This window comes from Bos indicus x Bos taurus, chromosome 16 (genome assembly GCF_003369695.1).
Source record: "Bos indicus x Bos taurus breed Angus x Brahman F1 hybrid chromosome 16, Bos_hybrid_MaternalHap_v2.0, whole genome shotgun sequence".
Classification (NCBI taxonomy): domain Eukaryota; kingdom Metazoa; phylum Chordata; class Mammalia; order Artiodactyla; family Bovidae; genus Bos; species Bos indicus x Bos taurus.
In genome coordinates this window covers 78,592,907-78,735,521 of record NC_040091.1, presented here as the reverse complement: position 1 = coordinate 78,735,521, position 142,615 = coordinate 78,592,907, and the positions used below count along the sequence as shown (strand labels likewise).

The 142,615-nt window shown below is 50.7% G+C and overlaps 3 protein-coding genes across 7 annotated transcripts in view; all 3 read right to left on the bottom strand.

Annotated features, from left to right (window-relative positions):
- Positions 1–18,069, bottom strand: part of INAVA (innate immunity activator) — a 19,272-nt gene extending 1,203 nt beyond the window's left edge. Inside the window, exons 1-10 of one of the 2 annotated variants that reach the window (XM_027565818.1) lie at positions 17,802–18,069; positions 12,083–12,231; positions 11,305–11,429; positions 10,913–11,029; positions 10,222–10,432; positions 5,375–5,428; positions 4,372–4,582; positions 4,061–4,234; positions 1,711–2,347; positions 1–418 (exon numbers count right to left, since the gene is read on the bottom strand). The exon at positions 1–418 is cut by the window's left edge and continues 1,203 nt beyond it. In XM_027565818.1, coding sequence (XP_027421619.1) covers positions 326–418; positions 1,711–2,347; positions 4,061–4,234; positions 4,372–4,582; positions 5,375–5,428; positions 10,222–10,432; positions 10,913–11,029; positions 11,305–11,429; positions 12,083–12,231; positions 17,802–17,962 — 1,932 coding nt within the window. In that variant the 5' untranslated portion in view covers positions 17,963–18,069 and the 3' untranslated portion in view covers positions 1–325. Of the gene's footprint in view, positions 419–1,710; positions 2,348–4,060; positions 4,235–4,371; positions 4,583–5,374; positions 5,429–10,221; positions 10,433–10,912; positions 11,030–11,304; positions 11,430–12,082; positions 12,232–14,349; positions 14,437–17,801 lie in introns of those variants that run through there. The other variant, XM_027565819.1, reaches the window with a different exon arrangement.
- A 15,762-nt stretch (positions 18,070–33,831) lies between these two features.
- GPR25 (G protein-coupled receptor 25) lies at positions 33,832–42,240 on the bottom strand. Its single transcript, XM_027565817.1, has one exon. The coding sequence runs from the start codon at positions 35,733–35,735 to the stop codon at positions 34,611–34,613; it is 1,125 nt and encodes a 374-aa protein (XP_027421618.1). The 5' UTR covers positions 35,736–42,240; the 3' UTR covers positions 33,832–34,610.
- A 553-nt stretch (positions 42,241–42,793) lies between these two features.
- On the bottom strand, positions 42,794–140,031 carry CAMSAP2 (calmodulin regulated spectrin associated protein family member 2). Of its 4 annotated transcripts, none has more exons than XM_027565813.1 (18): positions 139,734–140,031; positions 118,059–118,318; positions 80,150–80,311; positions 77,118–77,201; positions 70,505–70,537; positions 67,684–67,825; positions 67,194–67,333; positions 61,605–61,698; positions 59,889–59,973; positions 57,028–57,110; positions 56,709–56,778; positions 54,365–56,462; positions 51,686–51,822; positions 50,821–51,041; positions 48,383–48,482; positions 47,547–47,662; positions 46,248–46,366; positions 42,794–45,643 (listed from the first exon to the last, which is right to left on the bottom strand). In XM_027565813.1, the coding sequence occupies exons 1-18, from the start codon at positions 139,870–139,872 to the stop codon at positions 45,338–45,340; spliced, it is 4,389 nt and encodes a 1,462-aa protein (XP_027421614.1). In that variant the 5' UTR covers positions 139,873–140,031; the 3' UTR covers positions 42,794–45,337. The 4 variants fall into 4 exon arrangements, with proteins under 4 accessions (XP_027421614.1, XP_027421615.1, XP_027421616.1 ...); XM_027565814.1 differs by having other exon boundaries at positions 48,383–48,455; positions 139,734–139,872; XM_027565815.1 differs by lacking the exon at positions 70,505–70,537 and having other exon boundaries at positions 139,734–140,030.
- Between the last annotated feature and the right edge of the window lie 2,584 nt (positions 140,032–142,615).

The following is a 142,615-nucleotide window of genomic DNA, read 5'->3' as shown; positions in this document are numbered from 1 at the left end:
CCCTCTCTGCTCCAGGCATCCCCTGCCACCCATCTGGCACATGGAGAGATACCACCAGTCAGAGGCAAGGCCTCGCATCCAGTAGGCCAGTCTCTGGGAAATAAAGCATCCTATCACAGGGATCGTGCGGACAAACCACAAACATAAATCCTTAGGCCAGGGCTTTTGAACAAAAACTGATTAAAAAAAAAGTCTCAGCTCCAGGTCATCGACCTGCGATGGGGGAAGGGAGCTGAAGAGGGCGTTGAGAGGGGGTGGCTGCAGCCCCAGCCCTGCTGGGAACCAGTTCCTTCCAGCAGCCAGCCGGGGTGTCTGCAGCCCGGGGTTACACCTGGCTCATGATCTCGCCATTCTCAGGTACAAAAACTTGCACGGGGGCCCCCTCAGGCGATCTCCGGAGCACGCACACCGTGGGCACCTGCCAGGCCAGGAGGAAAGGAAAGGCGTGTGAGCTAACCAGGTAGAGGTGTCGGGACAGCACGCCCAGCCACCCCACCCTTGTCCCTGAAGGCTGCTGACCGGCGGCAGCACCGGCCCAGCCACCCAGCCCCTGCCTCCCCAGAGGCTCTCTGGGCCCAGAGATGGCCCTATGCATTTCCGCCCCAGTTCTTTTCGGGGTGTGACGGGCACCTCGACCTTTGCTCTGCCCGCCTCTCCTGGGCTCAGTTCTCATCACCCTCCCATCTGGCACATGGGGCTGGGCTGGGCCTGAGCCAAGGACAGGTCCCAGCTCGTGGGAAGGGGAAGGCGCTTCGGTGGAGGGTGCGGCTGGGACGGGAGCCAGGGTGCTGCCAGGCCCGGGAGGCCAGCTGCAGCCCAGAGAGCTGGGGGCGGGGAGGGAGGAGCGGTGGGGCCTGCCAGAGCCTCGGGTCTCAGGAAGCGGCCTGTTGGGACTTCAGGAGCATGGCCGTTGCAGAGCCCTCGTACCGGGGCAAGAGCAAAGGCAGGCTCCTGCCTGGTGCCCTTGTTCTGTAGGAAGAAATTGGGCACAGAAACCAGGGCGGCCACCCTATGTCATGTTGGGGTGCTCCACCTACAAGCTGCCCACCAACCCGGTCCCTGGTCCCGGCTGACAGGAACCCCTCTCAGCCCGGGCTTACCACACAGGGCTCTGCCATTTCACGCGCAGCACTGCCCCTAGCGGACGGGTCCTTTACTGCTCCCGCTTTACAGAAGGGGTGACATGATGGGAGTGCGACTCACCAGCCCCAACCCGACTGCTAAGGGGCGAGGCTGACCTGTACCAGGGCCTGGGCACTTAACCGCAGGTCAGCCTGCTTCTCAGCTGGGTGATGGAAGGGGAGTGGGGGTGGGGAGGAGCTGACCGGTGGCCACAGGTTCGCCTCCTGCAAACCCTTTCCAGACTCTTTGTCCTGGGACCTCAAGTCAGGAAATCTGAGGGTGATGGGATTGGATTTCGGATTACGAATAGAGGCCTGTCTGGGAGATCCTCGGTGGAGCCATTAGGGGGAGATGTTTTAGGTGTCCGGGGGGGTAACCTCCACCGGCGTACGTGGGCACGCGCTCTTGAGCAGGCAAACTTTGGAGGCCCCCATGGGAGTCTTCCCAAGGGCTTCCCAGAGCCGTAAGGAAACGTCCGGGGGCTGTTCTTCCTAGCCGAGGGCTGCCAGGCCCCCGGACTGCCGGCTCTGGGCTTTGCGCTGGGCCAGCAGGGACCCAGAACGCGGAGAGCCGGGCCAGGGCGCGTACCTGTCCGCGCGGGGCGGGCGCCCGCACAAAGCTGTCGGCGCCCGGCGGCAGGCTGCGCACGCGGAACGCCCCCTGGCGGTCCAGCGAGTGGGGGCGCGCGCTCCGGAGCCGGGCCCGCTCGTGCCACGACTTGAGCTCCTCGGACACGGCAGCCTTGCTGAGCCCGCGGCCCGCCGGGTGGTCGCGCAGCGAGGGCGTCCGGGCCACGCGGCCGTGGGCGGGCGGCGGGCGCTGCCAGCGCGCGGGGGCCGCGTCCTCGCCGCGGCCCGGGCCCCACTCGGCCCACTGGGCAGGCGGCGGGGGGCCCTCGGCCAGCACCACGTAGCGCGTGGCCCGCAGGCAGGCGGGGGGCGGCCGGGGCCGGGGCGCGGCGGGGCCGCGGGGCGGGCGGGACGGCGCGGGCGGGGAGAGGGGCCGCAGGAAGGAGATGTCGGGGCTGCTGCTGCCGGGCGGCGTGGGGTGCGACAGGCTGGACGCTTCGGAGCCGCTGTCCTCGGAGCATGAGCGGCAGGCGCGCGGCGCGGGTGCGGGGCGGGCACAGCAGGGCTCCGGCGCCGTCACCGTGTAGTAAGTGGGGCGGCGCCGCGGGAGGGCGCTGCGACCCCGGCCGTCGGGGCCCGCGCGGAAGGGGTCGCTCCTGCGGGGAGAAAGAGGGGCACTGAGCCAGCCGTGCCTCAGGGGATCTAGGGACCGAGGCATCGCCCGGCCCACCTAGCGTCCTACACGCCCCTCCTGCACCCTACCCGCTCCTGCTACATTGCAGGGCCAGCCCGGGTTGGGGGCGAGGTAGGCCACAGCTGCCTCCTGGTCTCTGCCATCAGGGGCAAGCGGTCCGGTGGCATTTCGTCCACACAATCTGTCTGGGTGGACACTGGCAAACATCCGAGATGAAGGCCTGAAACTGGCCTGTGGCACTGAGGGACAAGCTCGTCAAGGGCGGAGAGCCCAGGGCTGAGGCCAAGGGAGAAACCACTGCGGGACACCTGGGGCCTGGACTTCAGCCCCCAGACTGGGAGACGGTGGCTTCTGTCCCGGCGAAGGGCTCTGTATGGCGGCCCCAGACAGCTGGGACAGCCGCCCTCTCCAGGACACTAGCCCAGGAGAGCCAGCCGGTCAGGAATCCACTCTCCCCCTGCCAGCCTCTCAGGAGCGAGCAGGCCTGCCCATCCAGAGGGGATGCCTTTCACCGATCTGCACACAGGCCGTGTGTTAAAGGCCCGGGTATGTACACTGGACCATGCACTGCTGGACTTCAGTGCCGCCCATGGGCAGCTAACCTGACACGAGAACCCAGCCAGGTCCCGAGGCTGCCCTGGACCCCTGGGAGGGCGTGGCCAACACTGCCCATCATCCCTGGCTCACTGATCAAGCGGTGGTCACTGAAACCAGCCCCAGAGGGCAGAGGACTCAGAAAGGAGGGCGCAGTGGGTGCTCATCGTTCATGGGTTCTGTATCTGTGAATTCACCTGATGCTCGAATGGATTTGCAACTTCCAAATCAACACTCCCAGACTCTCTGGTCACGTGTGGACACACACAGGGTGGTGAAGATTCTGAGCTGCCCAACAGGCTCTCCAGGCTGAGACCTCAGCTCTTACCCTGCACACAAAGGCCCTTTCCACAGTCTATGACACAGAAAGTGTCATGCTTTCGTGTTTTTATGCCTCTGTAGGTGATTTCACTGATTAAGACGGCCCTGAAGCTGGTGCTGCAGGGCTGCCTAGTGTCCGGAGCACAAGGAAGCCAGGGCATGATTTACGGAGAAAATACGGGTTAGATGAGCTCCGTGCAGGTGTGCATTCTCAGGCTGCTGGCCCTGAGAGTTCAGTGAGTCAGTGGTATATATTAGATAAGGTGTCTTTCAACAGAAACTCCATAAAACAAGTTTACGTGTCGATCCGTTGACAGGCCAGCAGCTGTGACCCTGTGTGTCCCAGGGAGCAGTGGTTTGTGGTGACATCACAGGACATAACTACCCAAGTAGTGAGAGTCAACGGACATCAACTGAAAACGTGAACTGTCCGTTGCCAGGGACAATCCCAAAACAATCACAGCCCACCGCAGGAGTCCCTACCAAGACACTATCCTCCCCCAACAAGACAGTCTTCTGGATGGGGAGAAAGGTCATGCAAAGAGAGAACACCGGAGCCTCTGGAAGAAAACAAGTTGCTTCATAAGTGACTTGCCCTTAGCTTTGCCTGCTGGGGCGCAGCCTCTGCTGAGAGGTGCTTGAGAAAGAGTCTCCAGGAGAAGCCACTGCACAAGCCCCGTGTCGCCCACAGGTGTCCCACAGCCCTGGGAGCCGCCGCCCTCTAGATTCTCCCTGGATGTCTGGGGGGCCTGGCTCTTACCTCAGGGGCTGCGAATGGCCCCTCCTGCCCTGCATGTCAGGGGTGGCCGGGGCACTGGTACGGCCCTGCCGCTGCCCAGGAACACTGCGGATGGGGACCACGCAGTAGGAGGCGGGCTCCAGCAGCCAGAGGCTGGAGGTGCTCGGCCCATCCTGTGGGGTGCTGGCCGGGCTGCTGGAGGTGGAGGGATTGGAGACGGGTCAGCAGCGGGAATGCCTCCACCCAGGAGTGCCAGCCCGCAGCATCACACGGTGGGAAGCCCCCTCCCCCAGGGCCCACCCGCCTCCAGCCCTCCTTTCCTCTCGCCTGACCTGGACTCGCTTCCAGCCTCGGAAGACTTCCTGGGCTTCTCATAGGGGTGGTCCAGACTCGTCTCCTTCCAGGGGCTGTTCTGGATGGGGGCCCGCTCCAGGCCCCCCATCGCGGGGCCTGCTGGCTGCAGCCCCTCGAGGCTCTGGGGCGGGAGAGGCCTGGCGGGTGGATCTGGGGCCTCCAGGGGCGGTTTTGGCACTTGCGGTGCCTCTGCAGGTAAAAGAAACCGGTGAGAGGAGCGGCGGGGGAACCGGCCCGACTAGAACCTCCACAGCCTGCTCCCTGCTCTCCCTCCCGTGGCTGTTTGTCCAGCTATGCCAGGCCAGGGCTCTGGGCCCAGATGCTCCAAAACACTTTCTTCTCCTTTGGGACTCACTCCCTGACGGCGCCACGTTACACCTGCCTCCTCCAGGAAGCCCCCCCCAGATTGACTCTCCTGGCCCGCAGGACTCCACCTTCTATCCTTTGCTCCTGGTGTCATGTCTGCAGCTGACCTCCCGTTTCCCTGTTTTTATTGCCACATTGCGCCCATGTGTGTGTCTTCTTGACCGGCCTGGGCCCTCCCCTGGGCAGGACCGTACCACCCTCTTGGTCCACCTGGACCCCCTCCCCTAGCATCATTAGGGTTTGTAGGCAGGGTGCTCAGCGTATGAACTTGTGGTTATTCCCTCGGTTCTGCCCTGTTTTCACAAAGGGCAGCAGCTGTGGCGGACAGCTGAGGCTGCGAATGGCACGCATTGAAGTAAAGGTTGAGTCTCAGGCCACAGCAGGGGCCCGGCGCCCAACGCTCTGCGGGACTTACCTTCCTGCCGGGGTGACTGAGCGCCTGCACCAGTGATGAGCCGGCTGTCCTCGAGGCCAGCAGGTGCACGTGGGATTCAGCGACCCCATGGAGCAGACTCTGGGCCTGCCCTGCGCCCCTCACCCCTCAGCTCACTAAGGGAACTCTCCAGTAAACTCACGCAGGAGCCCAGCTGACAAGAGTCCCGAAGCCCCTCTCACCTTCCTCCCGGGGCAGCCCGTCCGACAGAGAGCTGTCATCCGAGGCGCTGAGCTCTGGGGAAGCCAAAGGGGAGAGGAGCGGGTGAGGAACGCCCCCTGCACTGCTGGCGACCCGCCTGCCCCTCCTCTCCTGAGAGCACTCCTTATCAGGAAGCACCGACCGGCGCTCAGCACCAGGCTGGGTGCGACTTTATTACTGGGAAGGAGAAAAAAGTCAGAAGATTGGCGTGAGGAAACGGGAAATCTGCTTTTAATGCAGGCCTTGTACTAGCTGTGCAGCCTCAAAGAATCCTGTCAACGCTCTGGGCCTCCACTTCCCCAGGCCCCGTGCTGGCAGGCTTTCCAGGCTGGGGAGGGCGGAGGCAGAGAGGGTCATTCTAGACTCTACTGTAGAGACTTCACTAATTGGCTATAGACTTCTGCTACCACAAATACAATGCAACTCAAGGACCCCAAACCTGAGACCCACAGACGAGCAGTGTGAGTGGGAATTGGGCCTGCGGGGTCCTGGGACAATTCAAGGGCGGTCTGGCTGGCTGAATTGGGGAGGTCCGTCACTGATGACAGGGCAGCCTCCGGAACTCACAGGGGGAGCACTTCAGTATGGGCACAGTCCGGGGACCCGGGAGTCAGAGGACGTGAATTTGCCGCTGCCCCTGAACAAACTTCCCTGGTGGCTCGGATGGTAAGAACCCACCTGCCAAACAGGAAACTTGGGTTCAACCCCTGACGGGAAGATCTCCTGGAGAAGGGCATGGCAACCCACTCCAGGATTCTTGCCTGGAGGATCCCATGGACAGAGGAGCCTCGTGGGCTACAGCGCATGGGACCGCAAAGAGGCAGACACGACTAAGAGACTAACACTTTCAGTCTGAGCAAACTGAAACTTCAGACCCTGGGTCTGTACCTAACACGACAAAGAAGTAGCTCACAAAGCATTTTCAACCACGTTTGAGAACGAGGATGAGGGCAAATTCGCAACGGCTAATATTTCTCTTGGGCTCTACTTGGTGCTTAGTACCCTGTGAGGTTACATCTCCATCTCCGTGTAACAGCTGAGGCCACAGAGGCATGGATGAGCTGATAAAATAGCTCAGGTCAGTCTGGCATTAGGTGGCTGAGTCAGATTCACACCCAGACAGTCTGACCAGTCTGGCTCATCACCACTTACGGGCTCTGCTGTTAGCTAGCTTCTCGTGCAGAGGTCCTTACTCAGAAAACTTCAGGATTTAGTTTCCAGCCATCTGAAAATTCTAACAAGGATTGGCTGATGGCAGGCCTGTGGGACAAACTCAGGTAATTGGCTATTTTTATAAAGTTTCATTGAAACTCAGCTACGAGTTTCTTTACGTAACGTCTGGCTGCTTTCATGATATGAGGGCAGAGTTGAGTAGTGGTGACCGAGACAGTACAGCCCACGAGCCTAAAAGATCTACTCTTTGGACCACTACAGAAGTTTGTCAGTCTTTGCTCCTCAGTTTAAATGAAGTAGGGGGACGGGTGGTCCAGTGGTTAAGAATCCACTTTCCAATGCAGGGACACAGGTTTGAGCCCTGTTCAGGAAAGTAAGATTCCAGGCTGTGACTAGGGACAAGTTCATGTGCTGCAATGAAGACCCAAGGCAGCCAAATATATAGTGTTTTTTTTTAAAAAAGAAAAACGGTTACGGACATTATTCCACTAATATTCATTTAAAAAATGGACTGTAGCCCACCAGGCCCCTCTGTCCATGGGATTCTCCAGGCAAGAATACTGGAGTGGGTAGCCGTTCCCTTCTCCAGTGGATCTTCCCGACCCCCAGGGATGGAACCCAGGTCTCCGGCATTGCAGCTGGATTCTTTACCGTCTGAACCCCAAGGGAAGCCCAAATAAATAATAACTATTTTTTTTTAAAGAAAAAACTGTTGTGGACATTATGTCATCAATATATCATTATTTTAAAAAATGCTTAAAAAAAATGAATGAGAACCTTCACACAGAGCAGTCTGTAAACCGTGCTGCTGGGCCAGCTCAGCTGACACCATTCTGTGCTTTAGGGTTCACCTGGGGAGACATCCTCTTCCTGAATCCTGCTTCCCAGCCTCTGATATTTTACAGAAACCCGAGGAGTCGAGTCACTTCTGTTTCACCAGTGTCAGCTGAGGACACTGTGGGACTGCTCCTGTCACAGGGGTGAGAGTCGTGTGTTTTGGGTTTGACTACGTGGTCTGGGAAGAAAGCCATCCCCCCAGCCGTCAGCCCAAATCCTTGTCATCAGAACCCCATGGACTGAGAGGAGCAGTGCACGGGTGGGGACCCCGAGGCCCCTGCCCGCCGCCTGATTACACGGGTGGGGACCCGGAGGCCCCTGCCCACCACCGGATTACACGGGTGGGGACACCTTCCCGCTGCTGGATTACACGGGTGGGAACCTGGAGGCCCCTGCCCGCCACCTGATTACACGGGTGGGGACCCCGAGGCCCCTGCCCACCACTGGATTACACGGGTGGGAACCTGGAGGCCCCTGCCCGCCGCCGGATTACACGGGTGGGGACACCTTCCCGCTGCTGGATTACACGGGTGGGAACCTGGAGGCCCCTGCCCGCCACCTGATTACACGGGTGGGGACCCCGAGGCCCCTGCCCGCCACCTGATTACACGGGTGGGAACCTGGAGGCCCCTGCCCACCACCGGATTACACGGGTGGGGACCCCGAGGCCCCTGCCCACCACCGGATTACACGGGTGGGGACCCGGAGGCCCTGCTCAAGAAGGCTGCTCGCTGCCGTGGCCACACTGAGCCCCGGGCCCTGCAGCAGCAGCAGGACACCCCGGGAGGAGGGCACTCACCCCACTGAGCACCCTCCAAGCACCACCATCCAACCCACAGCCAACAGCTGCATGTGGCTATTTTAAATAAAGCGGAAATTTAGTCCCTCAGCCACACAGGCACAATCCAAGCGCCCTACAGCCCCACATGGGTCTGGAACGTTTCTGTCATCCGAGAAATTCTACTAGTGTTGCTAAAAGCGGGCGCTGTCCATCCAGAGGCGTCCCGAGCACCTGCTGCGTTAGATCAGCACTGGGGGCATTTCTCCCAGGCTCCCTGTGGGCAATGAGTCCCTCACGGGACCACTCCCCACCACCTGTGCAGGGCCAGCCAGTTCCTCTCACCTGGAACAGGTACAGTTGCAAATTGAATAATCAAGAGGGTGGGTGGATTTCTGTTAGTTTTTTGGTTAGTCTGTTTGCTTTTTTTTTTTCTCTTTAACTCAAAACACCTTTCAGCTACTAATTATCAACTCCTCTCTACTTCCTTGTTTCAGGGCGAGCCCGGCTGGGCAGAGGAGCCACAGGGCAGGAACTACTTGTCTCCAACCACCCACTCCTGGGCTCCCAAGAGAGGACGCTGGAACCCAGGACCTCGGCCTTGTCGGGACAGGACTGCGTGCAGAGAGCAGGCCTGTTTCTCTGATCAGGAGGGTGGACGCGCTGCTGCACTGGTCCCTTCCCCGTGGCTCTGTCTGCCCTGGACTGCATGCCTGCCTCCGTCTCCCAGGGGCCGGCTGGCCAAAGCCCCAGGCGTGTCCTGGCCTGCTCTGCACTCCCGACAAGAAGCGTCACTGTCACAAAGGTGGCAGCGGAGCAGCACCCCCACCGCCCCCGCCCCCACCGCAGGCCTGTGGTCAGGGCCCGGCACGGAGCAAGCCCGGAAGGCATACAGGAGGTGCGAACACACGGACCGGACGTGGCCACTCCCCACCAGCCCGGTGGGCCCTCGGGGCTCAGGTGCCGGTCAGCTGCTGCCTTCCAAGGAGAGGCCGCGTCCCGGGTGCGGTCGGGAAGGGAAGGGGCCGGGGGCCTCTCCCCTCAGCGCCGGTCTGCCCAGGGGTCGCTGTCCAGCCCTGCCGGCTCCCTGTCTCCTGGCTCTACCGGGTCAGCCGGCTCATGGAGGCCCCCCTCCTCGCTTGCCCCTATTCCTGGCTGTTGGGGGACCGGCGAGGTGTCTGGCCCACCTTTCCCCCCTGAATTAGAGGCGATGTGCGGTGGCAGGGACCCCTGAGACAGTGTGGAGACGACTGTCTGCCTGCCGCACCACCGTGGGGCCGCACAGGGACCAAGACTTCAGCCTCCAAGGGCGCCCCGGCAGGAAGCCCACCCTGAGGGGCGGGGGTGGGGGCTGGGGAGCCCGGTGAGGCCTGGAGTCCAGTTCCATGCAGAGCCACCGGCTCTCAGCAGGCCCGGGGCCCAGGAGAGGCCTGAGGGAGTGGCGCAGGGGATGGAACGGGAGGGAGGCCTCCAAGAACCAACCCGACGAGTGGGGCTCGGGTCAGGAGAAAGAGAGAGTCGGGCTGAGGGCCCAGAACCTTCCGCCAGGAGAGGCGCTGGGCTGGACCAGTTGCCGTCCAGGGACCGGCCTGAGGCTCAGTAACTAGAGAGCAGGGGGCCGCTCCCGACCCGGCGGGTCTAGATTCTGCAGGGCTTTGGGGATGGCGGGTGCGCGGGTGGAGCTGGACTTCCAGGAGAGCCGCGGGCCCTGAAGCGGCCCCCTGGGCAGACATGCTCAGAACGGGACCTCAGGAGCGCCCACAGAGGACAGCAGAGCCTCACGCCACCCACCCTGTGGGCTGGGGGCAGCAGGGCTGAACACGCCCTGGAGATAAGCGGACAGCCTGCGAGGCCCCTGTCCAGGCGGTGTATTTCAAGCAGGAAGCAGAAGGGAGGAGCCTGCTGTTTTCTAAGTGGGGCGGGGTCTCGGGGAGGGGGGTAGTCCTGGGGAAGGGGGTGGGGCCGGCTGAGGTCCATGGGGGCGGTGGAGGGGCGTGGCGGCCCCCGGGAGGGTGGTACCCCCCGGGGACTGGGGCTCACCTGGGCCGGGCGCCGGGCCGGGTGGGGGGCGCCCCTGCCGCTCCCCCAGGCAGCGCTGCAGCTGCCGCAGCTTCTCCTCCTCCAGGCGCACCGCGTGCTGGCGCTGCCGGCGCACCTGGCGGCCCAGGTTCCCCTCGCGGCACAGGCGCCGCGCTGCCTCAGCGATCTGCAGCTGCAGGGCCAGTTGGCGCTCCAGGCCGCTCAGTGGGTCCTGGGGGAGCACGCGATCAGCGACCCCGGGCAGCCCCCAACACCCGCCCTGGGACCCAACTGGCAGCCTCGGGCTGAGCCCCGCGGGGTGGGGGCCGGGGTGGACACGTTCCCATCCAACCGAAGGGCAGACGAGCCCAGAGGCTCTGCAACCCCTCACAGCACAGGGCGGGGCCGAGGACCCGATCCACCCCCACGGCCCTCCACCCGAGCTGAGAAAGAGGAAGACAGGCCGAGAGCCGAGCAACCCACCCGTCCAGGCGGCTGCCCTTCGGCCCTTGAGGGGACTGGCCCAGCGTCCTCCCTTGAGGCCCCGGCCCTTCCAGTTTCTGCCCAGGCAGGGCTTCCCCGAGGCCCCTGTGGGTGACGCGTGGGCGGGGCCCCTCGTCCACCGGGAGCCAAGCGCCCCAAGCGGTGGAGTGGTGGCCTGGGGACAGAGCCGTCCGCCTCGGGGACCCAGGACGGCGCCCGGCAGACTCACCTCCCTGTGCAGGGCCCACTCGTCCAGCTTATAAGCGGCTCCGATCCTGCGGCGGACCTTGGGGACCTTCTCCCCGGGTTTGAGGGGGAACTCCGCAGGCAGGATGCCCGTCAGCTCCTGCAGGGGGGAACGAGGTCGCGCCGGGCGGCTCTCACAGGCCGGGCCCTGGGCGGAGCACTGTCCAGCAGGCCTTCGGGCCCATGTCCGCCTGGCCCCAGCGACCCCTGCCACCTCCGCCCACCCCAGGTCCAGGGCTGTCCCTCCTGCTCCCCGGGGCCGGGCCTCCCCCCGGGCGCCTCCATCCACATGGCCCCCCCAGGGAGAGCTGCGGTGGGGGGGGAGGCATCCGTCCCCTGGCTCTTAGCCCCACCGAGCAGCCCTGCAGCCCTCACCGCCTCCCGCAGGCAGAGCCTCCTCAGCTCCTCCAGGCAGGCTTCCAGCCGCTCCTCCAGGGCCCGCTGCTGCTTCCGCACGGCGTGGGTCAGCTCCTTCGCGGGGGACACCGGGCTGTCGGGGCCTGCTGGGGACAGGGCCGTGTGCTCAGAACGGCCGGTCCTGGCTGCCTCCCCGCCAGCCCCAGCCCGGCCGGTGATGCACAGGCGGGCTCACAGTCTCACACCTGTCCAGACTGCGGGCCGGCTACCACGGTGCCCTGTTACAGCCGCAAACCGGCTTGTCTCCCGCCGCCCGACGGCCCAGGACCCCTCGGAGGACGGGCCGCCCTACCAGCCTTGTGCGGGCGGCGGTGGTCAGGGTTCACCCCTTCCCATCCCACCCTCCACCCACGGCCGCTGACTGCTTTCTCTGCTTCTTCTCCTCTCTCTCTCACACGCACGCACACACACCACCCACACCTCTTCTCTCTGGTCCTCTGTCCAAACCAGTCCCCACTGGGCCCACCAGCTTGCACGGACCAGAGCCTCAGCCCCTCACCCCAACCAGATAAGATTTTCCAGCTTCTGAGGGATGGTGGCGCCAAGGGAGAGCGCTGTAGATACTTGCCCAGACAGGACCCACGCTCCCGGCCAGACCCCCAGCAAGGAAAGCCCTCCAGCCCTCCCGGTGTCTGCCCTGCAACCCTCAGGGCCCAGAGCCCAGGACTCATGGATTCAGGGGATGGAGGAGTCGAGGGCTCAGGGACTTGGGGACTGGGGGGCCTGAGCCACTCACCTGACTGCAGGATGATGCCGCTGTCTGTGTCGCTGACCTCATCCTTGCTGTCCATGGTGGGCTTCTGGGAGGAGGGGGCGAGGAGGAGGAGGGGCCGACAACCTTCCCAGCCCAGGCCAGGACACAGAGGTGGCCTGGAGTTTCCCCAGCTTTTAAAAGAACAACAAAAAATGACAGAGGTAAAGCTGCGAGCTTCCAGACAGAGCGGATTAGTCCAATGCATGAGGGCGGGGCTGCGGAGTGGCGACCTGGCCTCTGGGGGAGGGAGTCTGGGGGTGGGGCGGCCTCAGTGCTGGGTCACCCGGCCCTGGGTGGACACTCAGCCCAGCCTAGACAGCCACCGCTGCCCCCCAGAGAAGCCTCGAAGCCCGGGGGGGCAACAGAAGGGCTGACCCCGGGGGACCGCGACACCAGGGAGGAAAAAACGGGGAGGGCAAATCTGGGAGGGGAGTGTCTGTGCCAGGAGGTGCCCCATGCCCACTGCCCCGTGGGGAGGATGCTGGCATGCGGCCAGGCCCGTGTGTGCGCCCACAGCCCAGGGCCCCTGCTCTGTCTGCACCAGGCAGCCCATCCGAAGGCAGGTGCCCAAAGCCTCCCACCAGCCCCGGGCTACCCACGACGCCTGGGAGACCCCTCGGAGGGGAGGAGACCAGGGCATCACGCCCCCAGCCAGGAGCGACATGCTGCGCGCACGTGTGTGTCTGTGTATCTCTGTGTGTGTGTGTCTGTGTATGGGTGTGTGTTCTATGTGTGTGTGTGTGTGTGGGTATGTGGATGTCTGTGTGTGTCTATGTGTCTGGGTATGTGAGTGTGTGTGTATATGTGTGTGTGTGTGTGAGCAGAGGGTGACCAGAGCAGAAGCTGCCGAAGCGCAGGCACAGGAAGGTGGTGGCCACCCTGCCTCCCTGGCCTGGGAGCGCACGTGCAGCTCAGGAGTGCTCCCAGGTGAGCGTCCGCCGGCACCAGCGACCACGCCACCCCTGCGGGCGGCCGCTGTCCCCGCCACTGTCCCCACAGAGCCCTCGGCTGCTGGCTGGAGAGGGGGTGGGGAGGCCGGGCGGGGCCCCGGCGGGCGGCCTGGAAGGAGAGCCAGCCACCTCCTCACTGAGTCAGCCATTGAGCAATAGTCCAAAAGTCCTTCCGAGTTTCTGTCTGGAGCTTATCCTGCCTCTCCTCAGGGCACGCCGCCGCGCGTGGGAGGTGGGCTGGTCAGCTGCAGGGAGGAGGTGGCCTCGGAGGCTGCGCCCAAGCAGGGCAGGTGTGGGGAGGGACCCTGCCTGGCAGACCGGGGAGCACACCGCTGCCTGCACACAGCCGTGCAGACCCACATCAGAGCACGGTCGGCAGAGTACCTTGGGCATCAGCTAAGCCTAGCCCTAAAACAATTTGTGCCTGCAGGTCGGAGTTCCGGTCCTCTACGGAGGCCTAGAGAATGCACAGCGGGATCATGTGGGCCCTCTGCAGAGATGCCGCGGAGAGGAACCGAGACCAGGGCACGCAGGGTGAGCTACCTCTGCCCGACCCGTCCTTCCCAGATGCTCCTTCCTCCTGGAGCTGGAGCCGGACAGAGGGCAGGCAGCTCCCCTGACCCCCATCCCCCACGTCCAGCCTGAGCCTCCCCAGAGGCTGGGCTCGGCCCAGCCTGAGCGATGAAGCGAGGCCATCGGGGTGAGCACGCCTGCCTGGTCAGAGGAGGGAAGCCACCAATTAGTCACACTTATTAATTAATTACTAACCACTCAGGAGTCACCCTGGGAAGCAGTGACAACTCGGCCGGCTTCTCAGGCCCCTGTGCTGTTGCGGGGAGCGAGCAGGGATGCTGGGGACCGAGGGCCTGGGCTGGCCGGATACTCCCCTCAGGGCCCCGTCTCTCTGTCCAAGGTCAGGGGCAGGCACTCTGGGGCACCTCGGAGCCCAGGATTCAAGCCTGGGTCCTGCCGCTGCCGCTGGGATCTAGGGAGCTCTCCTCACCTCACCCGCCGGGGCCCCCGTCCTCACCAGTGAACACTGGACAGCACCCCAGCTGCTGGTCACTCCCTGCCCTGAATGTGAACCTCTGGGCCAGCACCAGGCTGAGACGGAAGCCTCAGCCGTGCAGCAGCCCCTCCGGAGGGGCCCCCCGGCTGCAGGGACCCTGCGTCGGGGCCTCATCTCAGCCCATGAGCACCCCTGCCCCCTGCGCCCCAGACACAAGCAGGGTCCACGGCCGGGCTCCTGGGCCGGCTGGCTCCTTGCCCCAAAGACCCATGCCAGCTACCTCGCCTCACCTGCGTCCAGGTTTCTGTCCAGGCGTCAGGGAAATGCCCCCTGGTCCTGGTCAGGGGGCTGAGGGGCCCAGCGTGTGGCCTCAGGGTGTGCCAGGCCGCCCCGCGCTCTGACCGGGGTGGCTCCGCGCGCTGACGGCCGACTGCGGGCCCTCCCTGGGGCCCGCCTGCGTCCCTCCCAGGCTGCCGGGCCAGGGGAGCCAGGTTACTTGTTCCGACTTGAGTCAGAGGGAGGAGCAGTGAGCAAGCCCTTCCCTGCACAAATCCTGCCGCCCAGGCAGCTCGGGCCTCTGCACTTCCGGGGGCAGCGGGGGATGGGACCTAGGACTCCCCGCAGGAACCCCAGGAGAAGGCAGCGGGCTCAGGCCTTCAGGGCCCTGCCCGCCCCCCAGGTTCCGAATGCGCGCCGCGGCCACACGTGGGGAGCACCAGCGAGAAGCCTGCACGCTGACAAGACAGGTCCCTGCTCCCCCCACTGAAGTGGGGCCCAGGCCAAGCCAGGTTAGAAACCCCAGGTCGGTCCAAGCGGGGAGGCTCCGGGGTCCCCAAGGAGGCTAGGCTGTTCCCTCCTCTGACCCCAGACATCTCCCGCCAGGATCATCAAGGCCACACCCGCCCTCTTGTCACTGGCGTCCAGCCCCACAGGGCCTGCCCTGACCCACCGTCCTGCGCCTAGTCCACAGGAGGGCCACTGGGATCCTGGGCTCTAAGCCCACTCCCCAAACTCCGGGGGCCAGAGCCCAAAGTAGAACTTCATGAGCCCCCGGGTCCCCACCCCACGGACCCTCAGCCAACCCAGCACTGTTGGAATTCAGCCTGTTTCATCAGGGAAGCAGGGCCAAGGCAGCCAGTGGTCCATCCCCAGCAGGAAGAAGGCCTTCCCTGGTGGCTCAGCTGGTAAAGAATCCGCCTGCAAGGCAGGAGACCCTGGTTCCATTCCTAGGTCGGGAAGGTCCCCTGGAGAGATGAATGGCTGCCCACTCCAGTGTTCTGGCCTGGAGAATCCCATGGACTCAAACAGCCTAGCAGCTTACAGTCCACAGGGTTGCAAAGAGCCAGAATGACTGAGTGGCTAAGCACACAAGCACAGCACGGGAGGAAGAAACCAGACAAGTGCTGCCCATGCAAAGACCCCCCCAAGGCTGCCCCCACCACCTCCCTCCCTGCCATGGCCCTCGCCCCGGGTTGCCAGCACTACACACATTTCCAGATGGCTCCCCAGCACCCAGCCCCCAGCCTACCTCCCCCACCCCAGCCCCAAGACCACCTCCCCAGCCCCCAAACCCAAAGGCCACCTCCCTCCCCCAGCCCCCTGGGAAGGGACAACAGAGATGTCACCCCAAGCATCTCCCACGGAGCCGTGTCACGGACACAGGCATCCCCTACCGCCCTACACACCCCCAACGCCCCTCACGTTCCTGCACACACCCTCTTTCCAAAGTGTGAGCTAGCACCCTCCAGGCTGATCACCCCTGTCTTTCCCAGGCTGAGGCTGAGGGGCTCCAGCAGGGGGCAGCCCCCTGTGCTGGGGGGCCCACCCTGGGTCCCCAAAAGTGCTGGCAGCCCCCCAGCCCTGTCCCTCCCCATCCCCTCCAGCTTTGTCAGTCTTCCCACAACAGAGGAGACCCTGAGGCACACTCAGCCTCCACCTTGCCCATCCCCCAGCAAGGGGAGGTGATGGAAGCTTCTAGAATCAGCTTGTAGCATATTTTTTAATACATTAAGATGAAGAGAATCACTAAGAGAATCAATTATAATGAAATGCAGTTCTAAAAACGAGACAATATAGTAAACTATATGTGTTTCTCTGTTAATATTAAACAGGATCCCATAGTCTGGCAATTCCGTACGACCGACAGCACCCCAGGTTCCTAGACAGCTATCACATCGGCTCTGTGACCTGACGCCCTCTGGCATCTTTTAATGGCAAATCACAGCTACTGACAATGGCATCTTGTCTTCATAACTGAAGGCAATGTCAACTTTCAGTAAAGGCTGATGAAAAATAAACCTTTTCCCATCTGAGTACAAGACCCTCAGAATTCATTCTATCCACCGATGCTCCAGTGCCCATTTGTCGCTGTTCAGTGGGTCAGTCGTGTCTGACTCTTTGCGACCCCATGGACTGCAGCACACCAGGCCTCCCTGTCCTTCACCATCTCCCAGAGCTTGCTCAAACTCATGTCCATTGAGTCGGTGATGCTATCCAACCCTCTCATCCTCTGTCGTCCCCTTCTCCTCCTGCCTTCAATCTTTCCAACATCAGGGTCTTTTCCATGCCCATGAACCCAGTTAAGAAGCCTGTCCTTGGTTAATGCCCCATCTGAGTTCAGGAAGAGAAGGACGAGGATCAGTCCGTGTGCTGACCCTCAGGAAGCCTCAATGATCCTGTGCTCCCTCAAACTCACCTGCAGCATTTCCCAGCCCAGCAGGCTGTGAGGCTCGGAGTGGGATTGGCAACCCAGCTCTCCCAAGAACCCTGAGATGTGGATCTCCCTGGACTCCATGCCCTTAGATTCATGGTACCCAGGGGGAGGTGGGCATTCCAGAGGCCTGCTGGATGGCAGCGTTCTGCTTCCAGCCAGCACCCTGAGACCTACATGCCTGAGCATCATCACCAGGACCACCAGTCGCTGAGGAAGTGGGGTTTCCTAAAATACTTGGAATCTGATCTTTGAAAGGAGAAGCTGCATCTCTGTTGGCTTTTCCTAAGGAGAAGTCCTCAATCAGAGGACTCTCCCACCTCCTGCATCCATCCACTCTCCATTATGTTTTTAAAGTTCCTCCTGTAAGTTCCGTGTGACACACGAAGTTGGAAGTTAAAGCAAGGGGGTGTGACCACCTCCCATCCCCACCAGCACCCAGCAAACACCAGTCTCAGGGACTCTGAAAATTTCAACAGTCACCGAACTGGTGGTCAGCGGCTGTCTTCCCTTTCCAGCAGTGAAAAGAGAAAGGAGGGAGTCATCCCGGGACCCTCCAGGCCCAGGGGGTGGGAGACGGTTCCTTGAACTGTTTCCTTTCTCCTGTGCTCCCCTCCCGCTGGGAAAGGTGCTTGCCTGCAGCGAGCGACGGGGGAGTGGGGCAGGGACGGCGGACTCCACGACGGCCTGGAATGCGCCCTGGAATCAGACCTCTAGGCTCGCCTCCAAAAGCCCCTTTGTCCGGTCCACCCCGCTCCCCTCCCCCACCGCGCCCTCCGCGTCCCGGCGGCCCGAGGCTCGGCTCCTTTTGTCTGGCTTCCCGGAACCTGCCAGGGGGTCCGCAGGCGTGGGGAAGGTCGGAGGAGAAAGGTCGAGGAGACGGAAACGCGCCTTCACGGTAGGGATTCGGAATTCCCATCCCCCGGCGAATTCGCCCACTGCCCGCCGGGGCCCCCTCCGCCTCCGCGGAGGACCGGGGGGTGGGGGCTCGGCCGCCCCGGCCCCCGCGCCGCGCCCCGGCGCTGCCCTTACCTGTCCCATGGAGGTCCCGCGCCGCCCGCCTGCCCCCGCGCCCCCCGCGCGCGCCTCGCCGCCTGGGGACCTGCTCGTCCAGGCCGGCTCTCCTCCCCCCGCGACTCCTCCCGGCCTCCCCGCCCCGGAGGTATTTCATTTAACTTCGGCATTCGCAGCATCCCAAATGTTAAAGATCCCAAGACATCTGTCCCCTGGGGCGTACCAAGGCCCAGAGGAAGGAGGGGGAAGACGCGCGCCGAGACCCGAGATTTCGCTCCGGGAGCCGGGGCGGGGCCGCGCGGCGGGGCGGGGAGGCGCCCGCGGTGGGGGGGCGTCCCGCGGGGACCCCGGCTCGGGGGGGCCGGCCGCCCCCCCCCGCCTCCGGACGCGCGCGCCGCGCGAGCCCCCCGCGCCGCCAGTTCCCGCGGCCCGGCGGGGGAGGCTCCTCCCGGGCCCGGGGCCGCCTTCCCTCCGCGCGCTCCGGCCGGCCCGGCGGCTTCCGCGCCTGGAGAGTCAGGCTGAGCGAAGGGGGGCGCCGCGCCCACCCCCCGGGCCCTCTCGGCCCTGCCCTCTCCCCCTCGTCGGGCCCCCGCCCCCCGCCCCCGGCGGCCGCGGCCGGGCCCCTCCCGCCGGTGGCGGACCGGCCGGGAGCGGGGGGCGCGCTCGGGGGCTGCGGGGCCTCCTGCGGCTGACGGAGCCGGCGCCCCGCCCGTCATTCATTCGCTCACCCGCCGGTTCGGGCCACGCTGACGGAGCTCCTACTAGTGCCCCGCCGGGCGGGTCAAAGTTCAAGCGCCCCCCCACCCCGCACCACCCCCCGGCATCCCCGAGCTAGAGGCGCGGTCACTCGGCAGCAGGGTCAGAGAAGGAAGGCCCACAGCAGCCAGCGGTGGGACTGGGCGCTGACCCCGGCCGAGGACCGCACTGCCTGCCCGAGGGGGCCGTGCCGGGAACCGAGGGTCGGGGCAGGAGAGGAGCCCAGGGCAGCAGCGACGGGACGCACAGAAGCCCAATGGCAAAGGACCCCGGGAGGGTCTGGGAGCTGAGGGAGCTTGGGGTGTGGGGTGAGGAGGAGGCGAGGGTCTAGGAGACTGGAGCCGCCGGCAGGGGGCCCGGGACGCAGGGCGCTCCTTACGGTTGTCCAGGTTGTGCTGTGCATCAAACTAGGAGGAAAGGCGCACCCAGGCTCCATCCGCCAAGCCCTGGGCCGCGGCCGGAGCCACGTCTGCCTAGAGGCGGTGGCTTTTTCCAATTTGTACAGAGGCACTAGGTGAGCTGGGCTTCCCTAGTAGCTCAGACAGTAAAGGAGCTGTCTACAATGCAGGAGTGATCCCTGGGTCCGGAAGATTCCCTGGAGAAGGAAATGGCAACCCACTCCAGTATTCTTGCCTGGAGGATCCATGGAGAGTGGAGCCTGATGGGCTACAGTCCATGAGGTCACAAAGAGTCGCACATGACTGGGCAACTACCACACACTCGGTGAGCTAAGCTGGCTGTAAAGCCATGTGGGCTAAGGATTTAAGATTTTTATCCTGCATTGAAGAAAAGCTCCAGGGAAACAGAATTAATAGGATTTTCCCGCCCCCATCTGCGTGTGTGTACAGACATACAGAGAGAGAATGTGGTCCATGATACTCCAGAGGCTGACAGGGCCCCAGCCTGCAGGACGGACTGGCAGACTGCAGGCCCAGGACGGGGTCACAGTCCGGCTCCAGAGGCTGGCTGCTTGCAGAACTGCATATTCATTAGAAGTCAATCTTTTTGCTATTCTGGCCTTCACATGATTGGATGTGGCCCACCACACCATGGCAGGTCATTTGCTTGACCTGCCAGCATCTATTGTTTATTTCAATGTTAATCTCATCTAAAAAATACCTTTACAGAAACACCTGGAATAACATTTGACCAAATGTCTGGGTACCATGGCCTAGCCAAGTTGACACATAAAATTAACCATCACACTAATGAAGACTGCTCTTCCTAGGACAAGCTGGGCAGACTGCTGTGCGTGATTGGCATGGGGAGGGTTGCAAAACAAGGGAAGCACAGGAGACAGTATCCAGACAAGGGGTGACGGAACCTGAGTTCACCCTGTGGCTTTGGGTGGGGAGGGGATGGGGGAGTCCAGAGCTATCTGGGAGTGAGACCTGGCCTGACTCGTGAGTGACTTACTAAAGACGTGGCAGGAGGAAGGGGAGGAGCTGGGGTTTCCCTGGTTTCTGGCTTGAGCTCAGGGTCAGGTGTGTTCATTTCAGGCCATGCATGGTGATCAGCAGTCTGGCTGCAGGAAGGGCTTGGGAGCCATGGCATGGCTGCAGCTGCTGTGCCGGGTGAGACCGCCCGGGAAGGGTGTGCAGGATGAGGAAGGACCAGCGGGTAAACTCCAGGAACGCTTAAGGGGTGAACAGGTTGTAAAGTACCTCCAGTGGTAAGCATTATTGTTATTATTTTTTGTGTTACCAGTTTGGGCCCATCATTTTTATTTTTATAATTGTATTATTTTTGCTTCTTTAAACTTTTTACTTTGTACTGGAGTATAACGAGTTAACAATGTTGAGATAGCTTCAGGTGCACAGCGGAGGGAGTCAGCCTGACATTTACGTGTATCCCTTCTCCCCCAAACTCCCCTCCCATCCAGGCTGCCACATAACACTGAGCAGAGTTCCCTGTGCTGTATAGTAGGGCCTTGTTAGCTATCCATTCTAAATAGAGCAGTGTGTACATGTCCACTCCAGACTCCCCAGCTACCCCTCCCCCCAGCCACCTAAGTTTGTTCTCTAAGCCTGTGAGTCTGTTTTGTAAATAAGTTCATTTGCGTCATGTCTTTTCAGATCCCATGTAAGGGATGTCGTACAGTATTTCTCCTTCTCTATCTGACTTGCTTCACTCAATATGATGATCTTTAGGCCCATCCATATTGCTGCAAATGGCAGAATTTAATTCTTTTTAATGGCTGAGTAATCTTCATGATATATCTGTGCCTCATCTTTATCTATTCCTCTATCAATGCATGTTTAGATTGGTAAGCATTATTATTACTCACGCAACAGAATGGTTTGCTGAGATGTTGCTTTGTAGCCCCACCCCCACCCAGTCACCTTTGTCGTTTCTCTGGGTGGGACGCAGTGGCCTCCTGCAGGCTTCAGCTCTGAGCCCACTGGGACAACACCAGGGGTCCTGAGGAGCAAGGGCAAGGATGTGGCTTTGAGGGGAGATGGACTGTGAGCAGGAGAGAAGATGCCCTGTGCAGCAGGCACCCCGCGCCTCCCCGCGTGGTCCCTGGGAGAGGACGAGGCCCCGCAGGGATGGGGTTGGGCCGTGGGCCCCAGGTTGCTGGCCTCAAAAGATTCTTGCACCGCACCTGTCCAGGGTGCCGGAGCCCCAGTTACCAGAGATGCCTGCAGGCCAGAGCAACTGTGCATTATATGGCAGCCCTCCCCTGCTTCCTGGGCTTCCCTAAGCCTTCAAGGACACTGTATGAGAAAACAGAATTTTGTGCCATCTCTGCAGGCCCAGGACAGAATCAGACTGGTTTAATCAGAATGGGGGAAAAGTGAAAGCAGGGACAGACTTTCTTTTCTTGGGCTCCAAAATCACTGCAGATGGTGACTGCAGTCATGAAATTGAAAGACACTTGCTCCTTGGAAGAAAACCTATGACCAACCTAGACAGTGTATTAAAAAGCAAAGACATTACTTTGCTGAAAAAGGTCAAAGGTCCATTTAGTCAAAGCTATGGTTTTTCCAGTAGTCATGTATGGATGTGAGAGTTGGACCATAAAGAAGGTTGAGCGCCAACGATTTTATGCTTCTGAATTACAGTGCTGGAGAAGACTCTAGAGAGTGCCTTGTACTTCAAGGAGATCAAACCAGTCAATCCTAAAGAAAATCAACCCTGAATATTCATTGGAAGGACTGATGCTGAAGTTGAAGCTCCAATACTTTGGCCACCTGATATGAAAAGCTGACTCACTGGAAAAGATTCTGATGCTGGGAAGATTGAAGGCGGGAGGAGAAGGGGACAACAGAGGATGAGATGGTTAGATGGCATCATCGATTCAAGGGACATGAGTTTGAGCAAACTCAGGGAGACAGTGAAGGACAGGGAAGCCTGGTGTGGTGCAGTTCAAGAGTCAGACACGACTGAGTGACTGATCAACAATAACAAAAGAAATAAAGGGGAGGTCCCTGGGGTTCCGGTGGTGAAGCCTTCACCTTCCAATGCAGGGGGTGCAGATTCAGTCCCGGATCAGGGAGCTAAGACTCCACATGTCTCAGGACCAAGAAACCAAAACTTAGCAGCAACATCGTAACAAATTCAATAAAGACTTAATTGCACAAAAGAAATAAAGTAATATGTGTGTCTTGAAAACCCAAATTTGTAGGTTGAATTTGTAGCAATACTGTCATCTTCCTTTACAGATAAGGAAACTGAGGCCCAGGAAAGCTGAATAGTTGAGTTAAAGGCACACACCAGCCAGGGATTGATGTGGGATTGGAAGGTGGACCTTTCTGATGCCAGAGCCCTAACCTGTGGCTGTAAAACTCCAGACGTGTAAGGGACCCGAGACGGAAGGCAGGACGCAGGTCAGGAACAAGAGTTGTGGTCTCCAGCTCACCCACTTGGTGTGCGAGGCAGCGGAGGGGCAGGGCAGAAGCGCCGGTGGAGACTGACAAAGCCCAAAACTCAGGCTCTGTCCCAAGGGGTCCGGCACTGCAAACGTGGTCACAAGAAAAAGACAAAGCTGGAAACGCACATTTCCCATGTGAGATCAAATGGTAGACCTTCGGTTATCTTATTAAAGATCCAGAGGAGGCCTGGACCTGGGGGTAGGAGATGTTCCCCCCCCCCCCCCCCCCCCCCGCCCTAGGAGCCCCGAGCACCCGGAGACGCTGGGCTTGGGAGCAGAAAACGGGTCTCACCCGGGCCTGGCCCGCTCAGCCCGTGGGGGGAGGGGCTGCCGCCTGGGAGAGACCACCGAGCTGACCGTCGGCCTTCGTCCCCGCCCGCCTGGGTGAAGAGGCAGGGCGGGCCTCCGTCAGATCAGGGGGCGTCTGGTGGCTGCGCGGGGCCTGTCTGTACCCCGACCCCTCCCAGCGCGCCCAGTGGAGCGGCCGGCCAGGCCCCTGCCCGGCCCCGCTGACTCGGCCCTGCGACCGCAGGCCCTGCGGAGGACGAGGACGGGGCTCGCCTTCCGCCCGCCACGGCGGCCCAGACGGTGCCCTGCGGGCGCCCTCGGCTAATCCGTTTGGAGACGCCAGGATGACTCGGAGCCCAGGCCCCGCGTCGCCCCCCGACCGCGTCCCGCGGCTCACGGCGGGGCAGGTGCGGGGGCGCTGCCAGAAGCCGGAACCCTCGCTGGTGAGTGACTCCGCACGGAAACCTCTTGGGGGTCAAGCCCGGGGGCTTCATTCCTCTTATTCTCAAGGGACGGGAACCGACCCGGGGCCGGACGCGAGGCAGAGCCGCTGGGAGTGCGGAGCCGACGGGGCGGGGCCGGGAGGGAGCCCACCGCCCGGGGCACGGCACCCCCGCGCCGGGTCCGGGCCCCGCCCGGCCGCCGGCCCCTCTCCCGGCTCATCTTCCGCGCCGCCTCCCGTCCCCCTTTCCCCTTCCTCTCCCGGCCCTGCGTCCGCACCGCGGGGTCTGAGCACCGCCTCGGCCCCTCTCCGCTCGCCGCAACCACCAGGGGCGAAGGTTCCCGGCCTCCGTGCGCCGCGGGCGGAGCGGGATGGGGCGCCTGCCGGCCCCGGCGCCCTGACCCGGCGCGGGCTCAGCCTCCCTCCCCGCCCCCGGGACCCCGGCCCCCGCCGCCCCTGCACCCGCCCTGGGACCACGTGTTCAGCCTGCCCCGCCGCCCTGGCCGCCCCCTCTCTCCTTTCTGGAGACCCGAGAGAATTGGGAACTCGAAGAAAAGAGTGCGTTGTGTTAAAAGTAAGACAACCGCAGACATGAAGCTAAGTAGCAGCGCAGGGGAGGCAGGCGTCGTGGGGGTCTTTGCACTGGAGACCAGTTTCCAGCCCCGAGGACGCCCGGCCCTGGGGCGGGCCAAGAGGGCGCTCTGCGCAGAGCTCCCACGTGCCTCTCGGTCTGCACCGGAGCGCTGTCTGCCTGTCAGCCGGCAGCTGGTGGACCCTGTCTCTCCCGATTCCTCCAGGATGGGGGTGGGGGGCGTGGGGACCAGGCCCTGGGGGCAGACCCCGGCCACAGGGCCTCCGGGTGCTGCCCCAGGAAAAGGCTGAGGACTGGGCAGCTGGGCGGGGGCAGGGGTTGGGGGAGCTGCTGCTCTCCCCAGGGCTGGATGTCGCCAGCACTCCAGAAACTCATGCCCTTCTCAAAGGTTTGGGCTGGAGGTGCCTCTAAAATAGACTGGACGCCTCCCCCCACCCCGCCCCCCGCCCCCAGGGCCTGCTCATCACTCGACCGCCTACTGAGCGGCTCAGGTTCGCAATTTAGGAGAGATGTTGAAATACATGTGTTTTGGAGTCAAACAGCCTCAGTTTCTTGCTCTGTAAAACGGGGGTGATGGGATCACTCATGTGGTGGTGATGAGGGTGAAGAAATCATGTGGATAAAACGTGCTCTGCTCACAGTAAGCTCTCAATAGAAGGTGGTGATTTGTTAAAAGATGTTTTCTCAACATTCTTATCTTTAAAAAAAAGTTTTTCTTCTTTCTCACACTCGAGTCTCAGGAAAAAACTAATAATATTTCTGCACGATAATTGCATTTTCATGTTCCAAACCTGTTTACCAGTGGCCAGGTTTCACTTCCTCTGGTTTAGCAGCTCCAGGCTTCAAAAGGCAAGCCCCCTCCAATGACCAGGCCACCGGTTTGTGGCCGTGGCACCAGCTAGCTGAAAACAGGCTGGTGCGTCACCCCTTCGGCGTCTCTCAAACTACCCAACGATGAGGAAGGAAGGGAAGGAGGGTTTTGAAGGGAGGGTGCTTTGAATTGAGGTTAGATGCCATGGAAATTGTCCCTGAAGGTGGCTACATGTGACCTTTGCCCTCCCGCCCCAGAGCTGTGGTCCCAGCGCTCCTGCCCCCACCCTCTATGACTCGGGGAGCAGGTCAACGCATCTCCATCGATTTGTTCATATACACGCTCACCAAAGTGTTCTGGGTGCTCTGATCGCTCTGTGGGGGGCTTGTGGGTTCTGAGGAGTGGCGGAGAGGCCCCAGACAGGCTGCTGGGTGCTGGTGAGATGACATGTGATGAACAGAAGCCCCCAGGCTGAAACCAGAGGGGGAGGTCACCCAGTATGTTCAAGAAACCTCAAATACTTCACTCTTGCCTTGGATGCTGGGAAGTGGGTGATTGCCACATTCTCACCCGCTGTGAGGAGCTGGCTGAGAAGCAGTGCCTGTGGGCAGCAGGGTGGGGTGAGGGGACACAGCGCCTGAGCGTTCCCAGGTCCGCGTGAGCTTGGGTTGAGGGCGGCAGGGTGGGGTGAAGGGACACAGCACCTGAGCTCTCCCAGGTCCGCGTGAGCTTGGGTTTTGCGAAAATGTCCTCCTGTGTATGTGCAGTTTCTGAGTAATTAAAATAGTTCAAAACTTAATGTGAAGATTTCCCAATGTTAGTAAAGCAGAGTCAATTAATAGTATAATGAACTCCCATTTATCCATCACCTAGACTTAGTAATTATTGACATTAACCTCTGGTTCCACAGTTTATTTTTTCTTTAGTGAAATATTTTAAACAAAATCCCAGGCTTAGTAACTTATCACTTCTAAATGTTTCAGAGTGCATCTCAGAAGAAAAAGCACAAACCTGGCCCGTCTTCTTCTGTGGCTGTGTGCCTGTTAGCACCCTAGGCCCTCAGTGCCGCCCAGCCACGTGTTTGGAGTCCTCCAGCTGCCCCAACACTGTTCTTTAAAGTCGATCAGCTTGTGTCCAGATCCAGTGAGGCCTGCGCATTGCATTCTGCTCTTTTAAGCTTGTGCGGGTCCCCTCCCCACCCTGAGTTTTTGCTTAATCGTGTCAGTGGCCTTTTGAAACAGGCCCCACATCTGGTGCTTCGACTGCTGCTTCCTTGTGTTGCATTTAACTTGCTCCTGACCCCGCGTTTCCTGCAACGCACAAGTTTAGCCTTGACTAGGATGCTGGCTTCTGTTTTGGGTGAGAACACCTTGGCAGGTGAGCTACACCCCGCGGTGCAGCTGACCAGGGAGTTCCGGGTCCTCCACCGTCCACTGTGTTTCCCTCTCGTCACTGGGAGATAATCTCACTGTGAGGCAGCCTCGGGGCACCCAGCCACCCAACAGCTCCTGTCAGCTTCCACCGCGAGGCTTCAGTATCTGTCCATCTAACAAACACCCACCACTGTGGTCTGAGTCATTTCATTAGCACCTGCAAAAGGAGATTTTCTATGTCTATTTAAAATAATTTTTTTCTCTTAAAAAGTGATAAACTTCATATGATGTGAGCAATTGCCTTCTTAGTGACCCATTCCCAGTGCAGACTGTGACACAGGAAAACCCCCAGAGGACGTCCACACTGGTTTGTTATGTTTCACAATAACCTCCCTGTTTGCACCACACAGTGGGGCGCCCTTGGCAGGCTCTGCTGACGTGTCTTTCCTGGCACAAGTCTGAGAACATGGGGTGCATGTGATCTCCCGGTGTGGGACCCAGAGAAGCAGCTTCTTGAATGTCAGAGAGCATTTGTGAAGCAGCTGAGGCATGAACTTTCCTTGCAGACCCCGCGTAAGTTGTTTGTCTTTCTTTGGCCTCCTGTAAGTGGGCTTGTTCGTAGCAGTGGCTGGTATGGTTGAGTTTGTGTGTATCTGGATAGTTTTGCCTTGACATTAATTTTTAATGGATGGATACATGGTTCTACCCTTTGCTGGGTGCATTTTATAAAAGTTTATATGTTAAAATATTTATAAGTAAATATATATCATACATATAATAAATATATATTTAAATATTTATTTTTTAAGAGCAAAAACTAGGTAAATCTCTGAAGAACATGCTGGGCTCCCATCATGGGATTGTGGGCTCTGTGGGCTGACAGGGAGCAGAGGGGTCCCCTCACCCAACCCCCCCCGGGCCGGGGTCCTGCCCACAGCTGCCCGGCTGTCCAGCAGTGGACGCAGCGCCTCGGCAGAGGGGTGGCCACAGGGAGGCCCTCTGTCTGTCTGTTGCACCACAGGGGCCGCTCTGGCCTCCGCAAGACACTCCAGGTCCCAGGGACCACATGTCCTGGGTCTGCTCACAGACTTGCCCCGGAGGGTCCCTGTGACTGACTGAGAAATCAGTGATGTACAAAAGTGATTCAATCTGCCTCGTATGATTTTCAGTTTCAAGAAAAAAGAAACAGAGCTTTCGCCAAGTTACAGGTCCGCGGGGCTCACGTCCCTCTGTGATGCCGTGAGTTTACAGCTCTGATCTTTCTGTGTGTGGGGTGGAGACTCCAGGGATCAGTTTGTCCTGAGGAGGGGTGGCAGTCTTTAATTTCTGTAGTCCCGTGGTCTTGCACACAGGTCGGCATATGGTAAAAGCAAAATAAAAACGCGTTGAATCAGTGATTTTGAGAAGAGAAATCCCAAACCGTGGTATGACTCAGTTCTATCTAATGAATGTCTTTCTTGGTTTTTTCGCTCCCAATAATTACAGCAAGCGTACAGTGCTTACGCTGGGTCATACTGCCCTTCACAGATGAACACGTCTAGCTCTCACACTCCCTTGTGATAAAAAGCACTGGAGGTGAAAAGAGATGGATGACAAAGGCAATGAGGAGGAGACTGAGTCTGGAACCCACGGAGCAGCTGGTGTGTTTCACAGTCAGCACCTTGGGTCTCAAATAATAACCATTCAGATTCACAGTCTATTTGATTTTCTGACAATCTACCACCTACATGCCTTAAGAAAAGGAAATTGATTTTCTTGTGCAATAAATGAGACAGGGCAGATTCATCAGCTTCTATGCTCCTACCCTTAATGGATGACTTATTTCTACTCCTGTGATAGTAGAGAGGAGGAGGACCTGCCAGTTAACAGCGTTTTTATGTTTTTTTTTTTTTCCTGGCTACAACAGATAAGTTTCCTAAAACAACAAACTGTTTGAAAATAGGAAGTGAAGCAGATGAAGGCATATTAAGTCTCAACTATCTTTTCTTGAACTTTCCTTGGTTAGCAGCTATCTAGCTGTAGTTGTACAAAACTTCTTTTTCAAATTCACGTCCTAGAACACAAAATTATACTTAATTTTGCTCATCATTTTATATGAATAAAATTTGAAATGAGTTTAAATTTTGGAAAACGAATAATAAAACACTGATGACAACTCTGACGGGCGCTTGGTTACGTGGCTGTTGTCCTTTTCAAAGCGTTTTGCTGTTGAAACTGCTGCTGCCGGAGGAGGTGGGGGGGTTTCCCATTAGAAGGAGCAGGAGGGTGAGATGGGTCACCCGCGGCCTGAGGGCGGGAAGCCCCGAGGAGGGCCGGCTGGGATGGCCTCGGGACCCCCACCCAAACCAGCCCTGAAGTGGGAGGAGGGGATGCCCGCGGGCAGCACACACCGCAGAGCGGGCACGGCCGCGGCCATCTGACTGTGGAGCCTGCTCGTTACACAGGGCAGCCTGGTCCAAACGCCGCGGGGATGTCCACGTGGCAGCTAAGAACAGGGCTCATGACACCTCCTGGAGAAGGGAAGGCAGAGCCCCTCGCAATGGCAGCAGCGTGGCCCGGGACCATAAGGGAGGAGGGCCGGGGATCAGTGAGACCATGAACGCAGCGCAATCAGGCTGCAGGGACCTGGGATGGCTTTCACCCTGCATGGGCCCTTGTCTCTCTTCAGGGGATCACAGGCCTGGGAAGGTTTGAGGCAACAGCTCCTGTAAAAACCGAAACTTTGAAAACAATTGAGCCTGCCCTCCAGCTGCGACAATCCCGGCCCTGTGAGCCTGTGGGCACAGCACGGGACGTGGGGACAGCCTGGGCGCAAGCAACTTGCTTTAGGGTGTCTGGGCGCTGGGAGATCAGAGGAGAGACAGCAGTGTGTATACCCAAAGACAGTCATTCTCAGAGCAGGGTGGCTAGATTAATCACCCCCCCACCCCCCGCTGTCTGGCACCTCTTCCTGGGGCAAACCACAGCCTCGCAGATTTGCAGCTGCTCTGCAGGCAAAGCCGAGCACCGCCCCAACCCCCGCCAGAGCCCAGCAGGAGAGACCCGGGCAGCCAGGGGCGGGGTGGGGGGCTGGGGGGGAGTGGGCTTTGGCACCTGCCTCTCCCAGGCCTGACCCTGCCCTCAGCACACCTGGGACGAGGCCCACTCCCCCTCAGTCGGCTGCCCAAGCAGTATCTCCTGGCGGGGGGCAGGGAGCAGGTTGTATTGGTTTGCGTTGCTCAGAGAAACAGGATATACACACAGAACGCTTATTATAAGAAACTGGCCACGCGGTCACGGAGGCCGGGAGGCCCTGGGGTCTGCACGAGGCGGCTGGAGGCCGCCTCCCCCATCTGGCTGGAGGCTGCCTCTCCCGTCCGGCTGGAAGCAGGAGAGGCCTGGTGTCCCAGCTCTGCCGCCGGTCGAGAGCCCACCTGGTGGAGGGTCGTCCGCGCTCCTCGGTCTTCGATTCAACTCTCACCCGAAACACCCCAACAGCCTGTGACCAGGCGCCTGGTGGCCCAGTCAAGCTGAGGCGGGAAGTTAACCATCCCACTGACCTTCTGAGAACAGCAGCAGATCCAGCGGGGTGGCCTTCCCCCCGGGGCACCCTCTGCTTCAGCGCTAACGGGTGAGCAGCAGGCAGGCCAAGCTAGCAAGTCAGAGGAGGTGGACGTGGGCGCTGGCTGTGGCCCAGGGCGTGGGGCTTTGAGGTCCCACCCTGTGCGTCGCTTTGGCGAGTCAGCAAACCTTGGCCTCTGAGTTCCCATCTGTAAAATGGGGGTAATGATACAAGTCCGCAAGGCAAGTTCCCCGAGCTTTCCGAGCCTGTTTTTTCATCTGGTGAACAGGGAGAATGCTACTGCACCCGCCAAAAAGTTGCTGGGAGGGTGATTAGGAGACCTAAAGCCCTCAGCACCTCTCCTGTGGTGCGTTCTCAGGAAACATTAGCCATTATTTTAACACCTACTTCAGAGCAATATTGTAATGATACATTGTATAACAAAGGTCTTTGAAACAATATAACAAGATCGTCATATTGTATTTTTTTTTAAACTTGGGAAGACACCAAATTGACAAATACTTTTTTTAGGATAATAATGCCTGTTGTTTGTTACGGGTGTGGTGAGCAGGCGCCCACAAGCCTCCAGAGAGAATGTAATTTTTTTCACAATTTGGCACAATGCACCAAAATCTCAAATTGTTCATAATATCTGATGAATAATTTCACTTCTAGGAGTTTGTCCTGAAGAAAGAATCAGAAATGAAAATAAAGATTTTTGTACAAGAATGTTCATCACAGAATTACTTAACAGAGTGAAAAACTGAAAAAAACTTTAAGGGCTTGTTGAATAAAGGTGGTTTACATTTCATATAATGATGTAATGTTAAAAAAGATGTCTAGAATAATATTCAATGAGCTGATAAAATATGGCATGTTGCCGACTGCCGGGCACAAAGTAATATATATACAACGTACATTCAACAGGACTTCCCTGGTGGCTAAGACCCAGCGCTCCCAATGCAGGAGGTCCAGGTCAGGGAGCTGAATCCCACAGGCAGCAACTAAGGCCATATAAATAAATAAAAATAAATATTTAAAGAAGATGCATTCAACAAACCATTACTGAATGCCGGTTTTGTGCCCGGCACTCTTGGGCACACAGTAGACCCAGTGTGGGGTCCCACATAGATTGATCACAATTTAGCCTGGAAAAAACTTACATGTGTTTTATTATAATGTAATGTAAGGTGCTCAGTCGTGTCTGACTCTGTGGCCCAGTGGGCTGTAGCCTGCCAGGCTCCTTTGTCTGTGTGTGTTATTAAAATATATACAAAAAGAAGGTACATTTTCACGGTGGAATAATGACTGTTTTCTATATTTTTCCTTTATATTTTCTTATGATTTCTTTTTTCAAAAAACAAAGAACCTGCATTACTTCAAAAATCAGGGGGAAGCTTACACTTTTTAAGGGAAAGGCTGGGCCTAGGTGACCAGCAGTGTGAGCTGGGTGTCGCACGGGAGGGGTGGCAGGGCCGGGCAAGCCGGAAGGAGAGAGAGCACACAGGCTTGAGTTGCCCTCTGCTTCTCTGTGACGCTGACCGAGCCGCTTCAAAGCCGGTCCCAACGAGGGTAAAATGAACTGATCACTCCTGCCTGCCCCCAGGTCAGGAGGACCAAGGAAGCCCCCTCTGTGCGCCTTTGACAAACATCTGCTGTGCTGCAGGATGCGGGGTCGCCTTCCTGGGCCTGGATCTCCCCGTCCCCCTCTCGGAAGGAGCAAGATGGGCCTCCTGCCCTGCTGGGCCGTGATGGACGCACACAGGGGTCTCACGCAGCGCCCACTCTTCTCCTGAGATGCGGGGGCACCTTCAGTAAGCCCTCCGGTGACGGCAGGAGGAAGAGTGGTCTCACCTCCTCACCTCCTCCTCGTCCCGCCCACCAGCGCCTCTGCTCTTGGCTCCCGGGGGTCTTTCCATCCTTTGCCCCGTTGGATGGACCTGGGGGTCTTGGTGGGGGCGGTGGGTGGTCAGTAACTTCTTTCAGGTACCCCAGCCGAGGCAGGGCTGGATCTAGACCCTGCGGCTCTGACACGCGGGATGTCCCCACAAGGTCCAAAGTGGTGCGGGGCTGAGTCATATCACCGAGCGGGGCTTCGCCTGCCCTGCCATTCCCGTGAACTCCCCAGATCACTCACCCTGGGGCCCGGCGACCACACGGTGCCCTGAGAAAGGGCCCAAGAAAGCCCAGAATTAGTCACCAGCTCAAATCAGAATCACACAGGCCAACGTGCCCGGCCTTTGCCCAGAGGTTGACCTTAAAAAAACCCAGAGATGCTCCACCCCATCTCCGCTGCAGGCCACAGCCGGTGGGCAAAGGGCGGGGCAGTGGGCCGGGACCGGCTCACCCCGAGGGCAGGGCGCCTGTGGTCTAACACCGCAGCTTACAAAGCATGTTCAAGGACTCGGCTTCGCCTGACCCGTGAGGAGCCTGAGCAGAGCAGACAGAAGCGTCGTCCTCCACGTGAAGAAGGGGGGTTGGGGGCGTCTGGCCAGAGTGCCCCAGGCAGGCCCCGCTGGGATCATGCCAGCTCAGGCCTGGGTCCGCCTTTAGCCTCAGCCTTGGGGCCCCATGACTGCTTTGTTCACTGCCCTTAAAGAAGGTTCCCAGGGGGCTTCTCCAGGGGTCCAGTGGCTGAGAGTGTGCCTGCTGCTGCTGGGGACATGGATTTGACCCCTGGTCCGGAAGCCCCATGTGCCTCGGGGCAGCGGGGCCCGTGTGTCCTGACGACTGAGCCGGGGGGAATGAGCTCCACCACAGAAGCCCACACCGCACCTGCAGAACGGCCCCTGCCCTCCGCAACTAGAGATAGCCCGCGCAGCAACCAAGACCCAGCTTAGCCAACAAATAATCAATAAAACTGTTTAAAAAGCTTATAGAAAATTTCCAGACAGAGAAGTGGCGGGGCCTTCCTTCGCTGTTGCCCTTTGACAGATCATACAGACAGTGCAACACCCCCCCGCCCCGCCCTTCCCCTTCCCACTGTTTCTTACGATTTCACGTTATGATGGGATCGCGACGGTCACTCCCCCCACAGGTGCGTCACGCGTGTCCCCTTCCCCACCAGGCACAGGGGCCACAGCAGGGGACCAGACACCCCGCTTGACTTATGGAGCTCAGGTTCTGATGGGAGAGACAGACAGAAAGCAGACGGCTTCCCGTTAGCTGAGAAGAGAGACACCATGGCGCCTAACTCGTGCCAGAGAAAGAAAAGAACAAAAGGTGGGTTTTGCCCAGAGGACTCTGCGGTTCCTAGTGTTCGGCGCCAACACCACCAATGCCAACATTGATTTTATATCATCCAGGCTTGAAGTGTGTGGGTGTGTATTTAACACGAGCAGTTGTTACCCCCTTTTCTGTTTCGCTTACCAGCATTTTCCAGTGTCCCAGCAGTGGGAGGGAAATGCTGAGTTTTGCTAACTTCTGGTGAGGTAGGGGGTTGGAGTTGGAGAAGCTTCCTTTCTGCCTGTCTTTGGGGAGGTTGGTGTACCAGCAAATCGGGAGAAGCAAGGTGGCAGGCCTTAAGATGGGGGCTTCGTTGGAACAGCCCAGGAGAGCTCCTCTGCTGTGAGCTGGGACCTCGGCATGTGACTCGGTCATTTCTTGTCTCAGAGAGCTACGGGGAGGGTCCGAAGGGCCATGGTGCACTGACCTCTCCAAGACTGAAGCGTCTGGAATCAGTCCTGCCAGCCCGGTGACCCCACGGGCTGCAAGGCCCGCCTCCCTTGGGGTGTGGTGGGACAGGCCTGGGTGTGTTTCTTCCCAGTGTGACCTCCTCGGGCAGCAGATGAACGGTGTGTCTGCTCTAACCCAACAGCCCCAAAGGCTGCACTCCATGCCTGGAGCGGGCCTGGTGAGACCGGCTCTCCAGGAGAATTTCTGAGTTCTTTCCTGCACTGACTGATGTTTCTTTAGGCCAAATCTGCTTAAAAATATAAAGACTGAATTCCCAGCCCTTCCAGAAACCTCCAAGGCTGTCACAGACTCAGAACACAGATGCCCTTCAGCATTTGTCCTGGATGGGCCCAAAGGGCGTGAGGATAAGGTTCCGCCAGGATTTGCCAGCCACAATGCCACACTTCCACTCTGAAGTGACGCCTGGCTGGCAGCTGCGCTTAAATCTTTTTCCCCTCCTCTTTCTCTGAAACCTCCGAAATGGGAAACGTCCTTTAAAATAGGAAGACGAGAAGACAGGCTGCCCTCCCGGGGGCCCACGGCAGGGCTGCTGCTCTTGGCCCGACTTGACACCAAATCTCGAGCGCTTTGAGGTCAGCCTCAACTACTGGATTGAGTTTTGTCTGACCCAGGGATCGAGTCGCCCCCTCACACTCATTTCAGTCCCTTCCACTCAAGTAAAGGCAGACACAGCTGTCGGGTGAGGGCAGCAAGACTGTTTATTGAGAAAGGGGAACTCGCCGCGGGGCCCAGTGTCCCAGCCGGTCAGAGCATCTGAGTGCCCGGGGACAGATGCTGGAACCCTCTGTCTGCAGGGAGGCGCCCGCCCAAGTCCAGGGTGAGTCCTGTGGCTTCTTGGGAGTTGGGGGAAATAAAGGATGGGCCTCCTGGGGTCGCTGGCAGCAGGAAGGGGTTAGCGCGACAGCACCGCGCTTCCCACGCTTTGGTGAGTGTTGAACATGAAGATGCTGACGCGTGATTCAGCACAGCCACCAAGACGGCAGAGCGTAAAGGTCCAGGATTCTTTGGAGAGGGGCCAGAGAGTTTGGCTTGGAGAAGGTATTTCTCAGCAGGCAACGCGATTGTAGGAGCCAAAGGTAACAGAGCCGCCCGAGACAAGAGTGGCCTCTAGGGGGTCTCTCCCAGGGGGCAGAGCAGGGAGGCCACTTCCCTTTCCGAGCCCGGGTCGGTGTTGCAGGTCCATCTCGCCCGGTCCATCTCGCAGGACGTTTACTGCGCTGGAGACAAAGCGCCCAGGTGTCCAATGGGCGGAGCGGGAGGAGAGCGGGTCTCAGGAGCCGGGCTGGGGTTGGGGGAGACGCTGGAAAAGCTGAGATTTTGGGAAAGCTCGTGAGGGAGACCCCGCGGACCCGGCGGAGCAGCCCGCTGCGCTCGGGGAAGTCGGGGAGACGGGTGGCGGTGGGGGACGGCCCGCTTCGCTTCCCTCCGCCGCCCGCAGCCCGCGGGCCGAGCAGCTACGGGCCAACAGCCGAGGGGGCGCTCGCCGTCTGGGCTCGGCCGCCCGCGCGGGCCGGGCTCCGGAACGGGGAGCCGTCTTCGCCGGAGAGTGATGACGCCGAGCTGCTCCCGCGCGCCGGGCGGTCGGCGCGCCCGCAGGCCCCGCGCTGCCGCAGCTGCGCGCGGAACGAGCGGTCGAGTAGCAGATAGATGAGTGGGTTGGCGCAGCTGTTGACGAAGGCCAGGCAGGTGGCGACGGTGAGGCCCCAGCGCAGCGCCAGCAGCAAGCGGCAGGGCAGCGGCAGCGCGCCCAAGCTCGCCAGGTGGAAGACGGCGCGCAGGGCGCAGAAGGGCAGCCAGGAGCCCACGAAGGCGCCCTCGACGGCCAAGATGATGCGCAGCGAGCGGCTCCGGGCGCGGCCCAGGTGCGGCGGCCCGCGCAGGCGGCGCGACACGCGGCAGTAGCAGACGACGGTGACGGCCAGGGGCAGCACCAGGGTCAGAAGCAGCAGCAGCAGGCTCAGGCCCTGAAAGGCGTCCGACGACTCCTCCCCGCACTGGCTGCCGCGGTCCTGGCCGGGCAGCGGCCGCAGGCGGCGGAAGGCCAGCGACGGCAGGCCGGCGGCCAGCGCTGCGGCCCACACGCCCGCGCAGGCCGCCAGCGCGCAGCGCCGGGAGCGCGGGGAGCGCGCGGCCAGCGGGCGGCCCACGGCCAGGTAGCGGTCCACGCTGAGGCCGGCCAGCAGCAGGGCGCCCGCGCAGCGCGTGCCGGCCAGCGCGAAGCTGCTGAGCTTGCACAGGCCCTCGCCGAAGGGCCAGCGGCCGCCCCGCGCCGCCGCCGCGGCCCACAGCGGCAGCGTGAGCACGAAGCCCAGGTCGGCGGCCGCCAGGTGCTGCACGAAGGTGTCCACGAGCCGCCGCCGGCCGCGCGCCCCGGACAGCAGCCACAGCACGAAGGCGTTGCCCGGCAGGCCCACGGCGAAGGCCGCCAGGTAGAGCGCGGGGATGTAGGCGTGGCTGTAGGGCAGGTCCCGTGCCGCGCACAGCTCCTCCGGCTCCAGCTCGTCCGGCGCGCCCGACCCCGAGTAGTAGTCCCAGGGCGCCGTCCCCGCGCTGGGGCTCCAGGGCTCCGTGGGGCGCATGGCCGGAGACGCCCGGTGGCGGACGCGGGGCCAAGAGGGAGGGTGGCTCTTCACGGCCCGTGCCCAGCCCAGCACCTCCCTTCCTGCCCACCCAGTCGCCTCGGCCCCGGGCGGCAGGAAGGGGTGGGGGCGGGGGAGGGGCAGGCGCCTGGGCCGAGAAGGGGGCGAGATTCGGGGTGGGGCGGAGGGCGGGGGACCTGGCTTCCTAGCTGGGTCTTTGGAAGAAAAGTGCCCGGGCTGGATCTCCGCCCTGCCTGCCGTGGGAGCCTGGCCTGTCCCTCATCAGTCACTGGTTTGACTGAACTAAGAGCGTCAAAGGTCTCAGGGCCCAGAGGGCCGGTAGAACAGGCGCTCAGAGCCTCAGTCCCTCTCACCCCCTCTTGGCTCCCGGCTACTGTCTGTCTCTCTCTTAGGATTTTCCCCAGGGAGGTGCCAGCTGCCAAGATTCCCCTGGCCTCTTTGCAGAGCCGGCGGGTGGAAGGAGCCTGCCCTTGGGGGCCTCCCTAGAATCAGGGACTGAACACCAGACACTCGGATGGTGTTAGCTCCCTGAGCTGCCCGGTCCGGTGTCTTAGCCCAGGGTGGCATTTCTGACCAGCTCAGGTTCTCAGGGAGCCATAGGGAGGGTTTGAACCTGGAGAGGGAGGGTCAGCCTGTCCAGATGAGGCAGCAGAGCCCGGAATCCAGACCCCAGCCCTTCCCCACCTTCCTTCCTGGGCAGAACCTACCTATGGAGCCTACGGGTGTTAGGCTCGGAGTGCAAGATGGAGTGGGACTCAGTGGCAGAGGCGCTGTCCTCAACCAGGAGTCGGGAGTTTCAGAGGAGGACGGGATCCCTTGTGGACTGAGAGGCAGGAAGGATTGAGAGAGAAGGGTGGGCATGTAGCCTGGCCTTGGAGGAGGCGGTGGGCCAGGGAGAGGATGGGGGCAGGGTTCCCGAGGATGCTGGGCATCCAGTCAGGCCCCAGCTTCTTTTAGCACGTCCTCCCGTGAGCTGCTGCGGTGAGCTGTGACAGTGAGTCCTCCACAGAGCCACGCCTCGTTGTCACCAGGAATGGATGAGCCGTTGGGTCATCTGGCATTAAAAATTCAAGGTGGGTTATTCTTCCATTTCACTCCGTTTAGCCCTGTTACAGCAAGCGCCTCTGTGTGGCAGGCCCCGTTGCGGGTGTCACAGGAGATGCCGCTTTTGACCTTGGAGGGTCACTAGTCAGGCCCCAGAGACAGGTCCACGCGTCCCGCGTGCAGGGGCCGGCGTGCCAGAGGTCACACGTCCCGGTGTGAAGGTTCACGCAGTCCCCCCGGAGCTCAGAGGAGGGGGCAGCCCCTCTGATTGAAGAGTATGTCCCGAGTCTTGCCCGGCACCCGAGGTGGGGACTGAGAGGCCCCTGGACACGCGGAGGGGCAGGGCCCACCTGGGCCCCCAGGGCAGGGCAGTGCCGACCCGTGGACCGACACGCAGAGGCCGCAGGGAGCCCTGCGGTAGGCTGCTGTCGCGTGTGCAGGGGATGGGGAGTGTCAGGGGACCGGCAGTGGGGACTGAGGGGAGCAGACCCATCCAAGAGGCCAGGGGCGCGGGGCTCTCATAGCCGAGCAGGCGGGTGGGCCTGGGCAGCTGGCGGGAAACGACTCAGGTGCTGTCCGCCCATCGGTCCACTGAGGCCGGGGCTGTGGAGAGGCGTGTGTGTTCTGTTCTGTGTTGATTGGAGTGGGGTGATGGAATAATTCGCAATCCACACACACCAGGCCCTTCTGAGGGCAAAAGCAGTGTTATGACCGTTGACCTGGCCCGTCAGGCTGGCCTGTGCCGAGCCAACGGGGACATCAGGTCTCCCTAGCTATGGCCCCTCTGTCTGCGGAGACACCCGGGGGAAGAAAATGCCAAGGGGCAGGTGGGGTGTGTGCACACTGTCCCCAGCAAGGGTTACTGCACCATGGGAAAGGCAGGCAAGGGCCGAGGCCGGGGGCGGGTGGCCTTTGGCCCGCCCTCCCCACCCCTGCCCCCAGGCCTGGGTCTCCCCTGAAGACCCCCACCCACAGTGTGGAGACCGGGTGGGCTGCCTTCTCAGGTTTGGTCAGGCTGCTGGCGAAGGACACTCTCGTCCTGGGAGGCCCTGCAGCCTCCGCTCCGGAAGGCCAGCCCAGGCTGCGCAGCCTCGCGTGAGCAGGGACACGTGGGGGCTGCCAGGGGCAGTTGGGGACAGGCCCCATGCCTTCTGGGCGCACGGCAGCCCAGGCCCGGGGCGTGTGTGGTTCTGAAAGCTCGAGATGAATGCCCAGCTGCCGCAGGTGGACGAGAAGAGTAGGCCAGGCACCAAGAGGGCCGTGGAAGCAGGGCTGGAGGGGGGCAGACCTGGGCTGTTTATTAGAAACATCGGGCCTTGCGCTTCCGGGGCCGTGGCCTTGTGGTCCTGAGTGCGTGGCGTATTCTCTCTGCTGGGGCCTGGGCGGCAGGAAGCCACAGGGTTCTGGCCTGCCACGTGCCCAGCCTGGCTTCAGTGATCAAGGCCAAATCCATGATGCCAGCCTCTCCTCCCCCTCAGGGCTGGAACCAGTCCCCTCATGGCATCTCTTCCTAGTGAGCTGAGAGTCCAGGCCCCTGCAGATGGGCATGGAGCCTGTAGGGAGAAGGCCTGCCTCTCTCCATTCGCACCCCAGGGCCCTCTCAGGCCCCCAGGGCTCCAGCCTTCCAGAGGGAGAGTGGCTGGGTGAGCCGGGTCAGCCATACACCGACCACAGGCTTGTCAGCTCCTGGGGTGAACAGGGTCCCCGTCACCGTGCTTGGCACAGGCCTGTGTAAGATCAGGGGAGTATAAATACAGAAATATCCAGGGCTTTGAACTGGATGGCCTCTAGGAGGAGGTTTTTTTTTTTTTTTCCAGTCCCTTTATGAGCTGTATATTTAAGCTCTTAACCACTGTCCCCCTTAATTTTTCTGTCCGATCATCTTTAACTCTTTGGGGAAAATTTTGAAAGTTCTCTCGCCTTTTTCATCATGAAAGCCTTGGTCACATCGCAGAGTGTGGAATAAGAAAAGGCGTTCTGGCCCCTCTGGTAGCATGACACACCAGTGAATTTTCCGGCCAGCGAAGGGCATTTTCAAAAAGGAATTCGACTGTGAGCCCGTAGCTCTCGGGTTTTCCGTCTTGTCAACACTGCATTTCAGATGTTCCCCACGTACGTATTTCTCACACGCCTGTTTCAGAGACGTGTTTGTAGTCAGAAGGTGCACAGTTTCAGTCTGCTTTTCTCGAATAATGCAAATCCACATTTTCCTGTGTTGCTGAATCTTCTGATCCCTTTGCTTTGGTCATTTAGGTTGTCTGTAGTGTTTTCTGCAGTATTTGTATTTATACAAATTTGGAATAAATAACAGCACTTACCACTTTTTTCTCCTTTCACACTGTCCTCTGAGTATAAATGCCTTTGTGAAGACAAAGGCTATGAGATTCTTTGTGGCTTGACACACCTGCCTGCAGTGACCACTAATGGGCATCGTAGGCGAGCACAGCTTCAACAATCTTTTAGAGACACTCATTGGCAAAATGTATCTTTCCACTTTAACAGGTAATAAGGTAAAGTGGTAACTCACTTCAATTTACATTTCTTTGAAAAAGTAAGATTGAAAATGTTTCCAGATGTAATTCCTCTCATGTGAACTGTGTCCTTCACACATTTATCTATTACAATCTTTTGTGTGTCTGATAATTTGTATCAACTATTTATTTAGAATAAATCATTATTCCACTTGGTTCAAGTGCCTTTCCAGGCTTTTTTTCTTAGTTATTTACAATTTTTGTTTTACATTTTCATAGTGGAATTCGTTGCTCTAAGCAATTTCAGAGTTTAGAATGTTACTTTCTCTTTGATGATCTAAAAACGTTCACTTTTACTTTTTAAATGTATTCATTGGGCGGCACTGGGTCTTAAGACATGGCACGTGGGACCTAGTTCCCTGACCAGGGGTGGAGCCTGAGTGCCCTGCGTTGCGAGTGCAGAGTCAGCCACTGAACCACCAGGGAGGCCCCTTCAATCTTCTTGTTAAAATTTTGTATCATCTTTTTAAATCCACATAAATTTCTTTTTAGATTTCTAACTTTCCCAACGCCATTACATTAAAACTATTTGTAAGAACCCCGCTGTACTGCAATGTCGAACTGGGTCCACACCCACCACGCTGTCCGTGTCTGCATGTCTAGTGAACAAACAGGTGGGGCTGTTGGTGGGAGAGGCTGGCGTCCACGTCCGCTTTATAACTTGACCGCCGTGTGCAGCTGGGCTCCAGTTCCCGTCTCAGAGCAGGTGGGAGAGGGCCTGTGTGACGGGGGAGGATCCCATGGACAGCGGGGGGGGACACCCCCACAGCAGCTCTGCAGTCCAGCCCAGCCCCCCTGGGGAGCTTCGGGCTCGGCCGCCCTGCCCCCTCCCACCCCGGGTGTCTGTGCACACAGCAGGTGGAGGGTCACGGTCTGAGATTGCCCTGGACACCTCCTGTGAGGTCATCCCCACCTGGGGGCTTTCAGGCTGGGCCAGCGCAGGTCCCTGGGGCACAGGTGAGGTGGCTTCTGCTGCAGAGCTGAGTGGGCCGAGGCATGGACTGGGGGCAGCGTCGGTCTGCGGCCCATGGTGGGCAGGGCAGGCGTGTCCCCAGCCTCTGGATGGCGAGGGTGCTAGAAACGGGGGCCCTGCCTTCATTCAGTCCTCCACTGGCTGCGGGGTGCCTCCTCACACACCACGCTCCCGAGCCCTCCATGTGTATATGCATGCACGTGTGTGTGTGCGGCTGTGCACGCACGTGTGCCTGTGCCGGCGTGTGGAGCGGGGAGGGGTGTCAGGGGAAGGCCGGCAGTGGTCCCCCCTACCCCTGCCACCGCGGGCTCCCCAGCCCAGGGCCGGCCCCACCCTGGGCGCCAGGGGTGGAGCGGGGTTTCAGAAACTCTCAGGGACGAGACCAGGCGGCTGGGAAGGGGCAGGAACATCTCAGCGTCCCTGGGGGAAGTGCTTTGGTGACTCAGAGTGAAAGTGTCTCAGGGCCGCAACCTCACTGCTGGCCTGGGGGCGGTGGGTCAGGGGTGAGAGGAAGAGGGCGGCTTTCAAGGAAAGCGAGATTCCATCTCCTGCTTCAGGGCTGCAGACTGAGGTAGCAGGAACCCGAGAGGAGGACAGCGGCAGGGAAGTCCCCTGGCAGGACAGGGCCCCAAGGGTTTGGAGAGGAAGTTGCAGGTCTGGGTGGTGACTACTCAGCCCACAAGGGTTGCTCGCCAGCACTTCCCAGTGATCTCAGCCCGTCTCTGGTCACCGAAGCAGGACTGGTGGCTGGGAGGGGGCGAGGGGCGCGGGTCAGCCCTTTCGCTGCCGTGAGCCTGCCCTTCCCGCCTGGGCCCTCTGCCCGACCCTGCCCTTCCCACGCCATGCTGCCCGTCCTAACAGGGTGGACGCCCCACCTGTCAGCGAACAAAAGACAAGAAGACAACGACAGGGTGCTCCCTCTCCAGCCGCCCCTGCCGTACTGGGGAGCAAGTTTTAGCGCAGAATGGCCGGGAGGCGGGCAGACCCGGCACCCTGTCTCCAGTGTGGCCAGGTTGGCCTTGAGGCTGTGTCTGGGCACCGTGGTGAACGGGTGACGTCTGGAGTCACCCTCCCAACTTGGCACAAACGTGAGGAGCCAAGGAGCCTGAGAAGGTCCTGACGGTTGGATCTTTCTCACAGTGACTTTGTGACTTATCTCGACATGCCTGAGTTTCACAGTGTCTACTGGGGATTTCCCTGCCGGCTGCTGTGACCGGGCCAGGCAGGCCCAGGAGGACTTCAGTGACGGCCGGGCTGAGCCGGGCTTGTGCAGGGGTGTGGGGGCATCGGGATCCCGGCCCCCCCTGCAGAAGAGACAGCCTGGCGGCTCGGGCAGGGGGCTGGGGTGGATGGAGGCTCGGGGGGTGCATGTGTGCGGACTCCCGGCCCGGGCGCCTCCGTGCTGGACCGGAGAAGAGGAAGGGAGGCCCTCAAAGGCTCGGCCTCGGTGGCTGGCAGCTGCTGGGGTCGCGGACCTACCCAGAAGGCCGAGGACTGGTTTCTGAGCTGGGTGAGCTGCGGAAGGCCATGAACTTCTGGGTGAGGGGTGAGACGCACGGGGGTGGCAGGGAGGCCAGGTTGTATGGAGGCGGAGGCTGCAGGCCTGGCGGAAAGCGCAGGGGTGGGCAGGGCCTGGGGCGGAGCCCTGAGACTCTGCGTGCAGGAGAGCTGGGGACAGACAGGAGGGGAGCAGCCCACCCTCAGACGACAGCAGTTTGCAATTTCAAGCTGCCCCCAGGCCCCAGGGACAGTGTAGGTCAACCGGAGGGTGTCGGGCCAGGAAAGCCACCGCAGGGCTCTTATTTTGAGGGCAAAACTATCTTTATTTGGAAAGTATGGGTGGGCTTCCCTGGTGGCTCAGGTGGTAAAAAATCTGAGATGTGGGTTTTCAATCCATGGAAGACCCCCTGGAGAAGGGAATGGTTCCCCTCTCCAGTATTTTTCCCTGGAGAATCCCATGGACAGAGGAGCCTGGTGGGCTACAGTCCAGAGGTCACAGGGTTGGACACAACTGAGCAGCTAACGCTTTCCCTTCATGCGGTTTTTAGGTTTTTCTTTAACTGCCCTGGTCTGAATGAGGAGAATCCGCAAAATCAAAGTGAAGCTTATGGAATAACTGTCGAGACCTGGCTCCCACTGCTGCCGGAGCTGGGTGAGCTCAGCAGACATTCACTTGTAGAGGCGCAGAGGGTTAATTCTGGCATTTTTAATGATCAATTCACCAAAAAAAAAAAAAAAGGAAGAAATCAGGCAAAATTAATGCAAGATGAGCACAAACATTCCTGCATCACTGTGTAGACCGTCTGAGCCGCACAGACAGCGACAGGCTTTCAACAGCACCTAAGTCAGGCTTCAAACGCCTTCCAGTATAGTCACCTCTCATGGATACCTTTAAACTGAGGTTGAGAGACAGGAAAACCATGTGATGTGTTTGCCCAGGTTCAAATATTAGCCCCAAGACCCCGTATTTTAATCGAGAAACAGAAAGGGACATTTGGTGCCATGCTTTTATTCAAATGAAAGGGGAAAAACTACACTGTACCAGGAAGTAGCAAATAGGACAGTATTTTACAGCACAGCATCGTAAAAAAAACCTGTAAGCGACGCTCCCGAGTGGACAGGCAGCACACCAGACGCTGTACATCGCCCCAAGTGTCCATGGAACCACAATTAAAAAGCTGGATTTGGCTTTAAAAACAGCCAACTGAACTGTAACAGTCATAACACAACTGAGCAGCTGAGGGGAATGAAAAGCTTTCCAGTGCCTGTCGCACGGCAGAACCTGACAGGCCGCGCGGGGGACCGCGACAAGGGTCTGGCAAACTCAACCAAGTAATTATCCAACAACGTGACCTCCGATGATGAGAAGCACCAATGTGTTTCAATAAGTTGATGACTATCTCCAGACTTTATGAAATAGCATAATTCTCATTTGTATAATTTTAAAAACATAATTTAAAAAAATCCACAGACTTAAATATATCCATATTCCTTCTGCATGAATAAAGTAAACCATCATACTGAGAGCAAGGAACTTTTGTGGCAATATTCACATTCTACCTTCAGACCTCACAGACACCACTGGGCACAGGCAGGCCTGAGAACAAAGGGTGGGCCTGTCTGGTCTCACATAGTCACTTCCTCCACTGTCTTGCATTCAGTTTAAAAAAATTTAATGGCCAAGTAGTATCACCAAAAAGATTGCTTTGATAAGGGAAATTTCATTGATTAAAAAGAACAAATTTAGTAATGTTGAAGGCTTGTTAACTCTCCTTTTGACTATTACCGCATTTTGATTAGGTTCACTATTTTTTTAAACTAGTCAATCTATTTGACAATCATTTCCTTCTAATTGTGACCGAAATGGTTGTCTGAAAGGTAAAATGTGCAATCCATCAGTTTTAATCTTCATATATTATATACACAATATGTATACACTTAAAATATAAGAGTTACATATATCCTGGTCTTTTACATGCAAACAGCAGATCACAAATAGTTCTGAGCTACACACATATCTTGCACAGGTATTGGAAAAAAATCTGTGAAATTTTCTTTTTTACAGTTTAAACAAATATACATAAATATAAGAACATAAATTACAGTAAAATATTGACAGCATTTGAGAAGATGCTGATAGCCCAGACGCACTGACGCCGAAGGCCTTGTAATAAGAGAGAAGCACAGTCCAGGGACACCTCACTCCTCCTCTCTTTAAAAATAAGTGAATACATCATCATATGAGATATTAGTTATTTCTCTGAACAACTCAATTAGAGAAATGTATATATTTTTGTCTCTACTTCCCATGAAAGAAAACAGACTATGCATCTCACATATGCCACAATACTGTCTTCCCTCTAAGGCTACATGTTGTCACAACACTGAAACATAACAGGATCACAGAATCGTTCAAGTCTTTTCCTGAGAATGAAGTTTTTCCCCAACTAACCCTCTGGTATGCACTGTTATAGGAACAAAGATCACGTAGGGAAGAGTTCAAGTGTGTATTTAATCTAAGGTGTCCCACTTGAAAAGGATGAAAAAGAAAAACTCAGAATCAGTGAAAGAATGTGAAGCTATTTTAAAATTAAAACGTAGCCCTTTGTACATGTTTAAAAACTCTAAATGTATCTTTTGTATCAGCTATAAATACAACGGAAAGACCTCTCAAGAGCCTGTGGCAGGAAGTCTTCCATCTTCAGACTACTCTCAAAGTGCCGTTCATTTCTGCCAGCTTATAAAGTGACGTGCTTCAAAAGAGACAGAAAGCCTTTTTGTTAAAAGAACAATCTAAATTATTCTGAGACGGCCAGAAGTGGTGTAAAAACAGCACTGATTTAATCAGCAACTTCTTATAACATTTCTCGGTTAAGCTCACGTGGTTTTAAGTGAACTATAGCAGCTCTTTACAACTCCTCCTCTTGTTTCATAGGAAAATGGTAATACTTGAGTGAGTAATAAATACAGAAGTGTAAATACTTCGCAGGGTAGTTCGGCCAACGCTCTGACGCCACTAAAGCACGAGGGTTACTGGGGAGCTGGCACTAGTTTTCTCTGCGTCCTAAGAACCGCGCGAGCTATCTCCGCAGGCCTATTTCCCACTCTCGTGATCTCCACATGAACCCAAATACAAACGTTATCCTGGAACAAACTCCAGGGGAGGAAAATAGCAAAATAAACCATCTGAAGACACTCATATACGTTAAAAAGTTAAAAAAACAGCAACAAACAAAACACACAGCTGATGATCCTAGCCTTACGTCAACTAGCGTCCGCAAGAACTCAGTGCTTCGCTGTATCGAGAGCCCAGCAGGCACACCTCCCCCAGCGAGCCAGACATCGCCATCACCTGGCCCGGCACCTCGGTGCGTCTCCAGCACTGTGGTCTACATTCCAGTTGTCATGACAACAGGGCTGAACGTCCAGTTTCAATGAATAAAAGTCTGTTGGCAATTAGAAAGGATTTCTATAGGCAGGAGGGATGAAGTGCAAACTTACCATGAACGTTCAGAAGCAGGATCTCCCAGTTCCTATGCTTTAGTGGGTAACAGTTTTTTGGGCGTCACTGGCCTCTTGGCCTGCCACAAATGGCTGTGAATGGTAATGGCATCAACACTGGCAGATAAAGTTTTAGCAGGGATGTGGCTGAACTGTTTCCTGTCAGAATTGTATTTGTAAAGGCCCTCGATCATCTTTTTAGTGACAGACTTAGGGCCTATCCCAGTCAGCTTACTGATCTCTTCAGTCTCTGGGCAGTAGGCGTACAGAGACCGGAACTGGCAGCCTGAGTCCCGAAATAAGATCAGGAAGTTGTTGGCATCTGACTTCTCCATTTCCTTCAGGATTACAAACAAAAACAAAACAACAATAAAAACCCTTAAACGTTTTGCTGAACACAATTCATATGTTACATTTCTTGACACGTAATTTAAAACAGAAACTCTCCAGCAGCTAAAATGCGGTGCGTGTAATGCACGCCCAGCACGCTGGGCTGAACTGTGTGCAGGCCCCTTACGGCCGAGGCCTGCTGGCTGTGCCCAAATCGAGACCCCGGAGGAACTTCAAGGTCTGCAGGATCTGCTAGATCTCTACCACTGACAACCAGCACTGGCCACCTCCTTTGCGACACAGTTCCATTTAAAAAAGGCAAAGCACGAAATCTACGCTTATGAAATGTGACCAAGCGACTCTGGGGAAGAAAACATTTTATGATTTTGTATTTTCATCTTAAGTCTATGCCTAGTCTTGAATGAAATGTGCAGTCTTCCAGAATCCCATCTGAGAGTTAAGTCCGTCTAATAATGAAAACATAGTTACAGACCCTTCATATGCGGCTGAAATTCTAGGAGTCCCTAAGGAGTGTTTTTTCTTGAATTGAAAGAGAAGATTCCTACAATTTTAAGACACTGCCCGACCTAACTTTCATGTAAACATGCTTACCTCCAGTATTTTTTTCTTCTGACCTTCATTTACTTTTCCAGCCAAACAGCAATGAGCTAAAGCATTTTGTATTATGTGCTTATTGGATTTTGCACTGGGTTCTTTGAAGAGCTTTGGTCCTATGATAAGAATTTAATAACAATAACAGTAAAATAACTTTCCTAAGTCAGAAATACTACTTATGTTTAAATGATACAATTGTTCCTACACTGATTAAACTCTAACATGAAGGCCCCTGACTGCCCTGTTCCAGTCAGGACCCAGTTTTATCCACAGGGCTACACTCGCGGGTCCCCTTTGGCCTCCCGAGGTGGCCTGGAGGGCAGTACTTTCTGCCACTTTCCTGGAACTCCTCCAGGAGGCCTTCAGTTAAGTATGCAGAGAAACCAGTTCTTTGGAAGAGAAAAAAATTAGCCCTGATTTGTCATGTTTATCTATATCTGGAATAAATTACTCCCAGCATGGCTGACTCAGAGTTACCAGTGGTTCTGCAGCCATGTAATTCCTGGAAGGTTCACTGTGTGTCTGACAGCCCTGCAGGTCTGGGCTCCCCCGGGGCCGGCAGACACGGCTGCTGCACTGACCTTACAGGCTGCTGGGCCAGCTGGAGCCACAGGGTAGGGAGGAAACAACTCTGGGGGAGTCAGCAAGCTCTGCCCCCTGGGTCTTCGGGGACCACTTGGGGGTCAGCCGGATGCCAGCGGGACACGGGTGGTCCCCGTCACTCTCCCACCTACTCTCCACGGCTGCTCCCACTTTCTCTCCTGCTTCATTGCTTTAGTTCTCACCCACATGTTATTCTGCGTGCTTCTCCTTCAACAACGTCTCCCCCAACAGAGCCAGACCAGGTGCCCTCCTGGACCTAAGGCCTTCCTTTATCTTTCAGAGCCTCTCAACACTTGCTCTAGACGCGCAGGTCCAGACCTTGAAGGCCCAGCATGAGGGGAAGGACTTGGTGGAGCCGAGCTGTTCCCCTCACTCATGACTGATGTGGGGCAGAGGGACCTCTGGAGACCAAACTGAGACAGCCTCAGACCCAGACTACAACACAGAGACAGGCAGGGTTTTTAAGGGAGAAGCCGGGGGCCGAGGGCTGAGGGATATTGCTATTTTTCTGAAGCTGAATTCATCTGGGACAAGCTGCCACCACTCTGACTGGAACCAAATCACAGACACTGACTTACCTGAAAGTGACCGCCGCCTCAGCCACTGTTTCCAATCTGTCTTCTGCATGCAGCGCACCCTGCATCGCGTCTCAGCCCCTGGCCAAATGCTTCCCAAGGATGGGCGGGCACTCACCTGTGTACTCCGTCCCTGAGGCCACGGACGACGTGGTGGATGCGTTCTCCCAGTCCTTCTCACCGTTCCGGCTGCCACACCGGCTTGGAGATAAGAAGCCTTCTACAGACTCTGACCTGAGTAATACAAGACGTGCACTGTAACGTCCCATACAGAGGAAAAGCATTTGGGGCTCAGGAGGGTGAAGGTGAGTGCCAACCAAACTCAACTCAGAGGTTTAAAAAGAAGACGGTGGTCATTCTGTCTCGTTCAGAGCTGCAGAGCCGAGACCTCAGTGGGCACCCCCCTGAATACCTGTGGAGGACAGATGGATGTTCCCACAGGACAACCGACAGTACCTGACGACCTTCACTAGGAACCTTCTCTTATATGGGTGCTATGTTATAACATATTTCACAAGACCAGGAAATACTGATTTTTAGCTTCTAATACATATACCGGGTTGGTCAAAAAGTTCATTCTGTTTTTTCCCATAAGGTGGTTTGAAACCTCTAACTTTTTGGCCAACCCAACACATCCTTGAGAAAGAGGGAGCGTACAAAGGAGCTTTCCTAAGTCACAAGAGGGGGAGACTAGAGCGGCTGGCGCGCTGCACACAAGGATGTTCCGCTTCAAGCTCGACTGTACCAACAGTCAGCAGTGGCTGGCCAACAGATACAGGCACTATCCTACTGATGTCATTAATCTAAAATCCAAAGGAAAAAACTGAAAGATTTTATATGTGTATTTTTTATAGACACCCAAACTGTCCAAGTCAGCAAAACTTACGACCATCCACGATTATGGTGCATTTACTGAGAACGTTGTTCTCAGGAGACGTCTGCGCTGTGACTCACCTCGGGGTCCTCTTCCCTGACTGCAAGCTTTCGTTATCGCCCGTGTTCAGTGATGCCAGAGAAAGGCTCGAGACTGAAAAGACACGACAGATTTGTGATCCTGAACAAAAATTAGAAATTTAAAAGGGGCAACTAGAGAAGAGTGTTCATTAGGTAATACCAGTGTATGAAAATTTAGCTGGTACAGTTTCTTTTCCGTTTTAGATACATAATATGCTTGCACGCATATACGCACAACTTACTTAAAATGGACAAGGAGCCTACTTTTGAGAACTAATGCAATAAGTGAGGGAGACTGAGAGGTACACACCTCCAGTTATGAGATGATGAGTCAGGCAGCTGGCGTGTCTGGCGTGGGGAGTGCAGTCAGTCACTAGATAAACTCTTCGTGCGGTGACAGATTAACTAGATCAAGCCTGGTGACCACTGTGAATCACTCTGTTGTATAACAGGAACTAACGCAGTGTTGTAGGTCAACTGTACTTCAACAACACACAAACTCATGCCAGAGTCGGGGGGAGGGCGCCTGGGTGAAGGGGCAACGTCCTCCGGCGCGCAGGCCGAGGGACAGCAGATGCTCGTCTATAACTTCCCTGACACCGCTGTGTGACACTCCACACGAAAGCTGCCGGGAGACGGGCCCTAGGAGTTCTCAGCACAAGGAGAAAACGTGTCTTTCTTTTTCTGAGATGTTTTATCTATTCAAGATGACAGATGCTCAGCAGATTTACTGTGGGCACCACTTCATGATACATGTAGATCAAATCACTAGACTATGCACCTTAAACTCACAAAGTGCTAAACGCCAATCACATCTCAACAAAATCGAGAGAAGAAAAAGGATAAAATTAATTACTCCAAAACAGTGGAGTGGTAATAAGTGAGTGCCTATAAGAAAAAAAACTCAAAAAAAGAAAAAGTAACAAAGAAACTAACAATAATAGTAAAATATATTTTAGGAATATCTAATTCCCAGGTAATGCTGGATTGGATGAAGCACAAGCTGGAATCAAGATTGCCAGGAGAAATATCAATAACCTCAGATATGCAGATGACACAACCCCATGGCAGAAAGTGAAAAAGAACTAAAGAGCCTCTTGATGAAAGTCAAAGAAGACAGTGAAAAAGTTGGCTTAAAACTCAACATTCAGAAAACTAAGATCATGGCATCACTTCATGGCAAATAGGTGGGGAAACAATGGGAACAGTGACAGACTTTATTTTTTTGGGCTTCAAAATCACTGCAAATGGTGACTGCAGCCATGAAAATTAAAAGATGCTTGCTCCCTGGAAGAAAAGTTATGACCAACCTAGACAGCATATTAAAAAGCAGAGACATTACTTTGCTGACAAAGGTCCGTCTAGTCAAAGCTATAGTTTTTCCAGTAGTCATGTGTGGATGTGAGAGTTGGACTATAAAGAAAACTGATACTTTTGAACTGTGGTATTGGAGAAGATTCCTGAGTGTCTCTTGGACATCAAGGAGATCCAACCAGTCCATCCTAAAGGAAATCACTCCTGAATATTCACTGGAAGGACTGATGCTGAAACTCCAATACTTTGGCCACCTGATGTGAAGAACTGACTCACTGGAAAAGACCCTGATGCTGGAAAAGACTGAAGGAGGGAGAAGGGGATGACAGAGGATGAGATGGTTGGATGGCATCACCGGCTCAATGGACATGAGTTTGAGCAAGCTACAGGAGTTGGTAATGGCCAGGGAAGTCCACGGGGTCACAAAGAGTCGGATACAACTGAGCAAGTGAACTGAATTCCCAGGTAGCAAATCAATTTGTTAATTTTGGCCAATACTAGGTATCAAAAATTTTCACTGACTACAAAAGGTGGAGTTCTCTTTACTTTTTAAATTGAAGTATAGTTAATTTACAATGCTGTGTTAGCTTCTGGTATAAGGAAAGTGATTCAGTTACACACACACACACACCTCTTTTCCATATTCTTTCCCATTATAGTTCCCTGTGCTGTACACTAAGTTCTTGTTATCTGACTCATATATAGTCATGTATATATGTTAACCCCAACATCCTAACACTTACCCCATTACCCTCTGGCATCTGTTTTCTATGTCTATTTTTTTTAACAGTTCTCTTTAAATAGTCAGTGTTACATTATTTTCCTTCAGTTTCAGAATAACTACAGTAATTCAGTATAGAATTCGGTATAGAATAACTATAGTAATTCTTAAGTTTCAGAATAACTATAGTGACAACCCAGGGAGATGGGATGTGAGGGCGAGCGCGCACTGGGCTCGTGTTCAGGCTGGATGTGAGCACTCGAGAGTGCTGTTGGCCATACGCACGCACGCGTAACAGGCTCCACTCGAAGGAAGCTTTCCTGCCCAGTTCAGAGCCCCCCGCGCCTGTGTGCCACTGCCGAGCTGGGGTCTGTTCTAAGCCACCTCACCATGCGCCCGTTACCTGGGGGACCTTTCACGGGCGTCTTGGGGGACTCGAGGTGGTCCCTGTGGATGGACTTGGGCCGCTGCTTCTTCTGCCGGGCCACCTGAGGCCGGGGCTTGAGGACGCTGTCCATGTCCTCCATGAGCTTCAGCTGCTTGCGCCGCAGGTACTCCTGCCGGATGAACTCACGGCGCGCCCGCTCGTCCTCCTTCTTCTGCCGCTCCTCCTCCGTCCTGCGCCTGGAGAGGAGCGGGCGGGCCGCTTACTGTGCACGTACGGGGGCGGCCAGGGGCGGCGAGTGCGTGTGAGGTGGGGTGAGCATGCGTGAAGAGAGGTGAGGGGCAGTGAGCGTGCATGGGGGGGGGGTGAGAATGCGTGACAGGTGGTGGGGGCAGTGAGCGTGCGCGGGGGGGGGGGCAGTGAGCGTGCGCGGGGGGGGGGGGGGAGCGTGCGTGAGGAGTGGGGAGGGGCGGTAAGCGTGCATGGGGGGGCTGAGCATGCGTGACAGGTGGTGAGGGGCAGTGAGCGTGGTTGGTGGGGGGCGCGAGCGAGTCAACACCTGGAAAACGCTCCATTTAAAGCGTACCTGGGACAACCACGGTCATTAACTATATCATTAATAAATAACTACTTTAAAAAATGTGTGTGTGTGAGAAAAACCCAGGAAAATTATTTTAAATCAATGTTTCAAGCTTGGGATAAAAACATGCAACCAACACTTAAATAAATAAACTCCTAAGAAGCACCCAAATCAGCACTGACTCCGCGAAGGCCTCCCGATGCCCGCTAAGGAGCCAGCAGGCCCCAAATCAGCACTGACTCCGCGAAGGCCTCCCGATGCCCGCTAAGGAGCCAGCAGGCCCCTCCCGCTCGGCGGCCGCACCTGGTCTCCTCTTTCCTGTGCTCCATCTCGGCTTCCAGCTGCTGCTTCCGAAGCTGTGTCTCCTTCTCCCTTCTTAATCGTTTCTCCAACAAAGCTGCTCGTTTCATGGCCATATCATTTTCTGCCTTTTGATCATCCTAGGGAATGAGTCTCATTGAGGAGGAGGAAACACTTAAGGCACCAGTATCTGCATTTTCAATGGCTGAGGCCACAGGTAGTGGTCACTCTTGGAACTGAGAATCCAAATCACCCACTGATCCTATTCCAACCCCACCACAGACGGACATGTTCCGAAATGATGAAGGAAGAAATGAATTAAAGAGGCAATACTTTATCAAATAACAAAAGACACAAACTTCTTTGATTACATGTTTTCAAAACTTAGGAAGTTAGCAAAGAACAACATAAAATGGGGGAAAAAAAAGAAAAAGTTTTCTGGGCCCTAATAAATAATTTACAGAGTGGAGAGTTTCTCCACACATTTTAAAATTCCATTTAAGTTGTATTTAGAATACACGCTTAATGTAGAAAAGTCAAGGAAAAGCACCAAAAAAATAGCTACCCAAAGTTGTATCACATAAACGAAATTCCTGCTGCACAATTTTTTTAAGTGGAGGCTCTGACAGTTTGCTCGCTGGGTTCTGCACTGCACTGCGGGCTCTCCCACGGAAGAGGAGACGGGTGTAATTACACACTCCTGACCCCAGGGCTAGCTAGAAGGTGGGCCCTTGGCCTTCTGGGCCTGCCTGGCTCCTAAGCAGACTCTCAGGGCTCAAGTTCTCAGAAGTCAGGAGGAACCAGCTGGAGAAGTGGTTCTGACACACTCCCAGCACGGTGCTAACCCTAACCCAAAAGACACGAAGAGTGAAAAAGATGGGGCTCCTTAGGTGAAGGAGCCTCTATACCCCTACCAGCCGGGGGGAGGAAGGGGCACAGCAAGGCACTGGCATAGCAACTCAGCCACAGCTGCGCTCAGAACGGAGAGAGTCAGAAGACAGCCAGGTTGAACATACACACGTCCGCGACACACACGCTGCACACACTCTGCGGATGAGAGGACACAGTGCCTGCAGGACTTCACGGTCTAAGAGAAACTGTGACGGAAGCAAGCCACGAGGTGGCTGGGAAGCCCAGGTCAGCAGCGTCACTATGAGAGCGCTGAGGGCGCAAGAGATGCGAGGAGAAGACACTCCGTCCACCCCCAGAACCATGCAAGGCTGCGGCACACAGAGGCGGCCCAAGGCGAGCCCGACAGGACATCCCGATGGGAGCTACGGGGAGAGGGTGGACCTGCGAATCAGCGGATTGTCTGCAAAAGGCCCCGATCACACACTGAGGGGCTGCACTTTATCCAACAGGCATCTCTAAGAGACCCCATGGACTTCCGCTCCTGAGAGGCAGTGTGAAGAAGGGACCAGGCAGACGCGGGGAGCCCGTGATGAGCTGCGACAACGGTCTGAGGGCCGAGTACCGGGTGATGAAGACAGAAGTGAGGAAAGGAGCGCACGGGTGGACACCCGAGGACCCCCTCTGCTCTCCTCTTGGAGGGAGCAGAAGTAGCAAGGTCTCTACACATCAGTTACAGTCTACAGCAGCAGTCCATTAAAAACATTAACAGCAGTCTCACACAGTTGGGAAACAAAAAACACAACTCACATTTAAGTCTCTAAATGTTAAAAAGGGCCGAGAGGGCCATCTGTCTATGACCAACTTCAAAGTAAGTTACCCATTCCCAATATTTAATGATCCAAAGCAAGCGACTGTAATCACTTCCGAATTCTCCAGAAAATCTGCAAGTATAGACTTTTGCCACTGAAGGCTGTCTGTATTCTAAACTGCAGAGGATTAGAAATGATATACCTTGGTCTCTCAACTTTTTAAAAACAGAAACAGGAGTAGCACACACGCACGTTTCTGATGATAAAAAACCATTCTTCCCTCTAAGAGTCTGGAAAACACAGAAAAATACAAAGATGAAGAAAAGGATGACAGGAGAAAAACTTTAATACTAGGCCTTCCTTGGTCTAGTACCTGTGGTAAGTGTCCAGATGTTACCATCACAAGGTGATACTGTGCAGGACTTGGGTTAGCTGGCTGCAGTAGCCTATAAACGTAGGTTACATCAAACACCAAACTGGAGATTGGGGTCATAAGCTACACTCTCATCAGTGCTTCCAGAGGAGCTAGTCCAATGACAACTGCTCCAACTATATATATATTTTTCAAACTATATTTTTAATGTTTCATCTTGAAGGATTCCGTCTGGTCAGTTTTTAAAATATATATATAAAAAAAGTGTATGGGAAGATGGTCAATACTAAGAACAGAAACAGATTTGCCTGCAATGCCAAGTTATAACTTTTTTAACCAACTGGCAACAGAGTATCTTTTCCAAGAGTGAATCACTTGGTTCTCAAAAGGCTTTGCTGAGAGAGAGAGACAAGCAGGGTAGGGGGGGTGGGGGGTGGGGTGGGGGGGTGAACAGGTCTCCCCAAGTTCAACGACGTGATGAAAGACTGCTTCAGAAACCAGAGTGCCTGCCGAAACCGCAGTCCACAAGAGTCAGGCCAGAACATAGCCCAGGATTAAGGGCAGACACTAACAGGGGTCCTGCTGTTCAGAGCATGCGCGCGCAAGCATGGAGAGAGGAGAGGCCTACGGCCGAGCTGGCAGTTTTACCTTAAAAAAGAATCCACAGCATACTTTCTGGTCCTCATCAACTTGTTCTTTATCACTTTCTGCATCATACTTTTCAACAGATACATCAGCCTTTTCAGGGGGTTTCAAATCTGAGAGGGAGACTTCAATCAGATTAACGCTCTTAGGCGCAGCAGGCGGGACACTGGGTTTAGAAGGCAGCTGTGCGGGCTGACTCGGGGGGTCCTCACTGGGTGCGGGGTGCGCGACCTCGGAGGCCAGGGCGGCCGGGCCCTCGGGGGGCGCAGAGGGTGGGGGCAGGGCCTCCCCGTGCTCCGGAGGCCCCGCCGACCCCTCCTCCTCTTCCTTCACTCCGTCCTTGCGCCCAGACTCCTGGGCCCGAGGCTCTCCGTCGTCGCCCAGACACACGAAGGACCGCGTCTGGATGGGAACCTGACTCGGGGAGAACCTCCGGAGCCGCGGGAGGCTGTCCACAGACCGCGGGGGCGTCAGCGTGCGGTGCAGGGGCGTGATCTTGAGTTCGCTGGGCCTGGGAGTCCTTTGATTTTTGACAGAGAAGGACGCGCTCTTCCTGGGCGCGGCCTGCGGGGACGGGTGGGCCGGGCGGGGCGGGTCGCGCGCAGGCCGGTGCGGGGAGGGCGGCGGTGGGGAGATGACCCAGGCCTGCTGCTCGCGCATGTGCATCAGTGCTTCCCGCTGCAGCGCGTGCAGGGACGCGTTGAGCCTCTCGATGGAGCGCGTGTGCTCCAGCAGCTCGCCGTCCTGCGGCGGCTCCTCCGCGGGCCCAGCCGGGCTCCACCGCCCCTCGGGGTCCCCGGGCGCGCTAGGGGCCGGTGGCCACCTGCCCGCAGGGCTCTCCGCGCCCTCCTTGGGGTCCGCCGGGGACTTGCTCCTCGGCCCGTTCGCCTTCTGCGGCTCCTTCTCGCGCGGCCGCTCCGTGTACACCTTCTCGTCCTCCGCGCCCGCCGCCTCCTCCCGCAGCGGGGAGACCCCGTCGCCTTTCTTCTTCACCACGGTGAGGAAGGCCGTCCTCCCCATCTTCTGCCTCTGCCTGGTGAACGCGGCCTCCATCTTCTTCTTCTGGGCCTCGATGGCCCGCCGCTTCTCCTCCAGCTTCATCCTCAGGTGCACCACCTCGGAGGCCAGCAGCTGCGTGGTGTCCCGGCCGTGCGGGAGGCCCGCGTCCTCAGGGGCCGGGGCCCAGGCCACCACGTGGGGAATGTTGAGCTCCGAGCCCTCGGGCGTGGTCTTCTGAGAGCTGCTGCCGCTGCTCTTTCCGTCCGTGTGGTTCAGCTTCCTGAACTTCTGCTCGGCAAAGCTGGTCATCTTCACCCCGGAGCTGGAGGAGGCGCTGCTCCCGGGCTGGGACTTGGTGCTGACCGTGCTGGGACAGGGGCTCAAGGCCTCTCTGGTGCTGCCGGGCCGCACGTCGTAGTCCTGCAGGAATTTGGACGCGTCATCCATGTCGGAGTCCAAGCTCACGGTGTAGTCTCTCAGGGACGAGTCCTCGTCCATGGTTTCCGGAATGTCTTCTGAGGGCACGTGGATGCCCGTGTCCACCTCCGTGGTGTCTGTGACAGGACTCAAGGCCCCTCGCGTGTCCCCCACATTCTCGGGACTGGACTGGCTGCGCGGGACGCCGGCGTTCAGGAAGCTCAGCTCCTGGCTGTGGAGGAAGAAGCCGTTGGCAAGCTGGCCCGGCCTCGGGGTGTGGGCGGGCTTCTCCGTGTCGTGGATTATCTGCAAGGCCTCTTCGATGCTCGGGGTCCCCACCTGGTTGCCAACCTCGTCGAGAAGCACGCTGTTGTGCAGCGCTCCGTTGGGGAACCTGTAGTGCGTGCTCTCGTTGGAGTTCAGCTCGCCTGTGCTCCGGGGCGCGTAGGTGGTCAGGTCACCGTGAGAGCCCACCGTGCGCTCCTCCGCGATGCCCGCCGCGTGCTCCTCCCCGTCCACCGGCTTGAAGGCCAGGTTCTTCCGGCTGTTCCTGGCTGCGCGGTGGTTGCTCAGGGCGAGCCCGTCATTGCTAAGGGAGCGAGTGATTCCTCGGTTGGAGGTGGATCTCTGCACAGCGTTTTCTTTATCAAAAGAAATATCAAATGAGACTCCATGCACTGACGATCTGAAAAAAAAGAGAAGGCTCTTAAATAACCCCAGAAAAGACAGGATCTGGTATCACTGAGAGATGTGATTTCTTCTCTCCCTCATTTCTCACAATCACATCCTCCTGGGGGTGGAAGCGGGGTAAGGCTGTCAGGACACCTGTCACCAAGGTCACTCCATCCTCTGGCTAGCAACAGGGGTGGTGGGGTGGGGAAGGAGTGCCTCTCGCTGAGGCGAGTACACGGAGAGTGAGCTTCCTGTTTACCTTTTCTCCTTGGGCCACGTCCCTATGAAGCCATCGACATAGGACATAGACGAAGACCTTCTTATTCCTCCTTCAAATGCACGAGAAGAAAAGTCACTGGCACTGTGTAAAACAATTTTAACTTACAGCATTTTACAGACTTCACACAAGGTAAGGAGATGCACACGGAGAAATGAAGAGCGTCTTACTGAGAAAAGCGAGCACAGAGAAACAGAAAGAGTCTTCGGTGTGTATATGGAACACTTTTTATTTGCGTTTATTCTCAATCGCTTTCCTGTTAACCACTCACACGGCACTCTCGGGCTTTCTGACACATTACCTGAGGCTGAAGGATGAGGCTGGGGCTGTAAGTGCCTGGAAGGCAAATGGGGACGAGAGTGTGTGAACGCAGCTCCTTCCCCACTGCAACAGAAAAGACACGCAAAATGTCACAGCCTAGCTCTTTCAGACGAATCTAACATACGCAGCTGAAGTCACAGACACCACCGCCACCTCTGACTCTCCATTCTAAGTGGAAAAAAATTAAGGAAACACACCGTTTAAACCAAAGAATGGCTGTGATTATACGAACCTTTATGCATTTTATATTTTTTAGCCCAGGAGCTTGAAATACTACTTTCAAGTACAACTCAATGTCCTATGAGATAAGATATGGCACATTATTTTCATTTTATAAGTAGAAAAACTAAGAAAGAAGCTAAATGAAAATCATCAGCTTGAAGTACTTTGGTCGAATCTAAATTTCTAAAAGTGCAAGTATGATCACTTCTTATAAAAGAGCCTGACACCTGCTTGCATGCGGACCTGTGTGTATGTCCCTAACATATTTACATTTCTCCTTATTTAATTCCACTCTATTCCAGTCAATGCAGGGGATTAGACAGTCTATTTCTCAGTTTATGATGACATTTGGCCAAAATTTAATCTTTTTCTTCCTATGTTTTCAGTCCGCCATGGCTTACCTTAGTAGGTGAAACTCAGCACGCCCTGAGAAGGGCTGAGAACGAGCCGGGGGCAGGGCGCAGTGACCTAGCTCTCTGTGACCACGCTGCCTTTCAGCTAAGGCAAACCGAGAAGATGAGCAAGCACCGAATGATTCAGAGGCAAACCTCAATGTGCATCCTACTGCTCAGCGAGCACCTGCTGCACAGAGCTTTCCAGAAGCCTGCAGCAGGCGCACGCCTCTGCTGTCTCATCAGCTCCCTCGCACCCCGCCCCCACCGTGCACATCACGTGTCCCCTCACCCGTGTCCTCGCTCGTGGGGAAGCCAAGGGACACGACCACGCTGCTCCCCATCACGGGTGTGTCTCGTCCCCTCCAGTGGCCTTCCCAAGCCTCTGCTCTTCTTACACCGACTACCAAGTGTGTCCTCAACAGAGACACGTTCAGTTATTAAATATGTTCACTCTTTTCTTCTTCCCCAAGTGCTGGCTAAACTGTTGTACGTTCCTGTAACTGCCTCACTTCACGTCTGCATGGAGGGTTTTGGTGTGGGGTAACTCCTGGACACGCTAGTGGTCATGTGTGTGCAGTAGCTGCTACAAATGTCTTGCTTGCCGTCTTCGACTCTTTCCTTGTGAGATCACTCTTCAGGCGCGAGAACACTTGTACATGCGGCTGCATCATTCCCAGGAAGAACAGCATTCCCTGAATCCCTCCTCAAAAGTTCTACAGTGGGAGAACTCACACGGGCCACACAGAAACTCAGAGACACGAGAGGGCTACACAGCGACCCACTGAGGAAAAGAAGTCAGCCAGCCAGCTGGTTATAGGAAGCTCTGCTGGGAAAGAGGAGAAAGGTGGCCACTCAGACACCTGAGAGACAGACAGATGAGCCCTCCCGAGGGTAAGACATTTACCAGTGTCGGAAATGTAGAGGACTGTCTGTCCAAGTTTCTAGACATAGTAACTGCGGAATAACCTAGTGTTTAAGTGGAAAGTTTAGAAGGTTTTAAAGATTTAACAAGACAAGAGATATGACCTAGGATATTGAGTGTTTTCTAAATTTCAAGGCAGGGAATGTTACTACATAACCAACCCAGGAAAGCACTGAGGAAGTAGCGTGTAGAAAACAATCTCCCATGGGACGCCATAGAGCAGCTCCTGAACCAGTCGTATTCCAGCTTCACCTCTTCCTTCATGGTAAACCTCAGTGATGAGGTTTACCAGAGTGACGAGGGTACGAAACAGGGAACTTAACGGAAGTAAGAAAATCCATGGGGGTAAATCCGAGGGCAGGGGGAGGAAAGTGCTTTCCTAATTCACAGGGCTCTGAAGCTCACAGTGATGAGAAGCCCTCTGAGCAGTGAGAGGGTGGTGAGAGTTCTGTCCACACTGGTCAGGACACAGTGGAGAGAAACTGCTCAGGTGTGAGGAGTGACAGCTTCGGCACGTGTTCACACTTTCAGGTTAAACCAAGAGTTCATGCAGAAACTATTTTCAATTTCTTACTTATAATTTTAAAAATGTATTTTAAATATATTGGCTTGAATTTCTAAAAAAAAAAAAATCACAAAGTACTTCGGTTTTAAATAAAAAAAATCATATATTAATAAATTAGGGAGTCCAAAGTCAATACACATTTTAGTTTCTAAAAAATATGCATTAAAAGTGCTTACAGGATATGCTAAAAAACACTTTGAAACAAATTAATGTCTCTATCACATACTTGGGTCAGAAGTCAGGATTATCCTGATAGTAAATGTTTACCTGGCTTTGAATTCAATTCCTGATATTAAGAACTAAAGCATTAACTATTCAACGGTACAATCAACATTCCATCGTGACCTCTCCATAGCTGCAGGAACTAGCAAACCAAACAGGGAAAACTGTCTCATAGATGTAAAAATCTCCCCTGAGGCCTAAGAATTACCTATCATTTGAGCCTCATATGATCTCAATTATAAACAAGGTGTGCAGCAAGAGTTTAGTTTTAGGCTGATTGTTTGGACTTTAGGATAATATTCTCCCGCTTTTCAATGAGACTCATAAAAGCCTATTTATGAAACATTCAGTTCATGTAAATTTCAATGACACTGACAGAAAAACAGGCTTTAACAGGGTAAGTTAATTGTAACTTATTCAGTTCAAAGTTCAACTGAAACTGTAAAAACGCTCATGTAATGTAGTAATCAATAATCTTGATCTCCTAAGTGACTGGCATGGCCGTCCGGACTCACCCTGGCGTGAGGTCAGAGCTGTCCAGGGCATCTCGGGGGGCAGCATTCGAGACAGGAAGTGATGGCAGATCCTCCACAGGCTCAGCTACAGGAAAGACAAAAACCTCAGAATTAACATCAGCACGTTTCTGCCACCACTTCAAGGATCCTGAACTGCAAGTAAGTGTTTACTCTCAGCTTTCCTTACTCCTTATAGAGAACCATAGTGTATTTAGTTTTCTCCTTAAATTTTTCAAAAGGACAAATCTTCTTTAAACACTTCTTGGAAGTGTTCTGACCTATAAAATTCACTTGATTAAGGCTAAACAAGGGGAAAAAAGGCTTAATATAAAATAAATACAGATAATTAAAAATAAACGAGTATTCAACTTTGCAAAAGCTTTCACAGAGCTCGTTACACATGGTCACTTACGTCTACGATATAGTTGGTGTTTTGGTAATCAGTTAAAGAGACAGAATTTTGTTGGTTAATAACTAAAACACAGCTAGCTATAGTTTACGTTTTTGCGAATAACTCTCATTTAGCTTTTTGCTTTTGAGACCTAATATAACAGCTGTCGAAGATTTTGAATAGTGGGCTTCACAGACGAGATCACACAAAGCACCGCATGTGAAAACTGTGCTAACAGGCAGAGGTGTAGCACTCTGGTTGTGATCACCACAGAAGAGCCTGGCTTTCCCGGCCGGCCTTCGCAGGGGCTCGGCGCGTCCACAGGCCTGCCCCGTTACGTGCCGCCTCCGCCCTGGGCAGCTTCGCAGCCGTCACTGCGTGTCCCACAGCGCGCGGCCTGGGCGCAGAGGGCGCGCTGAGGACGCCGCTTCTCCTCACTGGAGTGAGTGCCGAGTTCGCCCCCTACCCCTGCCCGAGTACAGACTTCTTCCTTCTTCTCTGTCCTTTTTCCTTTGATTTTTTTAGGGGGGAAGCGGGTGGGGATGCGGAGAAATAAGGGAAAATACAAAACTGTGGCGGCAAGGGAAGCAGGCCGGTAGCGGGAGGCAGAGCAGTCACGCTGCGCGCGGGGCGGAGCGCCGGCAGCAGAGCGCGCCCCGCCACGCTGAGCGAAGTCCTCCCGGGGTCAGGCTGAAGGTGGGCTTGTTCCTTCCCCACAGAAAGAAACCTCTGGTTTTATCATGGAAGCCAGGGGAAAATCTGGTTTGCTTTACAGAAAGTAATAAGTTTTTCCTTTTTTTCTGTTATTTCCAGAGATCTTTATGGTAACTTACCCCTTTATTTCTTGTTCGTGTCCTTATCATGAGCAATCAATAGACTGTGATACTGTAACAATCACAGAACTTACTTGGTTTAAACATATATAATATACCCAAGCCTTCTCATGGCTTAATGGCAAATTCGGATTACAGATGAGAACCAAGCCATAATTTGAATGGCTTCTGGCCAACAACATTAAAAAACAGGGAACAAAAGCTAAGGATGGGAGTAAAAGGTGCAAAGGGAAGAAAGAGGGAAAACAGTTAAAGCTAAAAGTTCCACAACATAGTAGCCTTCGAATTCAGGGCTATTCTCGCTACCTCCTTTTCCTCCCCTAAGGTATGGCTCACTCAACAGAGAACTGAATGGCTTTAAATATTAAAATATTCAGAATTTATCCAGGCTAACAGCTAGAACATGAAACAGTCACAGGCCTTCCTGTACAACAACATCAGGTGAGGTTGTTTTAACTCTCCATTCTGTCTGTTCACAGGAACACTAATCACCTCCTTGTGGGTGAGCGACACGGGGCTGGACGAAGGAGGGCTTCACGACCTCGAACCACCAGAAGAGCTCGGCCATGAACACCAGGTAGTTACTCTGAAAAGAGGCAAGAAAGTCAGGAGGAAAATCAGGTAAAGCTTGACCAACAAGCAATGATAAGGAGAATTTTATTCTGTGTTACCTATTGAAATACACCTTTAAATATCAGTCACTCATCGAAATTTGTGATTAAAAAAAGAAAGCAATGAGAACTCTTATAATCTCTATTGGCTGTGTTGTGCGTTATCTTCTCAGCAGCTTTCATTCTCAACTATATTTCTTTCTCCGACACATTCATTCTCCCCCTAGGCTGAACCCGTCCTGCTGCTGCTGCTGCTAAGTCGCTTCAATCGTGTCCGACCTACTTGGCTTTTAAACAAGCTCAGGGACTTCCCTGGTGGTCCAGTGGTTATGACTCTGTGCTTTCAATGCAGGGGGCGGCTTGGGTTTGATCCCTGGTTGGGGGACTAAAACCCCGCATGCCACGCAGCATGGCCAAAAAACTAAAAACATTTAAAAAATAAGTAAGCCCGCTCGAGTCTCTCCTACTGAGCACAAGGCACAAGCTTCATCCTACTCCCCTCCTCCGGCTGCCCCTCGGCCCGCCCCCGGCCCCACCCTCACCCTTGGCCCCGCCCCCACCCCGCCCAGCCCTCACCTCCGCACAGGCTTCTGTCAGGCGGCCTCCCCCACCCACCCACCCGGTCCCAGCCCTCCACTCCCAGTCCACTCCCGCACTGCACGCAGCCACGAAACTGCATCTGCTCAAGTCACCAACGACTATGTACTAAATCAAACAGATTCTGTAGTCTCCCTTGAACCTGACCTCTCAGTGGCACCAATACTCTCGATCTGTCTCCTCTGTGAAGACTGCCACCCGCCCCTATCAGGTGACTCCGGAACGCGTGACTGTCCTGAGACATGCAGTGGCCTTCGAGCATTTCCTCGTGTGTTTCTCTACCTGCACCAATCATCCTCCCCACAACCCTGATCCAGTTCCAGCCTTATCTCCCTGAATGACAACTGCCATCACAGGGAACAAACCAGAAACCTAGGAGTCGCCCCATGCCCCCTTCTTTCTCTCTTCCCACACCAAGTCATCCTCAGGGCTGCAGAGTCTGCACGCTAAACATCTCTGAGCCCACCCACTTCTCCCCATCTTCATCATAATTACTCTGATTCAAATGTTTTCACCGCTTGGTTAGAATACAATCCCCTTTTCTTTGACTTATTAAGTCAAACTTCTCAAAATGCAGCACTCTTTCCCCCACTTTCCCCACCCTTAGGGAAAGACTGACTACAGGTTACAAGTGGTACTTGATCAGGGCCCTCCTCAATTTCCCCAGCTTCATCAAATACCATATTCTCCAGGCTTCCTCCTCTTACCCAGCCAGCTCTATGGTAAAAGGACAAAGCCATGCTCAGCACTCTATCTTCAGTGTTCAAGGCAGTGCCTGGTACGTGACAGATGCCCAATAAATATTTACTGAATGAATGTATAAATGAATAAGTTAACACATAATAAAAAAGGCCAGTCATAGGCAAAACATTGATAGGGAGTATCTCTGGGCAGTAAGATGACTGTGATTTACATTTATTCTTTATACTTAACTCACAGTACACTTTCTAAAGCCAAGGTGTAAAATTATATTTTAAGTACCAGTGCTAGATTCTGCTCTGCTAGTACAATTAACTGAAAGCTGTGTATATGTTTTGAAAAAACACTTGTTAAGTGCTCCATAACTGTCTGTTATAGGAAATTAATCAATATTTAAGGACCTTGGTGCTCAACAAAACTACTCATCATCAGGAAAATGCAAATCAAAACCACAATGAGATACCACCTGGCACCTGTCAGAATCGCCATCCTCAAAAAGGTAAGCAATAGCAAGTGCTGATGAGGGTGTGGAGAAAAGGGAAGCCTTGAGCATTACTGGTGGGGATGCAAAATGGTGCAGGCTCTATGGAAGGCAGTATGGGGCAGTACGGAGGCTCCTCAAAAATTAAAACAGAGCTGCCACAGAATCCAGCAGGTCTATCTGGGTACACACCCAAAGGAAACGAAAACAGGATCCTGGACAGAGATCTGCACGTCCATGCTCACTGCAGCTAAGACAAGGAAGCAAGCTGAGTGTCCACGGCGGGTGGGTGGATAAAGATGTGGTATATATACACAATGGAACACTACTTAGCCCTGAGGAGAGAAGGCGATCCTGCCATTTGCAAAAACACAGATGGCTCCTGAGGGCACTGTAGTGAGTGAGGTAAGTCAGAGACACACAGTGTGTGGTATGCTGCACGTGGAGTCTAAGGAGCCAGCGGAGAGCAGAGTGGGGGATACAGGGACTGGGGTGGGGCATGTGCTGCTCCGCTGTGCCAGCCCCCGCCTATAAAGTGAATAGGTCCTGGGGTCTAATGAGTGTGGCTAATGACACTGCATCACAGATTTGAAAGCTGCTGAAAGTAGATCCTAAATGCTCACATCAGAGAAATGGTGATGACGTGATGTGATGAGGGTGTAGCAATCACTCTGCAGTATGTGCGTATCAGATCCACACACTGAGCACCTTAGACTTCTACAGTCACGCCTTCCCTGGGGGCTCAGTGGTGACGAATCCGCCTGCTGATGCAGGGGACACGGATTTGATCCCTGGGTTGGAAAGATCCGCTCGAGAAGGAAATAGCAATCCACTCCAGTATTTTTGCCTAGGAAATCCCACAGACGCTGTCCATGAGGTCGCAAGAGTTGGACGTGACTGAGCGAGTGAACAACAACAACGCGTCAATTACACCTCAGAGAAGCTGGGAAATTTGCTCTAGGCTCCCTGGTCAGACAACCGTCCTAGTAACAGAACTGTACTGTGCTTGGCCACAAGGTGTCAGCACAGGAAGAAATGATTTCCCCAGTAACTGAAGTTTATGAAGAGAATTCCTTTCTGGATCTGCGAAGATTAAACAGCAACAAATCTGTCACCATATTCTAGGAATGATACCAAATTAATTTCATTTAAAAGCTCTTCTTTTAGTTAAGAAGGTCATGCAGCTATAAATTAACATTCTTGAACAATGTAAACAATATCAAAGAATACAAATAAACAGAATAACAAGTGCACAAACTCCTCTTGTCCACATCCTAACACCACAGTCAGAAGAAACCCCTGCTAACAGTTTTGTGTCTCTCTCTGCAGACCTTTTCCTGTGCGTCTATATATATGTGCAGATGTGCATACAGATGGAAACAGCGTTTTAAAAAGAGAGATAAATCACATCACGTTATATATAATGTGTGCGACCGGGTGCTTCTCTTGGTAACTCTTGCGAGCTTTCTGCCTCCTCCTCTTACACAGCTCAACCACGTTCCAGGACACCCCCATCGCGCCCCTTCTAAGACGAGCTGCTCCCCCCTGTCACCCCAGGGACAACACTAGCACAGCCTCCTGTGCACTTTCAATCCGGTCAGATGCCACCAAGTTCAGTTCAGGCGCTCAGTCGTGTCCGACTCTTTGCGACACCATGAATCGCAGCATGCCAGGCCTCCCTGTCCATCACCAACTCCCGGAGTTCACTCAAACTCACATCCATCGAGTCAGTGATGCCATCCAGCCATCTCATCCTCTGTCGTCCCCTTCTCCTCCTGCCCCCAATCCCTCCCAGCATCAGGGTCTTTTCCAGTGAGTCAACTCTTCGCGTTATGTGGCCAAAGTACTGGAGTTTCAGCTTTAGCATCATTCCTTCCAAAGAAATCCCAGGGCTGATCTCCTTCAGAATGGACTGCCACCAAAGTGCCCTCTAAAAAGGGCACACCAGTGTATACATCCAGCGTGGGGGAAAGAAGGCTCATTCCCCACGTCCCCACAAATACTTGTTGCTCATGTCAACACACGATGGGATGCCCAGCACCATGGACCAAGCAACTTCTCAAGGATGCAGAATCTTAAAATACTCATTTGAAGACAAAATGTGGGTCTAATAATTTAGCAGAGAACCAAAATAGATAAAGTGACAGTGTTCTCTGCAGATAATTATCTATTTTTTAAACGCCTCATTTAAGAAAATATCTTTATATCTTGATTATGCCCAGAGTAAGTTGATCTAAACATCAAGGTTACATTTTATTTATGGGAAGTCCAAAGTATATGACTTAAGCAAATGTACTCTTAATGTACTTAATGAGACGATTTTTTTCCCTGAGATTATAGTAGTGGCATTTAGAATTTTTAATAGGCAATAATCAGAAAAAGCATTAACAAGATAAATATGAAAATATCTCCCATTTTGGTAAAAATGGTGTTACCATTCAAAATCAATCAAGGTCTTTCTTCCGACGTGTCGGACAGTGGGGAGTGGGTGCTGTTCTGGTCAGTGGGCAGTGGTTTGTTCTGGGAGCAGCTGCATGGCTGGTTATGGCTGGGCAGTGGGCAGTGGTTGCTCTGGGAGCAGCTGTATGGCTGGTCATGGCTGGGCAGTGGGCAGTGGTTGCTCTGGGAGCAGCTGCATGGCTGGCTGGCTGTGTCCCCTGCCTTGTGTGTAAAGAAGGAAGGGGCTCAGGGTAAAGAGGGCAGAGAGCAAGGAGCGCAAGCACACGAGTGGCAGCGTGGCTCCAGGAGGCCCATGGCAGCCTTCAGGGAGGTGGGCACCGTGAATACGGCCAGGTGTCAAGCCTGACACAAGGCTGTTCCTCTCTAACGTTACACAGAAGTGGCGAACTTCAGGCAAGGGCACAGGGGGCGGGAAGGAATTCCGCAGCTGCCAGGAACAGAAAGGCATCACTCCTACCACGGAGCTCTGGAACCTGCAGCTCAGAAGCCATCACGCCTGAGACACGTGTCTGTCTTCACTACAGAGTAAGCTCTGAAAGGACATGGATCTCTGATTGTCTGCTGATTCACCCAAAAAGCCCGGAACAGTGCAAGGTGCTCAATAAACAGCTCTTGGAAGAAGCGCACTGAGCAACTGAGCGAAGCTAGGAGGCCCTGTGACATCGTCCTGAAGCAAGGGACTCGCGCACGGCTGATAAAAGCAAGTACTTTTATTTACCTCCTAAAAATTATATATATATACTGGCTGCACTGTGCGGCACGCGGGACCCTAGCTCCCTGACCAGGGGTTGAACCCACACCCCCTGCAGTGGGAGTGCAGAATCTTAACCACTGGGCCGCCAGGATATTGCCAGGAGTTACTTCTTAAAAGGTTCATTTCTAGACAACCTTGGTCTTTCCTTCCCCCTTTCTTTCCCGAGGTTGTGTCTCAAGTTCTGGCACAGAAGGACCCTTTCTTCCCGGAGCCCACTGCCCTGCTGAGGGCCCAGAAGCACTTGCTGGCTCCTTCTCCACTGCACTAACAACTGCAGGACCACAGACTCACTCTTTGTGTTGCAAAAGCCACCTGTAGCTGACAGTGTGCGTTACAACAGAACACAATCAGCAGAAAAATCTAACCAACTATTTTGACTGAAATTACAGTTAACTTTGTACGCTTAACACAGCTAGACTGTCTCTGCACCTGGCTGTGTGCTTTCCCCACAACCTTCAAGCGCAGGGACCAGGGAGTACCTTTATGGAGGAAGCTGCGTAGAGCATGTCTTCCAGGGTGAAATGGCAACACTGGTTCAAATATTCTTGGCAAAATTCTTGGATCAGCTGCAGGTTATAGAGGCTATCAGCCAGAGACATGGTTTCTTTCAAGCAAATGTCTTCAAATAAGAAAAGAACAAGGATTAATTTTGATAATACACACTTTGGACTCACTTTATAATTAGTAACTTAATACCAGCACACAACTACGTAGAATCTGGTCATCTCTCTCTCTCTCTGTCTCTCTCACACACACACACACACACACACACACACATCTATACACGTAGCAGTCACTACACAGACTTAGAAACCAAGCACTCCTTCACTCAACTAACTGCCCTCCTAGAATGACATATAAATGTTTTTCTTAAAAAAAAAAAAAGCCTTCATTACTTATTAGATATTACCATCTTAAATATCTGTCACATCTATCCACAGTTGAGAAATATTTCAATGGAACACTTACCCTCTAACCTGACAACACCAGGACAGTAAAAATGAATGAGGGCAGCTAACGCACAGCCATCTGAGCCGTCTTTCAACAGATTTTCTACCAACGGAATGCAAGGCAGTTGCTTGAGCAAGGTCTGCTCCTTCCTATAACGAGCCTACAATATAAAAAAGAGATCAAAGTAAGTACTTCAACGTACAGGAAAGACACAGCACCGGAGGCCCCGTGTCAGTAATAACGTGTAAGTCGGCAGAGACAGCAGCCACGCAGCCGCACCCTTCTCTCCTGAGCAGCACCACTAGACCTGTCTTTCCAACAGCACTGCAGCTCTGAAGCTGAGTGCTTAACAGAGCGCCACAGGGCTCATCTATGTGAGTTCACTTAGCCCAAGAACTTAATAGAAAAGCATCACAGCATGGATTTTGGACATTTGAAATGTCCAAATTATCAGTTCTGTGGCTCTGAAGATGATAAAATTTGCTTTAACATTAGACTTAACTTAGACAGCACGCTCTTGTGTAAAAAGATTAAGACCGGAGCTCAAAGCCTGAGGAGTCATCAGCGTCAAGGGACGGCCAGAGGATGTAAAACTACTCCTAAAGGAGGCCTTGCAATAAGAACTGTCACTCTAAGGAGCTGGAATCAGACCACAAAGAAATCCTGGCTTCTCATCTGAATGCTGAGACAATGCAAATAAAGTGTAACCACTGTGAAACTGAGAAAACCCTCCTGGATGAGGTTTCTACCCTAACCCAAAGCAGAGCAAGTATAAGGGTTTCTGCTCCCTCTCAGAAAAGAAGAAGCTCTTGTTTTTTAAAGACTGGCTGGTGCGAGTGATACAAATTTGTAAGACAGTTCCCTAAAAATGAGACCTGCTGTAAAACTGAGAGTTTACGAGAAGGAGCTTCTTAAGTCAGACTAAATACCTGGGCTCAGATCCTGCTCCTGCCACTTCTCAGCTCTGGGATCTTGGACGAGTTACCTGAACGCTCATCTCTCGGTTCCTTATCTGTGAACCGGGGCAGTCACAGTGCCTGCTTCACAGGACACGGAGGACTAAGAAAGATGATGACGTCATGCGCGACATACACACGGGCACACAGCGAGTGTCACCAGAGGTCAGCTGTCTTTAGCTACTAGCTCTCCTCAAGCCAAGAAAAATCATGCTGAAGACTTAATGAAAATTGCACACTGAACTATTAGCAAAATTTATAATTACAGCGGTCACTGATATTTAAATACAAGGTTTTTTTTTTTTAAGAAATCAAAATTAATTTTTCTTCTATCTAAACTGATCATCTCTATTTCATAATTAAAGTATAATTATGAAATATAATACTCTGGTGAGAATAAAAACAAAAAATTACTTACTGAAAGAGATTTACTATTTGGTGGTGAAGTCAGATTTCCTTTAAATGACTTTCCCCAGAAAAGCACACACATTCAAGGGGAAATATTTATTTCTATATACCCCTCACTGGCTACTCAAGAACAAGATTCATGGAACATTTTCCCATGTGAAGAATTTCAGAGGAGATTGTTCTTATGAATCAGTAGGGACTATAATCTGTATTTAATGGTAGAGCGCACCTATATTCAGGAAAAATCGCATCAGTGCACTAGAGAAATTCTTCAGTTGATTTTGTGTTTTTACGTAATCGTTAGTAAGCATCCTCAGTGAGCTGCTGGCGGACAGTTTAAAACTCAAGCATGAAAATCAGGACTGAGGGGGAGTGGCAGCCGGGGCCTCGCCAGCCTTCCGATGCCCCTGTGGCTTCCAGGCCCCTCCAGCCCCACTTCCTTGGGCCATTAAGAAACAGAATACTATCTCTGGAAATGCTCTACAGTGGCTGGCTCCGTGCCAGACTTCTCGGACCTCCAGGGCCCATGGCTGGAAGTGGACTGAGCCGAGCGCCCAGGGTCACGGAACAAAGGACTGAGCTGTGTGCTGTGCTCTGCAGCGTTCCACCGAGGGGCACGGCAACCCGCGCACACACGCACACAGCTCCCCGAGGCTGCGGCCACGAGGCCTGCGGTCTGGACCAGACGATTCATGGTTTGCAAGTGGCCAGCCGCAACATCTTCCTGAAGATTACATCCTAGAAGGCCTACCAGGGAAACCAACTTTCAATCTTGAAGTCCTGTGGGTCTCCCAGAACTTCTGGAGTGTGCTCGGCGCTTTACAAACACACTGCTCTTTCTACAAACTGAGACATCTGGCATTTAAGAGGGATGTATTTTCGATCTTTCAAAATTGTGGTGGACTTCTAAGTTACATGTCTGTTTCTGAGGGTGAAAAACATTTAAGTGGTTGAACCCCCAGAGTTCACACTGAAAGATCAACTCTTGTAGTCAAACCAGAACTGAATCTGTTAATAGTTTAGATTCAGTAATGAGAGGGACACAGAACCTGTCACTTTTTTAAATTACACAAACAGTATCCTCTATAGGTCAGGCCAAAAGGAAATGATTCTTTCAAAAAGATGACTTGATAATACAAATAATTTACGTGTGCAATTCATACTCACTTTTACTGACATTATTAAAACCAGTACAAATCTATACCCACACTTTCTTCTTACTAGTTACTTATGGTCTGCCAAGTAATGACAGACTAGTTTACACTTTTAATTATCTTTAAAGCGTCTAATCCAAATTTTGGCTAGATTTTTTTTAGGTCTTTCTATTCTGCACTATGATCAAAGACCTTACAATCCAATCTCCACTCGTGACTAATGGAGTTATATGAAATGACCGTATCAGCACGACATCAACAATACAATGACACTCTGCAATGATGTCTGGAGGGTGAGCTGAAGGAGCTGGGTAAACTTACAGGAACCAGTTTCCAAAACCATTTGGAAGGAGACTTCAGAGGAGGCAGCAGGAGAAAAGGGAAAGTGAAAGGGAAAGTGCATCAGCATTTTTTAAAATTAACAAGTTATAGTAAAGTTTCTGTTAGTGCAGCTCCAAGTTTACAGTTCTCAAAACACTTTTAAACTGTTAATGCTTGAAAAGTTAGCTTAAAATATAGAGTTTCCTCATGATAAAGACCACCACCTTCTCCCCGCAACTCCTCTCCCAACATGGATATGTGTTTTTAGGATACCCTGGACCTGCTGCATACTTTGGCAGCAAAGAATTTTATTTCGCGGCTCTGGAACCACACATCATATTAAAAAATAAAATACATGAGAGGGAATAGAAAGATTCCAGGGCTGGACTTGCAACCACTGAAATTCTTAAGACATTAGGAAGCCAAGTCTTTGTCCCAAAAGGAAAAGAAGGCTGTTCCATAAGTATATGAATAAGAGCAAACAGTAATGCAGAATTGAACATGATGATAATTTCCCTTAATGATATAATGAATTTCTTTCAATTAATAGGAAAGAAGAACAGTTGGCAATTCCTATCAATTAATATTTTTATAGAGTCTCTAAAGCAAGTAGCCACTAACACAAAGAGAATATAAATGTTATTATTTTTACTATCCAGGGGTGTCTCAAAGAATATAATTTTATGTCTTCAAGAAGATTAATTTAATAAACTCACAATTTCAGATAACTGAATAATTTGTGATTGTTTATATTTCCTAGCACCGTTGTTTTTTTTTCGGGGGCGGGGCGGCGGGCAGCCCTAAATAAATATTTGTTAAAGTGAACCAAACTAAATGGGGTCTGAGTTAAAATTTGTACTAAACTTTTATGTAGAAAGTTTTTCTTACAGAAATTAACAGTAAAAATAAGACTATTTGGAAAAATAACATAAATAACATACATTCAAGAACTTAAAAAACCTGAAAAAGTCATCTCAAGAATCAGAAAACTCAAGAATCAGAAAAATACCAGCTTCCCACAAAGAGATAACATTTCCAATAAAGTTTTCTTGCCGCATCAGGAAGAGAAACCGTAACAGTTTTGTCACATGCATTGTAACTGCTCATTTAACCAAAGCCTCTGCAGCTGCCTCTGCAGGAGCCCTGAAAGGCACAAGCAGGACAGGAGGCCCGGGAGCGTGTCTGGGTTCCCAGAGACGAACAGCAATGTCAGAACGGGAGTCTTCCTGTCTTTGATACTAGAAGAATCCATTACATAGAAATTACTAGGGATTATTCAAAACAGGTGATGAGCAAAGGAGTTAGTCTGTATTTCTTGTAAAATATTCAGTACTTGAATTTTTTACTAACTCAGAAAACTCTGACACAGCTCCCAGTGACTGGAGCTGGGAAATCTGAACAAGTTAACACCACAGACTGGTTGTAACCCCAGTGTACACACACACACACACACACACATACACACGAGTCCAGACTGCTACAAATAACTGACTGAAGGATGTAAGGAAGTGGACAGGACACAGTCTCCCTTAGAGGAAAATTCCAAATGATACAGGGGCTCGACCCTTCAGGGAGGGAGCTAACTTCTCTCCTGCAGCGTGGGCTGGACTGAGTGACCCACTTACAAAGAAAACAGTGCTGATGGTGGAAATGGAAACTTGACAAGGAGGGACGTGACTTTAATGAACCAAGTGATCACGTGGACACCGTCAGTGACGAGCCGTGTTCATGTCCCGCGCTCCCTGATGCGAAGTGATGAGGCGTGAAACCACCTCTGTGACGTTCTTCTCTGAAAGCCCACACACCAAATCTCATCACGAGACACAGGAGACAAACCCCAATTCAGGGATGCTGGATAGAACAAAACTGGGAGACTGTAAAGAAAGCCTGTGGTGTAGTCAATATTAATAATCCACCAACGTCACTTTCCTGTTGTTGACGAAAGGGCCATAATTATGACAGTAAGATGTTAACACTGGGGAACTGGACAAAGTTGTGCTATCTTTGGGATTGCTCTGTAAACTAAGATTATTCCACAATACAGTTTATTTCAAAAATGAATACACACAAAATTAGATGAGGGTACAAACTTCCAGTTAGTCATAAGATAATAAGTAGTAGGGATGAAACATACAACATGGTAATTAACACGGCTGCATGGTACATATGAAAGCTGTCAAGGTAAATCCAGAGAGTTCTCATCGCAAGGGAAAATGCTTCTTCTACTCCCTCAACGCCGCATCTCTATGAGGTGACGGAGGCTCGCTAGGCCTACTGCGATCCTTCCGTGCCGTGTGTAAGCCGGACCGTGATGTTTCGCACCCTAACCTTACTCCATGCTTTGTGTCAGTTAGAGCTCAGTAAAACTGGGAATGAGCAAATGAATAGGTGAATAACTGTGGACAGAAATACATGCATTTAAAATAAGAATCTATCAATTCGTACAGATAATACAGATGACAGACTGATAAACAGATGAGCTCAGATTTGCTTACAGTACCCTAACTAACAAACGTGGAAGAAATGATGGAGCTAGAGAATTACCATTTTGTAGCCACCATAGTAATAGTAACTAAAGTAGGTGTCATCCATAAATGCTAAATCTAGGATGCAGGGAAACGCTGAAGAGGAACAGGGTATTTACAGTCTCAAAGTGTCTCCTCTCAAATTACTACAAAAGGAAAAATAATAACCACGCAGTCAAAAAAATCAAACAATATCTTAACCAACTGATCAAAATTATTTTCATCTAATAGGGGCAAATGGCTATCGTGTGCCTCTGGATACAGTCTTGTAAGAAGTATACACCTTACGTCGTATTTCAGTCTTAAAAAGCATAGCTTAACCTATCTGCAAGGAAATGCCAGTAAAAATATCAAATTGAAGGATATTCTATGAAAATGCCCTGTGTTCTTCAAAAATGTTAAGGTCACAAAAAAGAAAAGCCGAGGGACTGTTCCAGATTCAAAACGAAAAAGATACACAATTAAATCTATTATATGATCTCAGACTAGATCCCAGTTCAGGAAACAGCATAAAGTATCGATACAATTGGGGTGACTGACAAAACTGAACACAGCTCCAAGTCCGATCAAGCACAGTGCTGACATTAAGTCGCCTGTCCTGTGTCAGTGGGTAGCTTTGTTCTTAGGAAACGTACACAGCAATATTCAGGGGTGAAGGGCCATGATGTGTGCAACCTTGTTTCAAATGTTTCAGAAAAATGTATACACATATGTATTTGTGTGTGCAACATGTAACACAAGGGCACACATGCAAGCACATGAAATGTTATAAAATGTTACCACAAGGGCCCAGGGTTCCTGCAGACAATCCTTGCAACTGTTTCTAAGTCTGAAATATTTCAAAATAAATGTCCTTAACTTAGCAAGTTATATTAAGTCCACAGCAATCCAAATCTTTGTAGGGTCTTGTGTCCAAATGCACAAGACTGATTTACAAAGCTGTTAAATCTGATTTTTACAGTCCTCTTAGACAAAGATTAAAATCACGGTATTAGGTTATCTAACTCATATATAAGTTACTTCAGATCAAATCATCTTTATAAAATATTCCTTGGAGAAAAAAAACTCATGGTACCACCTCTGAATTTTTAAAATGTTTAAATATACACGTACATGTGGAAGTTTATGAGCGCCAACTACTTACTATTTTCACCAACCTTTCAAGTCCCTTACATTTACTACATGCAAACTGAGCATCGCTTTCGTAACAGAATTTAGGAGCCACTCACCCAAACTTTCAGTTTTGCAGACACAGGAGAGAAGGCCCAGGGTAGTGGAGGGCCCGGGAAGGGCAGTGGCAGGACTCTCCTGACCAAGACCAGGCCCACTTCCCACAGCACTCGGGACAAGCTCCTTAAGAGAATGAACACTGGACTTCACGTCGCTGGTCCTAACCCTTAGAGATTGTTGAAATAGGGCTGCCAGATTTTGCAAAGAAAAATACAAGCTGCTCATGCAACTTACACCAAAAATTACTTATCTAATTCACACTTTAGAATCAAAAGGAGTAGCAGAAGCCAAAAGAGAAACTTGAAAGAAAATAAAGAAAATAACATCAGCAACCTGTTTAATCAAAATATTTTCCTAGGACACTATTTAAAACGCCTCCCTCTTAAAGCACCACCCAGTCCAACAATCAGAAATAGATGGTCAGATGATGGTCTAATAATCTACTGAAATGGCTTTGGAATTAAAATTCTGGTCTAACACTAATAATATACAAGTATCCCTCAACAGAGCATGTATTTTACCCAGAAGATAGCTATAGAAAGAAGCTTCATAAAATTAACGCTACTGAACATCTGAGCAGAGAATCGCTGGACAGGACAGGAGATCAGACAGTCCCCATCCAGCAGCCCAGGCTCCGTCCATGGCGGGAAGCGACAGATCCCAGGGTTGGGCACCTGGGCTTCTGCCTTGCGAGCACGAGCTGAGGGGGCAAAGGGCACGGCGGCCTCTTACCAATGGTACAGCAAGGAGAAAGAGCAAACCACTCGACCTCTCTTCGCTAAAAGGAGAAAAGGGTGAAGATTTTGCTTTGCAAGAATGAAAATCAAGAATAAAGTGATTCTCTTTCTAGCCATACAGTTCAAATGCTGAAACTCCCACTACTAGGTTAAGAGAGCAAGACTCCCTAACCTTGTCTGTGCTTGGCCATGTGTTTCTTCATGACACCTGTGCAGTAAGACGTGTGAAATGAACAGCTTCCCACACATCTTAACAATGAGAACAAGGGTAAAACTCATTTGAAAATGAAGGTGTTGAACCTAACACACGGCACAAATCAATCTATGAAGCAGAAACAGACTCTCAGACACAGAGAACTGACCTGAGGCTGCCAAGGGGACGGGGGGCGGAGGGGTGGACTAGGGGCCTGGGGTTAGCAGATGCGGACTATCACACGCAGGATGGGGAGGAACGAGGTCCTCCTGCACAGCACAGGGGGCTGAAGATGCAAGACCCTGTGATAAACCATAACAGAAAATAATAGAAAAAGCATGTACATGTGTATGACTGAGTCACTTTGCTGTACAGCAAAATTTAACACAACACTATAAATCAACTATACTTCAGTAAAAAATTAAACATACAAAATAAAAGGGAAGAAAAGGAAATGAAGGCACAAACGCTCTGTTCGTGCTGAATGAAAATGAGCAGTAAGCCAGATGCTTAAGTGAACCGCACTGGTTCATTCGTTCACTTGCTCAACAAATCCTGGTTGTGAAGTGTGTATGTGCAATTCCATGGGAAGTCAGAGTGGTGGATCAGCTGTGTATGGATTCCATACAGTTTGCCTTTCTTAAAGGTTAGTGAAGGGCAGGAAAGCTCGGCGTGCTGCAGTTCATGGGGTCACAGAGTCAGACAGGACTTAGCGACCGAACAACAACTCCATCTACAGCTGACTGGAACACAGACAGCATTTTTTTCCATTGAAACAACGTTTACTGCATCCTCTGTGATCATATAAACCCATGTAGCTCATAACATGTGTGCAACACTACAGCACTGAGCCATTGTAGGTGATAAACAGGTCTCCATGAAGCTCTGTGACTCAGGATGGTGCTGAACCTGATTTCTGATCACAGCCAGAAGCAAAACAGCAGACAGGAGGAGATCTGTCTCCAAGGCAAGGGTTTCTACCCTGAGGGAAGAAGACATCGAGGAGGGCGGTAAGGGAAAGGGCTGGGGACCCGGTGGGGGCCGGGCTGGGGAAGGCAGCGAGTGGGTCCACCTCCACGGGGGAAAGGTCAGCCACGGGAGCAAGAGGGCGAGAGCGGGCCAGCGTGATCCCAACACCAAATTCAGGCAAAGCTGCTGGTCTTCGGCAGAACCTTCCTAGCAAGGCTGGTTACACACAAACCAGCTCTCCCTTCCCCTCCTGTTACAGAGCATCAGTGGCCAGCAGCCTTTGTCCAAAATGAAGACAAGTGCAGCATAATAATGAAGAGACTCAAAACAACCCAAATGGAAAATAAAGTCTCTGAATAACAGAACTTCTTATACCTCAACTGAAATGCTGGACAGTAAGTTTCAAGGGCTCTCCCTGTAACACATTTTAGGAAGTGTAAGATATACTATATTGCAGGAAATACACTTTAGGTTTCAGTACACAACAAACACACAAGTCTTCAGAGAAGAAACCTCTAAGAGCCTGTTTAAGAATTTTTAAAGAATAAATCCACATCAGTGTTTCTTTTTCCTTCACAGAATAACCATGTTACAGCTTACAATTCCCGGAATAATTTTAGAGGCTGGTCTTATTACAAGTCATTATAAGGCTGATACATTGGAAACTGTTTTCTTATTTCATAACTCTACCAAACAAAGGCAGAACCATTATTTTTGCCAAAAGAACCTCAGAAATTGAGCTCTAATCATTAACAATCTTTCCTAAATACCATCATCTGGTTAACCTCCATTCTGCACTTCTACTTACCTGGCATTTACGGCAAGGCTTCCTAGGGTACAGTTAAGATCACCAAAAATAGTCTGATGAACATACCTATGACCATTTCCCCAAACAGCACACACCTGTGAACACAGGCTCTCATAAAGGCACTTTTTTCCCCTTAGGAACATGTACGTACCTTTTGACCTCCTAGCGTTTCCACTGCGTGATGGTCTTTCAATTTCTGTTCTTGTTCCATTATATCCTTCAAATGTTCATTTACCTTAAAATATAAAAACATTAATTTTAATTTATAGTCAAATATAATAAAAAAAAATAACACGTACCTTAAAATGCCTGTGTTCAGGTCTCTGATGTCAAATACCAGTGCCACTCAAATGAACAGAACCTCATTTTCCCAACCAGAAAAAAGTATTTTACAGTATTCACAGGTGTTTTGTTTGAAATCCTAAAATTCATTCATTACTTTACCAAATACTTGTTGAGTACCTGCTACATGTCAGGGGCCAGCTGGAGTGCTCGGGAAAAAAGGTGCTTGACGACTCCAGTTTTGATGCCGTTGTTTGGTCGCTCAGTCGTGCCTGACTCTCTGCGACCCCACGGACGGCAGCGCACCAGCCTTCCCTGTCCTTCACTAGCTCCTGGAGTTTGCTCAGACTCATGTCCACTGAATTGATGATGCCATCCAACCATGTCATCCTCTGCTGCCCTCTTCTCCTTTTGCTTAGGAAACAAGACAGCTATTTTTCTGTAAAAATGTTCACAATCTCTTTTAGGACTAATAAGTGAAAACTATTTTCCTTAAAATTAATGTTTTCATTATCAGTAGAAAACACTTTGTTTGGATTGAATTCTTAACCTGTGATTTCCTAGGCATGTCCCTGGATCATGAGTGGGGTTTAGTGTGGTCACAGGTCACAGTTAAAATACATGAAAAGCTTTGTATACAGGAACTTCTCAGGGAGAAGGTCTAACTTATCAGATTGTTCAAACAGCCTATAATTCAAGATAACTAAGAAACAATCTGTTGAGTGCATAAAGTATTTCTTGAGAATAGTTTAGATAATTTTGGATTTTGAGTTACTCATGTTACGGTCATTCCAACAACAATAAATAAATGCTCAAATTGACTAATAATGGCAATCTAGAAAATATGAATGCCGTTATCAACCATTGTAAACTAAATCAATAATTTAAAAAATTCTATTGCTTGAAAATTCAGTTCTGTGCTTAAAAAAAAGGACTGAATCATTTTAATTTATGGTAACTTGGTCCCATCACTTCATGGGAAATAGAAGGGGAAACAGTGGAAACAGTGTCAGACTTTATTTTTGGGGGCTCCAAAATCACTGCAGCTGGCGATTGCAGCCATGAAATTAAAAGACGCTTACTCCTTGGAAGGAAAGTCATGAACAACCTAGATAGTATAATGATGAAAAGCAGAGATATTACTTTGTCAACAAAGGTCTATCTAGTCAAGGCTATGGTTTTTCCAGTGGTCATGTACGGATGTGAGAGTTGGACTGTGAAGAAAGCTGAGCGCCAAAGAATCGATGCTTTTGAACTATGGTGTTGGAGAACACTCCTGAGAGTCCCTTGGACTGCAAGGAGATCCAACCAGTCCATCCTAAAGGAGATCAATCCTGGGTGTTCATTGGTAGGACTGATTCTGAAGCTGAAACTCTAGTACTTTGGCCACCTCATGCAAAGAGCTGACTCGTTGGAAAAGACCCTGATGCTGGGAGGGATTGGGGGCAGAAGGAGAAGGGGACGACAGGATGAGATGGCTGGATGGCATCACTGACTCAATGGACATGAGTCTGAGTGAACTCTGGGAGTTGGTGACGGACAGGGAGGCCTGGCGTGCTGTGATTCATGGGGTCACAAAGAGTTGGACATGATTGAGCGACTGAACGGAACTGAAACTTAGTTAACAGTTACTAACAGTCTTTTCTACCCGTGACTCTACCCGAGGCATTACAAGGAATTAACAACACACAGACTTGTTTTGGTGTGTGAGGCTGCTGCATGCCAGATCTCAGAGCATCGACTCACTCAGCTGTGTAAAGTACTCTTCCTGAGAGACGGCAGAAGCAGAAATGAGCTAGCTCTGACTCAGAATCCCCCATTCACAAGCTAGGACGTTAATAATTTGTTGGTATCTGTGAGTCTTGGTTGCCAGTTTGATGGAAACCTACTCCATGCGTGGTCTGGGGGATGACGGCTCTGAGACGGTCCCCAGCGATCCTGGTGAGTGTGGGCAGGGCTGAAAATTTGCTTCAGACCCACCATGGGCGACGTGCTCGCTTCCATCAAGGGCATGAGCTCACTGCTGTCTGCACAGAGGTCAGGGTCCCAGCTTCCCAGGACCGGCAGAGCCACGGCCTCATCCAACTGCCTCGAGCCCCGGAAGCCAACGAGAGGCCAGCGAGGCCTGCAGGCCGACTCGGGTCTGCAACCTCACAGCTTCCTTTTCCTTCTCTAAGGCTCAGCTTTGTGGCACAAGCCTTTCTAACTACATTATTTATTTATGGTCTTACACGTCACTCCAGCAAACCTAAAAATCATCTAATTGGCAATATGAAAAACTTATTTCATTCCTGGATGCAAAAAATGTTTACGGAGCACCCACAGAGTATATTCCCTACTCAGGAGTGCTGTGAATTTTGTACTAATCTGATATCAACTAGGTTTATCATAAAATGTAGTGACAGATGTTGCAGAATACATAAAATCGCTTTCCACCATTTTAACCGTTTTTTTTTTTTTTTTTTTAAGTCTAAAGGGAATGGGAACTATTAAGTAAGACTGCATGACTTTAATTTTCACTTTGACTTAAAACAAAAGAATAATGGAGTCTGTCTTAGTCTGATCATGCTGCTACAACAAGAACACCAGAGGCAGGTGGCCTGTGAGCAACGGAAATGTATTTCTCGGGTTCTGGAGGCTGGGAAGTCCAAAGCGCCAGCAGACTGGGCCTGGCAAGTCTGGCCCCGCTTCCTCAGAAGGGGTGAGGGGCGCTCTTGGGTCTCTCATGAAGAGAGCAACCCTGTTCCCACATGAGGGCCAGCCTTCAGGACCTCCGAACACCAGCACACTGCGGGTCACGATGTCAGCGGACAGCTCTGTGGGAGCACAGACTTTCAGCACAAAGCGGGGAGGCACAGCGTCCACGGTTCTAAGACCGCTGCCACCCAGGGGAGCACCCACCTTGTTGATCCAGTACATGACAGCGTCCTCGATGTCGTAGGGCAGGTCTGTGGCCTGGAAGAAGGCCGAGTACTGCTGCGCGCAGGCGGCCACCTTCTCCACGCTGACCATCTCCACGGTGTAAGCCATCATGAGGGTGTCGATCATGGCCAGGTGAGCACTCTGGAGACAGACCGAGAACGACCTTTAGAATCACAATGAGGGACGGCTGCTTTTACACTGTTAAATGTTACTAACATTGCCCAACAAACAGGAGCGGAACTAAAGGTTATGAACAATAAGCCTTGCTAAGAGCATAAATGGTGCACACGGGCCAGGGGTGAACTCAGGCAACCCAGCCCCTTTATCACTCAGACGCTCACTGAGGGTCTCCGCTCAAGGTGCTCATCTTCTCCCACTCAGAGGAGGCTCCTTGTCCCGCTTTTCCTGGTTTTGAGAAGGTCACGATCAGTTACTCAACAAAACGACTGCAGACTTCAGCGTCATCTCTGAGCAAGCTCTCTCCTCTCATCCACAGGGAGCCGTGTACAGACTCCACTCCTGAACTGTCCCTAGAGTCTAGCCTCCTTGTCTGCTCACCTCCATTCCAGCTCAGACACCACCACTTCTCACCCCTGAACAAGGCCAATAACCCTCTGCTTTTCCTGGCTGCCGCTTCTTCCCCACCCTCTGCATCCACCATAGGACTGCTAGTCTTTCCTTTACTGCTGTTTCCCATGAGAGGTAGTTTCATACAGAAATGTTACACCATGGCGGGGAGCGCAGTGGGGGTGGGGGTTGGTTCTTAAAATTTCCCAACATTAGGAAGTTCCTAAAGTTGAAAGCACCCTGTTGCCCTCCTGTTCCCCAAGCAGTGTCCATGGTTTGGAACGTATTCTCACCAAACACTGTACTCCCCACAGCTCCGGGGTAGACACTCGCGCTGCCTTCTGCTCTGTGGCGCTGTAAACACACCACCACCCTGCATTTCTCCAGGGATGACGGTCACTGCGGGGCTGCTGGGCCCAAGGGCAACCGTGTGTGTGATCTGAGAAACAACCACGGATCTGCTTGCTGGAAGGGTGGGGCAGCTTCCTCCCCTCCCCAGAGTGTTGCCAAGGGTGCCTGTTTCCCCACATTTTTGGTCAATATTAGACATCATGCACTTTTTATCATCTGTTATCCAGTCTGGAAGTTAAAAACCTTCCCTTGTTCAGACTGCACATTTCTCTGATTAATGAGGATGGGCATATTTTCATACGTTTAGCAAATATTTGTATTTTTCCCTCAGAAAACTGCCCACTCATATCTCTGGCTTACATTTCTCTGTGAGATGGTCACCTTTCCTTCTTTATTTCTTGATTCGTAAGAGCTCATTATTTATTAGGTGTCATTTCATCATCAAATACCTTTTTCCAGCTTATCTTTGGACTTTCTACTTTATTTGGAATGTAATATTATATTAGGAACCAGAGATCAAATTGCCAACATCCGTTGCATCACAGAAAAAGCAAGAGAATTCCAGAAAAAACATCTACTTCTGCTACACTGAGTACGCTAAAGCCTTTGACTGTGTGGATCACAACAAACTGTGGAAAATTCTTCAAGAGATGAGAATACCAGACCACCTTATCTGCTTCCTGAGAAATCTGTATGCACATCCAGAAGCAACAGTTAGAACCAGACATGGAACAACAGACTGGTTTCAAACTGGGAAGAGTTATGTCAAGGATGAGTATTATCACTCTGCTTATTTAACTTATATGCAGAGTACATCATGAGAAACGCTTGACTGGATGAAGCATAGCTGGAATCAAGATTGCTGGGAGAAATATCAAGAATCTCAGATATTCAGATGACACCACCTTTATGGCAGAGAGCAAAGAGGAACTAAAGGGCCTCTTGAAGAAAGTGAAAGAGGAGAGTGAAAAAGCTGGGTTAAGACTCAACATTCAGAAAACTAAGACCATGGCATCTGGTCCCATCACTTCTTGGGAAACAGACGGGGAAACATGGAAGCAGTACTGGACTTTACTTCCTTGGGCTCAGAATCACCACAGGTGGCGACTGCAGCCATGAAATTAAAAGGCAATCACTCCTTGGAAGAAATGCCATGACCAGCCTACAAAGCATATTAAAAAGCAGAGACATGACTGTGCTGACAAAGGTCTAGTCTAAGCTCTGGTTTTCCCAGTAGTCATGTATGGGTGTGAGAGCTGGACCATAAAGAAAGCAGAGCACCAAAGAATTGATGCTTTTTGAACTGTGGTGTTGGAGAAGACTCTTGAGAGTCTCTTGGACTGCAGGGAAATCAAACCAGTCAATCCTAAAGGAAATCAATCCTGAATATTCATTGGAAAGACTGATCCTGAAGCTCCAATACTTTGACCATCTGATGTGAAGAAGTGACTCACTGGAAAAGACTCTGATGCTGGGAAAGATTGAAGGCGGGAGGAGAAGGGGACGACAGAGGATGAGATGGTTGGATGGCATCACTGACTCAATGGACATGAGTTTGAGCAAGCTCCGGGAGTTGGTAAAGGACAGGGAAGCCTGGCATGCTGCCATCCATGGAGTCGCAAAGAACTGGACATGACTGAGCAACTAAACTGACTGAATTGAATATTATATTGCAGAGAAGGTCTAAATATTGAATATTTACTTGGTAAAACCTGTTTATCTTAATGTTCTCCTCAATGACTGCAATTTCTCCCATGTTTACAAAAGGCTCCACACCCCCCAAGAATATAAGAATACTATACTTTTTTTTAATATTACCTTAAATCCTTGTGGAATGACTTCTGAAGATGTTATAAACTGGGGACTAGTTATGTTTCCAAATCAGAGATGCCATCTCATGCTCCCATAAAGTCGACCTCATCTTCTGCACCATAAAGTTTAAACTCCTTAAAAAGGGGAGCACGGTTTATTAGCTGGCCCCACCTATCAGTCCAGCTTCATAACCTGCATTTCCTTCCCCCGTCTGCACTCCCTTCAGAGCAGCCGTGGCAGAGGTCCGCTGTCCCCACGCCTGTTGCCCGGCTTCCCGCCCCCCACCACGTGCAGGCACGTCCTGCTCCTGGTCTCAGCGCCACCCTCTCTGACTCCCTTTCCAGCTGGTTCTTCCTACAGAGGGAGGATACCTCCCCGCAGAGTGCCGCTCACACTCGCATGAAATCCTGCTTCTCTTTCAGTTTGACTGAGATGTTACCGACACAGCGCACTGCGTGAGTTTAAGACTGGACACACGACCCTGTGAAACGATGAGCACAACAGATTCAGTGACACGTGCACTGTATCCTGACCTAATACCTGAAGTGGCCACAGGCCACGGCATCTTTACACGGCTCCTTGGACGAGGCTAGTGAGCAGCTGCCTGAGGACCACAGACTGGCTGGCTGCAGGATGGGCACTGGCTCCCTGGTGAGACAGTGAGACCCCGAGGGCAAGGGCATCTTCGGAGGTACCTTCGCATCCCCTGCACCAGACACAGCGCCTGGCAACAAACAGGGGCTGAAGGAAGGAAAGGAGCTCGTCTGCCGCTCACGTAAAGAGGGAAGCGTGAGCTCGACTCTGGACGTTAGGACGTAGCTTTGACTCGGAGGTGGGGACCAGGGCACTGAAAACTCAGCAGTGTTGACAGGAGGGCAGGGGCCTGTCCAAAGCTGCATGCTTGATAACGGCCATCAGAAAACCAGTGGTGACTCAGACGCTGTGCTGAGTGCTTTACTAACATATCAGTTCTTCCACTTCAAATCTGTTCTGAAATAAGACTGGAGATAACATACACCTTTTATAAACCTTAAAGCTCAGAAGGAAGCATCACTCATGCTCTTAACGTGAGGAAGCTGAAGCTCCGAAAAGTAAATGGTCTGTCCCAATCCGTGTGCTCCTTCTACTGTGTCACGCAGTTGGCAGAAACTAAGTCAGCTAGTTAGGCAAGAAAAATGTTCTGGAAATGATAAACAGACATCAAATGCAAGAAAGAAACGCAAGCATAACTGTTTGAACTTCAAGTCCTATTTTCACACACTCTGCCTCCCTTTCAGGCTGCTACTGTCCAGGGACCCTGGGTCTTCCTTCAGACTCAGGGGGACTCGGTGTCCACCCCGTGAGCCCTTCATGCAGGGATCTGCGTGTCCTCTCCACTCACCTGAGCCCCAGGGAGCAGGGCCTGTCTTCCCCACCTCTGCTCCCAGCACAAGGGTCAAGAGGAAAGCCTGAGTAGGAGGGTTAACAGCATTCTAAAGCGTAACTCTCCTGACCAAAATCTGGAAAACATCTTGAGAGCTATAAAACCATTCACGTCCTCTTCACTAAGACTGTTTCTCTTGGCAATTTATTCCACAGATAAGAGTTTAAGAGAGAAAAAAAGAGCTGCATGAATGAAACTGACTGTTAATCAATTATAGGAACAAGAAAGGAAGCAATGGTACAGCCACAATGTAGAATGCACGCTCTCCTAAGCTATTTAACAACAAGAGAAAATGTGCTCAACACAATACTGAGTGGAAGAGCAACACCACACTGTAATGATGTCCACAAGACATGCACGCACACGGGCAGACACACGTGTGTGCATACACATCTTGAATACGCCCGTAATATACATGAGACAGGAAGAGAAAGGAAAAGAATAAAAGTAAAACTTCTTAGAAATGACCTTGTAATAATATGCAGATCATTACACAGAAGGATAATCAGTAATGTATTTTCAGAACAAACTTCATCTCACTGATTACTTCAAACTACTCCTAAATTCAAGAACAAATTAAAAAAATATTCCACTACTTTGTTTACAGATATTTCCATAAGAGGTTCACCCACTTTTAAACTAAGAATCTTCAAATTTGAGCATGATTTTTTTTACCCCTTAACTTTATAATATGTGGAGAATTTAAAAATTATGTATAACAGAAACTGTATACACGATCAATCTAGAAAAGATCAACAGTGAAAAATAAACGGTAGGCTACAATCAATCCATCTGGACTGATTTATGTCTCTAAATTAAATACACAAATTCCATTTTTTACCCCAAGAATTAAGGTCAAATAGCAACAGCAGCAGCCAGCACTGAGTGGCACTCCAGACAGCGTTTCCTGCGGCGCTGTGAGACGCACTGTCCCCGAACCGGCACAGGTCAGAGTAGGGAACCGCCGGTGCGCGGTGAGAGCGCCAGGGGGCGCCCTGCAGTCTGGCTCAGCGCCCAGGCGCCCGCCCGCAGCCTGCGGACCTCTGGGCGCGGCTGGAGGAGGGGGCCACCAGGTGGCAGCACAGAGCCCGCCCAGGAGCAGCGGCAGAAAGGCTGGTTACGGAAGGAAAAGCAGGCGCTTCCTCCATCTCAGTGAAAGGCGAGGGAGGACAGGAGGCCCGGAGCTCACGGAGCCGCTACCAGCTTCCAGAGCTGGGTTACAGGGTCATGTTACCTCCGACCAGTGGAGTCTGGACAAAAATCAGTCACATGCATGTATCAGAAATGAAGGTTAAGGCTGCTAAATCAAGAGCACAGAAGTGCGGCTGCCGAGATGGTTATTAATGAGCCTCAAGATTATTGAGACCCAAGTTCTACTACTTCGTGGCTTTTGATATTCTTTTATCAGGTACAGATACAGGACTAAGAAGATATTTCCTGAACTGAACTCCGGCCCTGTGGCGCAGTAGCCAGGGCCTGGTGTCCACGTACCCTGCAGGGACAAGGGGGAGGGGGCAGACTTAACAGACTCACAGGCACACAGAGACCTGGAACGATGCCGCTCTCGAGATGGCACACAGCAGCATCCACACACTACACCAGGGTGTCAAAGTTAACTCCCATTCAGAAAATGACATTTTACACATTTATTTATATAAACAACTTTACCATAATTTTCATTTATCCTTAACTTACAGAGACACAAGGAAAACAGTACTTAAAACCCTACTGAGATACCACTTCCCACCAGGAAGGCTGTAATTAAAAAGTCAGATAATAGCAGCCGCCGGCAAGGACGTGGGGCTGCCGGGACGCCACACGCGCAGCCGCCCTGAGAGTGGCGGGCCAGGAGAGGGCAGCACAGGGCTCTCGCGGGCCCGGCAACCCCGCCCTTAGCAGAACGCCGAAAGGAATGAAGACGCGTCCACGCAAAAGCTCTACACAAAGATCCACATTAGCACTGTTTGTTGGAGAAGGAAATGGCGACCCACTCCAGTGTTCTTGCCTTGAGAATCCCAGGGACGGGGAAACCTGGTTGGGCTGCTGTCTATGGGGTCGCACAGAGTCGTACACGACTGATTCGACGCAGCAGCAGCAGCAGCAGCAGCATTGTTTGTAGTAGCCAAATGGCCATCAAGGGATGACTGGGTAAGCAAAAATGATACACCCATGATCTTCTGAATGGAGTGTGCCTTGGTAAAGACCAACAAACATGGGAGCCTGGTAAACAATGCTGAGTGAAATGTGCCAGGTACACGCGGCGCGCGTGCACACACACACACATTCTCTTACTCCATTTATATACAATGTCCAGAACGAACCACTACAGAGAGACACAGAGCAGGTCAGGGGTTGCTCAGTGCTGGGGGTGGGGAGACAGTGTTTCTTTCTGATGAACTGTTCTAACAGGGACTGTGGTCATGCCTCCACCACTGAGTACACCAAGCCAGTGCACGTATGCCTGGAATGCATGCACTGCACACTCTGTGTTAATCTCAGCTGCTACCCCCTAATCAAATTAACTTCTGATGCTTCCCTGCCTCCTTTCCAATGTAAACACCTCATAAATCACCTCAGCTCTGAGGCAGGCCGTTAGCCACATCCATGTGTTTGCAAACTGTCCTTAAAAGGACTTCAAGGTGAAGTGACACATTTTTCTAGACAGCCTCGTATTTTAGACATTGTTAAAAATGGAATTAAACATTTATTACCATGAGTTTGCTTTCTGTATAACTTTAAGTAGGAAATATTTATGTATGAACTGATGATAAAAATAAATATGCTAAATTAATTCTAGTTTCCTCCCACAGAGATTTACGTTCACTTTCTTAAGGCACTAGCTAATTGGATAAAAGGTATACACAGTTTACTTGAAAAGATTATCATTTATGATTTTTCTTAGATAACCTTAATTATTTTAATAGCTAGAATGAGAGATAGGTTGCTATAGTTGGTATGAGAATAGAAATTTTCCAGAAAAAATTTATTTCCAATCATAGTGTCTGTCCTCTTGTATGACAAGATCCTAGCACACCAAAAGTTCAGCCTGTCGTGGGAATCCCCAAGCAGCCAGCAGGTAAGGCTCGGCACTGTCACTTCTACGGCCCTGGTTCAATTCCTGGTCGGGGAACTAAGATCTCACAGGTTTAAAACGAAACAAAAAACAACTGGCCTATCCAAACTAGGCTAGTCCTAGGGGCAAAGAGCACTGGCCTTCAAACAATGGCAGGGCACCGCTGGGTGGCCCTCAGACAGAGGGAAAGGTCACCGCCGGGCGGCCCCCAGAGGGAGGGAGAGGACCACCGAGCGGCAAAGGGCTGAGCTCTAACTGCAGCAGGATCGGGGCTGTCCCAGGAACAGTGATGCTGCCTCCAACCTCCAACCTGTACAAGACTCGGACAGGGCGGTTGCTCTGCTACACCTCGGGGAACACAGGCTACACCTGGGGCCCTGGCGAGGGAGGCGCCGTCCGAGAGCCAAACCCTTCATGGGACATTTGCTTGTGACCACACCGAACTGACACTGCTATTTCACCCAGACCCACCTGGTCAGACATGTGAAGAGTGAGCGAAAGGTACACAGCAGGGTCACCAGCTGGTAACTCAGCACAATGACACCGCTTAGCGGCCATGTAATTCTGCCTCAACTGAACAAATACCCGTGACACCCGAGCAGCCGGGGGCTCTCCTGAACCCATGTCTGAAAGGGCACGTGAGCTCCCAGTTCCACTCAGTCATGCCCATGTGGTGACTCTGATCATCACCCAGGGGAGAACTGTTTCCAAGACAATGTTGAACCAAACTGAGATGAAGCTTTACTGCAAAGGGAGGTATGCAAGACGCAGCCCAGCCCAGCTGTCTTCCAAAACCAAGTCCCGGGCCAACGAGAGACACAGTGTTTCCGGAGCGGCTCCAGCACTTCCTCTGGGCCACACTTAACCTCCAAGGGACCTCCCCGGCAGCCCAGTGGCTCATTCCTTCATCCAATGCAGGGGGAGAGTCTGATCCCTGGGTGAGGAGCAAAGACCCCACATCCTTCATGTGGGAAAACAGAAGCAGTACTGTAACAAGTTCAATGGAGACTTTAAAATGGTCCACATCAAAAAAAAAAAAAATCTTAAAAAAACAACATCATTCAAAATAACCAACCAACCTCACATGGCAAGTTACAGATGTTAACTAGGGCTCTCTCAGGTGGACACGGACAGGAACTGCACGCCAGCAGCAAACAAACACGGTAAACAAAGGAAGCAGTCTACAGCTGAGGTTCTCAGTGTGGCCGGTCATTGAAAATCACGCATCTCCTGGTCCCGAACTTCAGAGGGCCCAGGCCAGCCTCCTAGCAGGAATCTCGCCTCCACAGCCCTTCATCACAGCAGACTGACTGTGCCATCACCCCACAAGCAAGGCCAGCGGGGGCTTCCCAGAGCCCACCCCCTTCCTGGGCCTGCACCTCCTCCGGTCCAGCACCGCCAGTGACGGCAATTAGAGCTCCGGAGTTCAACTGCGACTCCGCACCACGACGGCATCCTGGACAGGGCCCGTGGCGTCCTTGTGTACAAGTGGCTGAGGGCAACAACGCGAGACAGCCGCCGTTCCCATCAGGAGGCGGGCCCCGGGAGCGGCCGCAGTGCGCAGATGGTGGCGGCTCGGGCTTCAGCCCCAGCGCGCAGACTCAGGGTCTGGCCGCCGCCCGGCGCTGAGGGGACGCGGAGGCGTGCGAACCTGGGCCAGCGGAGGGGGCACTGGGGGTGGTGCGACTGCCCCCCTCGCCGAGAGCTGCGTGCGGCTGGCGCTGCCCTCGGACGGGGCCCTGGGCAGGCGCTCGTCGGAAGAATGAAGCCGCGTGTCAGTTCCAGGTGACTGAGGACTCCTGCTTATACGTGGATGTTCTTCCAGCCCTCGGTTCCTCAGTCGTGTCTGACTCTGTGTGAGCCCATGGACTGTAGCCCTCCGAGCTCCTCTGTCCAGTGGATTCTCCAGATGAGAGTGGGTTGCCATCTCCTACTCTAGGGGATCTTCCCGACCCAGGGATCAAACCCAGGGCTTGGCAGGCAGAATCCTCACCGCTGAGCCACCTGGGAAGCCCTGTCTCTACAGCAGTGTGTTCGGAGGAGATAGGGTGCGTTCAGGGTGGTACGGCTGTGGACGGCCAGTGTGTTCATACATGATCGGGGTTCAGCAGCCCCCTTGGGATCTTGAAGAAAGGGCCTAGAAGCAAGAACATGATAAATGCACCTGTACCCAGATTCTGGTTTCTAAATAACATCTCCTCATTAAAATAAACCCAAGCCTCTTTAGAAAACGGCTGATTCCAAGTCAGAGACAAGAAAAGCACAAAAGAAGCTTGGAGTATCTAGTTGTGTCAGAAAGAAAAAAGGATTTAAAAACTGTCAAATGGATATAGGAATCGGCCTAAAGGGGGCACCCACTGGCCAAACACATGCTGCTGCTGCTAAGTCGCTTCAGTCGTGTCCGACTCTGCGCGACCCCATGGATGGCAGCCCACCAGGCTCTGCCACCCCTGGGATTCTCCAGGCAAGAGTACTGGAGTGGGATGCCACTGCCTTCTCCAAACACATGCCTATATGAGTATAAAAAAGATTAATGATAAGAATGAATTACAACACAACACAATCCATTTGTCCAATCACAAATGGACAAGGAATGAGAGAATTCTTAAATCACAATATCACAACCACCAACACAGTCACTGATTCAGGCAGAGACCACCCCAGAGATGCTGGAACCACTAGGGGAGCATCACTGGGGAGCACAACATGCCAATAAATGTCAAAGCATCAGCCCACATGATGCCTCCGTGCTTCAGAGGAAAAGTGGTCACCCTCACAGTCTCCATAATGGGACACGATGAGACTGATTCAACACTACCCCTGTGTATAACACACACCACCTACCCATGTCATGGAATTCATGTCATATAACACATCACCTATTCATGTCATGGCTTTCATGTATAACACACACACACACACACACCCCTATTCATGTTATAGCGTTCATGTCATATAACACACACCACCTATTCATGTCATAGCACTCATGTATAACACACACACACACACACACACCTATTCATGTCATAGAATTCACGTATATAACACACACACCTATTCATGTATATAACACACATACCTATTCATGTCATGGCATTCACGTATATAACACAGATCACCTACTCATGTCATAGCACTCATGAATATAACACACACCACCTATTCATGTATGTAACTCACACACCTATTCATGTCATGGCATTCATGTGTCAAGACTGCAATATGAACCTCATCATGAGGAAACAAATCAGATAAATCAGGATTAGGGTATATTCTAGAAGCCAACTTGCTTGCATTCCTCAAAAATGTTAACGTCATGATTTAATAATAAAACAAGGGGTGGGAGAGGCAACTGTTCTAAACGGAGAAGAGCAAAAATGGCAGGACAACAATAGAAGCATATGATCTCTGACTGGCTTCTGATCTGAAAAGGGTTAGAGAAAAGCTATAAAGAACATTTTGGGCACATAATTGGAGAAATACGACTACAGATTGTTGAGGTCCTTTAATGGACCGGAACCTGGTGGTCCAGAGTCGATGATAAGAAAGTAAAGGAGAGAAAGAGGCTGGTATTCCTCGGTTTCTGCAGAAAGCCAATAAAGCCCCTGGCACGGGGCTTGCTCTGTTCACGGAGGCCTCAGGTGCCCTCTTGATGGGGTGAAGGCACAGAGCACCTTCTCGAGAGGGTCTTAGAAGCCTGGGCAGGAAAGTGAACTCAGAGGGCCTCTGAGCTCCAGGGGATCAGCCTGAAAGAGAGAGAGAGAGAAAAACACAGGGACCAGAGCTCTGATGGAGCAAAGGTGTTTTATTAATCAACATAGTGTGGGCATATATACTGTCTTACGAAGTAGTTATTCTCAGTAAAGATAAAGATTAAAATTCCAGACTTACAAAACATAGGCAATCCATATTAAAGAGTGAGATTTGTAAACAATCACTTTTACCATATGGTTCACAAGAAGGAAAAGGGTACTTATCACCATATAGAAACGCTAATGAACGAAATGCCTGGATTCCTCAGTCCCAGGAGAGGCTTGCCTCTCCTCCTAATTTCTGAATATTCAGGAATTAATAAGGAGCAGAGAATTCCTGACAGATCCAAAACAGCACACAGGAAGCCTCCTGTTAAATGCTTCCTGACAATAGATCACGTATTAAATAATAGTGTAGCGACATTTAAATTCTCAGTGTGACCATGGTATTTTGGTTATGCAGAAAAATGTCCTTCTTTTCATAAGATACTGAAAGGAGTGTGTGTGTGTGTGTCTGTTTCTGGGTCTGTGTGGTCTGTGTGTGTGTGTGTAGACAGAAAGATAGGAAAGGAAGAGGGAGGAGAGAAGCAAATATGGGAAAATCTGAGTGTCAATTATTCTTTAAGTCCAGAAGAATGGAAAGTTGAAGAAAAGGCAGTTTAAAAGCAAACAAAACCATATTCCTTTTCCACAGACCTGAGGAAGTACACTTACACACGCAGCTTTGTACCGGCTACACCTAACTCAACTGAGGTCTAAAGATAAACATACAGATCTTATATTGATATCTTTATCTCACGAAATACTATGTGCAGAGTAAACTTTACGTGATACTCAGCCTAAACTGGAACTGCTTATACACACACAAAATAAGCTGTTCCCGTTTACCTTTTTAACACCTAAGTAATTGTTGTGGCTTTTTTCTCAAACCATACCTCATAAAGAAAGCATTCCAAATATTTGTCTGTCCATTAAGCAAGTCATCAGATGGGAATAGGGGCGTGCACGGCCTTCATGGAGCTCTAATTAAGCAGTGCTTACCAGTCCTATTGCTGCAATTAGATACAGAAATGGAGGAGGTTTCAATAAGCCAAAAAGAAAAAAATAAAATCAAGTGAAAGTGAAAGTCGCTCTGTTGTGTCCGACTCTTTGCGACCTGTAGAGTCCATGGACTCCTCCAGGCCAGAATACTGGAGTGGGTAACTGTTCTCTTCTCCAGGGGATCGTCCCAACCCAGGGACGGAACCCAGGTCTCCCACATTGCAGGAGGATTTTTTATCAGCTAGCTGAGCCACCAGGGAAGCCCATGAATACTGGAGTGGGTAGCCTATCCCTTCTCCAGCGGATCTTCCCGACCCAGGAACTGAACTGGGGTCTCTTGCATTGCAAGCAGATTCTTTACCAGCAGAGCTACCAGGGAAGCCCCCAAAAATCAACATCAAAATCTTAAAGAATGAAATGCCTTCAGCTGAGGTTTCAGAGCAAACACAGCAGCCCTGTAACGATCCACGGGTACACGGAGCACAGGGGCATAAGTGCTCTCCAGTCAGGACGCCGTCCAGAGCAGGCAGGCCTCTCTGCAGCACCCCTCGAAGAAGCAAGTCATGCCGCAGAAATGTTACGATCTGAAGTGACAATAAATTTTACTTTTGTAGTCATTATTCTGCTTTACCACACATTCAGTAAACAATTTTAGAACAATACATACTTGAATATATTATTTTGAATTAACTCATACACTAATATTTAGTTTAGGAAAGACTCAGGAAGAGAAACGGGACAACAGAAACTGATCACACTTGCTAAAGTTCACTGACCCCTCACCACAGGTCAGGTGCTGCATGAGATGCTCCCCGGCCGAATCCAGAGAGTCCTCACGGTGTGCAGGGCGGACGGCAGGGTCCTTCCTGACACAGCTGAGACTGGAGCCAGAGTCTCAGAAGAAGCCCCAAGTCAGACAGCGGCGTGCTGCCAGCCGAGCCTGTCCTGCTCTGCAGACGCAGGGCTCCACCGCCACGAGGCTGCCTCACAGAGCTTCTCTGCACCTTTCAATCTTAAATACCCATTCATCACAAGCTTTTGTAAATTAAGCTTTTTATTAAGTAATAATTACAAGTTCACATGCAATTCTAAGGAGTAACAGAGATGCCACAACGTCCTCTCCCAACCGTAAAGTCACCCCAAGAGATCGACACTGATGCAGTCAAATCGTCACAAGGGCCTCTCACAGCCATGTCTACTTCCCTCCAGCCCCTCTGTCTCCTCAGACCCTGGTCTGGTCTCTGTTTTTATAATTTTGTGCTTTCAAGAATGTTACACAGATGTCACTGATAGCTTACGGTGAATGATGTTGGATTCGTGATCTTCGAAGAAGAAAATTTATCTCCGGGACCAGGCTTCATCACTCAGAGCTTTTGTGTGGGGAAAACTGTATTACAGTGAACAAGGACAAAGAAAGCTTCTGACATAGACAGAAGGGGGACGGAGAGTGCCCCCTCGCTAGCCTTATCAAGGCCATATATACTTTTACCAGACTCACTCCCACAACATACATCTTCAACTAACGAGATGAGAACTAACAATATATATAGAAAGGTCTTATCAGACCCACACTCATCTCGCATGCTAGCAAAGTGATGCTCAAAATTATCCTCCAAGCCAGGCTTCAACAGTACATGAACCATGAACTTCCAGATGTTCAAGGTGGATTTAGAAAAGGCAGAGGAAACAGAGATCAAATTGCCAGCCTCTGCTGGATCACAGAAAAAGCAAGAGAATACCAGAAAAACATCTACTTCTGCTTTATTGACTAGGCCAAAGTCTTTGACTGTGTGGATCACAACAGTGGACAATTCTTCAAGAGATGGGAATACCAGACCACCTTACCTGCCTCCTGAGAAATCTGCATGCACGTCAAGAAGCAACAGTTAGAACCAGACATGGAACAACAGACTGGTTCCAAACTGGGAAAGGAGTACGTCAAGGCTGTATACTGTCTTCCTGCTGATTTATCTTATATGCAGAGTATATCATGAGAAATGCCAGGCTGGATGAAGCCCAAGCTGGAATCAAGATTGTCGGGAGAAATATCAATAACCTCAGATATGCAGATGACACCACCCTTATGGCAGAAAGCAAAGAGGAACTAAAGAGCCTTTGATGAAAGTGAAAGAGAGTGAAAAAGTTAGCTTAAAACTCAACATTCAAAAAACTAAGATCATGGCATCTGGTCCCATCACTCCATGGCAAATAGATGTGGAAACAGTGGAAACATTGACAGACTTTATTTTCTTGGGCTCTGAAGTCACTACAGATGGTAATTGCAGCCATGAAATTAAAAGACGATTGCTTTTTGGAAGAAAAGCTATGACCAACCTAGACAGCATATTCAAAAGCAGAGACATTACTTTGCCAACAAAGGTCCGTTTAGTCAAAGCTATGGTTTTCCAGTAGTAATGTATGGAATTGAGAGTTGGAGCATAAAGAAAGCAGAGCACCAAAGAATTGATGCTTTTGAACTGTGGTGTTGGAGAAGACTCTTGAGAGTCCCTTGGACAGCAAGGAGATCAAACCAGTCCATCCTAAAGGAGATCAGTCCTGAGTGTTCATTGGAAGGACTGATACTGAAGCTGAAGCTCCAAAACTTTCACCACCTGATGCAAAGAATTGACTCACTGGAAAAGATCCTGATGCTGGGAAAGATTGAAGATGGGAGGAGAAGGGGATGAGAGAGGATGAGATGGTTGGATGGCATCACCTATTCCAATGGACATAAGTGTGAGCAAGCTCCGGGAGTTGGTGATGGACAGGGAGGCCTGGAGTGCTGCAGTCCACGGGGTCGCAAAGAGTCGGACATGACTGAGCTGAACTGAACTGAACCAGACCCACTCCCACAACATACCTCTTAAAATAACAAGAGCAGTTGGAAAAGTTCTTGTTAAGAAGGAGAAGCATGTCCTTGAGAAAGATACATTGTTGTTTTATAATCATTCAGTTCAGATATGTTATAGAATCATTAGCATAGAGCTTAAGGAAAAACATACCCTTGAGAAAGATGAGTTGTTTTGTTGTATAATCATTAGCTCTGGGCTTAAAGAAAGCTAGTCTTAAAGACTGTCATAACAACTCAGAGTTTAAGAAAAAACGTCTTATGTGACCAAGACAAAGCAGTGTAGAAAAAATAGTTTGTCCCTTTCTCCTCTGCAAGTCCCTGGACCCCTTCCCTTCCGTGAGAGTTCCGGACTCCTTATCAACCCACCTAAGAATTAACTCTCTCATGATCATACACTACAAAGCTTTGGGGGATTAGCATTTTTTAGTCAGCATCTTCTGTGGAGATTCATCCAAGGGGCTATATTTATCAGTTATTCCTTTTTATTGCTGAGTAGTGTTCCAATAAAGCTCTTAAGATACTGATTACCTGGTATTATGATGATCAATTTTTTAATTTAATTATTTGGCTGCTCCAGGTCTTAGTTGCAGCATGGGGGATCTAGTTCCTTGACCAGGGATCGAATTTGGGCCCTCTGCACTGGGAGTGAGAGTCTTAGCCAGTGGACAACCAGACAAGTCCCATAACTGATACTTTTGTACTGTAAACACCACCTCACTTAGTCTCCACTATTAGTTTCTCCCTATCCTCTCAAGCCCTGTATCTGAACGCCTTGAACACTCGGTTCCGCTTCTCAATTACTGCCCACGTGCATCTCCTGAAATCGCGTCTCTCTGACTGGCTTCCATGAGGCTCCCCCCGCCCCCTGCCAGTGAGCTCCTGGAACTCCAGCCCTAGGTGGACCCTCCCGGGCTCCACAGCACGGAGGCACCGCGAGCCCTGGTTCAGGAGGAGGCCCTGGGTCAGACTGCCTGGGCACTAAGGCTCCACAGCGATGTGCTGTCACTCACGATAGGGCACTCCAAGCCTCTGCGGCTCGGTTTCCTCATGTATAAAATCAGGGATGAAACACTACAGACCTCAGATGAAGTGCTGAGGACAACACGCGTCAATAACTGCAAGGGCGCAGAGCAGTGCTGGCGCCTGGTGTCCAGACGGGGCCTGCTGGCGGCAAGAGGCGGCTCTCGGCCACGAAGGGCAACTGGCTCAAGACTCGCTCCCTGCCAGAAACAACTGCAAAACTGGAAAAACACACAAAACTACTTTCAGACACTGGCCTACAGATGACATAGGGGTGTGATCCTGAAAGCAGAACAAACACAAGCCTCACAGTCCCTTCACAGCACACACAAAGGCACTTCTGGAACACCAGAGCAGGAGATGGAACCCACCCTGTGCGTGCTGGGCTTGCTGAGCTGAAGACACAAAGACTGGAGTCTGGGAACAGAAAGGCTGAGGCAGCAGACACCTGTGGACCAGAGGACCAAGGAGGGGGAAGCTACTCAGAGCAATCTGCACGGGGCTCCTTTTGGCAGACTACTAACCTGCACTCGAACAAGCTGAGACTTGAAGAGGCTGGACAAAAACCCGCTGCCAGGGAAAGGACAGCTACGAAGGCCCTGTAGGTGGAGTTAACTCCCTCGGTTCACTTAAGCTTGCAAACACTCAACTTCCAGACAGCAAGATGGAGAGACCACACTGAGTGTCCAGGACACTCAGACAAGACTCCAGAAGGTCACTGAACAACAACAACTGGCTTAAAATAGCAAAGGTCACTCCAGACCTGCCCTAACAAAGGCCAAATACAAGCTCACAAGGATCAAGACAATCTGCAAGTAACTTAACTGCCTACCAAAAAAAATTCAAAACCAAAAATCATTTTAAAATAATTACAGGTTCACAAGAAGCTTACCAAAATTCAAAACTTTTTAAAGGTGGGAAAGATTCAGACACTGAAAAATATGACAGTTACAATGTCCAGCATTAAATTAAAAATTACAAGACATAGCAGCAGGAATATGTCTCATAATTAGAAGAACCAGACAGATTTAACAGAGATGATGGAATTATCACACGGACTCTAAAACAAACTATATAAAACATGAACATATTGAGGAAAGAAATATGTTGTTTATTTTTTTTAAAGGAATTTGTAGAGCTTAAAAACGCAGTATTGGATCTGAAAGATTCACTGGATGAGCTTAACAGCAGATGAAGCAGAAAGTGAACCTGAAGACACAGCAAGAGAAACCATCGAAAGTAAAGCACAAGAGACGAGCAGCACCGCCACCAACAGCAAACAGCAGACGGAGCCCGTGGCCTGTGGGAAACAGCAGGCAGTTCTGTGAGCGGAGCCCAGACATGGGGTGGCGGGGGGAGGAACAGGAAAAGAAATATGGCCTGAAGAACTTCCTTTATTACTCTGAAAGAAAAAGCTGTCAACCTAGAGTTCTATAACCAACAAAATGTTCTTCAAAAAAACTGGAGATGAAATAAAAATATCTTTAGACAAACAAATATTGAGAGAAGTTGTCACACAAAAAAATGTTGAAAGAAGTTCTTCAGGCTGAAGGAAGGTATTGTCACATGTAAACTCAAGTTGGATCAAAGGAATGAAGGGCACCTAGAAGCATACACATGCGTGACTATGAGGGACTTCGTCTTTTCATTTCTTTTAACTTAAAAAACTGACTTTTAAAACAAAAAAAATTCTCTTAAAATTTGAAACCAATACTAAACAACAAAAAGACAAACCACTCAATTTAAAAATGGGCAAAGAATTCAACAGACATTTTTCTGAAGGAGCCACACAAGTGGCCAACAACCACATGAAAAGATGCACGAGGTCATTAGTGAAATGGAAAACAAAATTACAACGAGATTGCCACTTCACCACCACTTAGGATGGCTACAGTTTTTTTTTTTTTTTTGGCTACAGTTTTTAAAATGAGAAATAACAAGTGTTGGTGAGGATGTGGAGAGTTTCCAGCCCTCAGACACTGCTGGTGCAGTGTAAAATGGTGCAATTCCTATAGAAAACTGTTTGCAGGCTCCTCAGTGAGTTAGACATAGAATCACCACTCTGACCTAGTACTTCTCCAGCTAGGTACATACCCTAAAGAAGTGAAAACAGATACTTGAGTAAAAGCTTGTAGATGAATATTCGTAGCAGCCATTATTCACAGTAAGCAGAAAGTGGAAATGTCTGCCAACTGACAAGTGGATATGTAAAATGTGTCCTAGCCCTGCAACAGAAGGCTTGCTGGCGATAAACAGGAGCACAGTGTGGCCACAGGCCGCAACACAGAAGAACCTTAAAAGTACTATGCAGAGTAAAGGAGCCACAGAGAAACTCTACATTTTAACTGGAGTAGTATTTACATTAGTATCAGTCAGTTCAGTTCCTCAGTCAGGTCTGACAAGACAACTATGTACTTTAAATAGGTACATTTTATTTAAATAATACCTTAACAAAGTTACTTGAAAAAACAAAAACAAAAAACCAAACTCTGACCCGAAAGTCACTCAGACTTCATTGAACGTCCTTTTCTTCATCTATTAAATCTGGATAATACTTACCTTCTCACCCCACAAGACATCAAATGAGATCAGTCAGTCAGTCAGTTCAGTCGCTCAGTTGTGTCCGATTCTTTAGGACCCCATGAATCGCAGCACGCCAGGCCTCCCTGTCCATCACCAACTCCTGGAGTTTATCCAAACTCACGTCCACTGAGTCGGTGATGCCATCCAACTGTCTCATCCTCTGTCCTCCCCTTCCCCTCCTGCCTTCAATCTTTCCCAGCATCAGGGTCTTTTCAAATGAGTCACTTCTTTGCATCAGGTGGCCAAAGTATTGGAGTTTCAGCTTCAGCATCAGTCCTTCCAATGAATATTCAGGACTGATGTCCTTTAGGATGGACTAGTTGGATCTTCTTGCAGTTCAAGGGACTCTCAAGAGTCTTCTCCAACACTATAGTTCAAAAGTATCAATTCTTTGCCACTCAGCTTTCTTTATAGTCCAACTCTCACATCCACACGTGACTACTGGAAAAATTACAGTTTTGACTAGATGGACCTTGGAGAAGGCAATGGCACCCCACTCCAGTACTTTTGCCTGGAAAATCCTATGGATGAAGAAGCCTGGTAGGCTGCAGTCCATGGGGTCGATAAGAGTCGGATACGACTGAGAGACTTGACTTTCACTTTTCACTTTCATGCATTGGAGAAGGAAATGGCAACCCACTCCAGTGTTCTTGCCTGGAGAATCCCAGGGACGGGGGAGCCTGGTGGGCTGCCGTCTATGGGGTCGCACAGAGTCGGACACGACTGAAGTGACTTAGCAGTAGCAGCAGACGGACCTTTGTTGGCAAAGTAATGTCTCTGCTTTTGAATATGCTATCTAGGTTGGTCATAACTTTTCTTCCAAGGAGTAAGCGTCTTTTAATTTCATGGCTGCAGTCACCATCTGCAGTGATTTTGGAGCCCCCCAAAATAAAGTCTGACACTGTTTCCACTGTTTCCCCATCTATTTCCCATGAAGTCATGGGACCAGATGCCATGATCTTAGTTTCCTGAATGTTGAGTTTTAAGCCAACTTTTTCACTCTCTTCTTTCACTTTCATCAGGAGGCTCTTTAATTTTTCACTTTCTGCCATAAGGGTGGTGTCATCTGCATATCTGAGGTTATTGATATTTCTCCCGGCAATCTTGATTCCAGCTTGGGCTTCATCCAGCCTGGCGTTTCTCATGATGTACTCTGCACAGAAGTTAAATAAGCAGGGTGACAATATACAGCCTTGACATACTCCTTTCCCAGTTTGGAACCAGTCTGTTGTTCCATGTCTGGTTCTAACTGTTGCTTCCTCACCTGCCTACAGATTTCTCAAGATGCAGGTCAGGTGGTCTGGTATTCCCATCTCTCAGAATTTTCCACAGTTTATTGTGATCCACACAGTCAGAGACTTTGGCATAGTCATTATAGCAGAAAAAGATGTTTTTCTTGAACTCTTTTGCTTTTTTGATGATCCAACAGATGTTGGCAATTTGATGTCCGGTTCCTCTGCCTTTTCTAAAACCAGCTTGAACATCTGGAGGTTCATGATTCATGTATTGCTGAAGCCTGGCTTGGAGGATTTTGAGCATTACTTTACTAACGTGTGAGATGAGTGCAATTGTGCAGTAGTTTAAGCATTCTTTGGCATTGCCTTTCTTTGGGATTGGAATGAAAACTGACCTTTTCCAGTCCCGTGGCCACTGCTGAGTTTTCCAAATTTGCTGGCATATCGAGCGCAGCACTTTCACAGCATCATCTTTCAGGATTTGAAATAGCTCAACTGGAATTCCATCACCTCCACTAGCTTTGTTCATAGTGATGCTTTCTAAGGCCCACTTGAGTTCACATTCCAGGATGTCTAGCTCTAGGTGAGTGATCACACCATCGTGGTTATCTGGGTCGTAAAGATCTTTTTTGTACAGTTCTGTGTATTCTTGCCATGTCTTCTTAATATCTTCTGCTTCTGTTAGGTCCATACCATTTCTGTCCTTTATCGAGCCCATCTTTGCATGAAATATTCCCTTGGTATCTCTAATTTTCTTGAAGAGATCTCTAATCTTTCCCATTCTATTGTTTTCCTCTATTTCTTTGCACTGATCACTGAAGAGGGCTTTCTTATCTCTCCCTGCTATTCTTTGGAACTCTGCATTCAAATGGGTATATCTTTCCTTTTCTCCTTTGCTTTTCCCTTCTCTTCTTTTCACAGCTATTTGTAAGGCCTCCTCAGACAGCCATTTTGCTTTTTTGCATTTCTTTCTCTTGGGAATGTCTTGATCCCTGTCTCCTGTACAGTGTCATGAACCTCCATCCATAGTTCTTCAGGCACTCTGTCTATCAGATCTCATCCCTTGAATCTATTTCTTACTTCCACTGTGTAATTGTATGGTATTTGATTTAGGTCATACCTGAATGGTCAAATGAGATGGAAGTACATCAAAGTGCCCTAAATGTTAAGTGACATAGTGAGTTACAGTGGTTTATTACCTCAGGCATCAGTCAGCGTATGACTCTGGGATTAGCCTGCAGAGCAGTCTATCATCTGAAGATAATCTTCGAATTTCACTGTAATCATTTATTTTTATGTTTCCCCAAACAAATGCTACATCAATCAACAGTTTAAGGCATTAAATCAGGAGTGTGCCTGGCTGACTAACAGTGGACCTGCAAGGAGCAAGCAGAGACTGTAAGCAGGCAAGACGGCCACCACCACCGGGACCACGAAGCCTGGGCTACTTCATGGAAATTCCCGGAAGCAGGTGATAATATCCAGCTAATCAAGATTTAAGTACGGAACATCTGTGGCTTTCAAATGTCCTAACCGTGGTGACCTGGGCAAGTTTTATTTATAAGACAGTTTATATATGGCAGCTCAGGCTCATCACCAGCACTCAACATAATTGCTGCCACCTCATGCCAGAGACCTAAAAGGACAGCTATGCTCTTTCATTTGCTAACCAGTATGACATTCCTCATATATAGTTGAACCAGTCACATATGGTGTACTTCAAAGTGTGTTTGTGTTTCATAGCTTTCCAGATTCTAAAGTCTTCCAGGCATATGGATGCTGAGCCAAAAACTGTGCTTCAAATCTCAAAATCTAAAACGAGTTGCACAAAACACACTGAAATACGCTTTATCATGTAAAAATAACCGTCAGGAAAAGCTCCAGTTAACACTCGAAAAACTGCCTGAAAGGAAGTTTGTCAGCAAATTTCTTCAGCTGGGTATGTATGAAAAATGCGCCTGACAGTACTAGCTTTACCAGAAAAAAAAGGAAAGAAATGGAACCACACAAGGTTATGGCATAATCACAGCTGTTCCAACGCAGTCGGAGCTCGTCTGCCAAGCACTGTCTGTGGGAAAGAGAGACAGGAAGGTTGCAAGGTCTCCTTGGTGACATGGGAGGTCACCACCCAGGTTTCTGGAAACTACAAAGACGAGTTAAATCTGTATAACAACAGGCAAAATTTCACAAGGTTTGAACACAGCTATGGCAGAAACTCCATCAGCAAAGTTTCTCCCACCTGCCAAGCACCCAGAGGTCATGTTCCTTCCTGGCTGAAGGCCTGTGGGCAAGCAGTGCCAGAAGGAACACGGCACAGTGGCAGAACTCAGAATCCGAAGTTGCTGAGGCCAGCATCAAGGCCTCTTCACACAGATGCCGGCCAGAGGTGAAGAGCTGTAGATCTGCAAGGCAGCTCACCAGCTAACTGGCTGGAAAACGAATACTCACGAGGAAGGAGTCTGAGCTTGTACAGGGGTCCGTGCACGAAGCACGGGCGCTGTCAGCCCCCCGACCCCCCACACAGCCTGGTGACACAGCCCGCCAGAGACGCTCCTACCCACAGTGACACACACATCTCCTCTCTGTCCATTCTAACCAAGCTGAACAAATGTGTGAAGGGATCAAAAGACTATCAAGTTTTTTTTATTAACCTTCTGAGCTGGTAATACCTTAAGGAACACTGATTTTTCAAACAGTTGGGAAGTAATGTCCACATAAAACGCTCCCACTATAATTTTGGTAGACCATAACATATGTAACTCCTTTAAAACACTGATTTTTAATGAATCATTAAATACTGACATTGTTCAAATCCAAATTCTAATTTAGATCATGAAAAATACTAAGAAATAATAATTTATCAATAACAATGCTGTATAACAACAAAAAAAGTTTTTTAAAAACATCAGTTTCCCTTGCATTTTCAGGCCGTCTTCGGTGACACTCTCATTGCCACACGGGAACCAGGAGTGCGGCACAAGCTCTGCAGGAGCGGGAAGGCTGAGGATGAACAGCGGTGCTGCGCAGAGCACTGTGGTCAGTCAGATGCCAAAGTAGCCAAAGCACTTCAGAACCCACGTGCCTTACCATTACTTTAAATGAAACTTTACGAGAAAAAAGAACAAAACTGGAGGTGTCATGACCTTTGACTTGAGACTTTACTACAAAGCCACAGTCATCAGAACAGCATGGTGCTGGCAAAAAAACACACTCGCAGATCAACCGAACAGAACAGAGCCCAGAAATAACCCCACACACCTACGGCCAATCAACCTACAGCGCAGGAGGCGAGGAGACCAATGGAGGAGAGTCTCTCTGAAGTGGCACTAGGAGCACTGAACGGCCAGACATGAAGAATTAGAGCACGTTCTTAGCCCACGCACAAAAATGACCCTAAAATCGATCAAAGGCCTAAATGTAAGACCTGAAACCACAAAGCTCCCAGAAGAAAATATAGGCACTGGCTCAGATGGTAGAGAATTGGCCTGTAATGCAGGAGATCTGGGTTCGATCCCTGGGTCGGGAAGACCCCCTGGAGAAGGGAATGGCAACCTATTCCAGTATTTTTGCTGGAGAATTCCATGCACAGAGGAGCCTAGTAGGGGCTACTGTACATGAGGTCGCAAAGAGTCAGACACAACTGAATGATGGCTTCCCTGGTGGCTCAAACGGTAAAAAAAAATCTACCTGCAGTGTGGGAGACCCAAGTTCAATCCCTGGGTTGGGAAGATCCCCTGGAGAAGAGAATGTTCAATCCACTCCAGTATTGTGGCCTAGAGAATCCCATGGACAGAGGAGCCTCGTGGGCTACAGTCCATGGGGTCGCAAAGGGTTGGACACGACTGAGTTACTAACATACAAGGGGCTAATATCCATAAACAAAGAACCCATAGAACTCAAATCAAAAACAAAACAAACTCAACCCCCCAAAAATATATATATATTAAAAAATGGGCAGAGGACCTGAATAGATATTTTTTCCAAAGAAGACACGTGGATGGCCAACAGGCAGCAAGGAAAGATGCTGAACATCACTAACCACCTTGCTCACGGCCAATCTGGTGGCTCTTTCCAGTTCCTGAGACACACCTGCAGGCACTATGCCTGCTGTCTCTGCTGCCTGGAATGTTCTTTCCCAGGAGTCCTTCCAGTATTCAGGCCTCAGTTCAGGTGTCAGTCCTCGGGACCAGCCTTCCCTGACGCCACGGGGGAAGACAGCACACTTCACGCCCTCTGCCTCTTTCTTCTTGATGTCTTTTCTTCAGAGAGTTCACGACTATCGAAAACTGTTACAGTCTGTTTAGCTTTCTACTGCTCATCTTTGCTACAGTGTTAGCTGTGTGAAAGCAACGCTCCCTGTCTTCCCATCACTGTCCTGTCACCAAGGCCCCAGTGGTTCTCAACAAGCACTTACTGAATCAAGTGGCTCACATCTCACAAAGCACAAAGTAACAAATGTAGCCGGAAACCTCAAATTCCAGAACATGTTCCCTCCAGGAAACTCTCGCTGGGAACTGATCATCCAGACGTGAGGCTGACTTACTTGGTGGCCTGTCTCATTCGCTGTCGGGGATGCTGGCCACCCCATCTCGGCCTAAGTGGCCCCTGGTGGAGAGCTCTGCTCACGGCCACCCTCCTGGGCAAGGCTGCCCCAACCCTTCCACCCACGAGGGATGCACACGGTCCCCTCACCTTGCTCCGTCACATCCTCCCGCTTTCATTTTCCTCACTTTCACTCTCTCTCTAAAGTTGCCCTTTTAATGTTTACTGCTGCTGCTGCTGCTAAGTCACTTCAGTCGTGTTCGACTCTGTGCGACCCCACAGACGGCAGCCCACCTGGCTCCCCCGTCCCTGGGATTCTCCAGGCAAGAACACTGGAGTGGGGTGCCATTTCCTCCTCCAATGCATGAAAGTGAAAAGTGCAAGTGAAGTCGCTCAGTCGTGTCCGACTCTTAGGACCCCATGGACTGCAGCACCAGGCTCCCCCGTCCATGGGATTCTCCAGGCAAGAACACTGGAGTGGGTTGCCATTTCCTTCTCCAGTGCATGAAAGTGAAAAGTGCAAGTGAAGTCGCTCAGTCGTGTCCGACTCTTAGGACCCCAGGGACTGCAGCCCCCCAGGCTCCTCCGTCCTGGGATTCTCCAGGCACGAGGACTGGAGTGGGTGCCATAGGTGGACTATTTACCGCAAACTAAAGATTTGAGCTTCAGGAAAACTCAGAATCAGCTCAAAACTCATGATCAGCATTCTCAGATCCCTGCAAGCAGAGCAAGAGGACTTCCTGAAAGACAGGCCCCTGGGACAGCTTTGCAGCAGTCACTTCGTGCCACAGCTCATTATAACCCTCTTTTCAACACAGAACAGGGCAAGCTCAGAAGGAGTCCGAGTATTACAAAGATCTTCTTTTCTATCACAGAAGCTCATTGATCCAGGTGTCTAAACACAGGCAAGCATCCAAATGGAACGGTTTGTAGTTTTTAAGTAATCATCTATTCTCCTTAACTCTCATCACTGACATTAATTAAAAACAATTTGCTAAACTATTACAGTCTGCCAAGCTGTAATAAAAACAGCTCGGTATCATGTGGACGGGATGCGGGGTCAGTTTGTTCAACACAGACTGGGGTGTGGATGGCTGCGGACCACCGCGGGCCTGTGCACTGCTCAACAGTGCTGGCCGGAGCTGTGCAGACGGGAAAACCTGATCTCTGCACCAAACCTGCAAAAGCAGCTCAAACTCAGTGCTCCTTTTCATATATGTTTATATACAGTTATGTAAGCTAATGCTTGCGAGGAAATGACTCATTGGAAAAGACCCTGATGCTGGGAAAGACTGAAGGCGGGAGGAGAAGGGGACGACAGAGGATGAGACGGTCGGATGGCATCACCGACTTGATGGACATGGGTTTGGGTGAACTCTGGGAGTTGGTGATGGACAGGGAGGCCTGGTGTCGCAGAGTTGGACGCGACTGAGTGACTGAACTGATGCTAATGCTGTATATTATTTAAAGAAAAAGTATCTTCAACAGTACTATGTCTTTAAATTTAGTAATCTACAACAAATACTTACTTTTTTCTCTTTTTAAAAGATGAAAAGTCTTGGTTAATACACATTTACTGCACCTTCAAAAATCATCAAAAATTACTGCTGGCAGGTCTATACTATCAGACAACTCTCTAAATATTTAGCTTTTGCTACTTTGAATATGTTACGAAGGTGAGATTACCAACAGACAATAAAACTTTCACTATTTACAAGTGAAATTTATTTTACAAAGTATGAAGTAACTCATATCGTACTTTAGAAGCTAGCTCTGAAAAGTCAAATTTTTTATAAAAGAATATGCATATGAATCTGCAATATATACTAAATTTCAAATCAAATCAAATGACTAACATTTTTTAATTGGAAAGTAAGACAGGTATCAAAGTATTATTTTAGGAAAATTAATCTGCTAGAAGTATGACATTGAAATTAGAGAAAAGAAACCTTTTTATTTTTTGGCCATCTAGACCCACAGCACAGAAAGCGCCAAGTCCTAACCACTGGAAAACCAGGAAAGGCCCTAGATAAATAACCCTTAAGGTGGCAAGCCCACACACAGACTCTAGTCCCACAGTTTCCTTTTTTTTTTTCATTAAAACAGATACAAGTTGGTAACTTATAGACTAAAATACATTTTTAAGAAAAATATAAGTATGGCATTTAGTTTTCAGTACCAACGCTGTCACCTTACCACTCTTCCCTATAAAAACAAGTAAACGAGTGACTTTAAATGTGTGTTTATAACCCATTTGTGGGTCAAGCATGAAGTAGGTTCCATCAACCACAGTCGTCATTTTTTGCAAACAGAACAGGAAAAAAGTCAGGTCACAAGGGTAACTGTCACGTGTGTGCAGCAGCTAGAGCAGCTGCGGGTCCTGCAGCACAACGCATCCATGTCAGCCTCGGTCAAGAGGATTCCAGAACTCCAGCCCAGACGGCGGCGAAGGCCTCTCTCCACTCCAGACTTCACTGCTACGCTTAAAGCTGTCCGCGGAGTTAACTGGGATGCAGGTAAACTGGGCACAAGGGGGCTGGTCGGCTCGTTCTTCACACAGTGTTTCACTGCGTTTCTTTTAACAGCAGGCAGAGGTCTGTTGAATGAGTTGTGCTAATTTAAACACCTGGGACTTACTGAGGGGACACTGAGGCAGGGCACAGACCCTGGAAGATGGGCCAACTCAGGACAGACAGACGCGCAGCGCCTCCAGGCCTGGCAGGGCGCTCGCGAGCTCAGCCTCCACCTCCATCCCCGTGCTGCCTGCACAAGGCAAGCAGCCTCTGCCAGCAGGCGGCCAAACCCCCAGGTAAACCAGCAGCGGCAGGGCACGGAGCACAGACGTGGCCTCTAGGGATAAGCGCTCCACCGTCCCAATCAATCGGAAACATCTGATTTCTATGGCCAGAAGTCAACATTTCACTTTGTAAGCACTATGTACTGGGCATAATACTTGGTTCAATATGATAAATATACACAATACATGTGCATATTAAAACATTAAATTGTACTGCTTAAATATATGCAGTTTTTATCAGTAAAACTGGGGGAAAATGAGATATATAAAATATGTTTTCAACAGCTAAAGGAGACGGCATTAAGAGCAAGTCTTTTAAAATAATGAACATTACACTGAGCACTGCACTAAACATGACATTTTTCACTTCACATAATGTATTCTTGAAAACGTAGGTTATTAAAAGTCGTTCTTTTCTAAATCAGTGTTGTGAAAATGAATCCTGGTATAAAACACTTTTAAAATTTAAAAATTATTTTGCAAAGTCAAACACTCTGTTTTTAAAAAATCTGTATCTTTTTAAATCAGTTGTCACTAAATGAGACGTCCCTATGCAAGAAGAGTACCTGCTGAGATCTGAATGTTTCAGTTCAGTTCAGTCGCTCAGTTGTGTCCAACTCTTTGCGACCCCATGAACCACAGCACACCAGGCCTCCCTGTCCATCACCAACTCCTGGAGTCCACCCAAACCCATGTCCATTGAGTCAGTGATGCCATACAACCAGCTCTTCCTCTATTGTTCCCTTCTTATTCTGCCCTCAATCTTTCTCAGCATCAGGGTCTTTTCCAATGAGTCAGCTCTTTACATCAGGTGGCCAAAGTATTGGAGTTTCAGCTTCAAAATCAGTCCTACCAATGAACACCCAGGACTGATCTCCTTTAGGATGGACTGGCTGGATCTCCTTGCAGTCCAAGGGACTCTCAAGAGTCTTCTCCAACACCACAGTCCAAACGCATCAATTCTTCGGCGCTCAGCTTTCTTCACAGTCCAACTCTCACATCCATACATGACCACTGGAAAAACCATAGCCCTAGACAGACATTTGTTAACAAAGTAATGTCTTTGCTTTTTAATACGCTGTCTAGGTTGGTCATAACTTTCCTTCCAAGGAGTAAGCATCTTTTAATTTCATGGCTGAATGTTTGTGTCCTCCTCTACACATGGACATCACCAGATGGTCAACACCGAAATCAGATTGATTATATTCTATGCAGCCAAAGATGGAGAAGCTCTATACAGTCAACAAAAACAAGACCGGGAGCTGACTGTGGCTCAGATCATGAACTCCTTATTGCCAAATTCAGACTGAAATTGAAGAAAGTAGGGAAAACCACTAGACCATTCAGGTATGACCTAAATCAAATCCCTTATGATTATACAGTGGAAGTGAGAAATAGATTTAAGGGCCTAGATCTGATAGATAGAGTGCCTGATGAACCATGGACTGAGGTTCGTGACATTGTACAGGAGACAGGGATCAAGACCATCCCCATGGAAAAGAAATGCAAAAAAGCAAAATGGCTGTCTGGGGAGGCCTTACAAATAGCTGTGAAAAGAAGACAAGAGAAAAGCAAAGGAGAAAAGGAAAGATATCAGCATCTGAATGCAGAGTTCCAAAGAATAGCATGAAGAGATAAGAAAGCCTTCCTCAGCGATCAATGCAAAGAAATAGAGGAAAACAACAGAATGGGAAAGACTAGAGATCTCTTCAAGAAAATTAGAGATACCAAGGGAACATTTCATACAAAGATGGGCTAGATAAAGGACAGAAACGGTATGGACCGAACAGAAGCAGAAGATATTAAGAAGACGTGGCAAGAATACACAGAAGAACTGTACAAAAAAGATCTTCACGACCAAGATAATCATGATGGTGTGATCACTGACCTAGAGCCAGACACCCTGGAATGTGAAGTCAAGCAGGCCTTAGAAAGCATCACTACAAACAAAGCTAGTGGAGGTGATGGAATTTCAGTTGAGCTATTTCAAATCCTGAAAGATGATGCTGTGAAAGTGCTGCACTCGATATGCCAGCAAATTTGGAAAACTCAGCAGTGGCCACGGGACTGGAAAAGGTCAGTTTTCATTCCAATCCCAAAGAAAGGCAATGACAAAGAATGTTCATGCTACTGCTACTGCTTCTAAGTCACTTCAGTCGTGTCTGACTCTGTGCAACCCCATAGACGGCAGCCCACCAGGCTCCCCCGTCCCTGGGATTCTCCAGGCAAGAACACTGGAGTGGGTTGCCATTTCCTTCTCCAAAGCACAAAAGTGAAAAGTGAAAGTGAAGTCACTCAGTCATGTCCGACCCTCAGCGACCCCATGGACTGCAGCCTTCCAGGCTCCTCCATCCATGGGATTTTCCAGGCAGGAGTACTGGAATGGGGTGCCACTGCCTTCTCCAAAGAATGCTCATACTACCGCACAATTGCACTCATCTCACACACTAGTAAAGAAATGCTCAAAATTCTCCAAGCTAGGCTTCAGTAATACGTGAACCGTGAACTTCCAGATGTTCAAGCTGGTTTTAGAAAAGGTAGAGGAACCAGAGATCAAATTGCCATCATCTGCTGGATCATCAAAAAAGCAAGAGAGTTCCAGAAAAACATCTATTTCTGCTTTATTGACTATGCCAAAGCCTTTGACTGTGTGGATCACAATAAACTGTGGAAAATTCTGAAAGAGATGGGAATACCAGACCACCTGACCTGCCTCCTGAGAAATCTGTATGCAGGTCAGGAAGCACCAGTTAGAACTGGACATGGAACAACAGACTGGTTCCAAATAGGAAAAGGAGCACGTCAAGGCTGTATATTATCACCCTGCTTATTTAACTTCTATGCAGAGTACATCATGAGAAACGCTGGGCTGGAAGAAGCACAAGCTGGAATCAAGATTGCCGGGAGAAATATCAATAACCTCAGATATGCAGATGACACCACCCTTATGGCAGAAAGTGAAGAGGAACTAAAAAGCCTCTTGATGAAAGTGAAAGTGGAGAGTGAAAAAGTTGGCTTAAATCTCAACATTCAGAAAACTAAGATCATGGCATCTGGTCCCATCACTTCATGGGAAATAGATGGAGAAACAGTGGAAACAGTGTCAGACTTTATTTTGGGGGGCTCCAAAATCACTGCAGATGGTGACTGCAGCCATGAAATTAAAAGACGCTTACTCCTTGGAAGGAAAGTTATGCCCAACCTAGATAGCATATTCAAAAGCAGAGACATTACCTTGCCAACAAAGGTTCGTCTAGTCAAGGCTATGGTTTTTCCTGTGGTCATGTATGGATGGGAGAGTTGGACTGTGAAGAAGGCTGAGCGCTGAAGAATTGATGCTTTTGAACTGTGGTGTTGGAGAAGACTCTTGAGAGTCCCTTGGACTGCAAGGAGATCCAACCAGTCCATTCTGAAGGAGATCAACCCTGGGATTTCTTTGGAAGGACTGATGCTAAAGCTGAAACTCCAGTACTTTGGCCACCTCATGCTAAGAGTTGACTCAGTGGAAAAGACTCTGATGCTGGGACGGATTGGGGGAAGGAGGAGAAGGGGATGACAGAGGATGAGATGGCTGGATGGCATCACCGACTCGATGGGCGTGAGTTTGAGTGAACTCCAGGAGTTCGTGATGGACAAGGAGGCCTGGCATGCTGCAACTCATGGGGTCGAAAAGAGTCAGCCACGACTGAGCAACTGAACTGAACTGAGCTGAAAGCTCAAATGTGGCAACTAGAAAGCACCAGGTGATGGTGTGAGGGGGGGCCCCTGGGAGGGGATAGGTAGGGGCCCCAGGAGGCTCCGTCCCTTCCCCCAGGAGGTCACAGCAGGAGACTGGCAGCCTACAACCCAGAAGCAGCCTCAGCAACACCCGGCCATGACGACTCCCTGGCCTTGGCCCCCTAGCCTCCAAATCAGGGCCGGGGGATAAGCTCTGGTTGTTTATAAGCAGAGCCTGTGGGACTCTGCTGCAGCCCAGAGACCTGGCCCCGTGCAGCCAGCCTCCCCGGCGCTCAGTTTGCCACGTGCTCCTCTCACCACGTTCCTCTTGGCGGCCATACACCCTTCTCATGGAGGGGCACCCTGCTTCATGCTGACAGTTTCTGCCAGGCTCCCCAGAATTGATGCAGAGCAAAATCCACAAGGACGAGAATAGGGGTGGCAGCACAGTGTGTGCAGGAAGAACACGCACCAGGTCAGGGGTCGGGGAGGGTCAGGGCGGCCGCTGCACCGCAAGGAGCTAGTCTCCAGTCTATACCAGCTCACGATGCAGCTCAATCCCGAAGCAACAAGCACCCAGGCAAAAGCGGGCAGACGGCCTACACAGACATTTCTCCAAGGAAGACACACAGATGGCCAAGAGGCAGATGAAAAGATGCTTAACCGCACTAATTATTAGAGAAATGCAAATCAAAACTACAATGAGGTATTACCCCACATGGGTCAGAATGGCCATTATCAAAAAATACACAAACAACAAAGGCTGGAGAGAAGGGAACCCTCCCACCTTGCTGGTGGGAATGTAAACCAGTGCAGCTGCTATGGACGGCACCGTGGAGGCTCCTCCAAAAGCTAAACACAGAACCACCACGTGACCCGGCAGTTCCACTCCCGGGCATAGAAATACCCGGGGAAAAACTTGGCTCGAAAGGATCCATGCACCCCAACATTCACAGGAGCGCTACACACAACCGTTAAGACACAGAAGCAACCTGCAGGTCCTCTGACAGACAAATGGATAATGAAGATGTGGGGCGCACGACGACGGAACGTCAGCCACTGAAGAGAACGACATGATGCCACCGGCCGCCATGTGCATAAACCCGGGGATCATCGTGCCAAGGGGAGTCAGACAGAGAGAGACAAGTATCATCTGACATCACTTGTACGTAGAACCTAAAAAACTGATCCAGATGGACTCACTGACAGAACAGAAACAGACTTAAAGAATGAGTTTACGGTCACCAAGGCGGGAGGGTGCAGGGAGACACACACAGAGTCGCCTCGACTCCACCTCAGCAACGCTCCTCCGGCACGCCCAGAGCCTCCATGCTCGCTCCCCAGCGCAAGCCCGATGCTGCCCTGCCTGGTGCAGAGCCATCACCTCCAGGATGAAGGACACGCAGAGTCATCGTGCTCATCCTCATCCAGTGCTCCGGCCTCAGTGCTCGTCGTCTCTGGACACGTACCCGGGCTGAAGCTGCACTCCAACAGCGCGCTCCCACACACCAGCTGCACCTCTGTGCCTGCCTGGAAGCCCCTTCACAGCTGTCAAGACTCAGCCCAAGAGCAGAAGTGAGTCTGGAGCCCCTACACTCCTGAAACACACGTATTGTAAGCTGCTTGTTTCTCTAACCTCCAGGAGAATGCGAGCCTCTGGAGGACAGAAACTCCTCCCAGTCACAGTATGTAATACAGAGTATGTGGCAGAAGTGCTGTCAATAAACTGAAAAAAATTAACAGATGGCCTGACTTCAGGTTTATTATAAACATAAAGGTTTTGTGAGGTCATCTGGTAAAATGAACACACATTCAACAAGTTATTTCTAGGAGAAAGGAATCTGGAGTTCTAAATAAAATAAACGCTAAGTCAAATGTAAAAAAAATGGTTATATCAAAAGATAATGTGACTTTGAGCCTTGAAATACTAATGGAATCCAAACCAGGTCCATGATTCATGCAACAGAAATACCAAGCACTACACGTGAAGAAAATCCTGTTCAACAAATGCCAGGAGAATTTAGCATAATTTTTCACAGATAAGCTCTGCTCATAGTTTGCAAGACATTATTCTACACGGGTGACTAGAAATAAGTCCTTCCTCAACCACTACTGTAATAAATCTTACATTTATATAATCCTCTTTCTCTAAAGGGCAATTTTTAAACTTCTTACATGGGGAAAGGTTTTTCAAACTTCTACATGGGTAAGTGACTGAGTTCCAGCGACGGTGGCGCCATGGGGACCCCAGAACAGCAGTGGGGGGCCAGTGTGCTGGAGGGGGACAGCAGTGAGGAGGATGGGCGGGCGGGGTTTTTGCTCTTTTGTTTGTTTGACGCAGGCAGGATAAAAACAAGTCCATGCACCACTACTGGCACAGCAAACCCCCAGGAAAACAGCACGAAAACTTCTTCCATGATCCTGTAATGCACAAGAGTTAAAAATCCCAACTAGGGCTCACAGCCTCTGCAACTGGCCAATTATCCAGACTCGTCTCACACGCGTCCCCCGTGCAGGGGCGACGTCACTCGTGACGCACAGCATGCCTGCACAGCCCAAACTGCGTTGGGAACTTCTTCAGCCTGCCGCCCCTCACCGATCCCTTCCCACCCACGGAAACCCCATGAATCACTCAGCCCCGACGCCTTTCCTCACCCGCCGGCAGCAATCACCACACCCGCCTGTATGATCCCAATGCTACGGCTTACACTCCCACGGGGAGCACCCATTTCATGCTAACAAGCATTTTTCCAGTCTTCTTTCTCTCTGGATTCTAAGGTCCACATCATCCAAGTGCAGGCATCCGTGGTCAGGAGAATGTGGATGACAAAACACGATAAAGTAACACTCCTTTACTTGCAGGAATAGCCTTCCTGAGGGTAAACAGATGTTTCCATCATCCCTCTGTTTTAAACACAGCTTCACTGGTCTTACAGCACAACAAGGCAGAGTAATGGACAGTGTGAGTGTGTGTGTGTGAGTCGCTCAGTCGTGTTCGACTGTTTGTGACCCCATGGCTGTAGCCCGCCAGGCTCCTCTGTCCATGGGATTCTCCAGACAAGAGTACTGGAGTGGGTAGCCATGCCCTCCTCCAGGGGACCTTCCTGACCCAGGGAACGAACCCTGGTCTACACTGCAGGTGGATGCTTTATCACCTGAGCCACCAGGGAAGCCCTAATGGATAGTACCAGAGATGCATTATAATTTTTTAGCTTATATTGTGTGAATACCCCAAACATCCATTAAAACAATGCTGACAGTTTACCGAGAGAACATTTCGTGCCTTCCTTAACAAATGATCGATCAGCACACTTTAGTTCCCATTAAGCAAACAGAGTACTAAAGCTCTTTCTGGTACTCATTAAAACAAAGCACTTCAAAATAAAATTTTTCTTTATATGACTGCTTCAAAACAAGATCTGATTAAGTAATAAAGGTTATTTTATAAATCAAACATGAAAATCAATCTCATTATTTCACATCACACATACTATATACATTTACTTTAATAGAGCTTTATGAATATCAACTCTTTTTCCTATATATGCAAACATGACTGGAAAGCTGATTTATAACCAAGAGTTTGATTCATAACCAGTCTACAGTTTACATAGCATGAAACCAAATATTTAAGTGCTCAAATTTGCTTTGGATTACAGCATTATAAATTAGAAAGTCAAGAGTTTTAGCTCATTCAGATTCTAATTCTAGTCTTGCTACTAAATAACAGCGCTACCCTAGCCAAACTGCTTAACCTCTAAATTCTAAGTATTACATATTTGAAATGACTGGAGTAGATCAAATTTCAAATTTCTCAGATCACATTCTTGATCACAGAAGTCACTCTGAACACTTGTTAAAAATACACGTCCCAGGGACTTCCCAGGTGGTTCAGAGGTTAAGACTCCATGCTCCCACTACAGGGACATGAGTTTGATCCCTGCTTGGGGACCCTGCATGCCTCAAGGTGCCTCCACCCCTCTTCTAAGGCCCCATGCTAGCAGCTCTACATGGAGGGCCAGGAAGTCTGTGTTCAAAGTTGCCCTGGACTGTGTTCCCCAGGCTGGTCATGACTGGCAAGTTTTCTACTACACACAGGTCAGCTCTGATCTCTAAGGCTCTTTACAGCTATGAAATTCATAGAATTTAAGATTTTATGACACATATCAAATCCATCAGCCCAATCTGATGATATCAAACGCAGTACACATGCAACTTCATTTTGTTGCAGAGGAAAGTTCAAAAGCTACAAGTCCCATCTGGCTCCACTTGCTACAAGTCCCTCAACTTCCAAGTCCTCCTACGTACTAGTACTTGTGCGGACAGATAACCTGAGAGATGACCTGACTCGGGTTAGGATGTGCTGTGGTTCCAGGGCACACAAGTCGCCGACTGGAGCACTGACATCAGGTCTCGGAGCCTGTGCCTCCCGCCCAGCGACTGTGCACGCACTGCATCTGGGCTCTGCTCACGGATGTGGGCCAGGCACGCGCACGCCACGGTTCAGTCCTTCCGCCAACCTTACAGACTACAACGATGCTCGGAATAATGGCTGATACACATCCTAACTACTGAAAAACACACTTCCTGACAATGCTTTCCACTGACGTAAATATAGAAGAGCGTGTTTACAGGCTGCACTCTCACTGTCTGTCTTTAAGTCCACTCAGATGGAGAGAGATACTCCCCAACCGGTGCTCTCACTTTTGCTTTAAAAAAAAGGCATTTCCTTCAACCCCCACCCAGCCCAAGCTGACCACCTCTGTTCAGCAAGCCCGCCTCACACGCACAGTGGCGTTTCTGCCGCCACCACATATTCCCCAAGAGGCTGTGAGGCGGCACGCAGAAATAAGGCTCCGACCAAGACAGTGTAGAGGTGGGAGGCGTGGTGGGGGCCAGTGTAGCAGTGCAATTAAACATACTAGTTTTCACTACACTTCTCAAAATGCAGGACCAGGAAGGATATTGATTCTTATTACTCTAAAACCAAAAAGAATGGTTTCTTAAGAAACAAAGTTTTTACTAGTACTCTTAAGAAAGTTTCTCACACAGGTCTTAGAAAAATAGTAATAGCAAATATCATCAATCAAAACTTCATAGCAACTGGAAAACCTTAAATCAAGTTGTAAGAAAAACTGAAAGTATACAATGAAAACACAGATCAGTCGGTGCAGCACAGCAAGGGGAAGACGATGTGGTCTAGCACGAGCGTCTGAGGCCCCCAAACAGAAGCCAGACCCAGAGAAGCAGCGGCCTTACCCTTTACATCACGCTCCTGAAACCTCAGCTCCTGGAAAGTGAAAGTGAAGCGAAAGTCACTCAGTCCTGTCCAACTCTTTTTGACCCCATGGACTATACAGTCCATGGCACTCTCCAGGCCAGCATACTGGACTGGGTAGCCTTTCCCTTCTCCAGAGATCGAACCCAGGTCTTCCACATTGCAGGTGGATTCTTTACCAGCTGAGCCACAAGGGAATCCCAAGAATACTGGAGTGGGTAGCCTATCCCTCTCCAGCGGATCTTCCCGACCCAGGAACCAAACTGGGGTCTCCTGCAATGCAGGCGGATTCTTTACCAACTGAGCTATCAGGGAAGCCCTCAATTCCTGGAGTCAGATTTAACAGCAAGATCAATGCAGAGTGAAAGTAACCTGATGGGAATGCAAGAGCAGTCTACCAAACCTGCACCGCCACACACTCAAGCTACACTAGGAAAAGTAATGAAGGAAGCGTGGAGAGTCTGCTCCACTCTTATTAGAGAGGACCTAGAACAGACAACCTCCTCTGAGGAGGAGCAGGTCCTGTGACGTGCACTGCCGGCACCTCAGAGAACTGGCACTGGGCAGACCCTGATGCAGACTCGGCACAGGGACACGCTCGTAACCACCCCCTCGGCCTGAGCAGGAAGCAAAAGCAGTCAGAGTAGGAGTGTCCACCCAGTGCAGTGACTCCAGAGAGCGGCCAGTGAGCTACTGCAGGGCCCCCTGAGCAGAGTTCTGCTCAGCCCTGGGGCCTGCAAGCTGCTCACGGGCGCCATGCAGGTGTGCAAACCTCGGACGGAACCGTGAGGTGAACCTGCAGCCGTCAACAGAAGGCCACAACCTCCCATCTGACAAGAAACATTCTTAGTTTTCCTCAATGATTCTGCAGTTTAATAAATCTATTACTAAATTCATTAACTAAAGTTTTCTCGAGACATTATTCTCCATTTCTTGAAAGTAATAAAAAGAGGTTGTTTTAAAGAAGGAAAACAGGCAGAAAGCAAAGGTAGGTCAATCAGCTCTTCTAGTGCTATACTTGGTAAACTAACTTTCCCTCATCTTTCTTCAGTCTCATAATTTCATATAGTCTTCTGCATATACCTCTCTTCTCTCCTCCAAGGAAGACAACCAGCCTCATATGAGAGCCTGATCTAATCGAACATGCAAATGAGTCACTGTTCCATACCATTCTCGACGCCCAGGATTTTGTAAACGCGAGTTCAAGCAGTACCACAGACTGACGCAGGACACGCAGAACTCCAGCACTTGCGTGTCTCCGGAGCTGCGGGGAGGAAGGGCACGCCTGCTCGACCCAGGCCAGCACACAGCCCTGCACTGCGTGTTCTCCACAAGAATGCGTTCTTGGTTGCTAAATAAACTCAAATACTGAGCACACAGAAATCTACCAAGAGGTCATTCACGCATATAAACGAGCACTCACCACTCCCACCTCTTTCCCAAGAAGACAAGGATGCCCTTTACATCTCTTAAAGTCTCTGGGATGGAAAAAAGTAAGCTTTTAAACTGGGGGAAAAAAAATCACTTTAGTTGGAAATTATGTGATTGTTTCTCCCGAGTATTAGAATGGGACCAAACATTCCAAAATAGTTCATTACACTCTTCCTTCGTCGGATCTCTCTGCTATACGCCTGAAACACAGCACTGTAAATCGACCACACTTCAGTTCTTAAAAAGACAAACCTTCAGTTTGAAAATGAGGTTTATGAGGAAAAAGATAACTGTTAGACTCCAGGCAGAGACAGCAGTGCAACTGTAAAGCCTAGGTCCCTCTGCTGTGTGACACATGTCACGCTCAGAAGCACACACGTCAAACGCCATCGGCGTGGCCGCGAAGACTCACCATCTGGATGGGCTTCTTGTGCAAGTCTCGCTCTGTCACCAGCTTCTCTTGGTCGGTGACATAGAGGCCTTTCTGAGCCAAGGCCTGGATGACGGCGTCATGGCCTAGCAGGGGCTTCGCAGCGTCGCTCCTGAGGATGAGGCTCCCGGCGCGGCAGTACAGCTCGGCCGAGAGCAGCAGGCCGACCACGGGCGGCTTGATGTGCTCCTGGTCATACTGGTCCGTGTAGAACGGCTCTCGGAGCTCCTCTGGCACATTCTCTACAAAGATTAAGGGGGAAACGTTCTTACAAGATTTGTATAAAAGAAACACAGTTTATTTAATAGCATCACTTATGTCGTAAAAGATTTCTGCTAGAAACAACAATAACCCTTTAACTGAACAGATGATTTATTTGACCATGGCAGACAGTCTGGAATGAGAAAGAGAGAGAACCTTCCTTTACTGAAGATACTGTCCGAGTACATCACGAAAGCCACCGCCAAGCATCAAGGAGAAACGCCTCCTGAGCCCAGCAACTCAGGAGAAAGCGCTCCCACATGTGCACTCGGACACGCAGGACGAGGGCAAGATTCCCAAAAGCCTGTGCCAGTGAATCCCCTCCCATCCAAGCAGCCAACCAGGAAAGGCGGCTAACAGCCGTTTCAGGGACCCCAGGCCTCGACACCCGAGAGTGTGCCCACCGTCTGCTGTCCCCTTGCCTCCCACCGCTGGCCTCTCCCGCCCTGCTTGGCCTGTCGGGGGCAGTTAGAGCTGAGGTTCAAGGACAACCACCCTCAAATGTCCCGAACGCCAGAAAACCCTGTTACTACACCACCCCCATGACCACCTCTGTCCGACCCCACTGAAGCCCTCCTGGATGCCTGACCGATCTGCCCCAGGGAGACAGACGGGCAGCTAAGCAACGGGACCAGTCTCTGAGTGTCTCTCTGGAGGCCAGGCCACTCCCCAGGAAGAAGGCCCGGCGAGAACGAGCGTCGACCCCCGCCCCGAGGAAAGGCGGGCATCTGAGCAGCAGGCTCACGTGCAGCCGCAGCCACAGGACACAGGCAGCCACCAGCCAGGCCTCGTCCGCCTTCTCTGGAGAGTCAGGGTTCACTGCCACCCACTGCCGACTTCAGGAGCTTCCTGAAGAGGCAGCTTTAGTGTAAGCTCAGGAATGTCACAGCATGAACAGAAGTCCAAAGAGCGTATTCACAAGTATTAATATACTCCGTAGCAATTTTACCTTAAAGCTTTTGAAAAGCCCAATCATTTAGAAAACTATTTTCATCAAATAACAGTATTATAATTACTGCACATTTATTTTACATACCAGTATGGGTTCTGGGGAATTCAAGGATTTAGAAATAATCTCTACACCCAAGGACATAATAATCTACAAATAGTCTAGACAGATCAAGTTTGTCAATTCCGAAACTGGAGACAACAGTAAGCAACAAACGACCCAGCACAAAATGAGAGAGACCAAGTGTGCTCTTCAAGTTCAAAGCAGTAAGCACCACGGCAGGCTGAGCCACCTGCATCCAGAAAAACAGGAGGGGACGAGCAAGCAGAAACTGCAATCACAGGGTAAAGAGGGTCTCTAAACAGGAGGGGGAAGAGGAAGACAGAAGACCGAACAACTCGGCAGAGAAAGGGTTCCAGTAGGAGGACAGAAATGGTACGGACCTAACAGAAGCAGAGGATATTAAGAAGAGGTGGCAAGAATACACAGAAGAACTGTACAAAGAAGATCTTCATGACCCAGATAATCCTGATGCTATGATCACTCACCTAGAGCTAGACATCCTGGATTGTGAAGTCAAGTAGGCCTTAGAAAGCATCACTATGAACAAAGCTAGTGGAAGTGATGGAATTCCAGTTGAGCTATTTCAAATCCTGAAAGATGATGCTGTGAAAGTGCTGCACTCGATATGCCAGCAAATTTGGAAAACTCAGCAGTGGCCATAGGACTGGAAAAGGTCAGTTTTCATTCCAATCCCAAAGAAAGGCAATGCTAAAGAACTCAACTACCGCACAATTGCATTCATCTCACACGCTAGTAAAGTAATGCTCAAAATTCTCCAAGCCAGGCTTCAACAGTATGTGAACCGTGAACTTCCAGATGTTCAAGCTGGTTTTAGAAAAGGTAGAGGAACCAGAGATCAAATTGCCAACATCCGCTGGATCATCGAAAAAGCAAGAGGAGTTTCAGAAAAAACATCTTTTTCTGCTTTAATGACTACTGCAAAGCCTCTGTGTGGATCATAACAAACTGAGGAGAATTCTGAAAGAGATGGGAATACCAGACCACCTGACCTGCCTCCTGAGAAATCTGTATGCAGGTCAGGAAGCACCAGTTAGAACTGGACATAGAACAACAGACTGGTTCCAAATAGGAAAAGGAACACGTCAAGGCTGTATATTGTCACCCTGCTTATTTAACTTCTATGCAGAGTACATCATGAGAAACGCTGGGCTGGAAGAAGCACAAGCTGGAATCAAGATTGCTGGAAGAAATATCAATAACCTCAGATATGCAGATGACATCACCCTTATGGCAGAAAGTGAAGAGGAACTAAAAAGCCTCTTGATGAAAGTGAAAGAGGAGAGTGAAAAAGTTGGCTTAAAACTCAACATTCAGAAAACTAAGATCGTGGCATCCAGTCCCATCATTTCATGGCAAATAGATGGAGAAACAGTGGAAACAGTGACAGACTTTATTTTTTGGGGCTCCAAAATCAGTACAGATGGTGATTGCAGCCATGAAATTAAAAGATGCTTGCTCCTTAGAAGAAAAGTTATGATCAATCTAGCTGCTGCTGCTGCTAAGTCACTTCAGTCGTGTCCAACCCTGTGAGACCCCATAGACGGCAGCCCACCAGGCTCCCCCATCCCTGGGATTCTCCAGGCAAGAACACTGGAGTGGGTTGCTATTTCCTTCTCCAATGCATATTAAAAAGCACAGACATTACTTTGCCAACACAGGTCCGTCTAGTCAAAGCTATGGTTTTTCCAGTAGTCATATATGGATGTGAGAGTTGGACTATAAAGAAAGCTGAGTGCCAAAGAATTGATGCTTTTGAACTGTGGTGTTGGAGAAGACTCTTGAGAGTCCCTTGGACTGCAAGGAGATCCAACCAGTCCATCCTGAAGGAAATTAGCCTTGAATATTCATTGGAAGGACTGATGCTGAAGCTGAAACTCCAATATTTTGGCCACCTGATGTGAAGAGCTGACTCAATGGAAAAGACCCTGATGCTGGGAAAAACTGAAGGCGGGAAGAGGAGGGGACGAGAGAGGATGAGATGGCTGGATGGCATCATTGACTCAATGAACATGAGTTTGGGTAAACTCCGGGAGTTGGTGATGGACAGGGAGGCCTGGTGTGCTGCAGTCTATGCGGTCGCAAAGAGTCAGACACAACTGAGCTACTGAACTGAACAAGGAACTGCAAACAGTTTTATAGAGGAAAGTGACCCATTATGACTGATATCTGGGGACAGTTAATCTAGTATTCAATACTGATGGTGACAAAAATCAGAGACAGAAGTCTGCAGACACTAGGAAATGACACGGGAAGGAGGCAGGGCAGCAACGCCAACAGGAAGGGAAGGACAGGGACAAAGCCTGAGGGCCCAGGCACAGAGCAGAGAGAAGGGGCCAGACGGCACCCAGAGGTGATCAAGGCAAGAGGCACATCACTAACAGAGGAAGGGAAACCAGAGGTAGCATCTGCTCCAGAAGCAGGACCGTGACCTTAGCTCCAGACACGCTGAGTTTGGAACAACAGCAAAAATACCCAAGTGGAAATATGGGAAAGGCAACTGGGGATACTGGACTGTGGAAAGAGGTCAAGAGTAGCTGGACCAATTTGGGATTTTGGAGACATCTAAAAATATCATCCTCATTTAATAATTGAAAACTCTTCCCTTCCTTCAGAGCCGCATTAACCAGCTGTGAGCCAGCCTTAAACCTGACAGACTCTGCAGGGTGATGGTAAGCTCTGTCATAAACTACAGGATGCAGGGTCAGTGTTCATTTAAACTCCTGTATCCCAGGAACTAAACGGAAGCTACTAGTAGAACAAATTTAAAAGTGAAATCATTTAAGATTATTATAAAATGTATACATGATAGATTGTTTTTCTACAACAATGAAAACTGACCATTACAGGTGACTTGCTACCTAAACACCAGTTGTGCAAACTGACTGCTTGCCATCAGTTTACAAACTTCACCACACTGTACATCCAATTACATTTACATACTGCATTCACATCCTTCCCCACCCATGAGCTTTATTACAACTTGGTGAAACTGTCAAACCAGACAATATACAGATAAATATTAGGACTGTGTTAACAACAACAGAATTGGAAAGATTAGAGATCTCTTCAAGAAAATTAGAGATACCAAGGGAACATTTCATGCAAAAATGGGCTCGATAAAGGACAGAAATGGTAGGGACCTAACAGAAGCAAAAGATATTAAGAAGAGGTGGCAAGAATACACAGAAGAACTGTACAAAAAAGATCTTCACGACCAAGATATTCACGATGATGTGATCACTCAACTAGAGCCAGACATCCTGGAATGTGAAGTCAAGTAGGCCTTAGAAAGCATCACTATGAACAAAGCTAGTGGAGGTGATGGAATTCCAGTTGAGCTATTTCAAATCCTGAAAGATGATGCTGTGAAAGTGCTGCACTCAATATGCCAGCAAATTTGGAAAACTCAGCAGTGGCCACGGGACTGGAAAAGGTCAGTTTTCATTCCAATCCCAAAGAAAGGCAATGCTAAAGAATGCTCAAACTACCGCACAATTGCACTCATCTCACACGCTAGTAAAGTAATGCTCAAAATTCTCCAAGCCAGGCTTCAACAGTACGTGAACCGTGAACTTCCTGATGTTCAAGCTGGTTTTAGAAAAGGCAGAGGAACCAGAGATCAAATTGCCAACATCCACTGGATCATCAAAAAAGCAAGAGAGTTCCAGAAAAACATCTATTTCTGCTTTATTGACTATGCCAAAGCCTTTGACTGTGTGGATCACAATAAACTGTGGAAAATTCTGAAAGAGATGGGAATACCAGACCACCTGACCTGCCTCCTGAGAAATCTGTATGCAGGTCAGGAAGCACCAGTTAGAACTGGACATGGAACAACAGACTGGTTCCAAATAGGAAAAGGAGCACGTCAAGGCTGTATATTGTCACCCTGCTTATTTAACTTCTATGCAGAGTACATCATGAGAAACGCTGGGCTGGAAGAAGCACAAGCTGGAATCAAGATTGCCGGGAGAAATATCAATAACCTCAGATATGCAGATGACACCACCCTTATGGCAGAAAGTGAAGAGGAACTAAAAAGCCTCTTGATGAAAGTGAAAGAGGAGAGTGAAAAAGTTGGCTTAAATCTCAACATTCAGGAAACTAAGATCATGGCATCTGGTCCCATGACTTCATGGGAAACAGATGGGGAAACAGTGGAAACAGTGTCAGACTTTATTTTGGGGGGCTCCAAAATCACTGCAGATGGTGACTGCAGCCATGAAATTAAAAGACGCTTACTCCTTGGAAGGAAAGTTATGACCAACCTAGATAGCATATTCAAAAGCAGAGACATTACTTTGCCAACAAAGGTCCATGTGGTCAAGGCTATGGTTTTTCCGGTGGTCATGTATGGATGTGAGAGTTGGACTGTGAAGAAAGCTGAGCACCGAAGAATTGATGCTTTTGAACTGTGGTTTTCTTGGACTGCAAGGAGATCCAACCAGTCCATTCTGAAGGAGATCAGTCCTGGGTGTTCTTTGGAAGGAATGATGCTAAAGCTGAAACTCTAGTACTTTGGCCACCTCATGCGAAGAGTTGACTTGCTGGGAGGGAATGGAGGCAGGAGGAGAAGGGGATGACAGACGATGAGATGGCTGGATGGCATCACTGACTGGATGGAAGTGAGTTTGAGTGAACTCCAGGAGTTCGTGATGGACAAGGAGGCCTGGCGTGCTGCAACTCATGGGGTCGAAAAGAGTCGGACACAACTGAGTGACTGAACTGTACTGAACTGAATACTCAATAAGGGCTTTTATATGCAAGCCCTGTCATAAACATGCATTCTGTCTTTCAATACGAACAATCCTCGTCCCTATTTTACACATAAGTAACTCAAGAAAGGCACTGTGCCACAGGCACACAGCTGATAAATGCAGAGTCTTAACTCTAAACTATGTAGCTACACAGATTCAAAAATAACGACGTCTGCCAGGATCACCAAACTGGAAGGTAGAAGAGGACAGCTTAGGGGTTATTTTCATTGTGCTATGATGTACCCACAAATCTAAGTTATGAAAGTGCAAGTTTCAAAAAATTTCAATGCAAGGAAAAGGGAAAGGAGCAATAGCAAGTCTCAGAATGTTAAGAACATGACAAAACCGATCATTCCATCCCTAAAGAATGTAGAACTGCATGCCGAGTACTGTAAAGTAGGTCACTTTTAAGAGCAAGACTTCAAGAACTGCATATGCTGAAAAGACAACGTCGAAAATGTCTATCATTTTGCAAACAGTACAAAACTGTCGTTCCTTAAAACAACAGTTTGGAGTTGTATCACATTTTAAAACAAATGAACTGAAACTGCGTATTAGAAAATAAATAGGCAAAATCAAAGATAAGAAGTTTCACCCTCCCCCTCATCTCCAGAGTCCAAGAAGATAAGAAATTAATACTTGAGAAAACTGAAACTCCACTCCCAGAATTGCAAAGGGGAAGAGACAAGTTTTTCTTGAGTACCAGGACTTAAGCGAAAACCTACCACGCTCATGTTACTATAAATCAATTCTGGCTAGAGCAAGGCTTTGAAACTCACCACCACCTGAGAGGCCTGGGCACCGGCAGAGAGCACAGCAAGGGTCTTGCTCAGGGCCCTTCCCCACAGAGCTGAGTCAGCACTAGTAACGGCTGCACCCACACACCAGCAAGCGACTCAGATCTCCTTAAACAGTGGCTGCTTGGGTGGTATGCTGCTGCTGCTGCTGCTGAGTCGCTTCAGTCGTGTCCGACTCTGTGCGACTCTCAGCCCACCAGGCCCCGCCATCCCTGGGATTCTCCAGGCAAGAGGACTGGAGTAGGGTGCCATTGCCTTCTCCCTAGGGGAGTGCATTTCAGAAATGTCACTACTTAGCCAGGGGAATGCTGCCTTAATTTCCAAATCTAAAAACTGTGTCTAAGACAATTACTAAGACAGAATTTGTGAGTATCAAAAACTCCAAGTGAAAGTAAACCCTAGACCCTGAACTCTAAATTAACCAAAAGACAAAAAAATGATCAGTAATATTAAAAAAAAAAAATTCCTAGTATCAGTAATCAAAGATTAAGTTACAAAGAGTCCGCCTATCAAAATGACGAATCGTTGCTAAACCCACTGTTGCCAAGGAGGGACTCACCCAGGCCCAGGTCTCTTATTCCCACAACTCACACCGCAGCAGCTCAGTGCCCGATGCACCTGGAGCATGCAATGGACGTCTGATGGTTCAAAACGTTACTTTGTAAAATTTTAGTCATTGGCCTTGTTCTAAAGATATGCGCAGATTTCAAATTTCCCCTCAAGCCCCAGATTCTGCACTAGCAATCCCAATTTACTCCTTGCATCTGCTTTGAAAGCCCTGAGAATTCCCTCTAGGCCACATGACTTCTGCAGCGGCATTCCCTCTTAAAACCTGAGTCGTTTTCAGTTATCCTAATTCACCAGCAGCAGGAGGCAGAATGGCAGAGTGGGGAAGGCTGGCGCTCTGGAGCCCTATCTTACTTGACGGGGGCCCCTGAGTGCGGTCATCCCTTCCCCGAGTTGAGGCCGCCTCCCGCTGCCCACATGTGTCAGGTGTCTGCCTCCCCGGCTCTGGACCTCAACCTCTGCCCCTCCGGGCCGGCTGGCGGGCCACAGACACTGAGTCTTTGGGCTTCACGCCACCCAGTTGGCCCTCATCCTCCCACGGGAGCTGTGAGCCGTCATCCCCAGACCCCCCTTCCCATCGGTCAATCGGTCAACCTGTTCTCATGACTGCTGTCCCATGATATCCGGGTCTGCTATTCCCTCCACACCGCAGCCTCTAGGAGAGCAGGCCCTTCCCCATCCTTGGCATCAGCACCCAGAAGGGTGCTTGGAGCACAGCACGGGCAGGGGGCTCCCCGTCTCTCCACGCAGCACCCTAGGTGTGAAGTCCCCACCCACCCCTCCCACTGCCCTGAGAGACACAAGGGCCTCTTCCAAGCTGCAGATCCTCACCAGCCTCCAGGACGCAGGGAACCTCAACCCCAAGACCAGAGCCAGGTTCCTGGGCAACAGGGGAAGTAACGCACATGGCGAGGGGAATGTGAGGGCAAGCTCCGTGGAGCTGGCCTCAGATGGGAAGTGTCAGCATGAGCACACGCATGACACGCACCTGTGACGGCGACAGAGCGCCCGAGCCTCAGGTCACGTCTGCCGAACCCCAGAAGCAGCAAGAGTGCGCCTTCATCCTGGTCTCTAAGACCCTCCCACGAAAGCAACCAGGACTCCTCAAGAAATGGCTGCTTCCTCCCGAGCTGGAACAGCAAAGTACACGCTCAGCTAAGAATGCATGCGCGCGCATGCCAAGAAGTATCAGAGCCAACAAATGAGGGGACTGTGTCAGCTCGCAGGACTCCGCTGGAAGGAGATTCCAATCAGCCAAACCTAAGACAATCTGAACATCAAATAAATAATGACAACAGACGACTATAACCCACTTGAATAAACAAGAATGTCCATCCTGTTGTAAGCAAATAAATGAGTAAGTGTGTGAAAGAAAAAGAAGGGAAAACTCTTCCTTGTAGCAGAATACCAACTAAAAATGGGATACAGTAAATAGGGTAATAACTGACTCAAGCAAGAATCACTGTGGTTGCTAAGTCAGTGGGCCAAAGTTTGATGAACAGGATGTTTCAAATTATCTCCCTGCAAATTGCTTCTTAATTAAAAATGGAAAACAATAATTTCACAGTGGAGAAAAGTAGCAGATACCACCTGAAGCAAGAGATCAAAGTCTGGAGTTGCCTGGTGGCACAGTGGATAAGAACCTACTTGCCAATGCAGGGGACACGGGTTCGATCCCTGGTCTGGGAAGATTCCACACGCTGAGGAGGAATCACTAAGCCCTGCACCACAACTCCTGAAGCCTGCACGCTCCAGGGCCCTCGAGACACAACCACTGAGCCCACGTACTACAGCTACTGAAGCTCGTGCAGCGAGAGCCCGTGCTCCACAACGAGAGAAGCACCGTGACTAGAGTGCCCACATGCAGCAACAAAGACCCAGCGTGATCAAAAAGAAACAATTTTTTTAAAAGAAAGAGATTAAAGTCCACCTCACCAACCGAATGCACACCGTGTGCCTGTGACACGACCACTGGAGACACAGCACCCTCCTGTGGGCATCCTGCCCGACCTGCTTAACTTGACTCTATCACGAAGACACGCTGACAGATCCAAATCGAGGGACCTTCTGTAAAATAAGTGGCCTACAGTTTTTCTAAGATAAAAACACATTTTAATAAAGGAAACAAATGGGCACTGCAGGCTGAGACAGTCCGGGGGTGCTGAGAGCTGGGACTTCCCACGTCTACCCCGCCCCCAGCCGTCTTATCCTGGGAGCACAGAGGGTGGGGGACCAGAGTGCGGGGCTGCCCAGCGGTTTCCCTCAGGTGCCTCCTGGGTGTCTTGGCCCAGGACCCCAGGAAGGTAGGGCAGGTGCCAGGCAGGGGGCACCAAGGTGCACCTGCCACCGGAGAGACAGAGAATAGAGAAGGGGCGGTGGAGGGGGTGCAGGCAAGGAGGGAGGGGAAAGAGAGGAGACATCAGAGGACAAGAGGGAAGAAAGCCAAAGACAACGGGCTGGCAGCAGGTGCCGGGAGGGGTGCAGGGAAGCGTCTCAGCTCCCGGGTTTCCATCGCCTCTTGTCCGGGGCAAGGTTCTGTGCACTGGTCCTTCTTACTGCCTGGGGCTCCCGCGGGGACACTGCCAGCGGCCAGACCCCGTCATGGGCGGCAGAGGACCAGGGGGCAGGGGGTGGCCCTGCGGGGACCAGCCTCCTCGTGCAAAGATACAGCACCTGAGGCAGGGACCTGACGCCCGGCCCTGCACGCAGCAGGGTGTGCAGGCTTCACCACGCCAGCACCGTGAGGACAAGGACAGACAACATGCCACCCAGGTTACAGAGCGGACGGAGACAAGCCAGTTAAACTCGGCGCATGGTCCCGGGCGGCTCTGCGAAGAGAAGAGAGGGGCAACAAAGGACACGAAGACAATGGCAAAGCTGAACTCGGGATTAGATGATGTAACGGCGAGCTAAATTTCCCGATTCTTAAGATTTTCAGATTATCTGAGACTTACTGTTCATCTTAGGAGACAGCCTGAAGCATTTAGGGGTAGAGGATACAGTGTCTCTAATTCATTAGATGCTTACTCCTTGGAAGGAAAGTTATGACCAACCTAGATAGCATATTCAAAAGCAGAGACATTACCTTGCCAACAAAGGTTCGTCTAGTCAAGGCTATGGTTTTTCCTGTGGTCATGTATGGATGTGAGAGTTGGACTGTGAAGAAGGCTGAGCGCTGAAGAATTGATGCTTTTGAACTGTGGTGTTGGAGAAGACTCTTGAGAGTCCCTTGGACTGCAAGGAGATCCAACCAGTCCATTCTGAAGGAGATCAGCCCTGGGATTTCTTTGGAAGGAATGATGCAAAAGCTGAAACTCCAGTACTTTGGCCACCTCATGCGAAGAGTTGACTCACTGGAAAAGACTCAGATGCTGGGAGGGATTGGGGGAAGGAGGAGAAGGGGACGACAGAGGATGAGATGGCTGGATGGTATCACTGACTCGATGGACGTGAGTCTGAGTGAACTCCGGGAGTTGGTGATGGACAGGGAGGCCTGGTGTGCTGCGATTCATGGGGTCGCAAAGAGTCGGACATGACTGAGCGACTGATCTGATCTGATGTATATATACATACATACACGTGTACTTGTGTCAGGGAAAGGGAAAGAATCATAGAACAAACGGGACAGAAGGTCAACAACTGATAACTCTGGGTGACGGGTATTGGGGAACTCCTACTATTTTTAGACATTTGACATTATGCTGAGAAAAGTCATGAAACCTCCAAACGCCCCAATCAGTCTTCTCCCAGTGTCCTCACATCACAGACCCACAGCACCTTCCAAGTGCACAAGCCTGGGGCCTGGGCGTCATCACTGCCGCCTCCCAGTCCCTCAAGCCCCAGATCAGACCCATCACCACGCCCAACCCAAAGCCCTCCCTTCTCACAGTCTCAACGCACACCTCCCAGTCCCGCTCTCAGGACTCTGCATCTGAACTACAACACAGTTGTAGTCACAGTTCGAAAGCGTCAATTTTTTGGTACTCAGCATCAGTTCTCTCCGACATTTGTCTCTGCAATGTTCACTCTTGCCCTGCTCCAAGCCATTCTCTACTGTAGCCAGAGTCTGCTTCTTTCCCGTGGGCAAACTTGATCAGGTGACACACCACACCAAGCCTCAGGGCTTTCGATGATGTCCAATTTCTTCAAGGACTCAGCGCCTTCCTCTGACCCCCAGGAAAGTGGCCTAGGCTTGCCTGCATCCCTGGATCACACAGTGCCTCTGCTGGCCACGCAGCCTCGGGACCACGCTCCTGTCCCCTGCACAGCCTCTGACACCCCGGTCACCACAGCTCAAAGTGCTCTTTCTCCCTACTCTTCACTCCCTTCCAGATTCTCAGGGGCCACTGACCCATCACTTTGGTCCAATTTCCCCTCAGTAAGCGGCAAAAACAGAGCAGTTTTCCTGTCTCTCCTTTACCTTAGAAAATGCACTTTTACTTTAAAGACTATTCGGTTCTACTAAAAAAAATGCATAGGTTTGTAAGATAGATGCGAAAACTTTAAAGATATTTGAAGTATAGGTAACTACTAGGAAATAAAAAGTCTGTTAGCCATAGACAGAACTCAAGGAATGTATCGCGTAAAGGTAAGTGGTGAGCAGCATATGCACACAGAAAGGCAATGCTGTTGTTCAGTCGCTCAGTCGTGTCCGATGCTTTCCGACCCTGTGGACTACAGCACACTAGGCTTCCCTGTCCTTCACTGCCTCCCTGAGTTTGCTCAAACTCATGCCCATCGAGTCAGTGATGCCATCCAACCATCTCATCCCTCTGCCGCCCTCTTCTGCCTTCACTTTTTCTCAGCATGAGGGTCTTTTCCAATGAGTCAGGTCTTTGCATCAGGTGGCCAGAGTATTTCATCTTAAGCTTTAGCATCAGTCCTTCCAATGAATATTCAGGACTGATTTGCTTTAGGATTGACTGGTTTGATCTCCTTACTGTCGAAGGGACTGTCAAGAGTCTTCTCCAACACCACAGTTCAAAAGCATCAATTGTTCAGTGCTCAGCCTTCTTTATGGTCCAACTCTCACATCCGTACATGACTACTGCAAAAATTACAGCTTTGAAGTGTATGTATTTTGGTCAGCAAAGTGATGTCTCTGCTTTTTAATACGCTGTCTAGGTTTGTCATAGCTTCCCTTCCAAGCAGCAAGTGTCTTTTTTAATTTCATAGCTGCAGTCACCATCCACAGTGATTCTGAAGTCCAAGAAAATAAAGTCTGTCACTGTTTCCACTTTTTCCTCTTCTATTTGCCATGAAGTGATGGGACCATATGCCATGATCTTAGTTTTTTAAATGTTGAGTTTTAAGCCAGCTTTCTCACTTTCCTCTTTCACCCTCATCAAGAGGGTCTTTAGTTCCTCTTCACTTTTTGCCATTAAGGTAGTATCATCTGTGTATCTGACGTTTTTGATATTTCTCCCAGAAATCTTGATTTCAGCTCATGATTCACCCAGCCTGGCATTTTGCATGATGTATTCTGCATATAAGTTAAATAAGCAGGGTGACAATATACAGCCTTGACGTACTCCTTTCCCAATTTGGAACCAGTCCGTTGTTCCATGTCTGGTTCTATCTGTTGCTTCTTGAGCCACATACAGGTTTCTCAGGAGGCAGGTAAGGTGGTCTGGTATTCCCAACTCTTTAAGAATTTTCAATGAAGCAGATGTTTTTCTGGAACTCCCTTGCTTTCTCTGTGATCCAACGGATGTTGCCAATTTGATTTCTGGTTCCTCTGTCTCTTCTAAACCCAGCTTGTCCATTTCGAAGTTCTTGGCTCAGGCACTGCTGAAGCCTAGTGTGAGGGATTCTGAGTGCTCTAGCATGTGAAATGCGTGCAACCGTACCATCGTGTGAACGCTCTTTGGTCTCGCCCTTCTTCGGGCCTAAAATGAAAAGTGACCTTCTCCAGTCCTGTGGCCACTGATGAGTTTTCCAAATTTGCTGGCATACTCAGTGCAGTACTTTAACAGCATCATCTTTTAGGATTTTAAATAGCTCAGCTGGAATTCCATAAATATTTATGATAATTAAATATGCATGAGACTAAACAAACAACAGGCAGTGAACACTACATATACACGAACACTTCATAGTCTGAATGCTTAAGCGAGCCACCCATTGGTGATACTCACTCTGGCCTATGCATCCTCTGCCCTAGAGGCATGAGACCCACTCCGATTCAGCAGGCTTCCCGACATGCCTGACGCGTGGGGAAGCTGTGGCAGGCATGCTGTCCCTTGCCTCCCTGATGGAGCGAGCGTGTGGCCTGCGTCACTGTGGGCCTCCGTGTTCCAACCTCGGCTCCGACTGGTGTGAGCACACCATCTGTAGGTGAGGCTGCTATAGCAGAAAGTGGTGGACGAAGCTCAGGACGAAGCGCAGGGGGTTCACTTTGTCCTACACGTGTCAACCCACCCCACCTCTCCCCTCACTTCTGTCGACTGATTTAACAAACCATGTGACATAAGCACTCTGACCTGGTTTGTGAGCTTTTCTGCTCCATGACCTTTGGGGTGGGTGCCTGGCAGTGCACTTGGAGGCTAGGGTTCATCGAGGACATTTCCCCCAGGGTACCCAGACACTTAATTCAGGGAAGAATATTCCAAGTAACAAATGAAGAAGTCATGGCAGAAAGAGAAATAACGAGACATTAAGTGCCTCCTGGTGGAAGTACAAAATCTATGAAGCATGCCAAAAAAAAAAAAATCAAACATGAATCCATTTAATTCTCTAAATTTAGCTGTCAGTATATAAGAAATACAGGGGGCCAAAAAAAAAAAGGGAAGAGAGAGAGAGACAAAATTGTAAAGATGGCCCTAATTCGATACTGACTGGAACAAATGAACTGGAAGACAAAGAGTGAAAACATGAGGGCGAGGTAGAGCGGTGTGATGATGGCGGGACTTCAGTCACATTTAAAAAGGGAGCCCCTCGATAACGGGGGACACGCGCACCCCAGTGCTCACGGCTGCACTACTCACAACGGCCAAGATGTGGAAGCAGCCTAGGTGTCCGCTGACAGAGGAACGGATTAAGAAGATGTGGCACATATATCCCAGGGAGTATGACTCATCCATAGAAAGGAATGAAATTGTGTCTTTGCAGAGACATGGATGGACCTAGAGACCATCACACAGAGTGAAGTAAGTCAGAAAGAGAAAAATATTGTACTGTAACACACATATATGGAATCCAGAAAAACGGTACAGGTGAACCTATTTGCAAAGAGAAACAGACACACAGACATAGAGACAAAACAAGGGCACTGAGGACGGGAGTGGAGGGGTGGACGAACGGGGAGACTGGGGTGGACACACACACACTGTGGGTACCACGCGTGAAACAGGTAACCACTGAGGCCTGCTGTGAGCACGGGGAGCTCTGCTCAGTGCTCTGTGCATAGCAGGAACCAACGCAGCACTGCCAAGCAACTCAACGCCAATAAAAAAAGAAAGGGAGCCCCGACTTCTGGAGACACTCGTACATTTATTGATGAAATGACTGGATGGCAGGGATTTGCTTCAAAAGACGGGCAAGGGGACAGATAAATCAAGGTTGGCCATGAGCTGCTGACTGTGGAGGTTGGGTAAAGAGTACATGGAAGTTTCCTGCTGATGTATATACCTGAGATCTCCTCTCATTGAGCAGCTTTGTCTGTTTAAAGAGAAAGAAGGGTGTAAGAGAAGAGCAGAGCACTTTCTGTGATGCTGGGAAGAGCCCCGGCCTGTGTGGGACATGAGAGGACCCTGGAGTAGGGGCCATTCCTAAGTAAAAAAAAAAGAAAAATCTCTCTTAACACTCCCCACAATATCATCTTTCCTTCCCTGTGTCCAGCTGACTTCCCACTAAATCTGCCTTCTGTACCTCTGGACTCGTGAATCTCTGCCTGTCTCACCTCTTCAAAAAATATGAGGTATCAAAAGTAAAATTTCAAGGACTTACAGTCAAGCCCTCTAAAACCCATAAAAGAAAGTGGAGATAGCTTTAAAAAAAAAAAAAAAAAGGACAGTTCTGCTGTTCAGAACCTGTTAAAATACAAAATTCTACAAAATGCACCAATCAGGGAAAAATGTACAAGTCAGCAATCTCGTAATTTGAATGTCATTTTAAAAAAAAATGAGAGAGAATGGAAAACAAGAAGCTGAGAGAGAATCTTGAAAGAAGTGGTAAAATGCCAGCAGAAAAAAAGTGAAACCGTCTACTTTGAAGCTTTCCTTTGCTGAGGACAAATGCCATTTCAGATATATTTTATTTCAAGAGCCTAAAGTACTTAAAAATTGTTCGTACTCCCCATTTTAGAGCTAGAAAGTAGTTTGAAGGAGTGAGCTGGGAGTGGGTCTGCTGAACTCCTATGACGCACAGGCTGCTGCCCACAACAAGGAAGGATCCATCCAGCTGTGCTGCAGCAGGGACCCCTGCCTCACAGTTGTAAATGAAGAAACACAGTATCTACTTAATAGGGTCGTTCTCAGAATTAAAAAAATAATGCGTATAAAATGCTCAGAACTATACCTGACACAAAGTATGTGTTCAATAAACTATAGTGGCTTTCTTAAAAAATCTAACATGCCTAGGATAATTTACTTATCTACTAAATAAATACCAAAGTCCTTAATGTGGCCTCTCGAGCAATCCCACCTTACCTTTCAAGCTGGATCTCCTGCACTCAGCACAGAGGCCTCCTGCAAGCTCAGGTCTCTGTTGCTGCACTGACACCCCCGGCTCTGGGCTCCCTGCCTGCACATGCACGGTGGGCTCCGCCTGCCACGCCTACTCTCCACTCGGCCGGCCCCCCTCCCTGGTCCCCACCATCTCCACTGCCCCGGCTTTCTTCACAGACCGCTGGGAATGCCAGTGCCCTCCACAGCGCCCCCAGCTCCTTCCGTTCTCCAGGGCACTGGCCAGTTACGCAGCTCCAGGATTTCGCCTGAACTCTGCTACGGTTACACACTGACCATACCTCTGTACTAGAGCACAAGCTCTCAGAAGACGGGCCCAGTTTATACACCTGCAGCCTCTGACCCAGCTAAGAAGACCACCACTGGAAAATTTCCCCTTCCAGGGCCTCAGTGTTTTCACACTTTCTTAATTCTCCCCCTAACTTGGATTGCTCTAATTCCGACTTCTCTTCCTCAGCCTCCTCCCGAAACTATTCTCAGTGTTCACTACCCTAGATTCTGTCTCAAATCTTCTCTCCCTCTATGTTTCATCTCCTTCCCAGTTCAATGACACTTCATACACAGAAGATTCCCAAATTGCTATTTTGTAGCCTCGCCTGGTCAACCCTCCTCCATACCCACATTTACAGCTGCCTACCTTATTGGATTTCTCAGATAACATGTTGGCCAACACATCAAGTTCAAGGTTCCCCAGAACAAAGCTGACTTCCCCTTCCCACTGGCCGCTCCCCGCTCAGCCAATGGCACCTGACTCACCCTCTCAGTCTCCGACAGCAAAGCTCAAGTAACCCGGTTCTCCTTACAACCTCAAGTGACCTCGCCCCCTTCCCAGGCATTCCAAATTCAGCCCTTTAGAAACACCAGGGACTAGGTCTCAGCAGTGTTTTTGCTACCTTTGCCTCTTTTCCATTAATCCGACTCCTACCCATACAGGACAGTGGTAGAGAGGGCAGCTGAAAACAGGCACAGAACACACGGTCGTATGCGGGGTGGTGTGGGGCGAGGCCCTGAACCCCTGGGCCTCATTTCCTCATCAGCGACCCTGCACAGCTCCACCTCTCAAGGCTGTTATGAGGACCAAAATGAGATGGAACACAGAAAGAGACTGACACACAGGAAGAACTCAATAAACATTACCGGCGTTTCCATGCTGCCACCTCAGCTCTCACGACCTCATGCCCAGACTCCTGTGAGAACTTCCCAAACCGGCCTCTCTGCTCCAGGCTCCCTTCACCACAGTGCTGGCCACTGAGAGCACAATTTCACACGTGCATGAGAGTCGGGTCTCATGCAGGATTTTGACAAAATGTATTGGGATACACAAAGAAGCATAATAAGGAGTATTTATAGTATCAGATAAAAAAAGCATATTAAATAAAAATAGCAGATAAATAGCATATTAAAAAGCAGAGACATTACTTTGCCAACAAAGGTCCATCTAGTCAATGGACCATCTATGATTTTTCCAGTAGTAACGTATGGATGTGAGATTTGGACCATAAAGAAAGCTGAGCGCAAAAGAATTGATGTGTTTGAACTGTGATGTTGGAGAAGACTCTTGAGAGTCCCTTGGACTGCAAGGAGATCCAACCAGTCAATCCTAAAGGAAATCAGCCCTGAATTTTCACTGGAAGGACTGATGCTGAATCTACGATACTTTGGCCACCTGATGCGAAGAACTGACTCATTAGAAAAGACCCTGATGCTGGGAAAGATTGAAGGCAGGAGGAGAAGGGGACGACAGGATGAGATGGTTGGATGGCATCACCAACTCAATGGACATGAGTTTGGGCAAGCTCCGGGAGTTGGTGAGGCCTGGCGTTGCTGCAGTCCATGGGGTCACAAAGAGTTGGACGTGAATAAGCAACTGAACTAAACTGATAATAGCAGATGGGCTTCCCAGGTGGCATTAGTGGTAAAGAACCTGGCTGTCAATGAAAGAGACCTAAGAGATGCAGGTTCGACCCCTGGGTCAGGAAGAGGGCATGGCAACCCATTCCGGTATTCTTGCCTGGAGAATCCCATAGACAGAGGAGCCTGGTGGGCTACAGTCCATGGGGTCACAAAGAGTTGGACATGACTGAAGTGACTTAGCACACACACATAAGAGCAGATGATTTTATACTCTGCTATATATATATTCTGTAGTTCATACCACACACTACATGGTACGAAAGGGAGGAAGACAGTTGATGAGGTTGAAACGATAAAGCAACACCAGGAAGTGGGTCTCAATGCCAAGTGAAGAACAAATGCTGGCAATTCCCGGGTGGTCCAGTGGTTAGGACTCTAGTGTTAGGGTAAAGAAGAGGCATTTTCACTGCCATTGCCCAGGTTACACGATCAAGAAAAAAGAACTCCAAATGTGAGAACTTTGCGAACTTAAAGCAAAGTTATACCATTGCATAAATGGATGAAGCTATTCAAATACACCAGACACAGCACAGTTCAACTTTCCCTTCTGCAATTTGCTTAAAGTAATTAGAGCATCTTACCTGTTTACTAAAATTCACCTAAACAAACTTATTTTTCATTTGATCGAAGTTGTATCTGCCTCCTCCCACAAAATAAACTATTAAGATTTGGGTTATTTGGAACATTTTCAGTGTAAAGAAAAAGAGTATGATTTCAATCTCAAATTAAGTAAATACTCCATCTGCTTTCTAGGTATTACAATGCCAGTGCTTTATTTATTTTTAAAGTTCAATAACTTCATTCTATGCCCACAATTGATTTCCAGCTATCATCTTAAATGAGTTTTCTGATATATAGCTCTAAAATTTAATATGTCAAAAGTTAGAAAGTTTCTCACAGAAAAAGACTAAATCAGGACCTGAGAATCCTACATGCCATCATTAAAGAAGGAATGTTCATAAGTCATAACTTAAAAGAGAGCTAGTGTTTTGAATGATTCACTGAATACCACTAGGCAATACCTCTGAAATATGCTGTCTACTAACACGTGTCATAAAACAGTGTCTGCAGCAAATGCAGAAAATTATATCCAAAGAAATGAAACCTTACCTTTTTTCTACTCACCCCATATAAATTTATACTTTGAAAGACTGTTGAATAAGAATAAACAAAACGTACATACATAACCCTCATAATAATACACTGATTTCTCCTCACTAAGGGACTTTCTCATGGTGTTTTTAAGCTTGTTTTTCATTGCATTTTGAATATGACTTTTATCCATGCCAATCGCTGCCAAGACAAATATAAGTGCCAACATCATTCATCTAAACCATCTGAGAGTAATATCTGCCGTTATTTAAAGAAAACAAATAAGTAAATAAGACTTTCAACGTGTACTATATGGACATTTTGCACACCTGGCAGATAAGAGGCTTACTCTGCAAAGTGGCGGAAGGAGGAAAGGCTTGCAGGACCTGCCAGATGTTTAATCTTGAGCGAACGGGTCTGAGCTCGTTCCCTCATCTGTGAAACGAGAACACTATCCTTCTAGAGGGATGCTGTGGGACTTACAGAGCAGTGTGTTTGAAGCATCAGACACAGAAGAGGTGTGCCTGTTCCACCCACACCCAACCCTTTAGAGTCAGACACTCAAGTCAAAGCTTATGCCTGCCCTTACTCAAAGTGTGACCATGGGGAAGCTGTTTAACCTCTCTCTCCACTGGGGACCTTGCATTTTTACCTACATCACAGAGCTGCTGTGGGCCCTGAGCGTACAACAGAATGCACAGCATCTCACACACCTCCTGCACACAACACATTCCACGGGTGCTCTGCTTCTTCCTCTTCTCTTCTCCTCCAAGCAGGTTCAACGCCTGCTCCTCAAGAGGTCCAGGATCTAGTAAACCTGCCTGACATGCACCCAGAGAGCAGGCCTTTTTCTGGTCAGGAATCCTCATGAATCCAGGGCAACATGGACAGCTGTACTACAAGATTCTTCCCAGTTTCAGGAGGAAAGAAAATATTTTTGCTATCCCCTCTGCATTCCATTTTGTACACACCGCTTTTCCACAGCGGTGGAAATATTTCTCTTTCTCCATCTTTTCTAAACACTTAGATAGCTTCCATTTCTCCTCTAAATGGGTATTAGCTTCAGGAAACAAAAATACTCTAACACTTTGTGTTTCCTCCCAGGTGTTACTCTACACATTCAGTTTCAACAAAATCTCTAAGATCTAAATTATTTCAAAGTAAATTTTTTATTATATTGACTCCTGATGCCAGTTTTAAAACCTTTAAAGTCTTTCTACTTCAATACAAAGCATTAGAATTCAAATAAAACAAAAGCTGTCATAAACATCAAATCCAGGTAAGATGAAGTTTCCCTCAAAAGTAATTTAAATAATTTTCTAAACGCTGAGATTCATTCGCTAGTTAACTAAATATGCAGTCCTGCTAGTCGCCTGTGTATGTATTCAGCTGTGTATGTTTGAACAGTTAAGAATGAATTAAACCATTTACCCACATATTTTCATGATCCTAAAACTGGAAATAAGCCATCCTCTTCCCCTCAAAAAAAAACAAAAAAACAAAAACCTGTATTTAACATCTGGAGAAAAGTCTGTATATTAAGAAACTTTTCAAAAGATATTTTACATATCCAAAATTTATTAACTAGGGCACAGAAATCTTACAGAATGACTCAAAGCTATCAGACGACACCACCTTCATGGAAAAATCTCCGAGTGAAAAGCTATATCTTTCAGAGCTCCACAACAGGGGCTCCTAAAGCACCAGCCAAGGAATTACACAGGAGGCCCTTTTCCTGTTATTTTGCAAAGACTGGGTTAAGGCGGGAGTGTCTGACTTCCACTGCGCTATACAGTTTGTGTCAACAGCACATGCCCTCAAAAAACTCTATTAAAAAAAAATTCTTTTTAAATCCCACAGTAGGGAGTTGTTGTTTCTTTTAATTTATGAAACCAAAATGTTTGGGAAAAGGAATGTGTCTGAACACGAAATGAAAACAGTACGTGACAGTCAGCAAGCTAAATACTGGGTTTAAATAACTGGTCTAACAGAGCCTGGACCGTGTACGGAGGACACAGGCTTAAAGAAGGACCACAAAAACTAAAAACCTGCACTCGGCCGGGGCCGCCGTACAGCCCACGGAGCCTGACTCGCAGCCATGGTTACAAATGTCAGAATCAACGTAGTCTGTGCGCCAAGCCACCTCCTTCCAATAATAACGAAACCAACTCAGATTTCTCGGCGCTGTAATCACAGCTATGACTGCGGGGGAAATGAATGCAGCACAATGAGGAAAATACCACAAATTAAAACCACCTCGTGTGAAAACGTGACAAAATTGGTCACTGGCGGGGGGGGGGGGGGGGGGGGGACAACAAACACCCACTTCTGCTATCCAATGAAAGAAATCTGGCGCATCCCACCTGCCCAAACCGGAGGCTCTTGACTGAAGAGCAAGCCCGCGCTACCCCCCCTTTCTCCTCCTCGCATCGCCCATCGCGTCCCCGAGCCTGTGCGCCGAGCCAGGCGGGGAGGGGGGGACCAGAGGACGGAAACAAAACCTGGATGCGCGCAGCTGCGGGGGAGGGAGGCATGGGGCGGCCACCGCCTACCTGTCCCGAAGGCCTTGGCCACCAGCCAGGCCAGATTGCAGGCGATTTTGGCTCTGGAGAAGTCGTAGTGGTCGAAGGGCTTGATGGCCGGAACAATGAACGTCCTCCTCCCGTCCCGGGGGTCCGCGGCATCCCCCATCCTCACGCGCTCCGGGCGCCGGCCCACCCTTCACATGGCGCGGCCGGCCGCGGGGCCGGGGGGTCGGGGTCCCGGCCGAAGTCCCCGGGCCCCTCAGAGCATCGGGCAGGCCCCGCGCCCGGCCCGGGGCGAGGCGACGCCGCGTCCGGCCGCCCCGCGAGCCTCCCGCGAACGCGCGTGCGGGCGCCTCCCCTTTGTCTCGGCGCGGCGGGGCCCGGGCGCGGCGGGGGCGTCCTCAGCGGTCACGTCGCGGGGGCCGTCCAGCCATCGCGCCGCCCTCCGCGCACGGCCCGCCGAGGGGCGCCCCGCCGGTCGGAGCCCCGGGGCCTCGCCGGAGCGACGCGGTCGGGGGAGTCGGGCGGCCCCCGCCCGGCGCTGACGGAGCCGAGAACGTCAAAGTCCCTGCGGCGCCGGCAGTCCCCCTCGTCGCGCTCGCCCTCCGCCGCCGCGCGGACGCCGTCAGCCCGCCGCTCGGGCCCCGCCCGGCCAGCCCCGGCCCGCGCTCCGCCTGCGGCCGCCCGCGCGCTCGCCGCCTCAGCCGCCGCCGCTGCGGTTTTTTCCGGCTGCCGCACTGAGACCGCGCGGCGGCGCCGTCTGCGCATGCGCCCTCGCGCCGGCCCGCCCCGCCCGCCGCCCGGCCGGGTCCCGGCGACCCGCGGAGCATGCGCGGTGGGCGCGGCCGCGCGGCGGGCCTCGCCAGTGCGCGTCCAGGCGTCCGGGCCCGGCGCGCGGCGGCCGCTGGCCCTGCTGGCGCGGGAGGGAGGAAGCGGGGATGCGGGCCTGGCTGGGGCTTTCGGGCTTTCGCGAGCCGGTGCTGAGGCACAGAGAGCTGATGTTTATTGAAGTACTTGTTCGGGGACGCACACTTTGCGTCCCGTCTCGTCCTCGAGGTGACCCTGGGGGTGGGTGTCATCGCTGGCGGGCCGCAAAGGTACAGAGCTCAAGTGGGGTGACTGGGCGCTTGACCCGGGTCGAGGCCTCGGGTCTCTCCGCTTCAGCGGCCTCCCTCGGAGGGGCGCAGCCTCGGCGCGTCAGGACCCGGCGTGTCAGTTCCTGCGAGCGCGAGGCTGGCGTCCGCAAACCCTCGTGGCTCCATCTTGGCAGAGAAGAACGGGCTCCTGTCAGAGGTCTGCCTCCCGGCTCTCTGTGCTCCTTCCGGCGCCTCGGCTCACACCCACACGACCCGCCCGTCTCTCACGGGAATCACCTCCTGCTGGAAGCCCTCCCGGACGGGGCCGTCAGGCGGGCGCTCCCCTGGCTCCCCCGACGCACACCCAGCGCCGTGTTCTTGTCGTCTCCGCACCGGCCCCTACACACAGTCGTCTCTTTCCCGCCGGTGACAGCGTCTGCCTCTCCACGCGCGTGGGGCCCAGCCCATAGGAGTTGCTCAAGTAGTGTTCACGCTTGTTGGTCTGCTTTAATTCTTCATTTCTCGCAATATCTCCTTTCAGAACGTTATTTAATTTTCAGTTCAATTCAGTTGCTCAGTGGTGGCTGACTCTTTGCGACCCCATGGGCTGCCACACCCCAGGCCTCCCTGTCCATCACCAACTCCCAGAGTTTACTCAAACTCATGTCCATTGAGTCGGTGATGCCATCCTACCATCTCATCCTCTGTCGTCCCCTTCTTCTCCCGCCTTCAATCTTTCCCAGCATCAGGGTCTTCTCTAATGAGTCGGTTCTTTGCCTCAGGCCAAAGTATTGGAGCTTCAGCTTCAGCATCAGTCCGTCCAATGAATACTCAGGACTGATTTCCTTAAGGATGGACTGGTTTGATCTCCTTGCAGTCCAGGGGACTCTCAAGAGTCTTCTCCAGCACCACACAGTTCAAAAACATCAATTCTTCCGAGCTTCCGGGCTCAAATTTCTTTATGGTCCGACCCTCACATCCATACATGACTACTGGAAAGACCATAGCTTTGACTAGATAGATCTTTAACAGCAAAGTCAACTCTCTGCTTTTTAATATGCTGTCTAGGTTGGTCATAGCTTTTCTTCCAAGGAGCAAGTGTCTTTTAATTTCATGGCTACAGTCACCATCTGCAGTGATTTTGGAGCCCAAGAAAATAAAGCCTGTCCCTGTTTCCATTGTTTCCCCCTCTATCAGCCATGAAGTGATGGGACTGGATGCCATGATCTTTGTTTTTTGAATGTTGAGTTTTAAGACGGCTTTTTCACTCTCCTCTTTCACCTTCATCAAGAGGCTCTTTAGTTCCTCTTCACTTTCTGCCATAAGGGTGGTGTCATCTGCATATCAAGGTTATTGATACTTCTCCCAGCAATCTTGATTCCAGCTTGGACTTCATCCAGTCCAGCACTTCACATTATGTACTCTGTATATGTTAAATAAGCAGGGTGACAATATACAGCCTTGACATACTCCTTTCCCAATTTTGACCCAGTCCATTGGTCCATGTCCGGTTCTAACTGTTGCTTTTTGACGTGCATACAGATTTCTCAGGAGGCAGGTAAGGTGGTCAGGTATTCCCATCTCTTGAAGAATTTTCCACAATTTGTGGTGATCCACACAGTCAAAGGCTTTAGCGTAGTCAATAAAGCATGCTGCTGCTGCTGCTGCTAAGTCGCTTCAGTCGTGTTCGACTCTGTTCGACCCCATAGACGGCAGCCCACCAGGCTTCCCCGTCCCTGGGATTCTCCAAGCAAGAATACTGGAGTGGGTTGCCATTTCCTTCTCCAATGCATTAAAGTGAAAAGTGAAAGTGAAGTTGCTCAGTCGTGTCCG

Bases quoted from the DNA above. Each gene is read 5' to 3' on its own strand.
- CAMSAP2 (XM_027565813.1), bottom strand. From the start codon at position 139,872: ATGGGGGATGCCGCGGACCCCCGGGACGGGAGGAGGACGTTCATTGTT. The intron at 70,538-77,117 runs GTACGTACATGT...CCTCCTCTGAAG, and splicing joins AAACGCTAGGAGGTCAAAAG to TCTCCTTCCAAATGGTTTTG. The intron at 67,334-67,683 runs GTAAGTGTTCCA...TCTTATTTGAAG, and splicing joins TGGTGTTGTCAGGTTAGAGG to ACATTTGCTTGAAAGAAACC.
- GPR25 (XM_027565817.1), bottom strand. From the start codon at position 35,735: ATGCGCCCCACGGAGCCCTGGAGCCCCAGCGCGGGGACGGCGCCCTGG.